At 33.6% G+C, this 139720-nt stretch overlaps 15 protein-coding genes and 2 long non-coding RNA genes across 21 annotated transcripts; 9 read left to right on the forward strand and 8 right to left on the reverse strand.

Annotated features, from left to right (window-relative positions):
- Window positions 1–3658: 3658 nt before the first annotated feature.
- LOC133683134 (calcium-dependent lipid-binding protein-like) lies at window positions 3659–9792 on the reverse strand. Its single transcript, XM_062106663.1, has 12 exons — window positions 9538–9792; window positions 9276–9407; window positions 9037–9138; window positions 8776–8826; window positions 8414–8534; window positions 7959–8080; window positions 7739–7837; window positions 6818–6898; window positions 6635–6720; window positions 5672–5897; window positions 4710–4874; window positions 3659–4423 (listed from the first exon to the last, which is right to left on the reverse strand). Exons 2-12 carry the CDS (start codon window positions 9378–9380, stop codon window positions 4046–4048), a joined length of 1536 nt encoding a protein of 511 aa, XP_061962647.1. The 5' UTR covers window positions 9381–9407; window positions 9538–9792; the 3' UTR covers window positions 3659–4045.
- Window positions 9793–13694: 3902 nt separating this feature from the next.
- LOC133683015 (early nodulin-like protein 18) lies at window positions 13695–14436 on the reverse strand. The gene is made up of 2 exons (XM_062106533.1): window positions 14235–14436; window positions 13695–14158 (listed from the first exon to the last, which is right to left on the reverse strand). The coding sequence occupies exons 1-2, from the start codon at window positions 14434–14436 to the stop codon at window positions 13695–13697; spliced, it is 666 nt and encodes a 221-aa protein (XP_061962517.1).
- Window positions 14437–15151: 715 nt separating this feature from the next.
- On the forward strand, window positions 15152–41484 carry LOC133682303 (BEACH domain-containing protein C2). The gene is made up of 32 exons (XM_062105586.1): window positions 15152–15422; window positions 15852–17932; window positions 18462–19249; window positions 19600–20307; window positions 20467–20601; window positions 21606–21710; window positions 21877–21990; window positions 22741–22817; window positions 23259–23340; window positions 24018–24341; window positions 24518–25140; window positions 27986–28070; window positions 28290–28484; window positions 29289–29834; window positions 29910–30053; window positions 30219–30677; window positions 31380–31516; window positions 32721–32790; window positions 32900–32983; window positions 33113–33169; window positions 33268–33336; window positions 33421–33507; window positions 33588–33704; window positions 34604–34753; window positions 36451–36535; window positions 36622–36742; window positions 36900–36996; window positions 37080–37193; window positions 37881–38250; window positions 39302–40095; window positions 40448–40570; window positions 40955–41484. Exons 2-32 carry the CDS (start codon window positions 15898–15900, stop codon window positions 41036–41038), a joined length of 8979 nt encoding a protein of 2992 aa, XP_061961570.1. The 5' UTR covers window positions 15152–15422; window positions 15852–15897; the 3' UTR covers window positions 41039–41484.
- A 913-nt stretch (window positions 41485–42397) lies between these two features.
- On the forward strand, window positions 42398–45190 carry LOC133681709 (uncharacterized). The gene is made up of 5 exons (XM_062104816.1): window positions 42398–42686; window positions 42785–42849; window positions 42980–43167; window positions 44605–44731; window positions 44816–45190. Exons 1-5 carry the CDS (start codon window positions 42530–42532, stop codon window positions 44954–44956), a joined length of 678 nt encoding a protein of 225 aa, XP_061960800.1. The 5' UTR covers window positions 42398–42529; the 3' UTR covers window positions 44957–45190.
- Window positions 45191–46704: 1514 nt separating this feature from the next.
- LOC133682778 (cytochrome P450 704C1-like) lies at window positions 46705–49450 on the reverse strand. Its single transcript, XM_062106296.1, has 6 exons — window positions 48973–49450; window positions 48510–48725; window positions 48142–48432; window positions 47740–48060; window positions 47267–47467; window positions 46705–47075 (listed from the first exon to the last, which is right to left on the reverse strand). The coding sequence occupies exons 1-6, from the start codon at window positions 49279–49281 to the stop codon at window positions 46887–46889; spliced, it is 1527 nt and encodes a 508-aa protein (XP_061962280.1). The 5' UTR covers window positions 49282–49450; the 3' UTR covers window positions 46705–46886.
- A 9323-nt stretch (window positions 49451–58773) lies between these two features.
- On the forward strand, window positions 58774–65178 carry LOC133682779 (uncharacterized). Of its 4 annotated transcripts, none has more exons than XR_009836721.1 (5): window positions 58782–59946; window positions 61016–62053; window positions 62329–62619; window positions 62863–62954; window positions 64791–65178. XR_009836721.1 is itself a non-coding variant. In XM_062106297.1 (3 exons), exons 1-3 carry the CDS (start codon window positions 59861–59863, stop codon window positions 61333–61335), a joined length of 321 nt encoding a protein of 106 aa, XP_061962281.1. In that variant the 5' UTR covers window positions 58774–59860; the 3' UTR covers window positions 61336–61457. The 4 variants fall into 4 exon arrangements, 1 of the variants encoding a protein (XP_061962281.1); XR_009836720.1 differs by having other exon boundaries at window positions 58785–59946; window positions 60719–62053; XR_009836719.1 differs by having other exon boundaries at window positions 58794–61182; window positions 61556–62053.
- Window positions 61400–65622, reverse strand: LOC133682777 (cytochrome P450 704C1-like). Its single transcript, XM_062106295.1, has 6 exons — window positions 65279–65622; window positions 64768–64983; window positions 62765–63055; window positions 62363–62683; window positions 61929–62132; window positions 61400–61754 (listed from the first exon to the last, which is right to left on the reverse strand). Exons 1-6 carry the CDS (start codon window positions 65585–65587, stop codon window positions 61566–61568), a joined length of 1530 nt encoding a protein of 509 aa, XP_061962279.1. The 5' UTR covers window positions 65588–65622; the 3' UTR covers window positions 61400–61565.
- A 3660-nt stretch (window positions 65623–69282) lies between these two features.
- Window positions 69283–71844, reverse strand: LOC133682776 (cytochrome P450 704C1-like). Its single transcript, XM_062106294.1, has 5 exons — window positions 71230–71844; window positions 70606–70890; window positions 70167–70505; window positions 69827–70027; window positions 69283–69750 (listed from the first exon to the last, which is right to left on the reverse strand). Exons 1-5 carry the CDS (start codon window positions 71749–71751, stop codon window positions 69556–69558), a joined length of 1542 nt encoding a protein of 513 aa, XP_061962278.1. The 5' UTR covers window positions 71752–71844; the 3' UTR covers window positions 69283–69555.
- A 2049-nt stretch (window positions 71845–73893) lies between these two features.
- LOC133682527 (uncharacterized) lies at window positions 73894–81012 on the forward strand. The gene is made up of 13 exons (XM_062105896.1): window positions 73894–74275; window positions 74375–74466; window positions 74610–74629; window positions 75540–75774; window positions 75869–75964; window positions 76049–76164; window positions 76292–76372; window positions 77016–77139; window positions 77679–77728; window positions 78578–78668; window positions 79272–79307; window positions 79645–79742; window positions 80576–81012. The coding sequence occupies exons 1-13, from the start codon at window positions 73953–73955 to the stop codon at window positions 80690–80692; spliced, it is 1479 nt and encodes a 492-aa protein (XP_061961880.1). The 5' UTR covers window positions 73894–73952; the 3' UTR covers window positions 80693–81012.
- An 867-nt stretch (window positions 81013–81879) lies between these two features.
- Window positions 81880–84908, reverse strand: LOC133682528 (growth-regulating factor 9). Its single transcript, XM_062105897.1, has 3 exons — window positions 84415–84908; window positions 83101–83784; window positions 81880–82500 (listed from the first exon to the last, which is right to left on the reverse strand). The coding sequence occupies exons 1-3, from the start codon at window positions 84692–84694 to the stop codon at window positions 82088–82090; spliced, it is 1377 nt and encodes a 458-aa protein (XP_061961881.1). The 5' UTR covers window positions 84695–84908; the 3' UTR covers window positions 81880–82087.
- Window positions 84909–89830: 4922 nt separating this feature from the next.
- LOC133682428 (fasciclin-like arabinogalactan protein 10) lies at window positions 89831–91446 on the forward strand. Its single transcript, XM_062105779.1, has one exon. The coding sequence runs from the start codon at window positions 89927–89929 to the stop codon at window positions 91196–91198; it is 1272 nt and encodes a 423-aa protein (XP_061961763.1). The 5' UTR covers window positions 89831–89926; the 3' UTR covers window positions 91199–91446.
- Window positions 91447–93708: 2262 nt separating this feature from the next.
- LOC133681975 (peptidyl-prolyl cis-trans isomerase CYP18-1-like) lies at window positions 93709–95767 on the forward strand. The gene is made up of 5 exons (XM_062105188.1): window positions 93709–93854; window positions 93945–94019; window positions 94199–94360; window positions 94966–95124; window positions 95348–95767. Exons 1-5 carry the CDS (start codon window positions 93852–93854, stop codon window positions 95429–95431), a joined length of 483 nt encoding a protein of 160 aa, XP_061961172.1. The 5' UTR covers window positions 93709–93851; the 3' UTR covers window positions 95432–95767.
- A 2043-nt stretch (window positions 95768–97810) lies between these two features.
- On the forward strand, window positions 97811–103450 carry LOC133682705 (uncharacterized). Of its 2 annotated transcripts, none has more exons than XM_062106188.1 (13): window positions 97811–98258; window positions 98362–98528; window positions 98617–98720; window positions 98874–98954; window positions 99257–99360; window positions 99478–99564; window positions 100024–100226; window positions 100709–100910; window positions 100994–101044; window positions 101127–101225; window positions 101330–101389; window positions 101806–101930; window positions 102029–103450. In XM_062106188.1, the coding sequence occupies exons 1-13, from the start codon at window positions 98010–98012 to the stop codon at window positions 103194–103196; spliced, it is 2700 nt and encodes an 899-aa protein (XP_061962172.1). In that variant the 5' UTR covers window positions 97811–98009; the 3' UTR covers window positions 103197–103450. The 2 variants fall into 2 exon arrangements, with proteins under 2 accessions (XP_061962172.1, XP_061962173.1); XM_062106189.1 differs by having other exon boundaries at window positions 97812–98258; window positions 101809–101930.
- A 5760-nt stretch (window positions 103451–109210) lies between these two features.
- LOC133681341 (uncharacterized) lies at window positions 109211–110386 on the forward strand. The gene is made up of 2 exons (XR_009836501.1): window positions 109211–109668; window positions 109750–110386. It is a non-coding gene; the product is annotated as an uncharacterized LOC133681341 (long non-coding RNA).
- A 4036-nt stretch (window positions 110387–114422) lies between these two features.
- LOC133682820 (4-hydroxy-tetrahydrodipicolinate synthase, chloroplastic-like) lies at window positions 114423–116350 on the reverse strand. Its single transcript, XM_062106351.1, has 3 exons — window positions 115960–116350; window positions 115756–115836; window positions 114423–115486 (listed from the first exon to the last, which is right to left on the reverse strand). The coding sequence occupies exons 1-3, from the start codon at window positions 116043–116045 to the stop codon at window positions 114556–114558; spliced, it is 1098 nt and encodes a 365-aa protein (XP_061962335.1). The 5' UTR covers window positions 116046–116350; the 3' UTR covers window positions 114423–114555.
- Window positions 116351–119284: 2934 nt separating this feature from the next.
- LOC133682126 (uncharacterized) lies at window positions 119285–120164 on the reverse strand. Its single transcript, XR_009836619.1, has 2 exons — window positions 119686–120164; window positions 119285–119596 (listed from the first exon to the last, which is right to left on the reverse strand). It is a non-coding gene; the product is annotated as an uncharacterized LOC133682126 (long non-coding RNA).
- Window positions 120165–127553: 7389 nt separating this feature from the next.
- On the forward strand, window positions 127554–135187 carry LOC133682755 (kinesin-like protein KIN-UB). Its single transcript, XM_062106266.1, has 19 exons — window positions 127554–128003; window positions 128239–128339; window positions 128446–128568; window positions 128797–128982; window positions 129174–129395; window positions 129480–129633; window positions 129833–129982; window positions 130238–130326; window positions 130615–130818; window positions 131202–131324; window positions 131727–131858; window positions 131994–132125; window positions 132388–132526; window positions 132679–132771; window positions 132905–133030; window positions 133143–133268; window positions 133759–133902; window positions 134446–134574; window positions 134655–135187. Exons 1-19 carry the CDS (start codon window positions 127820–127822, stop codon window positions 134813–134815), a joined length of 2718 nt encoding a protein of 905 aa, XP_061962250.1. The 5' UTR covers window positions 127554–127819; the 3' UTR covers window positions 134816–135187.
- The last annotated feature ends 4533 nt before the right edge of the window (window positions 135188–139720 follow it).

A 139720-nucleotide genomic window follows, 5' to 3' on the forward strand; every position in this document is an offset into this window, starting at 1 on the left:
TTAAAAAATGATCACAAATAAAAACTTGTCAAGAAAAAAAAATAGCAATCAAAAGAACATAGATTAAATTTAATAGAAAAAAACAGCTAAGAAGGGTTAAATAGCAAAACAAAATCAATTTAAAAAATGACTCAAAACAAAAAATAGAAGTAAAAAAAATGAGGACCTTGAAAGATAAAAAAGAATCAAGAGAAGTGAAATTGAAAAAACACTAATTTTATCGATTATTCAAAATAAATAAAAAAATCATAACAAAAAAGAAAAAAAGATCACATATGAAGAACCATCGAAATTAAAGGGTTATTCTCAAATTTTGAAGGTGTTGGCATAAAAATCTAGGTGTTGAAGAGAGAAGAAAAGGGAAATAAATGGTCGTCAGCGTTAAACCACCATGAATGGTGGCACACGCGCCACCTCGTTGGGTCGGAAACATTGAGACTTTCCAGATGTTTCCCCATGATACAATGTTTGATAGTTAGATGACCCCCTGCGCGCTGTTAAAATAATACGGGGGTTGTCCACACCCGCCAATAATTTTTTTAAAATTATATTTAATAAATATAATTCACAATAATACCTTTTAGAACCTTTGAAATTTACAACAAAAAAAAAAAGAAAAATGACAAAACAAAACCTTGGGTAAGAGTTTAATTGATTTTGTATTTAAGGATATTAAAGTAATTATATCATTCTATAAAAAATAAAAATACAAAAATGTCATTAAGGACTAGGCATCATATTATTTTATTATAGGGTTAAATGAGTAATTTTGCTTTGCATTTAAAACAAAATTACTATTATAACCCTGTACAGTCAACAAAGGATATTTAAGTCATGGTGAAAAAACCATCCAACTCATAAAACCGAGTTAAAAGATTAAATGATGAATGAGCAATATAATTCAGTAACTATAGGTCTACATTGTTGTGATGAGTAGTATAATATGAGAGTAGATACACGTGAACTTCATGAAGAGTTTTGATTTTTTCTAATAACTAAATTGTTGATCTGTATTATGTTGAAGACTATATTATTTTTTTTAATGCAAAATAAAGAATGGACATTGCTAATATGTTTTTCAGCAGAGAATAAAATTAAATCGTGCGAGTCTTAACTCGACATGACTTAATCGACATAATAAGTCTAAAATTAACTTAAACTGCAGGGAAAACAACAGCAAAAATAAACGTTTGAAAAATCAAGCGCCAATAAAATGACAGACGTTTATTTGAGATCACAATAACTCAATAAAAAGCAAAACAAAATAAACCATAAAAATCAATTACAAATTAATCAAATGATGAATGATAAAATCAAATAAATATAAATAAAAAATCAAATAACAAAGCAAAAAAACCAAAGTACCAATATATATATATATATATATATATATATATATATACAGATGAGTGGGTCTGGGCTTTCATTACATTTTCTTTTTTTCTATGCGATTCATCTTAACTTTTTTTTTTTAAAAAAAAAAGTAAACGACACCATGTTGATGTTGTGTCCATATTTTAGTTACTAGAAGGTGGTTGAAAGTTAGGATATGATTGTTTTACATCAAAAATCATTTTTCATTTATTTTTAACCTAAAAACATTTAAAAAACACTTAAAACACTTAAACAATCTCGTTATGTCTTCATATAATTTAGTAAATCACAAAATAAAAATCAACTTGAAATTCAAAAACTTTATAAGGTGAGATTTACCCTTTTATGGATTTTGAAGATGGAAGAACACATAATTAAAACTATTGTCGTCAAATAAAACTTGTTGACACTAAAAACGATCACTTTAATAGTCTAAATCAATGTTAGCTGATATTTTATTCATCTATCATCAATATCTAGTTATTATCTTTCTAACTTCGAATCATGGACTGCAAAATAAGATAAATAAAATTTTGAACTGGAAGTGAGTTTTCAAAAAATTGAAGGGACTAAAAATGGGTCAATTGCAAAATAAAAGAATTAAAGTTAACTATTCAAGTCAATTTTGAAACTACTATCTAAGTTTTTTTATATTTTTTTAATTTTATCCATGTCTTTCAATTTTACCCTTGTTCATGGGCTGAATCTCAGGAAATGGAAAAAAAAAAAACATAGAGGTGTAAGGGGCCTAGGTTCTTTCTGTTGAGCCAACAATAACAAGTCTGCTTTATTTAAACTTAGAATCCATCGATTCGGCTTGGCACCATTAGCCCTTTATACAAAACTTTCCAGCCTAAAGACTCCTAGCCAACTGAACCTCCAAACCAAGTCAGGATTTTAGCTGTCTCTAAGTTGGAATAGAGTCCTGCACTTCTCTTCTAGCTTCCTGAATAGTATTTTTTTTTAATGCATAATTTAATGGTAAAAAACTATTTAGAAAAATTAATTATATTTTAAAATATTTGCTACACAAATATTTTAATAATTTGATATGATCCGGTTGACTTTATGAATCTAAAAATAACCCAAACGATTTTTAATCATTTCAATATTAAAATATACAATTAAAAAAAATTCAATAAAAAAATAATAAAAAATAACTCAAATTAATTTAAGGGAACTCGCCAAACTCATGACACATGTTATAAAATCAAGATAATCTTGTAAAAAACAAAAATAAATAAAAAACATAGATTTAAAAAAATAAAAAATACTATTTCAATAAACAATATTTTATTATTTTTATAAGAAAAATAATAAAATAACATTTTATTTAGCACATGCATGTAAAATAAACTTTGAAAAATCAAAATAATTTTTATTTTTCATTTTTCATTTTTCATTTTTCATTTAGCATCTTGAGATGCTCTCTACTTAAAGAGACCCAAGAGACCTTGAACTACGCAATTTGTGTCTGTGCCCCTGTTTATTTCAATGCAAAAGGATTCTCTCATCCATCCAGGACCCAGTGTCCCAATGGAAAAAATAATTCAGGAACCATTCAAAAAACTCCATTACAAAAGTCAACTTTACCAGAAAAGGCGAATTCAAAACTGAACAATCACTTTATTTTTGAATGGTGTTTGATGAATCCCTGGAAAAAAATTCACGAAGTTTTCTGTAACCGGGTTGGTTGACTGACGGGCTTCAACCTTTTTTCTGACATGTTCTCGAAAAACAAATCCCCTTGGAAGACAGGAGACGATCAAATATTTAAGTCAATAAATATAAACATACGAAAAGGGAAAAATAGTAAAATACACCGGAAGAGAAAGAAATAAGATGAAAGTAAGAGATTGTGTATTTGTTTATGTTAACCATTTGACTTTGACTTTGTATGATGTAGCTTTGGGAAGATCGTATCAGAAAGAATTGGTGTGTTACCATTGGCCAGCTTTAGTTGGCTTTAGTTGTCATTAGTTATTATATCATGTTATGATTGTTGTGCCATGCACACTATTAATAAAATGTTAGTGATAAATAATGTTATTGATATAGAAAATGGAGTCAGTTATGCATACAAAAAACTCATGCTTGCGTGGAAAAAAATATGCATGAAAAAAAATTCATTTGCGCAGCTCCCCTGAATAAAAAAAAAACATAAAAGCATGTGCCGGACAAGACTGGACAAACCAGGTGAACACCGGTCTGGCTTCGAATTTTGGACTGAAATTCCAACCATTTGGAGTTTGGACAGCCCAAACGGCTAGAAAAAAAATAAAAATAAAAAAAAATATATTTTTTCTTCGAAAATGTGTATTATCAGTGTTTAAGAAGACTGTTGCTACGCATTCACGTAAAATAATTCAACTAGGATTATACAGTTGAAACTAATAACAGATATACATACCAAAGTAGCAGAAAAAACTTGAGTAGAAAAAACATGGAGCAAAGCAACATCTCAAGCTTTATCATTAGACCTGTTTATTTTTATATTTTAAAAATAATTTTTTTATTTTAAATTAATATTTTTTTGATGTTTTTAAATTATTATAATATAATAATATTAAAAATAATTTTTTTAAAATGAAAAACATTTTAAAAATTAACCATAATCACCATTACAAACAGAGTATATTCGAGGCCAAACTCACATTCTTCACCAGCGGGACTACAGGGGCTTTGCCCCACCATTTTCTTGCACATTATTGACTGGAGTTGTGGTGCCACTTCTCTTGCTGGATTGCCCGGTGATTGTCCTGCCCATGAATCTTCCTGCTTTGCCCAGGCCACTGCCAACAGCTCCGAGGCCATTTCCCACAAGCCCGACCCCGGCACCAACACCAGTTCCCACAAGGCCAACTCCAGCACCAATGCCAGTGCCCACCATTCCAACACCTGATCCCAACAGTGATGCTGCCCCATCAAGTGCATCCATTGTGCTCCCTATAACTCCAGCTTCTTTTAGTTTCTTTCGTTCCTCTACAATCTTCTTCTCTTCTTCTAGAGCAACCAACTGCTCTTCCTTGTTAAATTCATGGTACAAGACCTGCAAACCCAACGTCAAATATAAACATAACCAATAACGACAGCACATGAAATGAAACTGACAAGTACAAAGCCTTAAAGATGAAAATAGAGCAAAATAATGGACATAACTATATTGGTCCTCGAAACTATTAAAAACATGTCACGCGTGGGATTCATAGACAGAATCAAGAAACAGTAGAATGGACATAAATATGATCCAATTATCACCATCTGTTGTACTAGTCGAATAAAAAGTTAAAAAAAAAAACGAGAAAATAAACTACAATTATGCCATATTTTGTTACCTTAATTGTGATAGTTCCTCTATCCTTCTTATCCTTGACCTTCAAGGTATCAAATGATGATAAGAGTCTCAACTCCACTTCCTTCCAAGTTTCGGCTTCCAGCTCATTTAAGGCCAATTTTGCTCTTCCTAATCTCTTGTCTTGACCAATGTCCTTATCAAAGACCTGTTAAATAGAGTTTCATCACATTATTGTCATAAAGGATAATATATGACACTCTTTCAGTAGAGATCAACTATGTCAAAAACACTAGTTGAGATCATATTTGAGTTCTAGAGAGTAAAAACTAGGTAAAGTTCCATAGAATTAAAAGGGGAGAGAGGATGTCTCCATAAACTTTGGCAACTTCAACTGCTTGTTGCATAAAGATAATGGCTGGCATTTCGTAGAATAGCAACACATTAAATCATACAATACCAACACATGGTAAATGTATGCTTGCATGGATAGAGAAGAAAAATTAGAGAAGGATGCATGTATCCGACAAAGTGCAGTTAGGAGAAAGACTAGCATACATGGATACAAAAGAAAAATTAGAGATGGATGCATGTATTTGACAAAGCGCAGCTGGGAGAAGGACTATGAAGTCACCTGTACATGCAATTACAAAATACAATGGTAAATGTTGTGCTTGCACTTCTGAGACAATTATGTGGCCTAATCTCCCACCCTTCCAAACAGAAAAGAAAGCAGACCTCACAGTTTAGGTTCTGAAAATTTCGAAACTCATTCAGTGCATATTTCTAGCATGACAAATATATAGTTGTCTCAGATCCCCACGACAATTACAATAAGGGCCCACATGGAAATGAAATTCAAGCTAGAGCTGCTAGACTGTCAATTATGTCAACAAAACAAAATATAGAGTAAGAGGTGCATAAGAAACTACGCATGCATTGTTCTGAAAAAGGCAAAATAGAATAACAAGAGCAAAAGGATGAGGGGTATGAGAGATTTAAAACCTCAAGGATAAGCGACTGTGTCTCCTTGTCTTCAGCAATCAAGTCAAATGTTTGATTCCAAACAGGATTGAGGTTATTATCAACAACTTGTGTTTTAACCTTGAACATTGGCCGAATATATACAACTGCATAAGGATCAGATTTTCCAATCATTTCCATGTTCTTCAAGTCATTTGCCTTCACTACCGTCACTGTAAGCTTTCCTTGTGGTTTAAGCTCTAATTCGCTGAAATTAAAGAACAAGAAATATCTTAAGTAAACTAATATCTAAAATCTCAATCCTCCACTTTATGCTTCTAATGTTTAGACCCAGTCATCCAGGTGTTAAAATGAGGTTTAAGGCAAATATATCAACTTTTTAACATATACTTTCATAGATTGTTCATAGAAACTTATGATCATAAGATTTTGATCATAAGATTGTTCTGTGGTCTGGAACTGTTCAACAGGTATAGATGTAAAGTTGAGTTTGTGATTTTTTTTTAAATCAGAAATAATTCTTGGGGACATTTTATGGGTAATATTTTGAAATATGTTAAATAGCATCATACAACTAATGCTTGTATGTCATTTGAGTTGCGTAATCTTGAAGATAATTTGTTAAATTTCTAAAAAACTCTTGCCAATTCCAAAATTTTCCAAGCATTGCTAGCAATTCATGACCACAACAGCTATTACAGCTATCTAGAGCCAGCAACTCCATGACTGTGAACTCAATCACAATCATGAGCACAATCACAAATTGTGACCAGAACGGCCATTACAGTTATGTGACGCTGGCAACTCCACGGTTGGGACTTGGGAGCACAACAGAAATCACAATTGCAACTGCAACTGTAATTTAGAACAACGATATACATTCATTTCAAACACATTTGAGTACTCAGACAGCCAAAATGTATTAAGAAATATTGTAACAACTCTCAGGAGCAGAAAACAAAAACCATAAAGTTCGCTGTTTACCTTGTGTCAACAGGGATACCACCAAGTGGAACAACAATCCTGTGGGGCCACTGAAGCATATCTGTGACAATTGAATTCACAGTATCCTACCAAATGTGATAAGAGCAGAATAGTGAGTAGGGATACCAAACTGACAATGAAACAAAAGAGCATAAGTTTTGATAGAAGGAAGAAAATACTCACATCAATCATATCTGATACTCCAGGAAGGGCTGTTAAGCTTCCACCAACAGCCTTGAGAACATATTCTATCTTCGGCTTTGGCTGATTGATGATACAAGAATTAGTAATTTGCTGAAAAAATTATAACTGTAATGATGCCAACAATTACTAAGTGCATGCATTCATGTAATTAATTACCATCTCCTTTAAACTCAAAGTACTAACCATCTGATGATCATCACTAACAGCCAAATAGAGCATGCTATTGAAGTTAAATAAAATAATGGAACTAACTCATTTCTCGAGTTCAACTACAATCCTCATCCATATGCAGCTCCTTACATTATATCAATAATGTCAAATGAATTCTTGAAATTAATATAAGATTAGTGTATTGTTATACTGTTGGATACAATAACCACTCAAAGAACTTAAAATCTCGGTGAGCTTAACCATTCATTAAATATGATTTTATCGTGACTTTGTAGTGTTCTGTTGTTTGTGTAGCCTTCAAGCTGGAACATCTTGAAGGTCCACCAGAAATGATAGTTACATATCTGGTATAAGAAAGAAATTGAATGGAAAAAAGAAAAAAGAAAACAGAGAGAGAGACAAGAAGAAGTTGAAATATCTAATGTCACAGGAAGGAAAAGAGAGGCATGTCCAAGCAATGTGATTTCTATTTCTCCCTCCTATTTCTGTTTCTCTGAAATCTTGCGAGAGCTTTATGATAAAGATATTCCAACAACGCCTACCTATTTTAGTACAGCCCAATTATACACGCATATTTCCTATACATAGAAATCATTCATATTGTCGAAAATCCATCAAAGCCACTTATTTGTTGTACTAGTTCAAGTACCAACCTAAACACCTGCACATCACTACAAAGAAACATATAAAATAACAACCAGATACTTTTAAAACTTTAAAAAGGTGTACCTCAGCAAGTAGAGCAATAACAAGAGCAGAAATACATGGAATCTCTTCAGCAAGATGGAAGATAACACGGATAACAGTGTAAACTTCAAGATCTTTCAGCTGTAGCATTTTTTCACCATAAGAATATTAAGATAAGTATTCCCTGAAACAAAAAGGATCCAAATGGATGAAGAAAAGTCAAGAAAATTTGGTTATTGGTCAAAGTCATTGATCCACCAACTTGAATGGGTATGGAAGCAACAAGTGCAGCTTCAACGCCTAGAATGATGCTTGGATTACCACACCACCTCAAATCAATATCCATGGTAACTTCACCTTGCTTGAGACTTTGGACACGAATGCCTGCATTGATTTAAGTAACAAAGAAGGAAGTCAAGGAGCGATGCAATATAACATTGTGAGGGCAGTAAATAAGGGCATTTCAATGGTGAAAACATTCATACTTGGTAAATAAAAATATTCCTGGTAAATGTTTGCATGCTGTTTGTTTATTAAAAAATTGCCAGAAATACTTTCTGAAGTCCTATTTAAAAGAATGGCTCCAAGCATCAATTTACTTGAATGCTGTCATAATTGAATGCTATCAATCTCAAATGACATAAGAATACTTCATCAGACACAAGTAAGGCAACAAATGCAACTACATAACAGAAATGAGCATCTGTTGATTCATACCTTCAATCTTGGGGGGCACAGTTCCAAGAGAAAATTTGTTAAACTTTAAAGAAGTAATCCCTGGGGGTCGGTAGTCTTCCAATAGTGGTTCAACAGATTCTTTAACCACCAGTGTAGCTGCCTGTGAACATATTCGGCCAACAATCTCAGGTTTATTATGTCAGGAAAGAAGCTTGTTTTTGAGGCTCATTAAAATTTACAAAATCTTTGATCTGCATCACTCTCCTTACAACAAATTCTATCTTCCTGTAATTCTTATCAATATACATGGATTTTTTTTTTGCCTAAACATGAACAGCATTTACCAGCATTTTTTCCCAGCCAAAAAATATGATAAGAATAAAAAAAAACAAGAATCTTACTTCTGCAACAAAAGGCCATAATTTGCCCAATTGCTTGTTTAGCCATTTCACCTGCAAGATGCAACCAGAGTACGAATTAGTAGTGAACCACATCTTAACCATGCAACGATGCAGAAGGTGATTTTTTTTCTTGATACATGACATGTTGTCCTTTAGCTTCACAAAAATATACTTCAAGTTCCAGAATGACAACACAACATGAAATTAGAGCTCAAACTCAATTTAAAATACAGGAGTACCTAATTAGACAAGATTACAGACCTGTTCAAAAGCAGGAAAAGATATCCAATCAGGAAAATTATCACCACATATTTTCTTCAAATCATCTCTGTTGAGTGACCCGAGAAGTTTTATATCAACTGCCTGCAGACAGAAATTCGAGTTTGCATTTAACTTTCCAAATGCAATGCACCTCCCAGTATTTTCAAGCAACTTCTACGGAACAAATAATAAAGAGAGAGAAAGGAAAACGACAGGTATCTCAATCAAAATTAACGAACCTTGGCAGCTCTTTTGGTGCTTCGGTACTGCATCATGTGTTTCCATCCAGCCATCAACCCGATTCCAAAGATGATCCCCAAAAATATCCCTGAAATCAGCCCCATTTCCCCCGTTTCTAAGCACAACTAAACCTAATCCAACAAAAAGAAAAAGAAAACACAAAGACAAACAAATCAGAAAGAAAATAAAATCAAACAGCGATGCATTACGTCCATGAATTGCTATTGTTATTGTATGGAGAGGCTGAGGAGAGGAATTTACAGTGGAGAAATTAGGTAGCAGAGAAATGGAGGTAGAATCAGTTATGATTGCTTTACGCTAAGATAGTAATACTGATACTGCGATGCCCCTGAGAGTGAGTTTGTTTTCTCTCTCTTGAAAGTAACGGTTCCTTTCTTTCTTGAGTGGGAGATGCGAGCATTTAATATTACTCCGCGAGAAAAAAAGAAAACTAATGGAAGAGCAGAGGGAGGGCCAGGTATGGTGGAGGATGGAGAGCGGGAGACAAAGAATTGATCTTCTTTATTTAATTTATAACGACCATGACATTCAATTGCTGCGTTTATTGCACTCCTTCTCCCTCCATAATCCTGTACGTTTTTTTTGGACTTGTTTGGAAATATCTAATAGGATAGGGATTTTCCACTTCACCCTTGTATTTTATTATTTTATTTTTTTTAATGGTTTTTGGAAATACGTTTAAATATTATTTGATATTTAAAATTATTTATATATATATATATAAATTGTCTTAATGTGTGTCAAAAATAAATTTTTAACATTTAAAAAAACAATAATAAATATTAGCAAAGTAGCTTTTTAAATTAGGATTTTTTCTAATTTTGGCCCCTTCTAAATTATTTTCTTGGTTCCACCCCTGGATCGGGTACGTAATTGTTACTAACTTGCTCCCTGTATTATATGAATGAAGGTTTTTCACCGAATCCTATTTGATATTAATAATATGTTTCTATTATTGTATTTTTATTTTATTTTCCAAGTTTACAATGATATTATTTAAACCATTATGTATCAAATTAAATAAGTTTCTTGATTAGATTAAAAACAAATCGTCCAAATTAAAATTTAGAGGATTGGTAAGAAGGTATCTTCTTATAATCCGTTTTCTTCTTCTTCTTTAAGCTGGAGTTGTGTTAAGTTATCAAATATAATTACTCACTAACTAGATTAATCATTTGTGTTACTGTAATAACTATTGGTGACATAATATAACCTAAAAAAACTAAAAATAATAATTTAAAAATATATATATTTTTAAAAACACGATGTAGTCTCGTAAGCAAACAAATAGCGTGTAGAGAATTTCATAAAAAAAAAATACTTGTTACATGTATTGGTGTATGTTTGTGATCATGACACATAAAATTTTTAAAATAATTTTTTATTTAAAAATATGTTAAAATAATTTATTTTATATTTTTTTTATTAGCATGTTAAAACTATAAAAAAAACAATAAAAATTATTAATTTAATGAATTTTTAAATTAAAAATAATTTTAAAAAACATCAAAAGCATAAATAGAAACTCTCTCAAACACCTGTAGACAGGGAATATCATTTATTTACTGGATAAGGGTTGGATTTATGGATGGGCCTGCAGGTTTAGTCGCCTTGAAGTTGGTGGAAAGTAACAAAAAGAATAAAATCCGAAGGTAGCATGCTTGGGACCGGGCAGAAAGTGATGGACTCTAGGTAACCAGCTTGTTTGTATCCCTGGAGACATGGTTCTATGGTTTGTGTGTGTGTGTGTGTGTGTGTAAAATGGCACCCGGCATCGTGTTAGAACCATTTTGAAATCCAAACACAAAAGACAATCTATCCTGCCCCATGAAAGAGACAGCTAGTTATACATGGAACCATACGGGTTGAAATCAATGATGCTGCTTCCGCACTCGACTCTTAAATCTAACTGCTGTCATGCTATGTCTTGTCCGGTCAAAACTTTCAAAAACTTTTCAGCAAAACCAGTAGGTGTGGTTATTAAATTTGATTCGAACAAGAATTGAATTGCGAGTTGGAGATGTTAATTTATTTTTATAATATATATATATATATATTAAAAAAAATTTATTTGTTTTTTACATAAAAAATTATAAATAAAAATAAAAAACTTATACATAATTTAGTTAACTAAATTAAAAATTATCTATGTGAATAAATTAAAATCAAGTCATTAATAATAATTAAAGATAAAACTATAAAGAATGAGAGATAAATATAAATTAGATATTTAATCTCGCAATACGAGATGAGATATATATTTGGTTATGTTTGTTGAATTTATTTGTTAAAATTATTTTTTTATTCAATCAAATAATAATAGAAATAGACACACATGAAGTTTATTAAATATAATAAAAGGAAAAAAAATATTATAAAATGTTGCATGTATTTTATATATATATATATATATATATATATATATATATATAAGTAGAGTTAATGTATATAAAACATGAAGAAAAATTGATGAATCATAATAATATCTTCAACAATTAAATACATGAAAAATATTCATAAGAAAAAATCTATTAAAAAAAAGTGAAATAAAAAATTATAGAGGGGGGTTTAATTGAGATATGTATTAAAAAAATATATTTTTAAGAAAACATGTGTTAAAAGAAGGTATCAATTGAAATAAAAGGAAAAAAAAAGAAACAAGCAATGATAATCTAGCTGTCACGGGCGTGATTCAAATAAATAAAAAAACAAAATGACCTGGGTTATAGTCCTGATCAGGTTTAATAAGTCGATTTTATTTTAATTAGACAATAAAAAATATAACAATAGTAAATTTATATTTTTAAAAATAAAAACATCACGATAACTTGGATGAATAAGCATTTGAAAGTACAAAATTAAATAAAAATGAACAAGAAAACCACCTCGAGTCAACCCGAAGTGACATGATAGATTTGTAATCTGAATAACAAGGAGCGAGCCAACTTGGGAATGAAATTGAAAAATAAAATAAGCCACAAAAAAATATTGACTCGCGTTGACTTTTCAAACTTGTCGTATGGGTTATTAGATCATAAGCATCATGCATGGAAAAACCACAAAGGTCAATCCCTGACAAATCAAATATCGAATGATGAAATAAAAAAGAAATTTAATCACACATGATGATTTGAAATTAAAAAGAATTGTAATAAAAAGAAAAATAGTGGAGAGAAACAAAAACTAGAGAGCAACCCATAAATCTTTATTAGAATATTAAATTAAAAAGAAAAATAACTTTAATGAAATAAAAAAAGAACCAAATCAAAAAATAATAATACACCACAAACTTTGATTAAATGATGAATTTGAAAATCAATAAAACTTTTACTAAATGATTAGGGGAAAAATTAGAAATTAAAAGAATAAATACCAAATTAATATATATATATATATATATATATATATATATATATATATGATAAACTGGAATTGAAAGACTAATTTAAAAACAAATATTTTTTATGTATAAGAGAACCAATAAAAAAAATTAAAATTTAAAAGAATGATGACTGAAATTGAAATACTAAAAACAAAAAGGATTAACCTATAATTTATGGAAAAAAAATAAAGAAAATAAGATTAAAAAAGCCTCATCAACAATAAACTACCTCGTCGTCGTTGACATATATTGATCAGGAGAAAAAGAATGTGACAACACTTTCAATAATATGGTAACATGAGATATTTAACCATCGAGAAATGCCATATATTTTGACACATACTTTTGAATTTAAATATAAATCAATCAAGTAAAAAAAATCAAGTTGCCTACTATAATTTCAAAATTAAAAAAATAAGCCCATGTAAAGGGACAAAAAAACCATTTGATGCATAACTTGTTTTAAAGATAAAGAAGTCATTTCATTGTATTTTTTTGAAAAAACATAAACACCCTCGATCAATAATTTATTTTTTCTTATTTGGAGGTAATTTAATTATCTAGAAAACATGAAAAAATTCACATACTCCAGGTCATTTTTGATTGATCAATTGACTATGAAAAAAATTCAAATTACCCTAATATTATATATTTTTTTTCAAAATACAAAAAAATAATAATTTAATTGTTACATCAAATAGTAATCAAGTATGGATTTTAGAGTTATTATTATCAATTGGATTAAAATAAAATTATTTATAACAAAGAATTTAAAAATTACTTGAATTTTCCTATAATAGAAAGAAAATGTATTTTTTTTATAAAAAAATAAGTTAAAAACAAAATATATATTTAATTTTTTCATTTCAGTTTATAAAAATTACAAAGTACATCTAAATTTTTTTCAATCCATGAATAAAATAATTCATGAAAAAACCTCTCTTCAAATCAACACCCAAACATAAGAAAAAATCTCCATTGCATATGTATCCTTACCGATCCAACACCAAACAACTCAAAAAATACCACCCCTATCCCCACCATTGACTGCCAGCAAAGCAAATAAACTCACACACGCAATCACTTGCACGCTGGCCCCGTTTTTAAATCCACTATTTCCTGCCCCCTCTCCCTTGGCCGGAATAGTGATCGGCGGATAAGCTGAGTCGGGACTTGGAGGCTCCCTGTACGGTGGAGGGAGTGGCTGATTAAGACTGGGAGGCAATCCAAGGCTGCGACTAACGTTGATATCAAAGGCCAATCCATGCTGGCATTGAATGCCATCACTAGCATCGGAGAAGAAATAATTCGGACCTTGAATAGTCAACGGTACAATTATGTTCAACGTTTGATTAAATACCGTGTTGCCTCCGTTGTAAACGAAGGTATCGTTATAGGACGAGTCATCGATTGAGCAGTTTTTGAATGTTGACAGATTGTAGGTTTGGATCACCATCTGATTTGAGCTCGTTTTGAAAACTAAAAAAAAAATCAATTTAACAAACACTTTGAAAATGTTCACGCGTGCGTTCACATTTGGAAATTCGTAGCTTACTAAGATAGTCGCCGAGATTGAAGGTTTGGGAGGCAGCCCAAGAGGAATAGTTAGTGGCAGTGGTGTTGGTGGTGAAATTGAAGAACCAGCCGGCATTGTCACCAACGGTGTGGTTAATGTATTTAGTGGGAGGAGCCTGTGTTGCGGCGGCAGTGATCAGGACGGCCATAGTGATTAGATGCAGAATGGTAGCACCGATCATGGCCGTTGGCTGCTGTAGGATGAATAGTTTACTTGCATGGGGTAGACTACTAGGGTGCAAGTGGGCAAGGTATGGATAAAGGACTCGGTGTGTACCGAGTCAACAAAGCTTAAGTACTGAGGAGTGAGTTTGGTAAAGAAGGAAAGTGGTGGGTTTTGGGGATCACGATTTTACCTGAATATGAACGGATGATAATAATATTACCTGAATTGATGAATATTTTTTTTAGATTTAACGGATAATAGATTGCGTATTGTTTTTGTCAAAATAAACTTGAAATCAGCCCGAGTAACCTAAAATATCATATAAATATATTTATTGAGTATTTAATTTTTTTTAATACAATATATACATATGCTAAGAAAATCGAGGACCATCTCTAATCTCAACAAATCATCTTCTTTGTTCTCCAATGATACCATTAAGGTTTTCTAGCCCAAATATCTAAGGCCTATAATTTAGACCCAAAAGCCCATACTTTCACTCCATGATTCACCTAGGACCAGAAACCCCTGAATCTAATTCGACAACCCAGATCTCCTTTGCCCGAAACAAGGAAGTTCTTGCCTCTTGGTCTTTTATATTTCCCTGCGCTCTCTCTCTCTTTTTTACTATTATTATTACATTATTACATCCTCGATAGGAGTAAAAATTTATTTCGCTTCACGTAAAAGGTAAGCAAAGAGAACAAAGATTTTCCGGCTCAAAAAAGAAAAAAAAAGAAAAGAAGAGGAAAAAGCTTAAAAGAAAATAATTGTTAAGTCGGTAGTTAATTAATTAGTTAAACCACCCTTTGCCTTGCGTTGGTTTTTGACTGGGCTTGCTAAGTCCACCTTGTCTCTCGCGCTCAATTCGGCTCCCCTCTCGTCTTCTCAGATCATTCTCTCTTTAATTTTCATTCTTTCTTATTTCCTTTTGAAAATAATAATTAAATTACTACCAGTATACTTCTCCCAAATCGAACCAGACCGATTCTTTTCTCAAAGGTAAGATCGATTTCTTATCACATTTTCAGCTTCCTCTCTGTTATTCCAGTAACATTTGCGAATTTTCTCTGATCTGATCTGAGCTTGCTTATTTATTTATTTTACATCTCTTTGCTGGCTTTTGATATTATTTGTTATGTGTGTGTGTGCAAGTGAGAGTTGCTTGATCGATTAAATGGTGATTAAAGAGATCCTGAGGTGATTATTCAAGTGAAAAAGCAGATTAGTGTATAAATACAATTTACTGAAATAAATGTATGTGATTTTGAAGTTTAGATCCCGCTGAATTTAAATTTTAGAAAGTATCTGAGCTAAATTTTTTGCAATTTACGTTAGCTAATCTCGCACTGTAGTATTTGTATTGTCTAGCATTGGTTTCATGGATTGAAGTGGTATTCCATTTTGAATTTTCTTCTTTCTGGTTAATAGGATCGCTTGCGGTGTGCAAGTGTGTTGTATTTAAAAGAAGTGTACAATGGAAGAAGAAGAAGAAAAGGAGTTCGGACAAAGTCTTAATATTCGGGAAGTAGATAGTGCTGTAAAAGAAGATAGTGTAGGAGAATCTCGTCAAGGGAATGTAAATGTGCTTAGTGGTGGTCAAGAGGAGATAGAATATGAAAATCCAGTTTATGATAGGCTTGATTCTGTAGATATTGAGGATGATGATGATGATCAGTTTGAACTTGTGTCTTTAAAAGAACAAGAAAGGGGTCTTGGTGAGTTTGCGGTTGGTAATATTGATTCAAACCGACCATCGGATTCAGAGAGTGAGAGATTCTCGTTTGATAGGTTTGGAGAAGTCTCTTCGAATTCATACAGTAATTATGGTGCTGAATGTGATTCTTCTACTACCATGGATATTCAACATGATCGCTCTGTACTGAGCACTGGGCCCGAGAGACAATCTGGTCATGCAATTAAGCAGTCACACTCGTCAACCAGTCTAGATTCTGGTTTCTTTATGGATGGATTCTCTCCAACCAGTTCACCGCAAAAGGCTAAGCCAAAAGCTGCAATGCCAAATGTGTCCCCAGAGTTATTGCATCTGGTGGATTCTGCTATAATGGGAAAGCCTGAAATTTTGGACAAGCTGAAGAACATTGTCAGCGGAGTTGAGAGTTTTGGAAGTGGGGAGGAAACTGAGGGCATTGCTTACTTGGTTGTCGATTCCCTTCTGGCTACAATGGGTGGAGTTGAAAGCTTTGAGGATGAGGATCATAACCCTCCTAGTGTGATGCTGAACTCCCGGGCAGCCATTGTGGCAGCTGAGCTTATTCCTTGCCTTCCTTGGGTAGGTGACAGTGAGATTTTCATGTCCCCTAGGACACGAATGGTTAGGGGATTGCTCGCTATATTGCGGGCTTGCACAAGGAACAGAGCTATGTGTTCTATGGCTGGTTTGTTGGGAGTACTTTTGGGGACAGCAGAGAAAATATTTGTTCAAGCTGGTGGGTTAACAGAACAGATGGGATGGGATGGGACTCCTTTATGCTACTGTATCCAATACTTAGCGGGGCATTCACTTAATGTTGTTGATTTGCATAGATGGTTACAAGTAATTACGAGAACGCTTACTACTTCATGGGCATCTCGCTTAATGCTAGCGTTGGAGAAGGCAATTGGTGGAAAGGAGTCAAAGGGACCAGCATCTACGTTTGAGTTTGATGGTGAAAGCTCAGGTTTACTTGGTCCAGGAGAGAGTCGCTGGCCATTTACCAATGGATTTGCTTTTGCAACATGGATCTATATTGAATCATTTGCAGACACGTTGAACACAGCTACTGTTGCGGCTGCAATTGCTGCTGCTGCGGCAGCCAAGTCAGGAAAATCATCTGCCATGTCAGCTGCAGCTGCTGCCAGTGCACTTGCTGGTGAAGGGACAGCCCACATGCCTAGATTGTTCAGTTTCTTATCTGCTGATAACCAGGGCATAGAGGCTTACTTTCATGCTCAGTTTTTGGTTGTTGAAAGTGGTAGTGGAAAGGGAAAGAAGGCATCTTTACATTTCACTCATGCATTCAAGCCACAATGCTGGTACTTTATTGGTTTGGAGCATATTTGCAAGCAGGGACTTATTGGGAAAACAGAGAGTGAACTCAGATTGTACATTGATGGATCCTTGTATGAAACTCGTCCTTTCGAGTTCCCTCGGATTTCAAAGCCACTAGCATTTTGCTGCATTGGGACAAACCCTCCTCCTACAATGGCTGGTTTACAGCGTCGTCGTAGGCAGTGTCCTTTGTTTGCTGAGATGGGGCCTGTTTATATCTTTAAGGAGCCAATTGGCCCAGAAAGGATGACACGCTTAGCTTCTAGAGGAGGGGATGTGCTTCCTCATTTTGGTAATGCTGCAGGGCTTCCTTGGCGAGCTACACATGACCAAGTTCGAACTATGGCAGAGGAAAGTTCACTTTTGGATGCAGATATTGGAGGGTTCATTCACCTTCTCTATCACCCCAGTTTGCTCAATGGGCGTTTCTGTCCCGATGTTTCTCCTTCTGGTGCTGCAGGTATGTACATTTTGAAATTATTTCTTTTCCCTTTTCATCTAGTTTTGCTTTGTACATGCCATGGTGCCTGTTGTATCATTATTTGTAAGAGGACTTTTATCTCTGAAGATGCCCCCCCCCCCCCCCCCCCCCCCCCAAGAGCCTCTCTCTCTCTCTCCACTCATTTTTTTTTACCAATTCTTATGTTTCACTATAACAAATAATTGAATGAGTAGAGTTAGAAGATTGTTATTTTCTTTTCTCCCTCCTCTCTCTCTCTCTCTCTCTCTCTTGTTATTCTTATCATTTAACCAGTTAAACCCAATTTAAATTGCCTCCTATCTGGTTCACTATTTTATTCCTAGATTCGGTCCTAAATCACCTGACAATAATTATTATGAATTTTATTTAGCTGAGGGCTACAACATCAATTTTACAGAAACCTGTGATGTCTTCTTGTGTATGGCTGAGGCATCCCTTTTTTTCGATGCCCTGCATAATCTAGTCACATACATGTTACTTCTTATATTTTCTATTTGTGTGCATTAAGGTATTCTCCGACGGCCAGCTGAGGTTCTTGGACAAGTCCATGTTGCTACACGAATGCGACCGGTGGAGGCTTTGTGGGCATTGGCTTATGGAGGCCCCATTGCCCTACTTCCTCTATCAGTAAGCAATGTGCATAAAGATAGTCTAGAACCAGTACAAGGAAATCTTCCCATAACCTTGGCCACAGCTACTCTGGCTGCTCCAGTATTCCGGATAATTTCCATAGCTATTCAACACCCTTGGAACAATGAAGAGTTTTGTCGTACCAGAGGGCCTGAGGTTCTCTCAAAAATCTTAAATTATCTTCTCCAAACTTTGTCCTCATTGGATGCTGGGAATCACAATGGAGTTGGAGATGAGGAACTTGTTGCTGCCATTGTCTCCTTGTGCCAGTCCCAGAAACATAACCATGCACTCAAAGTGCAGCTTTTCACTTCACTGTTACTGGATCTGAGAATTTGGAGTTTATGCAACTATGGATTGCAAAAGAAGCTACTGTCCTCATTAGCAGACATGGTTTTCTTAGAGTCATTGGTAATGCGAGATGCCAATGCTATTCAGATGCTGCTTGATGGCTGCAGAAGATGTTATTGGACAGTTCGTGAGAAGGATTCTGTTAATGCTTTTTCGTTGAATGAGGCAACACGTCCAGTGGGCGAATTGAATGCGTTGGTTGATGAGCTCTTAGTGATCATAGAACTTCTAATAGGAGCGGCATCTCCTGCGGTGGCTGCAGATGACCTCCGTTGTTTACTTGGGTTCTTGGTTGATTGCCCTCAACCTAATCAGGTAGAGTTACTATATCGAACATTGTTTTCTGTTCATGTTCATAAATGTATCAGTTGCTTCAGCAATCTTTGTTTACCCATAATTAACTTGCATGATTTTGTTATGTTTCTCTCTGTTTTTTTAACCTCCAATTCTAGAGCAATAATCATTGTTATTGGCTTGCCATGTGGGTTTTTTTTGTGATCTTTTCCTGCTTTTTTTTTTTAAAAAAATAAGATTCATATATCCATAATCTCGCTGTATAGACATCATATACTATATGGCCCATTTTAATATTTCATGGCATTCTATATACTGGCCACTTGTTTATAAATCTATCCAAAATGACTCCTGCAAAAATCTTCTTCCAGGTTGCCAGAGTTTTGAATCTTATCTACAGGCTAGTCGTGCAGCCAAACACAGCCAGAGCTCACATGTTTGCAGAGTCATTCATAAAATGTGGTGGTATAGAAACCCTTCTTGTTCTGCTTCAGCGAGAAGCAAAAGCTGGTGATCATAGCATTCCAGAATTGGTGGCAAAGAGCGAAGATAGCGTACCAGTTCAAGAAACTGAACTAGATATTGGTAATGGTACTTCAGAAAGAAGTCAGAATGATGAACAGGAAAGGGATTTGACTTCCCAGGACAAAGATTATGAACCTGAATTTTTAGACAGTGGTGGTGGTGGCAGTCCTGTCACCACTTCCCCTGGCATGGAAATTGAAAGGATGTCATCTGTTTCGGAAAACCCATCTACTAAGAATTTGGGTGGTATAAACCTTTCTATTAGTGCTGATAATGCAAGGAATAATGTTTACAATGTTGATAGAAGCGATGGCATTGTTGTTGCAATCATTGGGCTAATAGGTGCTCTTGTAACTTCTGGGCATTTCAACTTTGTTTCCCATGCACCCTCTGATACTGCTAGCAACTTTTTTGGTGGTGGCCTGCATTATGGAAGTGGTACAATGTTTGATGATAAAGTTTCTCTACTACTTTTTGCACTACAGAAGGCTTTCCAGGCAGCACCTAATAGGCTTATGACTACCACTGTGTACACAGCTTTATTGGCAGCCTCGGTATTCTTTTCCAGTCTCATCCATTCCTATGAATGTGTTCATCAAGGATTAGTTTTGTTTTATAGAAAATATTTATTGCCATTGCAAAGTAAAAATCCATAAATGTTTCCTTATGATTTCAAATACAAATCCTTGTAATTCAGTACTTTGGCTTTTCAGATTAACGCTTCTTCAACAGAGGAAGGGCTAAACTTTTATGATTCTGGACATCGCTTTGAACATTCACAACTTCTGTTGGTTCTGTTGCGGTCTCTGCCTTACGCATCCAGAGCCTTGCAAAGTCGAGCCTTGCAGGTATTTCTTTTTGAGCGAGTCATATATGTTTCTGTGCATGCATTTTTTGGCTTCTCATCATCATTGTTGAACCATATTTGTTTCTGGTATATATAATGAAAAAGAATGAAGCTTAATACTTGCCCAAGTTGTGCATTCTAAAATTCAGTCTTTGCATTGTTTGTTGCCTTAGTGTTGTTATCAGTAAAGGCTACACAAGTTAAATCTATGATGTTACTATGCTTTGCAGATTTACCTTTTAGTCTCCCCTAGTTATATAAGAGTTTTCCAATAGAGGGAATTTTCAAACCTTAAGCTGGAAACGCAGTAACAGCTGGGGTTTTCTTTAAATAGTTGGAAATTTTAAGTTGGAGACCAGATGTGGATTAATGCGAGGGAGTGCTCATTTTCAGTCATTTCGAATATGATGAGAAGAGGGTGGGAGATGCTATCTTTTATTTATTGAATCAAGTGACAGTCAAGAAGTTCCCTATTATATTATTATTTTAATAACCATTTTAGACAATCAGATTTAACAATGAACAATATGTTCTCTAGTTTTTGGAACTTAGATATTGGAAGATACTGTAGGATGTGAAGCTGAAGGGTTATAATTGTCGATCTATTTCTTGATTGTCCATAAGACAGCCCAATGAGTTTGTTCTTGCAACTTATAGTGTGTTTCTCCATACCCCTAGGTGACCAGCTAATAGGAGTATTGAATCATTTAGTTGGTGTCAAATGGATAAACGTTTAGTTTTATTTCAGTCAACATGTTTATGCATAATTATTTTGTGGATTCTTATTTCTACAACAAATATTTTATACTAAGTGTTCGAGAAAATGCATGATACTAAATTGCTAGAAGTAGCCATATTGGAACTCCTTTGCAAATAGTTATCCTGATACAATAAGTCGAATATGTAGTTTAAATTCTCTATTTAACCTCACATTTCTAGTTTTCCTTATCAAGTTCCCCTGTATTTTGTTTAGTTTCTGAGCTGCTGCATTCTATATGATTTCAGGATCTTCTGTTTTTGGCTTGCAGTCATCCAGAAAACCGAAGCAGCCTGACAAAAATGGAGGAATGGCCTGAGTGGCTTCTAGAAATTCTAATCTCTAATTATGAGGTAACATTATCTAACATCATTCTTAATTTGTTTTGTTTAATTGTTAGGGGCGTGGCACCTAGTTAGAGTAGGAGGATTTCAGATGTAATAGAATCTTTAAATTAATCTAGCAAACTTTTGGGGTCATACTTTGATTCTTCTTACTTGTAATTTCATGTGTTTTCAGATGGGTGAAAACAAAAATTCTAACTTGGCAAGCTTGGGAGACATAGAAGACCTCATACACAACTTCTTGATTATAATGTTAGAGCACTCAATGCGCCAGAAGGATGGTTGGAAGGTGGGTGTTTATCCATCCCTTTCTTATAATTAATGACTCTATTCCCAGTTGGAAGATGGGCTCTGTGGAGTTTAGTCTTGACATCCGGCATTTGATATTAATTGCATGGCCATTATGTTTCTTTTCTCTATCATTGATTCCAATCAAATATGCTTATTGTTTCTTCTGCATATCTTGGCGTTCCCTGCATTGACTTGAGTTATTAAGCATCAATGTGGAATCAGCTCATGCATTGCAGAATTTGAAATGATATCCTCGAATTCGACTCATAAATTATCAGCATCGTGACAGTTGCAATATACTGAAATTCTATTGACTTTAGAATCCTGGAAGTCAGTAATGACCTCAAAGTTTTCTTTGGAATTTGATCTTCATTCTTACTAGTGGTTTTAAATCAAGGACACTATTGCTTTGTGATTACGGACATATGGCCATTACATAACCATGGCTGTCAGTAATTGCCCTTATGTGACTGCTCGAAACGTACCAGTAGTGTAAATTCCTGTTACATACACTCTTATGAAACCACAGCTGTCAATGGTGCTTTTTATGTGGCAGCTTGAAAGTACTGCTAGTGTAAATATCTGTTACATACACTGTTATAAAACTGTAACTGCTCATATTTTCTACTTGCACTTGTGTTTTATATGCTATACCTTTGCTTATATGTGTTGCTCTTATTAAATCTGTTTTGAATGGATGTGTTCCCTTCAAACTCTGCTCATATCAGCTTTCATCTCCTCCTTACAGGATACTGAAGCTACAATTCATTGTGCAGAATGGCTTTCTATCATTGGGGGATCCAGCACAGGAGACCAACGGGTTAGGTATTCCATTATCTTATAGGCCTTCTTCTGGGAATTTTCCCTTTTCTGCTCAAATTGGTTTATTCTTTTTTGAGTATCAATTGACTTCATGAACCATGATTAACACCATGTTGGCTGACTCAAACTCTAATAATTACCATGTTGGTTGACTCAAACTCTGATTGTATCTTTTATTCTCTCCTAATGGGTTTCGAATGAGTTGATCCATTTGGTGTTTACTGAATTTTTTCCCAGTGAGTACTGACTGTACTACTTGGACCACATGGTACTTATCCAGATGTCTATAGAATTCCCAATTGAGCATCATGCTAGCTTTATTTGATATTTAAACCTTTGTTGTTATCCATTAACTCTGAGCTACAGCTGCTATTACACTCTTATTGATGATACCTCATAGCCAATATTTCTCTCTTTTTGGTCAATCTTTTTCATCATTTGAAGACGTGAAGAATCACTACCTTTATTTAAAAGAAGGCTCTTGGGTGCATTGCTAGACTTTGCTGCTAGAGAACTGCAGGTTCAGGTAACTTTTGTACTTTTCTGCTCTTTACGAATATTATGTCAGGTATTGTGGATTTCCATTTTGGATGAGTCTTCAAGTGTATAAAAAGTGTAAATAGATGTGACCTCAATCGAATAAGCATTCTAGAGTAACACCAAAATCTAAAATTGAATCTGTCTGGAAAATGTGCAAAGTGAGTGAGAGTAGAGCGGGACAAAACTTCCAATTGCACGCTAAAGCATTCATATGAATTCATCTGTATTTGATTTCCATTTTATTTTTTATCAAATCTATTTTATTTCATTTTATGAATTTGGCATCAATTGGAACCCAGTTCATTCGCTCAGAGTTCTATCTATGACCTAGTAGCATGTGGTCTAACGATAATGAGACCTAGCATAACCATGACTGATATGACTTTAACATTTACAATATCAACAAACTTTCCTTACCCAACAATTTGGCCTAGCATGGTGGGCAACATTCTGATCACAGTGACTTTGTTATTTGTATCCAATTCAAAGACATTTTGGGTAGGTGGAGAGCTAGAACCATATGAGGCCATAGTGAACTTTATATTTACTGTATTTGCATTATATGGCATCATTATTGCTGCTTGATTACTTGAAACTCTTAAAAGATAAATTATGAGAGGATAGGTTCACTCACATTCACATCAAACTTTTCTTTTGCTGCAGACTCAAGTAATTGCTGCTGCTGCTGCTGGTGTTGCAGCTGGGGGTTTGCCACCCAAAGATGCTAAGGTGGAAGCAGAAAATGCTGCTCAGCTTTCTGTGGCACTGGTTGAAAATGCTATTGTTATTTTAATGCTTGTTGAAGATCACTTGCGATTACAAAGCAAACTTTCTAGTGCATCAAGCGTTGTTGACAGTTCATCTCCTCCACTTTCTCTTGTATCTCCCCTGAATAATCACCCTAGGTCCCCAGCATCAATTGGTACTGATTTACTTGAAGCTTTGGGTGATCGCAGATCTAGTGACTCTGGGGGACTTCCTCTTGATGTATGTATATTTTTTCCCCTTCTGCTTGGTTGCTCTAGTCATAGCTACTGGCAGCAGAAGAGCTATGAATTTTATGCTGTACTTTTCAGGATGTTTTTTTTGCGCATCTATTTTTTTTTTTCAGTTAATAGAATTTAAAAATTTCTATTTCGTACACTAACATGGGACTTCCTAAGGTCCTTGCTTCAATGGCTGATGCAAATGGGCAAATTTCTGCGAGTGTGATGGAACGTCTTACCGCAGCAGCAGCAGCTGAGCCTTATGAGTCTGTTTCATGTGCTTTTGTGTCATATGGGAGCTGTACGATGGATTTAGCTGAGGGTTGGAAATTTAGGAGCAGACTATGGTATGGTGTCGGCCTGCCTTCAAAAACAGCTCCCTTTGGTGGTGGTGGCAGTGGATGGAAATCTTGGAGGTCTACTTTAGAAAAAGATGCAAACGGAAACTGGATTGAACTTCCTTTGGTAAAAAAATCAGTTGCCATGCTTCAAGCTCTATTATTAGATGAGTCTGGACTTGGTGGTGGTCTTGGTATAGGTGGAGGATCTGGTACTGGAATGGGTGGAATGGCAGCACTATATCAATTATTGGACAGCGACCAACCATTTCTATGCATCCTCCGTATGGTGCTTCTTTCTATGAGAGAGGAGGACAATGGGGAAACCAGTATGCTCATGAGGAATGTAAGCATGGAGGATGGGATGTCGGAAGGATTTGTCCGACAAGCTGGCAACACCATCTCTTTAGAAAACAGTGCTCAAATGCAAATGAGACAACCACGGTCAGCTTTGCTGTGGAGGTAATTTAAATGCTTATCTTTCAACTTTTTTTCCTCCAAGTTTCTTATAAAATAACAAACTTATTTTCTATTGGATTTAAAGAATAGAGTGCGATTTTTACTATGGATATGTTTATGTTTTCTAATAACCACCTCTTAACACCATGCTGCCTGAGAAAATTGAAAATGTTTTTATGGCTTAGAACTCTAGAGGTTCTTCTAACAATATTTTTTTTTGCATCGAACACTTTTATTATAACGTTTATGGCCACATTTTTCATTTGCTTTTCCGGTGATTTAGTTCTCTTCACATGAAGCAATGCATATAAGTTGTGGCTGTAAATCATCATCGAACACGAATAGGAATTACTTTTAAGAATAATTAGGCGCATGTCATAGCTGCAACATGCAGCTGGGGAACTCAATTAAGAAACCAAGCTATTTGATTATTTATACTGAACTGGATAGCACCTGTTCATATGCAATTATTATAGGCATTCCCATCTCCCATGAGACTTGCTCAAGTCAACACCGACTTGGGTGGTGCTTTTTTCCATGTCATAAACAAGTATGGTTTTTGTTGTTGTTTATTTAGTGTATACTAGATCCTTGATCCGCTCTACATTGCGAGTTGGGTTAAATTTTTCTTGAGCGTAAAAAAAATTCAGATATTGTTAATGTTTTTTTTCTAATAGAAAAAAATTTAAACAGTATTGGGGTTGACCTGATATGACCCAATTGACTTTGCGGGTTCAAAAGCAACCCAGACGACCTATAAGAATATAGTTTGACAATTTTTTTTTTAAGATCTTTTTTTATTTATTTTAAGATAACAACATATTGGATTGACTTAGGTCAACCCGAGCTAATATGTCAAATTCACGATCCGGATTATGAGACTATGATAACCCCATAAAAAATAAATCAAAACAAATTATGAAGTTTAATTCCAATCAACACAATGTTGAAGGATGAAATTGAAAAAAAAAAATCTAAAAAAGCAACCTAAGTTAACCTGTCAAACCCGTGGTCCGAGTCATAAGACCGAGATAACTTCATAGAAAGCAATTCAAAACAAATTATGAAGTTCGATTTCCAATCAACCCAATGTTGAAGGACGATATTAAAAAAAGAACATAAAAAACAAACGAGTCAATCCACAAAATCCATGACCTGGATTATGAGACCGAGATAACTTTATAGAAAAAAATACAAAAATTAACATGATTTAATTTGGGTTAACCTGCCAAATCCATGACGTTGATCATGAGACCGAGATAACACCATTAAAACAAATTATCAAACTCAATTCTCAATTGACCCTGTCGAACCTAATGTTAAATGATAAAATTTGTAAAATTTTTAATTAAAAAAAGACATAAAATGAGCCAAGTCAACTTGGATTAACCTATTAAGTATTATTCCCGAGTCATTAGACTAAGATAATCTAATAAAAAGCAAACCGAAATAAATCATTAAGCCTAATTCTCAATTAAACATAATATTAAATGATAAAATTGGGAAAGAAGTCGATTAAAAAAAAGAAAAAAATCCGAGTCAACTATGTTAACTATCAAACTCGCGACCTGGGTCATGAGACGAGAACAACCCAATAAAAAACAAATACAATGTTGAAGAACTCATTATTAGAGTCATGAGATTGAGATTACTTCTTAGAAAGAAAAAAAATGACTAAATTTAATCGAGATTAAAATGCCAAACTCGCGACTTTAATCATGAGACTAAAATATCTTAATAGAAAACATATCAAAACAAATTATGAAACTCAATTCTCAACCGATCAAATGTTGAATGATAAAGTTGAAAAAAAATTCAATGAAAAAAAAGATACAAAAAACAACCCGAGTCAACTCAGGTTAATCTGCTAAGCACTATTCCTAGGTTATGGGGCTGAAATAACCTAATAGAAAGTAAACAAAATAAATTATGAAGCCTAATTCCCATCAAACCAATATTAAAGAATGAAATTGGAAAAAAAAGTTAATAAAAAAAAGAAAAAAAAACTTGAGTCAACTAAGTTAACCCGTTAAACTCGTGATCCGTGTTATGAGAGTGAGATAACCCAATAAAAAGCAAATCTAATATAAATGAAATAAAAAAAATGCTTGATTGAGAAAAAATCAAAGAAGAAAAAACACTATTCTAATTAATAGTGTTTTGTGAGGAGGGGCACTTAAAAACCCCTCCTCTTTTAATTTTTTGTTAATTTTGCCTGGGTTTACTAGGTCTGTAGAGTTGACAAATGGCAAGAGCAACTACATTATCTAAAATAGGCATTTAATGTTTTTCTTCCAAGCTAATGAATACAAAACATTATCAGATAATTTACCATACAGCTCATATTTTGCTTCTGCGTTTCTTTTATAAAGTTCTTCCACCCTTCTACAGTTTTTGTTCAGGTTTTCACTAACCAATATAGGTAGTTGATGATTTACCATACAGCTCACATTTTGCTTCTGCTTTTCTTTCACAGAGTTCTTCCACCCGTCTACAGTTTTTGTTCAGGTTTTCACTAACCAATATAGGTAGTTGATGATAAACAGTTTAAATACTTGCAGGGCAAAGTGAGTCCTGATTTCCTTAGGGGTGTAAGAAATGTCATTGTTTTCCAGTGTGATTCAGCTCTCTCATTACGTGCGCGTGTGTTTGCTTGTGTTTCCTGTTCAATCTCTTGTCTATTCAAATTCATTTTCACTATAATGTATTGCATAGGTGCTCTTTTACTACTACTTTTACATTGGTTTATGTTCTCCTTTGGTCCTTAGCATAATTTCTTTGGCTGTTGTTCACTTCCAAGTGCTATTGGTATGTGACTCTTGAACTAATTTTCATTATCTATCTACAGTGTGCTTTCACCTGTTCTGAACATGCCAATTTCCGATTCAAAAAGACAGAGAGTATTGGTTGCGTCTTGTATTCTTTACTCTGAGGTTAGTTCTGCATAAAACTGTCTTGCTACGGTATATCACTAGACTGTGGATGTAATTATTTCCTCCTGTTATCCATTCCGATCTTCATTTGTATCTGAGATCTTATTTAAGAGGTTTCTTATTCCTGCCTTCCACTTGGTCATGCAGCTGGATGCTGTGGTTGTATTCATTTATGCTGATTCTTTTTATGGTTAATTTAGGGTATCATGTATGTTGCAGGTATGGCATGCTGTTGGCAGAGAGAGGAAACCCCTTCGTAAACAGTACCTTGAGGGTATCTTACCTCCATTTGTTGCTATGTTGAGGAGGTGGCGGCCTCTTCTAGCTGGAATTCATGAGCTTGCAACTGCTGATGGTCTAAATCCTCTTGTTGTTGATGATCGTGCTTTAGCTGCTGATGCACTACCAATAGAGGTTATTGAGCTATAATGCATGTTGTCTTTTGGTCAAATTATACCTGTTCTGGATGTTTTTTTGGTTGATTTGAGAACCATCGTTTCTTCCCTGAAAAAATGCAACTAGCGAATATGCTTACTTTGTTTAGTTATTTTTGCGCCTCTGTTTTTTTTTTGCTTGAATTATCTGATGCTTTGCACCATTTTATGCAAGTTGCCATATTCTTGTGCACCATGCTAATGCTTGTTTTTAACAGTCCTTTGACAATTGTATCTGCTGATGTGTTTGGAGGCTAAATTTTTTACCAATTTTGCTTCCCATGCCAGAATGCATAAGAAGTGTTAGGTATCATGGGAAATTGTTTTTAAGGCACTTATTATGATTTAGAATGTAAGGAAATGGAAGAAGATTGGGCAGAAGTATATAATTGGAAGTAAATTTCTGTAGACCATCTCTAGTGTGAGTGCATGCCTGAAGTGGTCTTCATTGCCAAGTTATGAAGTTCACAGGTTATTATCTGTTGCTAGTGCCTTATGACTTGATTTCTTTCTGAACCCAGTGAAGCACGTGCACCATTTATTTGTCTGTTGTTGTTACTGATCTTTGCATCTCTTTCTTGTTTTTTTTTTTTTTTTTTGAAATTGTTATATGTTCTTGTTTAGATGTTTCTTAACCTTGGATAGCCAGCAGCTACAATGCTATGTTTTCCATTCTGCTCCTTAATTTTTTCTTAGAAGTCTTTGGTGGTGCTCTAAAAAAATATAAAATAAAAAGCATTGGTATTGCTGCTTTGTGTCATGTATTTCAATCAATTTTCTCCAGGCTGCACTCTGCATGATTTCTCCTGCTTGGGCAGCTGCTTTTGCATCACCACCAGCTGCGATGGCATTGGCGATGATTGCTGCTGGTGCTGCAGGTGGGGAAACCCCTGCTCCTGCAACAACCACACATCTTAAGCGTGACTCTTCCTTGCTGGAGCGAAAAACTGATAGACTACATACTTTTTCAAGCTTTCAAAAGTCTTTGGAGGTGCCTAACAAAACACCAGCTCATCATAAGGATAAGGCTGGTGCAAAAGCCGCTGCCTTGGCAGCTGCACGTGATCTTCAACGCAATGCTAAGATTGGTTCTGGACGGGGTCTTAGTGCTGTTGCGATGGCAACGTCTGCACAGCGAAGAAATGCTAATGATATGGAGCGTGTTAGGAGATGGAATACTGATGAAGCCATGGGAGTTGCATGGATGGAATGCTTACAACCAGCTGACACACGATCAGTCTATGGGAAAGATCTCAATGCTCTATCCTATAAATTTATCGCAGTCCTTGTTGCAAGCTTTGCCTTAGCAAGAAACATGCAGCGATTAGAGGTTTGAGTCGTGCTAGCTACATATTCTCATTTCTTGTATAACCTTCAGGATCAGTTATTATTATTTCTTTGCTAGGTGGACAGGCGTGCTCAAGTCGATGTGATATCTTGTCATCATTTATCCAGTGGAATCCGTGCTTGGCGCAAACTTATACATTGCCTGATAGAGATGAAGAGTCTTTTTGGGCCCTTTGGGGATCCCTTGTGCAATCCTGAGCGTGTATGTTGTGTGAGATAACTTATAGAAGTGTATTACACTATCAAAACCATTTGGCATTAATATATTTTTATCTAATGTTTTAATGTTTTTCTGTTCTCATATTAAATTTCTTATATATTATATAGAAGAGCTTCTTTTCTAAAAACTGCTGTTACAATTGTGTAGGTTTTCTGGAAGCTAGATTTTATGGAAACTTCTTCAAGAATGAGAAGATGTTTGAGGAGGAATTATAGAGGATCTAATCATTTTGGTGCTGCTGCTAACTATGAGGATCAAATTGAGCTGAAGCATGATAAAGGAAATGTTCCTGTTCTGGCAGCAGAAGCAATATCAGTGGAAATACTAAATGAAGATGGGGGGCATGCAGAAATTGAGAATTTAGGTGTTACATCCTTTGATACAGAGCAGGGTGGGGAGAGTCAGCTGAGACTGTCTGGAGCAACTGATCAAAGTATGCAGCCTCCAGCAGAATCTAGTGACACTCAACTAGCCAGGGACCAAGATTTGGAAAATGCATCGGCAGTTGCACCGGGTTATGTGCCCAGTGAACGTGATGAAAGAATCATTCTTGAACTTCCATCATCTATGGTCCGGCCACTGACAGTTATGCGAGGAACATTTCAAGTAAGCTCTATGAGACTAGCATGCCATTATTTTTTAATCATCCACCAAGTTCTCTCTTTTCGATGTTTTTAATCTTACATTTAGGATGTTATTGTCCTATAATTTCTAATTATGCCACATCAAGATCCTAAAACACCAGAAGCAAATAAATTTTGTTTCTGATGAGGAACACATGGAAATTAAATTCACCCACTAAGGGCTTGCTTGGTTTTTGTGAATTTTGGAATACAAGGACATAGGAAACTTTATTTTAAGAAACCCTGGGATTCATGCTTGCTGATTATATAATTATGGTGGAATATCATGGAGGTGATTGATACAAACTTAGATATCATTTGTGGTAATTTTCGAGCCCAGCTTGTAGTTGAAATGATGCCAGTCCATGTGAGATGTGGCCCTATGATCTTTTTGCAGTGTTCAATGGTGGAAATGGCCTTTGATTAAATTTTGCTTACAAAACCACTCTGATTTCTTTACGTTTCCCTGCTGGTAGTGTGTGCCATTGTGACATGTGACATTCAATCTTCTTGTTTCTACTCTATAAAAGTTGCTGCTAAGCCTTCTCCTGCTTTCAACAATAGGAAAGTAGAGCATTTTGCCTGTTTCCTTTTTGAGAACATGAAAACAGGAAACTCTGACATTTTACAAGGAGCTGTTAATCTGGATGTAGTTACTGAGCATATGAAGCAATTGTTTCTTCAGGTAACTACTAGGAGAATAAACTTTATAGTTGATACCACTGAGAGCAATGCTGATGGAATGAAATCTTCTGAATCGGTAGTCCAAGAAAAGGATCACAGTTGGCTGATGTCTTCCCTCCATCAGATTTATAGCCGGAGGTAAAATTTATTGGGCTTTTATTAGTTTAACTGGACTTGTATTTTTTTTTAATTCAAACAATTTAAGAATCTTTATTATTTATTTATTTTTGAAGATGAACAATTTGAGTGTCTTATATTCCTATAATGTGTTTGGTTTGTCAAAGGAATGCAATTGTAGCATGTAGGCAGGTCAGAGGTCGTAATTTTAACTTGAGTCATGACAAGGAAAGATAGCCACTATAGCTTACCAAAAAAAGGCTGATATTCTCTTTTCTTTTGTAATATCTGGGATTGCAAGTTGATTTGGTTTAAGGGGTTGTCTGCTGGTTGACTAAAGGACTCTCTTGGTCTTGTCCAGCTGCTAAATGGTATTATATTTGTTCTGGGTTCATTTGTTGTATTAGCATTCTAGCCTGATATGCAAGCAGGTAACATGAGGTTCATGCTGGTAGCTTCTATTGAGACTCTTTATCCTTTTGTTTTTCAACATGTGACACTAGAGTATGTGCAGTATAGTTGAGTAATGCTTATCAGAGATAAAATGATTTTGGAGCAATGTCTTCTGAAGCACAACCGTGATCTTCCCTTTTTGGAAGGATTTGTGTTTTATTTGCTTTTCATTCCTTGACCTATGGGGATAAGGAACCTGCTGTCGAGTGGCTCCATAAAGCTTTTACCTTCTCAGTCTTGTCATATACTGTCTAGTCATGACACGGCCTTTTCTGGTCATGAAATCACTGTGCTTTCTCAATTGCTGATAACTATAAAATTTTAGATTTAGAAGACTTCAGGAGTCATGCTCGGAGTTATTTTTCTGAATTTTTTATGCCAGCAGGCTTTCTATTGTATGCATCTCTCAATAATGTTAAATGAATTCTGGTCTTACTGTGTACTGACATTAGTACAATATCCAAATGTCTGCCCTACATCCCAGAAATCGGGCTGTTTAGCTGGTGCGATTCTGGGTTTACAGACTTTGGAACTGTGCATAATAACCTGTGACATATGCCTTTTGTTCAACTTCATATGTTGCCTGGCTTCCAGAACTTTACTCAACCCATTTATTGACCATAAGTGTATCTTCTGGCATCATTTTATAGGCATGAACTTATTGCACTTATGCAGATAAATTGTTATATGGTATCACAAGTCCATAATATCATTTTGTTCAGTTCTCATTTGTTCTACTCTCATCTTCATACCAGTTTGCTATCATCCTCAGGTATTTGCTAAGAAGAAGTGCTCTGGAGTTGTTTATGGTTGACCGATCAAATTTCTTCTTTGATTTTGGGGTATTTCACTTGAAATGTATCTTGAACATTTTCTTTGCACCAATAGAATTCTGTCCACCAGCCTTGACTGTGGAATAAATTTTTGGTTCCTTTTTTTTTGTCCATTTAGAGTACCGAGGCACGAAGAAATGCTTACCAAGCTGTAGTTCAATCAAGACCTCCTCATTTGAATAATATTTACCTGGCTACTCAGGTTTTGCAAATTTCTACCTGACTATGTAGTTCTTAAAAGATGTGTGCATGTGTGTTTTTTTATACCTGTTGGATGTTTATTTGTCTTTTCCATTGTATCATGAAAGCTGCTTGCTTTTTCCTGTTGTAGAGACCTGAACAACTTTTGAAAAGAACTCAACTTATGGAACGTTGGGCAAGGTGGGAGGTATATACTCAAATTCATTTCTGTAATATTGCAAGTTTCATTCACATTTGCAACATTAATTCAGAATAATGACAAGTTTAAACACAACCATTATGCAGATTAGCAACTTCGAGTATCTAATGCAGCTCAATACTCTGGCTGGGCGTAGTTATAATGACATCACTCAGGTATGTATGTTTCTCGGCTAATTTCTTGTTCTAGTGTGGAAGGTTGTGCATATTATCTCTAAATCTTCTTTTGTTTCCTTGCAGTATCCAGTTTTCCCATGGGTTCTTTCTGATTACAGTTCAAAAAGTTTGGATCTTTCTAATGCTTCTTCTTATCGAGATCTTTCAAAGGTGACATAACTTAAATTACTCTTTCAATTATTTTATAATTGCACTGTCTACTGTCATTATAGCAGGATATATACTTGCAGCCTCTTGGTGGTTTAAATCCTGATCGGTTGAAAAAGTTCCAAGAGAGATATTCTAGCTTTGATGATCCAGTCATTCCAAAATTCCATTATGGTTCCCATTACTCAAGTGCAGGGACTGTAAGTTATTTTTCCCATTTAATCTTGTGAAATCAGTCCTCCCATCATAGTTGTATATTCACCTTTAGCTGTGCATTTCTGTTCATGAAGATTATTCATTTCTTTTGTTTTTCTGTATCACGAATCTGGGCTATTCGTCACAAAATTTCTAAAATCAAAGTGGAGCATATTGGGGAATAAAAAAGAAGAAAAACCAATTTGGGAGGGGGGGTACTTGATGCTTAACAATTTACAACACAATCATCTTGAAAATGAATACCTGAATCCTACCCAAATTGATCAAAATAAAGATGCTAAATATCAGACCTTATTCAAAATTGAATCTGGATGCAAGATATAGATTTTGGATGAATGTTAGGTTTTGAAAATACCAGGAGCCATGTATGTTTCTATGAATAATATTTCATTTTAAAATATAAATATTATTTTCTACGTATTATGTAGTGTGGAGTTGAGATGTTTGGGCTTTTATTTGAATTAAGGAACCTTCTTTAGTATTTTGGAGTTTGGATTTAACTCAATTGTGGCATTATATTGTTACGGAGATTTAGGTTTGTGCACCAAATTCATCCAGCTGGAGGCACTACTACATGATCAGTTGCGCCTGATTGCCTTGTGCCCTTACCCCTTCCCCATCTCTGATTTTTGAATATTGTCTCTCTTTTGTTTGTACTTGAGCCTTTTCCCCCTTGATGCATTGCATTTTGTTTGTCTTCTTCTGCTCATATCAACAAATATAATGCCATTTGGGCATGTTGTTTAATGCTATCTGGAACAGTAAGGCAACTGTCCTTCCTTGAAAAAAGTAGAAATAAGTGAGAGAAAGAGTGGTTTGTACCGTTTGAATGCTTGATATGCAGTTTTTGCAGTTTATATGATTTATGGTTGTTCTGTGACAGGTTTTGTATTATCTTGCTAGAGTTGAACCGTTTACAACACTTTCAATTGAACTTCAAGGTGGAAAATTTGATCATGCAGATCGGATGTTTTCAGATATTGCTGCGACCTGGAAAGGAGTTACTGAAGACATGAGTGATGTGAAGGAATTGGTATGTCATCTATTTTGTTTGAATATTTATAACTATCCATAAAAGCATTATCTTTGTGGAAACATTTGATTAGAGTAAAATGCCTTTATCATATTATTTAATGACTACATTTAACTGACCTTACTTTCATATTATATCACCTTAATTTTTAACTGTTAACTTTACCTTTCATGACAATAAAAACATACCTTATGTTCCATGCTATAATCAATCTTCTTTCATATTATTTTACCTTTTTTAACAGGTTAAAGTTACCTTTCTTGATAAAAAATGTTACCCTACTTCCCCACGAGTTTGTCTTCTTTCTTGCCCTTTTTTTTACCTTTTACTTCTAACAAGTCAAAGGTTTTTTTTTTAAAGTGTTGATGATTATATTATATTAACTTTTATTTTTTATTCAATAAGAACTGTTCAAACAAAATAGGTAAGGAAAACATTGTCAGCATAATAATAGTAATAGTAATATTAATTTTATAAATTTTCTCTATCATTTTTAATAGAGAACATATTTGTAAATTACAATCTTAACCCAAGCCACGAAATCTGTGAAACAATTGATTCTACTAAATTGCTTTCCAATAAAAAAGGTAAAAAATATAATTGAACATAAAAAAATCCATCACATTTCGAAAACCCTTGAGTAAAAGAGAAAATCGTCCTCTTGTTTTTATTTTCTTTAACGGTAAGGATTATGTTAGATACAAATAAGACTCCTACTTGTGAGAGGATTTATTTATTTTTATATTTTACTGGTATTCCCGGCACTTGTTTTGTATGCCTATCATAAAAGTTGTATAAAATATTCTAGTTGATTCTAAAATTTGATAATGATATTTTAGGAAACAAATTAAATACATTCCAGGCACCCTTACAATAATTGCTAAGAGTCATAAAAAAAGAGTAAAAGTTGCCTACTTTATTATATATATATTTATTATGTTTTATCATATATATGCTGGTATAGTATTCATATGACTAAGGCAAAGATAATAATTTTTTTTTGTGAATTCATAATAGTATCTTAAAAAGGCTAGCTCCTTTTATTTATTTATTTTTTATGAATACATAATAGTATCTATAAAGGGTAGTGATATTTATTTATTTATTTTTACAAATGAAGGGCTAGAAATGAAAAAGAAAGAAAGAAAGAAAGAAATCTAAAAATTGAAAATTAATAATTAAACGTTGAGTGTATTTTTAAGTGATACAATGGCTAATATTTTTTTTTTAATTTCTTCTTTCTTATAAGTGATACAATGACTAAATTAGTTATCAAAATATATAAAACATTGAGTGTATTTTTGTCAAATCAAATGTTTTGATAAAGTTCATGCTTTTATATATAGTTATGAATTTATAATTTATTCACATAATTTAGTTTGATAAACTTCATCTATATATATTTTTCTTGCAAAGTAATGGTACGTCAACTTTTTATCAACTTTAATAATGCACCATGCTAAACTGGCCAGTTAGCATAAAAGGCACCTCTTTATCTTAATGCTTGGCGTGATTCTTTGTCTCATGTTAATAATAATCATTTCTCCGTGCTGTTCTTGTATGCACACTTTCTACAATTTTCTTTTCTATGATAACAAGTTGCTCCTTGTATCTTCCTTTGAATACTGGCTATTAATAAACTATATATATATATTTTTTTTAACATTTTGGGGGTGGTGGTTTCTTGTCTGGCTTAGGTTCCTGAGCTCTTTTATCTTCCTGAGATCTTAACCAATGAAAATTCAATTGACTTTGGTACGACACAGTTGGGTGGAAAGCTCGGTATGTTTCATAATTTAGTGAAGTAAGTGAAACATAGTTTGAAGTTACAGAGTTGAAATATTTGCTGATTAAATAGGCTCTTTCAGATTCTGTCAAACTTCCTCCTTGGGCTGAAAATACTACTGATTTTATCCATAAGCATCAGATGGCTCTTGAGAGTGAGCACGCGTCTACACATTTGCATGAATGGATTGATCTTGTATTTGGGTAAGATTTGAGCAAAATTGTTCGAGTAACGTCTCTCATTCTTGCCCTTGGGTTTCATTTTTTGCAATCTGAACATCTTACTCTGGACAAATTTAATTTATATTCAAATTAACTCTGGCCTTTTCATTTCAACTGTGTAATGAATTGGATCATGTAGCTATAAGCAACGTGGTAAAGAAGCTATAGCAGCAAACAATGTTTTCTTTTACATCACCTATGAAGGGGCGGTTGATATTGACAAGATCATTGACCCAGTAAGTGAATTCTGCCATCCTCCATTGTTTGTTAAGCCGATGTTTTGTTTCTTATTTCTTATTTGTTTGTTTATTCACAAAAGGTACAACAACGTGCCACACAAGACCAGATTGCTTACTTTGGACAGACTCCATCTCAACTTTTGACTGTTCCTCACTTGAAGCGAATGCCCTTATCAGATGTTCTTCACTTACAGGTCTGAATTTTTGCTGAAGATTTAAGTTTTAAAAGTGCTGATACAGTTGTAGAAGCCTGTGATTCTCTTATAAGCATCTAAAAGTCCAAGTGCTTGTTTCAGTTCATCTTCAACTTAGCCTTTTGCCATGCATGTTTACTGTGATTTAGTTTGTTCTGTTGGATAAAGACACTACTGCAGAGACCTGCTATCAATCCACACCAATAGAATCCATGCTAAGATTTCATGATTATCTAGATGATACAAATTGGCTTAGAACAACCAATTGGATATGCTGGGTAACAAGTTCTGAAAAATAGCTAATTCTTGAGGAGTTAACCTTGTGTACAAACCATCTATGTTGTTTTGGGGCTAGTGCTTGCTTCTTAATGGAAGGTCACGGTAATTGGTGACGTGATGATCGAGTAAGCTGGAGGAGGAACATGTCATTGGTTGTCCCAGGATTAGTGCTATGGTAGTTTCACTGTGATTAGATGCTGGAGAAATGTCAGACATTTAGATAGCTGATCCATTAGATGCAATTTGGAGAATGTGATAACAGTTGATGGTCCTTTTGATAGTAATAAAAATCTTCTTATGCACATATTTTTTGGATCAGTGAGGTTGCATGTTAGGATATTCCATCATAAAAATCAGCAGTATTAATTTGTAGCACATTATTTTGATTCAATATTTTTTTTATGTCAGACTATTTTCAGGAACCCAAAAGAAGTCAGGCCATATGCCGTTCTGGCCCCAGAACGCTGCAATCTACCTGCAGCTTCCATTCATGCATCTTCAGATGCTGTTATAATTGTTGATATAAATGCACCAGCAGCGCACATTGCCCAGCACAAGTGGCAACCCAACACACCAGATGGCCATGGTGCACCTTTTCTCTTTCAACATGGAAAGGCCTTAACAAGCTCTGCTGGTGGAACATTCATGCGAATTTTTAAAGGGCAATCAAGATCTGTTGGGGATGATTGGCATTTTCCCCAAGCACTAGCATTTGCTTCATCTGGAATTAGAGGCAAAGCGGTGGTTTCCATCACTCATGACAAAGAAATCATTACTGGTAAGCATCATTTGATCCACAGGCTGTGTGCGTACACATTCTCTATTCTGGAATAAGATGCTTGCATTTCTTTCCTAAAGCTGTGAAAAATCTTTAAGGATATAAATCTGAGATTTTTGCCTTGAAAGTTTCACTTGTCTTAGCTACCACTTCAAATTTGAAAAAAAGTTGTCATTTGTTAGCAGTGCGCACTACTCAGTATCATATTGAATACTTGCATTAAAACGACGCGAGTCATTATTAATTGCCATTACAATGATATTGGATGCTATGCCATTATTTATTTATTTATGCCTGGGATGTAATGTTCAATGCCCGGGGAAACTGAAATCTCTGTTCTCAAGACATCATATAGGTCATCAGGGCTTCTAATTTTTTTTTTATTGTATCTCTTTCACTTATAACAGAATTATTTTAAACAGAAATCCCTATCATGCAAAAAGAAAAGGAAATAAAACAAAAACTGGGTTTACAAGGTTATTTTGCTCTCCAACCTTGTGATTGTATATTGGATGTATCAGGGTGTGACGGAAAACCTCAAGGGTTTAAATAGGCAGGGAATATAGAAAATTCTAGAGCTTGAATCTGAATGAAATTGTTGCAAAAATCATATGAAAGTATCAAAAACTGGTGCACACTTGGAAATCTTTATGCAAGATTTTCAATCAAATGAAAGCAAGCATTTTCCTTTTTTTCTTTCTAAGAAGGTAAAGGAAAATATTATATGTGAAAGATCATCATTGCACTCTTTAATCACTTTGATTTTCATTTTTATTTCTATTCACTCTCTTTTCACTTTGAAAACTGCTTGGCATCTTGATACTTTATAGAAATAAGGAAAATTCCACCCTTTGATCCGTGCTTGTAGTCAAACATCTATACATAAGTTGTATTATTTTTTGTCATTTGTTTCTTTTGTTGTATAAATTCTTATTTTGATTGATTTCTAGTTGTGTGCCTAGCTAACTAAAAAATTTCTCGCTATCATATGGAATTTGTTTTGTATTTTCCTGATAAACTAATATATCCAATCATCTGTGACTGGATTTAGGTGGGCATGCAGATAACAGTATCAAGCTATTATCAGCAGATGGTGCAAAAACCCTAGAAACTGCAGTTGCGCATTGTGCTCCAGTTACTTGCCTTGCTCTTTCACCAGATAGCAACTATCTTGTCACAGGATCACGGGACACTACTGTCTTACTCTGGAAGATACACAGGGCATTCACTTCAAGCTCAAGCAGCATGTCAGAGCCTTCCATGTTCACAGACACAGGCACACCACCTGCATCCAGTAGCACTACAGCAACTAACCTGGCAGAAAAAAGCAGGAGGTGTCGCATTGAGGGTCCCATACATGTTCTACGTGGTCACCACAGAGAAATACTGTGTTGTTGTGTCAATTCAGATCTTGGGATTGTTGTTTCTTGCTCCCAATCATCAGATGTTCTGTTGCATTCTGTAAGAAGGGGCCGTTTGATCAGAAGGCTGGTTGGTGTGGAGGCCCACTCTGTTTGTCTTTCATCCGAGGGGGTTGTGATGACCTGGAACAAATGTCAAAATTCTCTGAACACCTATACTCTAAACGGGAAACCAATTGCTAGAGCACAACTTCCTTTATCTGGCTGTGTTAGTTGCATTGAAATTTCGGTGGATGGGAAGAGTGCTTTGATTGGCATGAACTCATATCAGGAAAACGATGAAACCTCTAATAACAACAAAAAAATAAGCTTGAAGAAGCCAGGGGCTGCAGATTTTAATCTGGAATCAGAGGACACTGGTGAACATTACAGATTAGATGTTCCTTCCCCTTCAATTTGTTTCCTGGATCTTTATACATTGAAGGTATAAGAACTCGAGAAAATTTTAAATCATTTATATGCATGACCTATCTTAGTTTTTCAAGTGCTGCAAAACTTGTACCTTTAAATGTTTGTTCCTCTGTGACCCGACCTAATAATGCTTACATGTTAAGATTCTTAAGAAATAAAGGATGCTTTCCTTCCTGTTTCAATGGACAGACCTGTTGTTTATATGTCTTGGGCATTCATGAATGCATAGACATTTAATGCAGTGCCCCACGAATACTTCACTTGGCTCTAAAGTGTCCTTTGCTATTAAGTTTTTGCTCATGATATACCTGGTAGGTCTCACAGTTAATTGAGTTTTACTAACTAGCATGCCAATTTGTGTCCAGGTATTTCATGTTTTGAAACTTGGAGAAGGCCAGGATATTACTGCTCTGGCTTTAAACAATGATAGCACAAATCTCTTGGTATCAACTGCAGATAAACAGTTGATAATCTTCACTGATCCAGCTGTAAGTTCAATTTGTTCATATTCTTACTTCTCTGACAATGTGCTCCTGGTCTAGTTAGAACATTTAAGGGGCCTTTGTCCCCAAAAATCTTCTATTTAATCATCATGTGTTCAACTTGCTAAACCCTCCCATGGCAGCATATGAAACGCCAGTGCACTTGGCCCTATGTATTTTGAAGTAATTACAGTGTTGTCACAAATTTGTATTCTTCAGTTCACTAAGCTTTCTTATGTCTATTTGAAAACAATGCTTTGGTGGGAAAATGGTTCAACTTTTTGTAATCTATTTCAGTTGTTAGTGATCTAAGTGACCGTGTCATTATTGTGATCGAAATGCTTGTTGTTAGTGAAACCTTATGGTGATTCCCTTGATCGCTGCTTGCAGTTGAGCTTGAAAGTGGTCGATCAGATGCTCAAGCTTGGTTGGGAAGGCGACGGGTTGAGCCCACTTATAAAATCGCAGCGTTGAGGCCATTGAAATACTTCTTTAGTTGAATACAGAAGATTCGCAATGCTAGTAAGGATGCCACTAATGTATACAAGGGTATGTTTGCTGCCCCGGATCAGATACCAAGTCGATTGCTAAATTTACAGTTTGCGGCTGTCCTGTGGATGTAACACATGTATTTTAGCAGTGGAACAGCTCTTCATGTCCATGAGTTGAGTCCCACTGTAGTTACTGCACTTTTTGATTCATTGTTGAGATGTAGTTTGTTGTCTTCGATGAGTTGAGTCCCCGAGGGTTGAGTAGTTCTTTTTTGGCCATCACTTTTTATCTTATGATTTTGTAAATGAAACATAGCATTCCATCTCGCATCTTTTGTACGCATGTATAAGCTCAAATTACTGTCAAAATTGAATATAGATAGCTGAAGATTCTGGTTAAGAAAGAACAAGTTAATGGCGTTGATCTCATTGTTATCTTTCAAAAAATATTTTGCATGACATTGTAAATGCTGTTTGTGAGTAGTGAGAGCTTGAATGCGTAACCGTTGGCCAGACTATCCTTTTTGTTTCCCTTTAATAAGAAGGAACTTTTCTGCTTACTGAATATTATTATTAATTCAAGCTTGGTGGAAAAAACCTGAGGAAATACCCCGGGGTACTATTTTTATTGCTTGTTGAGTACTCTCTATATACTGTTCAATTTTGTTTTTTTTAATGGTTGTTATATGGTTCCAAAATGATGATATCCGGAAATGTGGGTATGGTTAAAAGTGTATTTTACTTGAAAATATATTAAAATAATATTTTTTATTTTTTAAAAGTTATTTTTAATATCAGTATATTAAAATAATCTAAAAATATTAATTTAAAATAAAAAAATAAAAAAAATTATTTTTTTTAAAATATTTTTAAAATATAAAAACAAATAAAAGATCTAAATACCATGCGTCGGGCACAATTTTTTATATTTTTATTTTTAAAGCATACATAACAGTAATACAGTATTGGTGTTTATTAATGTTAATAATGATGAAGTGGACGATAGCTTAGAGAAAAGAGAAGAAAAGAAATAGCAATGTTGTTTTCAAATACCATTATTTTAAAACTTATCCGATTGCAAGTTGATTTATGAAATAGAATGAGAATTGATATGGTATAGTCCAATTAAAAATTTAGGTTGACGAATGACTCAGTTAGCACAAAAAAATATAGTCAAAACCTTTTATTTTTATTTTTATTCTTTTTTATAAAATAAAAAAATTAAATTAATTTGTATTAACCGGATTAACCCATGATCACAGACTTTTACTAGATTAACCCGGGTCAGTTTAAAGTTGATCGCCACGCAATAGGTCAGTTTGGAGCGCCCGCCCTGGTGAAAATTAATAAAAGAGAAGAAGAAAAAAAAGAGTCGAAAGCAAGAGAAAAAACCTGAAAGAGGAGCAGCCAGCCAGCAGCAGTAGAGTTGATTAGGGTTAGGGATAGCAACTAAAAAGAAAAAAGAAAGAGAGAGATGGGAGGTAAAGGAAGAAGAAGAAGAGAGAAAAACTACAGAGCGGCGCATGGAGGATCCCATTCTCTACTACCTCCCCCACCTAAATCCTCCCAAGTGGACGCTCTCCCTTCCAAACTCCGCAAACTCATCTCTTTAACCTCTCAGCTTCACGACGGTACCCCCTCTCTCTCTACACCCTCCTCCACTTCCCAATCTCTCTCTCTTTCCCCCTTTTTTATCTTCACTTACGCGTTTTTTTTTTGTTTTTTTTAGACTCTGCTAAAAATTCAATGTCCGGTCAAGAGAATACGAAACAAGAAGTCGGTGATGCTAAGAAAGTAAGTGCTTCTTTTGGTCTCTTAAGAAACTGATAAATGCCTCTCTCTGTCTCTCTCTCTCTCTCTCTCTCTCTCTCTTTGTTTCTGATTATGCATGAATGTCTTTTTTTAAAAATATATATATATATAGAAACGAGCTCATGAGGAAGGGAATGAAGCTACAATGGTGAAAGATGAAGGTGTCGAAGAAATTGTGGAGGATAGTGGAGATGAAAAGAGGAAGAAGAAGAAAAAGAAAAAGCAAGTAAATGATCTTAGGTTTGAAATGGGACTGCATAAATCAAAAACTGTTGAGAAACGCCGCGAGCGCAAGAAAAAGTAAGCATTTTGAAGCCATCCCTCTGCTTTTAGTCCTCGTGAATTCTTGACAGCTTGGAAGTGATACTTGATTTCTTGCAGCATAATTGTCTGTGTTATTAGCCAATTAAAGTAACATTAAGTTAGATTGAGTGAAAATTGTTCGCGATGAACTCCTCGTGAAAGTCCATACACCCCCTGATTTTACTAAAATTGCTTTAGAATTGGATAACATATACCACGGTGAAAGCATGTTAGAAAGTTGGCTAAAACAAAATAGAGTAGAGGGAAATCATCCATGTAACTATTCACAATTGTGTTTGGGAATAAGTCTTTGCTGAGTAGAGTGATTACATGCTGAGTTAGCTAGTTCTGTATCTAACTCATGATGAGTGGCCCTTGGACTTTCTCTCTGGGATGTTTAAAGTATGAGCAAGTATGTCCCATAGGTCTCATCTTGTTATCTTATTTTTATGGGGAAAACCTTTTACTCGGGAAACTAATGTGATTTTTGTAATAGATGCCAGTGAGTAATGGTAGTGCCCAGTGACAAGGCGTGTAGGTGCTTGCATAAGCGCTACAAGCAAGGCCACAACACCTCTATTAGCCTTAGGCAATGAATTTTAATGAAGTGCTGCCTAGGCGAGCACCTAGTGCCTCGTGCATTTTACAGGCTTGGCACCTTTCGCCTTTGACAACACCGTTACTACTTTAAATTATCTTATTTTAAGGGTGAAAAATACAACTTTATATGACTATTTTATGATATTTTATATTTTCTAATGATCTAATCTTAATTGCGAAGATATATATTTTAGATTTATATATTATAATATAATATTATACATATATATTTTTTTAATTTATAGCATATCGCCTTGGTTCATTCGGCGAGAGCCTAGGCGTGCACCTAACACCTTGGGCATTTTACAAGCTTGGCGTCTTTTAGTGCCTTTTGCCATTGACAACACTGGTAGTGCCTGTGACTAACCTAATTTTGCAATGAAAGCTACTTAATGACAGCTATTCCTGTCTGCATTTTATTTTGTGAAATGTGAACTGTTTATTTCAAGTGCAATATTCCTACTTGAAATTTTGTGGTCAGGTTGTCGACACAGTATCCAAAAATTTTGGATCATCAGTAGGAATTTTGTTGGGGGGCATGTGGTGCTTACAATTGCTTTGGGCAGAATCATAAGGCTACAGGTTAATGCATTAGACTTGCCAAGAATGTAGTGGAGGATACCACCTCTGTTATGGCCCCTGGAGGTTTTTTCTCTAGTTTGAACAAGATGGTACAAATATTCATGTAGTGGGCTTAGTGTAGTTGTTCTGTTCAGTTTAATTTCTAATTTGCCTGAATGTGAATTCAAATTTTAGTATCTAATCCCCACTCACATGCTTGTTCAAGCATATGGTTGTTGAACATCTACATGATCACATTTTTAATACATGTAGGTATTTGGAAGCAAAGAAGAAGAAGAAGAACAAGAAATCCGAGGAGTGGCAGGACTTTCCTGGACGTGAGCAGATACAATTTGGAGATGTGGTCCAAGCTCCCCCAAAGTTTACTGCCCCTTCTAAGGTATAGCTTCATTGTTTCTTCATATTTATATATGAATTAGTAGATATTCTGTTGTTCAAACAAGAAGTTCTGTGAAATCTGCAGTTACTTAAGAATGTCCATGACGCATCTCGGGAAAGGCTTCGTTTACAAGCTATTGAGGCCTACAGGGGTCGCAAAGGGTGGACTTCCAGACCAGGGCTTCATCTTCCACCTCCTGTGACTACAACAATGTTATTGCAATGATACGAGCATAATGCATATCCATCTTGTTTTTATCGTCTTTTCTTGCTTGTATATTATCTAATGTATAAGAGTTCGATCATGGACGGCTCTCTGTGATTCAATTTGGTTTTCTCCTTTGAGTTAAGAAAAAAGGTTCGGCCCTTTTTTATCCCTGCTGGGCATAATAGACGATAATCATCATTAATTTGTGACTGGCAAAGCCTTTTTATTCATTTCAAATTTCGTGACTGCAAACTTTTTTGGCCTGCCTTTTCGATTAATTGATTAATAAATTACAATGTCTTTGCTGGGCAAAGTGATTCGGAGTTATGGCTTCGATGCTATAAACGAATAATTTCTGTTTGTAGATCATGCAACTTTGAAGCTTTCGTCTATCGAGAGACGAGCAAGGCTCGTCATCTTATGGAGGTCAATACACGCTGGAATTGTTGTGCCTAATAGTAAGACTAGTTATTAGAAAATATGTAAGTTTTTTAAGTGTTTTTTTATTTAAAAAATTTAATTATAAATTAAAAGGTTTTTATAAATACATTAAGTATTATTTGTGCTTATAAATATAAAAAATAAAGTGTTAATATGTTTATTTAACTTGTTTTGTTGTATATTAAATAATTTTTTTTCTAATGTAAAAGAATTCATTTTTAGATGTTATTAACACGTGTTTTTAACATCGAGTAATAAATGTAATTGTGATTTAAAAAGTTAGTGCTGATATATAATAAAATATAGTAAATATCATATATTAATAAAAATAAATTAATCAAGTTAATTTTTAATATAGTAGAAAAATAGAATAATGTTGTAATTGTTATTGTGAAATATTATTTTTTTAGTTTTTATATAATATTTTTTTAAAAAAAATATAAGAAAAAAGATTTGAAAACAATTTACTAAAAAATAAAGATAAGAATAAAAAAAATTGATATAAATAGATCAAGTGTAGAATGATAAATATTCAAAGGGTAAAAAAACAAAAAAATAATATTTTTTTCCAAAAAAATATAAAGAAAACAAATAAGAAAAACAAAAAATATTACAAAAAAATAAAGATAAAAAAATAGTGATAAATATGCTAAATAAAAAAACACCAAGTATAAAGAGAAAAATATAAAAAAAAAACTTGTTTTCTAAAAAAAAAAAATTACAATTTTACAACCACTGGAGTAAAAACAATTTGGCAAAATCTACATTTTTTTATCATTTCTACATGAAAACAACGTTTTATTTTAGTATATATATAGTTTCAATCCAAATCCACCTTTAAATCAAACCGAGGGATCTTCAGTACTAGTTTCTTGAATAAATCCTCTGATTTTGCAAGTCTTTGCTTTGCCGGGAAAACACTATTCAACCCTGGTTTCCTTAGATGGTTTGTGGTTGGGTTTTGGGATGATAATTTAACTCGAATACCAATCTAAATTGATCTAGACGAGTGGAATATATATATATATATATATATATATATATATATATATATATATATATATATATTCTTGTTAAATAAGTAATAAATAATGTATAAATATTATTAAATTCAACTTAACCCTAATTCGAGCAATATACATTTGTACTGCATATATTATATAACACACACACACACACACACACACACCCAGAGATGCAAGCGCAACATTTATAATTTTATTATTTAATATATATGTACATGCCTCAAATTTAATTTATATATAATAAACAATATAAATATACATATATAGATATCTAGAACCTAAAAGATGATAGATAGGATATTAATATTAAAGAATAAGTTTTAATATAATAAAAACCCAAACCATTGATAGCGATAACCATCCATGGGCCTTACGCCCATGTTATTGATGCAATACCATTACAGATATACAGAGCCAAGTACTGTTTCGGTGGCAGGCAAAAACACGGAGGCATCCATCAATACGAAGATTAATCTACAAAGCTAAGTACTGTTTCTGTGGAGGGCAAAAACATGGAGGCCTCCATCAACATGAAGATTAATCATCGTCCTGTAATTGACCGGTTTCTTTTCATCGGCGAGTTTAAAAGTGAAATTGGCCACCAAGACAGCCGCAAAGATCTTCATCTGCCTATAAGCAAATTCCTTCCCAAGACATATCCGTGGCCCTGCCTGTTAACCAGCAGAAAGCCTGATTTTAGTCATTTGGTCAATGGGATTGGGAGTCCATAAACTTAAGCTGAGCTAGCACAGAAAGTAGATCTTAATGATGACACGATCTTGATAATTTGCACATCGAAGGAAGAAGAAAATTTATTTGAATGTTAATCAAGTGAATTAGACCAGTCTTTATTTCAACTAACCTGGAAAGCTGTAAACTTGAAAGGGCTTTCTTGCTGAAATACGCCATCCTTGAGCCATCTTTCAGGTTTGTATTCCTCAGCATCATCGCCCCATATGAACTTCATCCTGCCCATTGCATAAGGCTGGTAAGCCACCATATCTCCCTTACTCACGTTAAAGCCATCTGGTAGAGTGTCATCAGAAAAGCAAATCTTCCCATCCTGCAAAGCAAAGAATTTTGAGATCCAGAAACAATAAAATTATAAAATTATTTAGGAAGCATTATTAACTCTATAAGAGCGTGTTCAAACATAAGCATACTGTGAGAATTAAGGTGTTTGTTGCTCAAGAATCATAGTTTCAGTCGTGAAGAATTCGTAAATAGTCATGAATTTATTTGAACATATTCGAACAGTCAATCAGTTTTCCTACTATAACTTTTTGTTTTGTGTCGTGCGGCCAGGAATTGCAGGTGTATATAATTTCTTCTTACCACAGGCACAGATGGATACAGTCTAAGAGTTTCAGAAATTGCTGCATGGAGATAATTCATCTTTTCTAGAGCTTCTTCATTAATACTGGCTGCAAATTCTGCAAAGTCTGTATTCTCTTTCACTTTAGTTGCTTCTCTTACTTCTTGTGCAATCTTATTCTGCACAGCTGGATGCTTGCACAACATGTAGATGAACCATGATAGAGCAGTTGCTGTTGTGTCTTTTCCAGCAATCACAAAATTGAGAATTATGTCCCGTAAGTATGTTGGATCATTCTCAGTCACTTGCAGGAACCTTGATAAAATGTCATCTTTCTTTAACTGCATTTTCCATGTAAGATCAAGTAAAATTCATGCCTCTGCAATCTATCAGAAATAATAGTTTCAAGGAGAGATACTCACAGAAGAAACTTCTTTTGAGTTACGCATTAGCTCAATTTTTTTATTGATTAGTTTATACACAAAATCATTAACCACTTTGACGTTTTTCTTCAATGCAGCTTCCGATCCAATATTCAAAAACCTCTTGATTTTCCAGAACACGTCAACATATCGCCAAAGGGTCAATGCACTTGCATCATCAAAAGCACTGGTAAATTTGACACCTTCTTCATTTGATCCACACATGCTGTCTAGCTCAACCCCAAATCCAACTTTGAATATCGAATCTAAGGTTGATTTCATAAACAGATCCTGCACAACCAGTTAAGCTTAGAAGGTCACGTAATTTGAAAATCAATTCATGATGTGACAGTGGATCAAAGACAAACCTGTATGTCCATTGACTGGTTAGATTTTGCAGCTTCAGACACTATATTAGCAAGTTTTGCCACATTCTTCCTGAAGATCACACTGCTGAAGTCCCTCAAGACCTTTGTGGAGAACTCATAGCTCGAAACCTTTCTTTGTTGGCGCCATTTGTGACCATCAACAGTGAAAATTCCATCACCTAGTAACCCACTTAAATTGTCGTAATTATGGTCCCCCTGCACAAAGATTGAGGAAGCTAAATCTTTACCCTTTTAGCCATTGGAATCTAATCCTGATGGAAAAGTGAACAGTCAAAAATCCCCGCTCAAATTCTCATCACCCTAACAATTTTTTTTGTGAATACTCATAATTGGTTCTTGAATTCATCAAGATAATTTTACACAATTCACATCATAAAAACAAGGACCAAGCATTTGGTTCTGATATTGACGAAATAGATCACAGTAAGAAGAAATAAATTACCTTGCCATAATTTTCAAAGTTGGTTTTGAGTATGTACTCAACATTTACAGGGTCAACAGTGTAAATCTCACTTCTGAAAGGGGCGCGCAGCCTGTAAGTCTTATATTTCCCAGCAAGATTAGTCATGTAATGATGCACCCTGTTGAAGTGGAGAAGTTGGGTAAACACCGTGCCTGCAACTGGATGGTACTTGTATTTTTTCTGCTTTTTGTTCAATTTTCGAAGGAAGAGTTGGACTATGAATATAGATAGGATTAGAACTAAAGCTGAGAATTTGAGTGGATTTGAAAGAACATCAATGGAGGCCATGTTGGAGCTGAACAGTATCTGAAACAAGGAAGATGATTGCTGATAATTTAATGGATTCGTCCCAATAAAAGCAGCATGATTAAATAGCCAAAGTCATACGTTGGGCAGGATGTAAGGAAAGTAGCGGTTAGTTATCACGACTCTTCTTTGTTTGAGCATGGCATTACTTCATCTCATTATTTTCAAAATTTAAAGATTGATAAAAATATCTTTCACGTAATTTTTTCTTCTACTTTTTTTATTCTTTTCGTCTTCTCTGGCCTCTCTTCCTTCTTTCTTGACATTGGCTAATCACACGAAAATAAAACATCACACGTCCTTTTCTTCTGGACCATCACACCCATGTTCTTGAAATTAGAATTAGACCACAAACTCTATTTGAAATTATAATCCACAAACTCTATTTGAAATTATAATCCACAAACTCTATTTGAAATTATAATCCACAAACTCTTTTTGAATTAGATGACAAATTATAATTAATCATGAGGGGTATAACCCAACTAGTCATGCCCTGAGTTGATTTTCTAGAGATTACCAGTTCAAATCCCACAAACTTCAGGGTCATTGGAGGTTTACATGGTCGTTAACTTCAAGACCCGTAAGATTAATCAAGGTGTGCACAAACTGGTCCGGACACTCGCGTTAATAAAAAAAATTATAATTCATAATTTATTAATTCTACTACTTCTTTTATCTCACTATTCATCATGCCTCTTTTCTATTTTTATATCGATTTTGTTATAATTTTTTAGGTTGGTGAGATTTAAGTTTGTGAATCTAATAGAAATTAAGTTGTTTTGGAGATTGTGTTAGAATTGATTTTTGTATGATCTAGGTTTTCCAAGAATCTAAGCTTCTAGCTTAATTTAAATTGTGTTATAGGTAATTGGAGATTTGATATTAGATTGTTTATTTTTTAGGTATTAAATCAATTATAGTTTGTAGCTTCAAAAGAGAAGAGAAACAGTATCAGAATTAGAATCTAGTTTTGGTCTACTTGTATTTGAGCTTAACATGCATGTAGATATCCGAATAAATTTTACAGCACAGTTTGAGATTTGAAGATAGTGTAGTAGTAGTTATCTTTTAAAGTGTTTTTTATTTAGATTTTTTAGCTAGTTTTATCGGTATATAAAAAACACCTCCAATCTTCCTCCTTTCTCATGAGGATTTTTTCTAGCCTTATCAATTGGTGTTGCTTGTGGGGAACGAACAAAAAGGCAATTCATTCATATTTCTCAAAAGCTCTTTTTATGGCTAACGAAACTCCAACATAGCGGTGACTATGCCAACAACACAACGGTGACTATGTCGGCTATGTCCAAGGCTACGTCAATGACATGCCAACAGCTAAGCAAGCATTAGGCCTATGGCTACGTCAACGGCTACATCCAAGACAACACCGACGATTATGCCTACGCCCACAAACAATTTTTTATGGTAGCTGTACATACGAAGGGTAACATTACCCATTTTAAGTATTTCATTTCTCTCTCTTGCTTGGTCAAGTTTTCCAAACATATATGTTTGTAAGACTTTGAGGGGCTTTAATAATGCATGAAAAAACTATACACTAATATTAATTCTTGAACCAAGTTTAATTGGGTCTATGTAATGTTTTATATAATGTACATATTTTTATAAATATCTTCTATCTTAGATATTTATCTTAAGAATGTCTATATAAACAAATCTCTCTAGATTTTAAGTTTTTAGACAACACAAGATTTAACACAAATCTAATACAACATAAATCTAATATAAAATTTAAACAATGCTTAAGAAACATTTAAACATGGAGCATATAACTCACTCTCCTCAATAACTGTACAAATATTATATTGATTTAAACATCAAAAAGTTTTTCTTACATGTGTTGGAAGTCCACCAAGTGTTTCAGATTCAATTTTATATTCCTCCCAACAATTTTTTCCAGCCTCATCAATAACCATCTTTGTTTTGGAAAGGAACTTGAATAATAATAAAAAAACCAATTGAGAGAAATAATAGCAAGAGGAGGAAGATATATAAGTTATAAGGCTAATATGGGTATTAAATCAATTATAATAATAAATTCAATTTTTCCGTTGATTGAATTTGCATGTTACTGATTTAATATTTAAATTACTGTCAACTTTTTAATATAAATTTTAATATTTAAAAAGACAAGATAAAATATGACCACACTTAAATGTAAAAAAAATTAAGATATTTTTTTACTAATGAGATCTCCATTTCGCGTTAAGGTTTAAAATCATAGATGTTTAACGGCGTTTCAACGCTGTTAACAGGAGGGTGCTGATACGACATGACATGTGTCTAGACTCCAGATTACAGGGAAAAGCTGGTTAAATAAAATGCAGTTTTCTTAACTTTCGATGTATTTAAGAAAATAGAAAAGTAACTAGACATGAAGACCCCATATTACCCTTCCCATATATATTACTCTTCGCCGTCCCACTTCTTCTCTCCTCGTTGATTTTCTCTTGCTCACCTTCTCCATTCATCGTCAGCCATAACAGTAGCAACGTTTGCGATCACCACACGTCGGAAAAGGCCACAAACTATGAACTGCGTAATCTTGGTTTGCAAGACTGTAACTTAAGGATTGTGATATGGAAGAAGAGGATTTACGATGATAATATTAATTAATTAGGGGTTGATGGTGATGGTGATGAGGCTGTGGGGTTCCACTGATGGCGATGGTGTGCAATATCTTAATATCGGTATGCCGGTCAGGTGAATGCTCACTTGCTTTATCATGTTCAAAACTCGTGTGCTGAAAATGTTAAATCAGTCAGCAAGGCCTAGCTGGAATCTTGTCGATAATCAGCGAACTTTTCTTACTCAATAATGCTTCTGAGCACTTTATCGGAGGAAAAAAACAAGAAATATAAGAGCAAGGTAAGATGTCATCGTGATTGATGGCCATTGATTTTGAAGTAACAATATTATATGTATATATGGTGGCATAGGGTTGAATTATTGATGAACAGAGGGGAGCAAAGGTTTTGTATTATTAGCCCATATTTTCTTTTACTGACGGATAAGAGAAGAAATGTAAATGATTCAAACTCGTTGCTGGCACTGAATGCGTCGTTGTAGATGAAACTATGATATATATATATATATATATATATATATATATATATATATATATATATATTGTAGTTGAAGCTGTAGAGACGAGGGAAAGACGTGTCCTTGATAAACTCTTTTGACGACAGATTGAGTTAGTGAATTAACTGGGAAAATATAGTTTCTCGATAACTCTGGATTCCTGTTATTCAAATATGAAAACTAAAAATGACACAGTTGCTTGAGTTTTTGAGAAACCATAAATCTTAGTTTTATGATATACGGTGGAGAAGAAAAAATGTTGAAGACTTAATTTTATTTATTTATTTTTATTATGAATTTGAAAATAAATAAATAAACCTAAAGGTTAAAAAAATTAGGATCGAAAATGAAGAAGATGCAGAAATAATGGTGGGAGGAAGGAGACGATGCATAAATTACAAGGGGACTTTGAACATCAAATCAATTATAATCACAATCATATAATATTTTATAGTTTCTTGGAGTTCCTGCTTTCCTAACTCAACAGTAAAAACTTAATTTTCAAAATTGACGCCTGTGGAAGCTACAAGTACGACAATAATATAAAAAACATAAAAATTTTACTGAACAAAAAGATTTGAAGATATAAACTTTAAATTTATAATTTTATTCTTTTCAATTTAAGTATACAGTAGTTGTCTTTTCATAAGATTTACAGTATCTTTAAATAAATTAGGAAAATCTATCTTTACTATAAAATAATTTAAAATTTAAAAAAATATGAAAATTAAAATAGGATTCAAAATAAAAATAATAAATCCAAAATATTTTAGAAAAATAACAAAATTAACTCAAATAATAACTTCTACGTCTAATTCCGAGAGATACAATTGTTCAATAAGTATTAAAATGACTTTTTATAAAAAAAATATATGTAAAATCACTGGAATGATTTAAGCTTGATTTAACAATTAAATTTTTTATTATTTCAATTTTAAAATGTAAATTTAGTGTAGTGTAGTCAAACTCCTCTTGAACTTAAATTTATCTTATTGATTTATAAAAATATTTATTATACTATTTATATGGTTTATTCAAATCAAATCCTAGTCTATAGATCATCACTCAATTATTCAAATTTTTTAATTTTTAAATTGTATCAATTTTTCAACTCAATCCTTATCTAATAATGTTAGATCATCACTGAATATCTTTCACAACATCATGGAAACTATGGTACTTGAAAAGGTAATGTCATTTCAATTGACAATTGTTGGCATAAGATAAAGTTTGAATCAAATACTATTACATCGTTACGCCTATTGCCATATATATCCAAGTACCTGTACGTGATGGTCAGAGGAATATTCACTTAGCTTTATCGTGTTAGAAACTCGTGCTAGAAATATTGTTAAGTACCTGTTTGATTTAATGTATTTGAAGTGTTTTTTTAAAAAAATATTGTTTTTATTTTTTATTTTAAATTAATATTTTTTTTTCAAATTATTTTAATATGTTAATATTAAAAATAAATGAAGCTGATTCAGTTAGCAAACATAGCTGTAATTGAAGTTGTCGAAAATCAACAAACTTTTCTTACTCTATTATTGCTTCTAAGCACTTTCTTGGAGGAAAGAATCATATCTATTTGCTATTTCTATACACATCAGTTGGCCAAGAAAGAAATAATACTATGTGGTCTTTCAGAAATTCTAATCTCCCCTCATCCCATGATAAAATTTAAAGATGATTTACTTGTTCATGGTTATTCGAACAAGTGTATTTAGAAAATATATATTTTTACCTGTTAATTTTTTTATTTTTTTGTTTGTTTTATTTTGATAGGCTAATATAAAAGAAAAATAAAAAAATATCAATTACACTCGCACCCACACTAATGCAACCTTTTCTGCTGGTTGATTTAATCTTCTCCTACAATTAGTTTCAGACAAAGCTGCTTCTTCTTCGTCTTCTTCTTCTTTGCAATGGAAAGGAAGAAACTCCACTACTTCACCTCGGTGAACTACAAATTTAGGATAACGAATTCGAGTTGGAATCCTTGCATGTTGATGGTTGGCAACCGCACGGTGGCATCTTATCAGAATGGTGGGCTCATCTTATCCCTTGAAGCAAGAAAGATAAGAGCAAGGTAAGCTGTCAACAAGCAATTTGTCTCAGTTGAATCCAGAAAAAAACATAACCAGCCGCCCCCACAACTTTTGTTCTTGGGTGGGTGAAATGTATGCATCTTCAGGACCCCGTCTTGCAAGCCACAGCCCCGATAGCGACTGAAGAAACAGGGAATTCACATGCATGATCATGCATCACAGAAAGATATTTTCTTAAATTTATTTTTTTAGATCGTTAATATTCCCTTCAGAACTATTCTCCAATTACTTTAGATGACAAGCAATCCTTTCCGGGACTTGAAATCCCTAAAAACTTTTGAAGATTTTTCTTAAAAGTAGCACAAGTGGAGATCGTTTTATACAAGCTAGCATAAAAAAAAATCATAGTTTTGGTAGTTGCGCTATTAGGAATGACAAAACCTACACTTTAATAAAATTTGAAGTGTTGCCTAGGCACCATGCTTACATTTCTACCAGTAGCGCAACCCTTTATTTTTAAATTTTTTTATCACAACTTGGTTGCGTTACCGTGAATAGCTAGCACAATCTATTAAATTCTTATTGATTGTGCTATTCTTAACTATTTAAACTACGTTATTTTTTTTAAAAAAAAAAATCAATTATACTAGTTTGTAAAAAATAAAAAAATTTCTTCCAGTTATGCTATTTTCATACAAAAAACTCAAATTATTAGCTTCTCCAACTCTATGGAAGTAAGACATGGCTCGAGCAATTCCTATCGTAATCTAAAGCCTTGTTTCTCAAGAAAGTATATGAATTGAACTCTCTAAACGAGAATATGCAAGGAGAAAATTAAGAAACTAGAGGTTCTTTGTTTTAAACTCATTACCAGTTAATCCTAAATCTTGAAATCTTCATTCAACTAGTAGGGTTACAACTACTTTATCTTTAAAAATTTAAATTAATTCTTTTTAATGAACTATATACAAGCTTTCTTGTTAAATTTTTAGTAAATAAATTCATAATAATTTATTTTTTACCTTGCATAGTTAATGATAATAATTTTATTCGAAAGTAAGTGTTTAATAGTATTATATTTACGACATATATGTCTAGACTTACCGTTATACATACTATATTTTGCCATTTCAAATGTTGACTAGATATCACAATGAATGGACACAAATCTGTGGCACTAGCTTCAACCACTATGAGATATCCTCTGAAAGGTTTTGAAGTCACTTAGTTTCCTCTCAAACGTTATCAAGAGAGCAATGAACTCTAATTCTATAATAGATCATACGATGCATGTTTCCTTGAAGGACTTTCAAAACATAGTCGCTGCATCAAGTATGAAAATATATTTATTAGTTGATTTTTAAGTTTATAGTATCAAATATTTTATTCGCATCATTATATCTCTTAAGTACTTTAAGATACTTATTATAGTGTAACCCATAATCTAAGATGTAAACCAAGTATTTAAGTATCATATTTATTGTTTTTCAATCATGCAAACCTGGATTATTAGTAAATCCACTTAGCTTCTTAATTGAATATGCAATATTTAGTCATATGCAATTTATAATATACATTAAGCTTTCAATAATTCGAGAATATTTCAATTGGAGTATCCCTTCACCTTTGTTTTTCAACATATGTATAATTATATGCATTGATGTTTTGATAGTGTGCTATTATTATCTTTAAAAAATTTATCAATAGTTTTTTCAACATAATGAGGTTAAGACAATAAAAATCTATCATATATCTTAAAAAAATTTATTTTTAGTATGACATTTACAACATCCAATCTTTTCATGTTAAACTTATCAGTTAACATTTTTTTATATATATAAACATAACGTGTATTTGGTATTGAGGTGCATGATACTTCTCAAAAGTACTTTATTTAAAAATGCATTAAAATATTTTTTATATATTTTTCTTATTTTTGACATTAGCACACCAAAACTATTGGAAAACATTTTTAAAAAATCAATTTAATGTTTCTTCAAGTAAACATACTTTTAAAATGTACTCAGCGCAGTTTCATACACAAAAATAAATTGTGACAATAATATATTTATTGTTGCCTAAAATTAATTTTGTCTTCCACGTAAATACATAAAATGAAATAATCATTGTCTGTGTTTCTTGTATAAATACATTTATCAATCTCTTGATTTTAAACTTATTTGATAACATAAGCTTGTCAAACTTTTCAAATCATTGTTTAAAAACTTATTTTAAACTATATAATAATTTGACAAGTTTACATTTAAAAAAAAAAACAACAAACCCTCTAAGTTGTTCCATTTGACTTCTTGGTCAAGATAACCATTAAAAAAAATTATTTTTACATTATTTTTATATATTTTTAACTTGTTAATAGCTGCATAATTGACTATTAACATCCATATAAGAGTTATTCTTAACATATATGAGCATCTATCAAAATAATTCTTATATGTTATTATTTGAAATCTTTAATAACAAGTTTTTTTTTATATTTTTTTAATGATTTTATTAGCTCTATTTTTCCGATGATTCATATCTTGAAGGCTTATTTTCTAAGTTAAAAAATCAAAATGAAATGTTTTTTTATCATTTCCACCTTCATAATACTCTTTCTTAGCTCAATTTTATCGTTATTTATAGATCTTTTATCTATAGTATGATGAATGCTACATGAGTTATTTTCTTTCATTTTTTAAAGCAAAGGGATTTCTTATGTAGTTTTATAAGAAAAAATATCTTCAAAGATTATAACATTCGATTGACTCCACTTTTATATTAGAATGAAAATAATTGGTATTTAATTTATGTATAAAAACCAATATAATAAATGCACATTACACTCCAAGTTTAGAAGAGGAAAGTCCAGTTTGGCAGTCATAGACCCTTTTGACGTAGAGGATTTTAATGGTTATATAGGTGGGATTCTTGATAGATTTGATAGTACAGATTTTGTGGAGTGCTCAAATCAAGAAGGTAGTGCGGTTGCTGTGAAGGTGAAGGTAGCGGGGTGCATGTCCATTTCTTGGAATGAGTGATTGTCGAGATCAGGTCAATACGTGGTAGGGCCATAGCTATAAAGCTTAGTCTATAAACATTATTGCGCTGTAACTTCTGCACTAGAAAGCAAGGAAAATGACGTGAGCCAAACAGAAAGAATCACTCCTTGTCTTTTGCATGAGTAATATCTGAATATTGGTGATTCAGATTAATGTTCATTGGTCCTAAATCACTACTGCTAAATGAAAGCTTAATAGCGATAATCGGGTAAATTTAAACTGCTTGATACAGGTAGAACACAATTTAGGAAAGGAAAATATGACAAATGAAAATTGGTTTTGAGTTTGTACTCAACATTAATTTACATGGTCAGCAGTGTAAATCTCACTTCTGAAAGGGGTTGGCAGCCTGTGAGTCTTACATTTCCCGGCAAGATCAGTCATGTAATAATGCAACCCGTTGAAGTTGAGAAGGTGGTTAAACACCGTGCCACCAACTGGATGTGACTTGTGTTTTTCTGCTTTTTGTTCATTTTTCTAGTGAATTGTTGGGCTATGAGTACAGATAGGATTGGAACTAGCTAAAGCTGAGAATTTGAACGGATCAGAGAGAAAATCAATGGAGGTCATGTTGGAGTTGAACAGTACGTGAAACAAGGAAGATGGATGTTGATATTGTAATGGATTCTGCCCAGTAGAAGTAGTATAATCACATAGACAACGCTGTGTAGGTTGGAAGGAAAGTGACAGGGTTAATTCAGTAACTCTAACAAGTTTATCGTTATGTTAGGGTTTACTTTGTGATGTTATGTTTTACCTGAATCCAGTAACTTAGGTATAAATTATATTAATTAGATATTATTATACCAATTGAATTTATAAATTACATCAACTACGTATAAATTTAATGAATTAGGTATTTAGTGATTATGTATTTTTTTTTGTAATTGATAATTTTTTGTGAGAATTTGTGATAATTAATAATTTTAAGAGAATACGTGAGAATGGTTGAATTTTATTAAATTATGTATTATTATTTTTTTGAATATGAGAGAATTGGCTAATGTTTGATATTACTATAGTTCAAATAGTTATAAATTATATATATTTAATATGGTTTTAGATTATTATCCGATACCAACAACAATACTATCACTTATATTTGAGGAAGTAATATTATTTTTAATATGCCCATTTTTTATGTTGTTATTTTGAAGTCTATGATTGGTTGGCCACCGAATATATATATATATCTCGAAATATGTAGAGCTTTACTTAATAGTTAAACCATAACTTACGTGTAATTACAATGCATGTGTGCACCAGAATTCCAATGGTGATTACATGGGATATCATAACAATTTCAATTCACAAAAAAAATCAGTAAAAACATCTTGATTGTGCTTTCCTTTATTATACTTTTCAAAGTTTGCTTTTAGCACATGCTCTGTGTTTCTTGTATGCGTGGACACCTCACTTGGCTCCGGAGTTGGAAGCGGTCAGTTTTCTGTTTCTTGGCCATTTAGTTTGGTTATCATAGAGCCTGTCGAAGTAGAGGAGCTGGTTAAAGTTTGTGCCTTTAACTGGTGGATAGTTGGGATTGTTGATAGATTTGCCAGCAAAGATTTTGAGTGCTCAAAACAAGAAGGTTGAGGGGATAAAGAGAAGTGCTGTTTCTGTGAAGGTGGAGATGGCAGAGAATGTCCATTTCTTGGAATGAATGGTTGTTGAGATGAGGCAAATATGTGTAGGGGAATAGCTTTAAAGCTTAGCCTGGAAACATCCCATGAGCTGTAACTTTTGGAAGTGGAAGCTAGGAAAATGACATGAACGAAACAGAACGCAGCACTCCTTATCTTTTGCACAAGTAATATCTGGACAGTGATGATTCAAATTAAAGTCACTAATGCTAAATTAAAGCTTGATTACAATGATTAGATAAATTCAAGCTGCTTGTTGCTGGTGGCACATAGTTTAGAAAAGGAAAATGGGACAAATGAAAATTTTCCTTGCAAATTTTATCTCCGAGGTGACAAAGTCGTGCGACAGCTGCAGCTAACATACCGGTAGAAATCACAGTTGTTTATAATTGAAATGTGTATCAACGTATACAGTACAAACAAGATTCACCAGGCCATAATTATTTGCTTGACATATTTTATCTTCATGACTTGGTCCTTCCAATAGCACGAAGATGCAGACTTCCTTCAATGTGAAGTGTGAACATTGTCCTGTAAGTTATTTTTCTTGTGTCATCAGCTATGGATACTATCTTCATCTGCCGGTACGCGAAGTCTTTGCCCAGACATATCCGAGGACCTGCCTGCAAGGGGACAACCAACAACTTTGGAAATTGTTTCACACGTTATGTCTGCAACAAACGAAGAGAAGATACTAACATGAAATGCTATGAGCTTGAACGGTGATACATGTTGGAAAATCCCATTGTTGAGCCATCTTTCTGGCCGAAAATCCTCGGCATCGTCTCCCCAAATGTAAGGCATCCTACCCATGGCATATGCCATATAGTATAGTCCGTCACCCTTTTTCATTCTAAAGCCATCAGGAAGAATGTCATCCACTTATGCACACCTCCCGTTCTTGTGATTTCTTGACAACTTGGGAGTAATGCTTGATTTCTTTCAACATGCATGTCTGTGTTATTAGCTACGTAAAGTTGAGCATTGAATTAGATTGGTCGAAAATTGCTCGCGGAGAACTCTTGTGGTGAAAGTTCATGCTCACTTGAAACTTGACTTCTTGAAGTTTTTGTCATGATGACTGTTTTACATTGCTAAAATTGCTTTAGAATTGGGTACTTATACCACCATGAAACATATAGAAAGTTGGCTAATACAGAATAGAGTAGAGGGAAATCATCCATGTAACTGATCACAACTGTGTTTGGGATCGAATAAGGCTTTGCTGAGTAGAGTGCTTTCACTGATTAACTCATGAGGAAGGAGCTAGATACTGAGTTTGCTAGTTCTGCATCTAACTCATGATGTGTGGCCCTCAGACTCTCTCTGGGATGTATTAAGTATGAGCAATTATGTGCCATGGGTCTCATCTTGTTATCTCATTTTTACAGGGAGAACCTTTTACTCAGGAAGCTAATGTGATTTTTGTAATGGTAGTGCCTGTGACTAACCTAATTTTTGCAATGAAAGCTACTTCATGACAGCTATTTATGTCTGCATTTTATTTTTAGAAATGTAAGCTATTTGTTTCGAGTGCAATACTCGGACCTGATGTGTTTGTGGTCAGGTGGTCAACACAGAGTTTCCAAGAATTTTGGATCATCGGTAGGATTTTTGTTAGGGGGGCATGTACTTATAATTGCCGCGGGCAGAATGATAAGGCTACGGGTTAATGCATTAAACTTGCCAAGGACTTAGTGGAGGATATCAATCTATTATGGCCCCTGTAGGTTTTTTCTCTAGTTTGAAGAGGGTGCTACAAGGATTCATGTAGTGGACTTGGTGTACTTGAAATTCTGTTCAATTTCATTTCTAATTTGGCTGCATGTGGATTCAAATTTTAGTATCTAAACCCCATTCACAGGCAGGCTTGTTCAAGCAATATGGTTTGTTGAACATCTACATGATCACATTTTAATATGTGGAAGAAAAACAATAAAATCCGAGGAGAGTCAGGACTTTCCTGGACGTGAGGAGATACAGTTTGGAGATGTCGTCCAAGCTCCCCCAAAGCTTACTGCCCCTTCTAAGGTATAGCTTCATTGTTTCTTCATATTTATATATGAATTAATGGATATTCTGTTGTTTAAACAAGTTCAGAGATCTCTGCAGTTGCTTAAGAAGGTGCATGATCCGTCTTGTCGTCTTATGGAGGTCGATAAACGATGGAATTATTGTGCCTAGTAGTAATAGATTTGTATCCAAATCCACCTCTAAATCAAACCGAGGGGTCTTCAATGCCAGTTCCTTGAACAAACATGGATTTATTTTCCCCACAGATCCATATAAATTCTCTGATTTTTCAAGTCTTTGCTTTACCAGGAAAACATTGTTTAACCTCGTTTACCTTGGATGGTTTGGGCTGGGTTTTACGCCCATGTTTATTGATGTAATACCATTACAGATATACTGAGCTAAGCACTGTCTCTGTGGATGGCACAAACATGGAGGCCTCCATCAACATGAAGATTAATCATTGTCCTGTAGTTGACAGGTTTCCTTTCATCAGCGAGTTTAAAAATGAAACTGCCCAATAAGACAGCCGCGAAGATCTTCATCTGCCTATAAGCAAATTCCTTCCCAAGACATATCCGTGGCCCTGCCTGTTAACCAGCAGAAAGTCTGATTTTAGTCATTTGGTCAACGAGATTGGGAGTCCATAAAGTTAAGCTGAGCTAGCACTGAAAATAGATCTTAATGATTTGCACAGCAAAGGCAGCAGAAAATTTAATTGAATGTTAATCAAGTGAATTAGACAGATCTTTATTTCCACTAACCTGGAAAGCTGTAAACTTGAAAGGGCTTTCTTGCTGAAACACGCCATCCTCATTGAGCCATCTTTCAGGCTTGTATTCCTCAGCATCATCGCCCCATATGAACTTCATCCTGCCCATTGCATAAGGTTGGTAAGCCACCATATCTCCCTTTCTCACATTAAAGCCATCTGGTAGAGTGTCATCAGAAAAGCAAACCTTCGCATCCTGCAAAGCAAAGAATTTTGAGATGCAGAAACAAAAAAATTATACAATTATCATGGAAGCATTATTAACTCTATACAAGCATGTTGAAACATCAAGTATACTGCGAGAATTAAAGGCATTTATTGCTCAAGAATCGTAGTTTCAATCTTGAAGAATTCGTAAATAGTCACAAACTTATTTGTGTTGTTTCTTGCAGCCAGGAATTGCAAGTGCACCTAATTTCTTCTTACCACAGGCACAGATGGATACAGTCTAAGAGTTTCAGTAATTGCTGCATGGAGATAGTTCATCTTTTCTAGAGCTTCATCATTAATAATGGCTGCAAATTCTGCAAAATTTGTGATCTCTTTCACTTTAGTTGCTTCTCTTACTTCTTGTGCAACCTTTTTCTGCACAGCTGGATACTTGCACAACATGTAGATGAACCATGATAGAGCAGCTGCTGTTGTGTCTTTTCCAGCAATCACAAAATTGAGAATTATGTCCCGTAAGTATGTTGGATCACTCTCGGTCACTTGCAGGAACCTTGATAAAATGTCATCTTTCTTTAACTGCATTTTCCATGTAAGATCAAGTAAAATTCATGCCTCTGCAATCTATCAGAAATAATAGTTTCAAGGAGAGATACTCACAGAAGAAACTTCTTCTGAGTTACGCATTAGCTCAATTTTTTTATTGATTAGTTTATACACAAAATCATTAACCACTTTGACGTTTTTCTTCAATGCAGCTTCCGATCCAATATTAAAAAACCTCTTGATTTTCCAGAACACGTCAACATATCGCCAAAGGGTCAATGCACTTGCATCATCAAAAGCACTGGTAAATTTGACACCTTCTTCATTTGATCCACACATGCTGTCTAGCTCAACCCCAAATGCAACTTTGAATATCGAATCTAAGGTTGATTTCATAAACAGATCCTGCACAACTAGTTAAGCTTAGAAGCATGGACGGATCCAGAATGTGGGCAATGGGGGCACTTGCCCACGCTGTCAAAAAAAAAATTCAAATGAAATATATATCATGCCAAAACCAGTAACGGGTTTCAATGGATACAAGAATTAAAAAAAAAAATTGAATGGATGTGTTTTGATGATAAGAAAATAATTTCAAGGAATTAAAATGAAAATGAAAAATAAAAGTTAAAAAAGAACTGTGCGAAAAAGTGTTGGTTTAAACCTCGATTAAAAATTGGTAACCTTACCGTGAAACTATAGTAAACATGTAAATGAAACAAATGATGAAAAGAAAAAATAAATATATTTTAAAATAAAAAAATGGCTATGAGAACTTATTAAAACAATTGATATGGTTCTAGCAATAATTGAATAAGAAAATTTGGATTTTGATGTAAAAACACTTACTATCCAATTTTATACTATCGAGCATAACTTTCAATCCGTTTGTTAGATTGGGCTGAAAGTTTACGAGGAGCCTCCTGAAACATTGCTCTATCTTGAGTTAAAAATTTAGGTAAATCTAAATTTGAAAAGGCCATGCGAGAATATCAACAGTCGGACTAAAAATAACATGTAGAGTCATTAATGATATGTTCATAAATAAAAACTGAAAAAACTGGAAATTCAGCTTCTTCTTTCCCTTGAAGCTGCTAGCCAATGCTGAAAAACATTAAAAGAAAAAAAAATGATAGCTTCTTCACTAAAACCTTGAAGAGAAACCATGATTTAAGACTAGATAGATAAGATAGGGAGTATTGAATACATCTAACTCGGGAATTAAAAAGAAAATCAAGAGAAAAGAAGCAAAGAGAAAACTTATGATATTAAAAAAAAAACAGAAAACTTCGACTGGTTAACATTCGAAGTTCATATCATTATTGAAAAAAATATTATAAATTTGATTATACAAATTTAAATGAAGATTAACAAAGTTTATGTAAAATTCTTAAATTTTGAATTAGAATTCTTAAATATTAATTTGAGGAAATTAAAAAATTATAAAAATGTGATGTTCTTAGAATAATAGGATGTAAATGACTTTAAATAAAACATAATTGAAGAAAAAAAATTAGATGTTAATAGTAAAAGTGTGGTCGGGATAAGAACTTTTGGAACCAAAATAATTGTTTGTTAGTTATGTGTATTTAATGTGTTGTTGTGTTGATAAGGATTGAAATGCATTTAATTATATTATTTAGTTGTAATTGAATTTTCAACGTAACTTGAAAAAAAATTATAAGAAATAGATGAAATAAATAATTTATGATTGTGTTGGTTAGTTGAAATAAATTGTTTATGGTTATTTATGGGGATGTTTGTTAAATGATTGTATTGTTATTTATATTAGAAAAAAAATATTTGAAAATATTGATATTAAAAAATCCTACAACATTTTCAACCTATGAAGTCTCGTATGGAATAATTGTGAATTATAAAAAAAATATATAGAATTTTTAAGAGTAACTTTTTATAATATATGTAAATTTCTTACCTTTATATTAAAAACTTATAACTTTTAGTTTTTTTAGATCTTAATTAATTTAGTTATATACTTATATTATTTTCCCCCAATTAAAACTATTTTACCCCTACTAAAATTGTATCTTGGATCCGTCCTGCTTAGGAAAATCAATTCATGATGTTTACTCTGTGACATTGGATCAAAGACTAACCTGTATGTCCATTGACTGGTTAGCTTTTGCAGCTTCAGACACTATATTAGCAAGTTTTGCCACATTCTTCCTGAAGACCACACTGCTAAAGTCCCTCAAAACCTTTGTGGAGAACTCATGGCTCGAAACCTTTCTTTGCTGGCGCCATTTGTCACCGTCAACAGTGAATATCCCATCACCTAGTAACCCACTTAGATTGTTGTAATTATGGTCCCCCTGCACAAAGTTTGAGCAAGCTAAACCATTACCCTTTCAGCCATTGGAATCTAATCCCCATGGAAAAGTGAACAGTCAAACAAATTCTCAAATTCTAACCCCTAATTTTGGATTCTCCAAAGTTTTCTTGTATCGTCGAGTATCGACAGTACTAGCAGGGTTTTTGAGAATATTCAAAACTGGGCGTTGAATTCATCAGGCTAATCTTACACAATCCACATCATAAAAACAGGGACCAAGCATTTGCTACTGATATTGACGAAATAGATCACAGAAAGAAGAAATTAATAGATACCTTGCCATAATTTTCGAAGTTGGTTTTGAGTATGTACTCAACATTTACAGGATCAGCAGTGTAAACCTCACTTCTGAAGGGGGCGATCAGCCTGTAGGTCTTGTATTTCCCAGCAAGATCAGTCATGTAATGATGCAACCTGTTGAAGTTGAGAAGTTGGTTAAACACCGTGCCACCAACTGGATGGTACTTGTGTTTTTCCTGCTTTTTGTTCAACTTTCTAATGGAGAGTTGGACTATGAAAATAGATAGGATTAGAACTACAGCTGAGAGGGTGAAGGGATTAGAGAGAGAGTCAATGGAGGCCATGTTGAAGCTAACACCATGTGAAACAAGGAAGGTGGGTGTTCATATTTAAATGGATTCGACCCAGTAGGTGGGTTAATTTGGAAAATTTAATGTTATTCCTAATTAACAATATTTATATGATAATATAAAAATAAAAGAAATCACATCCAATATATCTTCCTCGTAAAAAATATAAATCTTTTTTTTAAAAAAATTCAATTCATCCTTTTTTATTTCATAAAAAACAAAACTTGAAGAACCCCTGCTACCCCTCCAATGTATCTTCCTCCGTGTCGTTCCTCTTTCTTTATTGTTTTTTTAAATGTTATTTTTTAAAGTATTTTTTAATATATTAAATAATTTTTTATTTTTTAAATTTATTTTTAATATTAATATATCAAAACTATTCAAAAATATAAAAAATATATTTAAAATAAAAAATAAATAAAAATTAACTATTAGATCGTCACGCCTATTGCCATATCCTAATATTGGTGTTCCAATATTAGACGGTGCATAGACATGTCTAAATTGAATTAATCGCCGTCCCCTGATTGTTAGTTTCAGCGTGTTCTTTGTAATGGAAAGGAATTGACCCTGCTACACGAAAATAGTGGTCTATGACCAGCACGAGGATAATATTTATAATTTAAATAATTTTTTTAAAAAAAATATATTAAAATAATATTTTTTTTATTTTTTAAAATTTATTTTTAGCATCCACACACCAACACAATTCAAAAATACATAAAATTTTATTTAAAAAAAAATATTTTTTTAAAGCGCAATAACACCGTAAAAATAAATACGACCTAAATACATGTTTGGGAATACGATAGAAATGGTTTTTCAAGTATTTTTTATTTGAAAATATATTAAAATAATATTTTTTATTTTAAAAATTTATTTTTAATATTAATATATCAAAATAATTTAAAAATATATCAAAAAAAATATTTAAAGCTAAAAAGATAGAATATTTTCAAAAACTTAGTTGTACGGAAATGTCAAACACCATCTAAGAACCAATTTAATAACACAATTAACAGGGAGTAGTGCAACTCTTACAATTTTTCTAGTAGCACAATTCTTTAATTTTTTTTATATATTTTTAATGGTTGTGCTAATCCCAGTATCATAACCATTTATTTCTTTTAATTATATTAAGTTGTGCTATTAAGAATAGTGCAACCTATTAAATTTCTTAATATCTCAACTATGCCCAAAGTGTTATTTTCCTAATTTTTTTCAATTATAGTAGTTTGCAAAAAAAAAAATTACCGTCTATGCTAATTTCAAAAAAAAAAAAAACTCAAATTCTTGGCTTCTCCAATTCTATTCAAGTAAGACAAGTCTCGAGCCATTCCTGACGCAATTTGAAGCCTCGTTTCCAAGGAAACTATCTAATTTGAGCTCTCTGCATAAATATGTAAGGGGTATAGAAAGAAACCAGGTTTCTTTGTTTGCTAAAATCGCCATTAATTAAAACTAAATCTTAGAATCTCCGATCATGATATTCTTTTATCTTTGTAATTCTTAAGTACATTTTTCTCCATAAATTATATATTGGATTCACAATATTTTTCTTTAACCTTATATAATTAATAAAAATAATTTTATTAGAAAGAAAATGTTTAATAATACTATATATATATATATATATAGTCTGTGTCATTCCAATTATAACTAGCTATCACAATGAATATAAATTGTTGATACTAGGTTTGTTCAACATAAAATATCCTCTAAAAAATTTAAAGTTATTTAGCTTTTTTTTTTATTTTATCCAGAATAATAAACTCTAATTTTATCATGGATCTTGCTATACATGGTTTTTTAAAGGACTTCCAAGATATAGTTGCTTCGCCAAGTATGAAAATATATCCATTAATAAATTTTGAATTCTTAACATAAAATATTTAATTCATATTATTATATCTTTTAAGTATTGTCGGGTACTTAGTATAGTATAGTACATATTCCAAAATATATCTCAAGTATTTGAGTATTTTTTTTAATGATTTAAACTTTAATTATTAATAAATGTACTTAATTTGTTAACTAAATATACAATATTTGATCTTGTTCAATTCATAATATACATCAAGGTTCAAATAATTTGGGAATATTTCAATTGTAGTATTTCTTCAGCTTTGTTTTTTTGGACAAATATATATTTATATTCATTAATGTTTTGATAGTGTTATTGTAATTTTTAGAAAAAAATATTAAAAATTTTTCTCAACATAATAAAATTAAGACAATATTAATCTATCAGATATCCTATAAATTTTTATTTTTAGTATACATCTACAATATCCAAATCTTTTATATCAAACATATTAGTTAATATTTATTTATTTGTTGAAAAACTTGATCACATATTTGTTGTTACCCAAAATTAACATCCATCAATATAAATACATAAATATGTATTTTTTACATAAATATGTTTATCAACTTTGTTGATTTTAAACTCATTTGATAATATAACATTATCAAACTTTTCATGTTATTGTTTGAAAACTTATTTCGAACCACATGATAACTTAACAAGTTTAAAATCTTTTTTTTTTCTTTTTCTTTAACAATGAACCTCTTAGTTGTAACAATTAATGTCCATATATTGTTTTATTTATTAAAGGTAGAATAATATTTTCAGTTTAATCTATATATAATCTCTTTATATTTAGGTTAATTAAACAATTCAGAATATTGTAATTAATGAAAACCCTAATCACTTTCTCTCATATGTTTGTATTTGTTTTCTGTTAATTTGGATTGCTTTAACATGGTATCAGAGTTGATTTCATGGAACGAGACTTAATTTCAAACATAATTTTAACGAATTTAATTGTGCTCATTAATAGTTGTTAAAAGATTGCTTTAACACATTTTCCATCAATTTAATATATTTCTAGTTTGTTAATAGTTGTAATAACTATTAATGTCCATATAAAAGTTATTATTAATATAAGTGAGTATGTAGCAAAATAATTTATATTTTTTTTTGTTGTTTGAAACATTTGACAATAAATCTTGCTATGTATTTTTGGATGGTTCTATTAGCTTTCAGTAAAAAGTTTTCTCTAGAAGATTTATTTATGGTCTAGTAGTGAATGAATTTTTGGATGGTGAGTATATTGATCTTTCATCTATAGTTTGATGAGACCAGCTGAGCTATTTTTCTTTTATTTTTTTAAGTAAATGAGTTTCTTATGTCTTTTAGTAAGGAAAAATATCTTTAAAAAGTGTATATTTATTAATTTTATTATTGTACTGGGATAAATATTTTGATTATATATAAAAGAAATCGATATGCATCATCAAAGAATACACAATCCACTCCAGAGTTAGAAACGATAAGCTCAGTTTGGCAGTCATAGAGCCTGTCGAAGTAGAGGAGCTGGTTAAAGTGGTGATAGTTGGGATTGTTGATAGATTTGCCAGCAAAGATTTTGAGTGCTCAAAACAAGAAGGTTGAGGGGATAAAGAGAAGTGCTGTTTCTGTGAAGGTGGAGATGGCAGAGAATGTCCATTTCTTGGAATGAATGGTTGTTGAGATGAGGCAAATATGTGTAGGGGAATAGCTTTAAAGCTTAGCCTGGAAACATCCCATGAGCTGTAACTTTTGGAAGTGGAAGCTAGGAAAATGACATGAACGAAACAGAACGGAGCACTCCTTATCTTTTGCACAAGTAATATCTGGACAGTGATGATTCAAATTAAAGTCACTAATGCTAAATTAAAGCTTGATTACAATGATTAGATAAATTCAAGCTGCTTGTTGCTGGTGGCACATAGTTTAGAAAAGGAAAATGGGACAAATGAAAATTTTCCTTGCAAATTTTATCTCCGAGGTGACAAAGTCGTGCGACAGCTGCAGCTAACATACCGGTAGAAATCACAGTTGTTTATAATTGATATGTGTATCAACGTATACAGTACAAACAAGATTCACCAGGCCATAATTATTTGCTTGACATATTTTATCTCCATGACTTGGTCCTTCCAATAGCACGAAGATGCAGACTTCCTTCAATGTGAAGTGTGAACATTGTCCTGTAAGTTATTTTTCTTGTGTCATCAGCTAATTTGAAGTGGAAGAACCGAAGAAGGGCTATTGATAGTATCTTCATCTGCCGGTACGCGAAGTCTTTGCCCAGACATATCCGAGGACCTGCCTGCAAGGGGACAAACAACAACTTTGGAAATTGTTTCACACGTTATGTCTGCAACAAACGAAGAGAAGATACTAACATGAAATGCTATGAACTTGAACGGTGATTCAGGTTGGAAAATCCCATTGTTGAGCCATCTTTCTGGCCGAAAATCCTCGGCATCCTCTCCCCAAATGTAAGGCATCCTACCCATGGCATATGCCATATAGTATAGTCCGTCACCCTTTTTCATTCTAAAGCCATCAGGAAGAATGTCATCCACTTCTGCACACCTCCCGTCCTTGAGACCAAAAAACCATGTTACTAGCATAATCGCATTAGTGATTCTCATGAAGCGTCTATAAAACAACCAATATCGCCCATAAAAAATAATATATAGTTTAAAGAATTTGAAGTCCATGAGTTCTCTGAAAATTTACCACAGGAACAGCAGGGTATAGCCTCAAGGTCTCTGTCAATGCTGCGTGAAGATAATGCATTTGCTCAAGTGTTGTGTCTGTTATGTTTGCAATGAACTCTTCAACATTAACCACATCATCTTGACTACTTGTGACATCTCTCACTTCTTGTGCGACTTTTTCCTGGATTAGCGGGTTCTTGCAAAGCATATAGAAGAACCATGACAGGGTATTTGCACTGGTATCTTTGCCAGCAATCATAAAATTCAGTATTATATCCCTCAGATATTTATCATTCATTTGCTCGGGATCTTTCTTGCTCTCCACCAAAAACCTTGACAGTATATCCTCCTTGTCATTCTTCAATTATCAATACATGTTGGTCAGTTCTTGAACAACCGAACAAGTAAATGCTCTTTAAATTCACTAAAGGGAATTGTCCAGCACTAGAAACACTCACATAAAGTCGTTCCTCGGCTTGTAGTTTTCTCTTTGTTCCGATCAGTTTGGTCACGAAATCATCAATGATTTTGATGTTCTTCTTAAGGGAAGCTTCAGAGCAAATGTTGAAGTACCTTTTCAGTTTCCACAATGGATCTACATAGCGCCGATAGACCAAGGAATTTGAATCATCGAAGGCCTTCATAAATTCGGTTCCCTCTTTGTTTGACCCCTCCAAGCAATTCAGTTCCACTCCGAACCCAACTTTGAATATAGAATCCAAAGTGCATCTCATCAGTGTATCCTACCAATGGGAAATACCAGATCAGATGAAGTGTTCTTTTCTGTGCTATGTCAATAGAAGATAAATGATACCTGTTAATTAAAAAACAAAAACTATGGAGAACCTGTTTGGCTTACGAAGTCAAACCCACACATTGAAAATGATCACAATTTCAGAACTTTATTCTATGGATCAGTTCTTATGGACTAAAACTGTACAATTTCAGAACACTTGCAGAAATTTTATTCCCTCTTATACCATCCTTCTCTACTAATAAGATCCAAACATTTATATATCCGATTTTAAATTAGTCTAATCAATCCAATTAAAAAAAGAAAAAAGAAAAACAGTTGAACTTACTTGCATATCAAAAATCTGATCAGCAATAGCCATCTCGGAGACAACTCTGACAAGTTTAGCAGCATTTCTTCTGAACACAGAGCAGCTAAAATCTCTAAGAACTCTCGTCGAGAACTCAAAGCTAGCAAGCTTCCTCTGCTGCCTCCACTTGTCTCCATCAACAGCAAATATACCTTTACCAAAAAGATCAGTTACAATATCTTGATTATACTTACCTTTTGTATACTTATCAAATTTTGTTTTTAATACATGCTCTATGTTCCTTATGTCAGTTGTGTACAATTCACTCTGGCCTGGAGCAAGAAGCCGGAAAGTCTTCTGTTTCCTGGCAACTTCAGTTTGGTGGTCATAGAGCCTGTTGAAGTAGAAGAGCTGGCCAAATACCGTGCCATTTACTGGTGGATAGTTGGGGTTCTTGATGGATTTTCCTGAGTAGATTTGAAATGTGAGATACAAAAAGCTTATAATGATAAAGAGAGGTCCTGCTGCGGTGACGGTGAAGATGGTGAAGAGAATGCCCATTTCTTGTGGTGAGAGTTTGTGCAGCTCAAGTTGTCTACGAAGCTAAATATATAATTGGTATTATCAGAAAGCTTAGGTTGCATCATCGAAAGTGAAATGCAGGAAGGAAACAGCTGCAAGCAAACAAATATTTATGGTCTTTATGATAATTTCAACAGTAAGGTCCATTATGCTTGCTAAGATACTGTTTAGTAATGTAGTTACATGTGAAAGCTATATATTTTAATATTTGGTAAAAAAAACAAAACTGATTTTGTTTAATAGGGTCCATTAATTTTTGTTGCTCAGCCGCAAGAATTCTGGTGGTTAATTTTAGGAACAGTGAAGTCATGCTTCATTGTCGTAATGTTCAGTTTTTTTTTTTTAAAAAACCAATAAGAAAAGTTTAGGTTTTTTTTTCTTAAAAACCAGTGTAGTTAATTGTGAACAATTTTTTTTTTTGTTTTGTTTTTAAATTAGTTTAAGGTAAATTAAATTTCCTCGTACTGTAATGAAATTGTAAATTTTTTAAAAAAAAATCGTGTTTTACTCGAAAAACTAGTATTTAATATTATTTAATAACACTACATAAATTAGAAAGATATCGCATGATGACGTAGCATTTGTAGAATTTGATCGCAATTACAATAATAAAGATATCACAATCTTTATTATTTAATAACACTACATAAATTAAAAAATTCAGTTTTTGTTGTTGCGCGCTTAAGAAACCATGAAAAATATAGTCCTTGTTGGATAGATTTCGTATGTATTGACATTGCACATAGTTTAATGGAATAATAAAAAATATTTGATATCAATATTATTTATTTCATGATGTAATAACAGTAGTTAAATCTACAACATTTAAATTAAAAAATTATTAATATATATATATATATATATATTAATTATTTTATAATCTCAATTTGAAAAGTAATTTTTTAACCAAACATATTAAACTACTTTTTATTCAACCTCAATTTCAATGTACTTTTTATAAAACAACTTTTTTAAAACCACAACAGCAACTGCAATACCAAACACATTCAATCACGAATACTAAATTAGAGTTTGATTACAGTACACTGATCATCAGATAAATTTGAGTCACTCGATTCCAAAGAAGTTTTTATTCAAATTGTTTTTTATTTTGATGTATATTAAAATAATTTAAAATTATAAAAGTATTAATTTTAAATAGAAAAAATTTTTAAATTTTAATAAAAAAAAACATATCCATCCTCAATACTAAACAAGCAATTTAATATGTTAAGATAAGATGACTTTTTCTTCCGGTAATGACTTCTTCTTCTTTTTTTACCACTGCGGCAACTAAAATATAATATATACCTTTGAATGGCAAGGCACGATTACTTTTGTTTATGAAATAATCAACATTCAACACCTTCTGCGTTAAGGAACTGGAGACTTGTCATTTTATATATGCATCGTATTAAGTAATAATTCCTGTGATTAATCAATATCTTCAGCACTAGTCGATCGTGTTTGTAAGTTTGATTGTGATTAGATTTTAAAATATATTTTATTTTAAAATATATTAAAATTATTATTTTTATTTTTAAACAATTATTTTTAATATCAGTGTGATTTAGAAATACTAAAAAAATATTAATTAAAAAAAAAATAAAAAAATTAATTTTTTTAAAATATTTTAAAATACAAAAATAAACATGATCAAAATATTCCTCAGCAACGTAAAGAAATCAACAACAAATTTCTTAGCTGTTGATTTGAAGTGACACGCCCGTGTATTTTAAAATTATTTATGATAAAAGTAGCTTATAAATATTGTAGTAATGTTTGTTTTTTCAAGTATTTTTATTACAATAATATTTTTTGAAAATTTATTTTTAATATTAATATGTAAAAAAATATAAAAATACAAAATAAAATAAAATAATTGTTTTAGCAAACGGATACCCGTATAGCCTAACGGTAAAGTGTTGGGCGTTGCATAATGTGCATTCAAACCCATTAGACTCCATTGCAGGCTGAGACGGCTTGCTTTTAACTTTTAAGGTTGAAGTAGATACTTGGGCCATACATAACCAGTCCTTATTCTGAGGCCCATCAGTAAGATGTTCTGCTATTTTTTTATTATTTTTGACCAGTAGCCGGCCCATTGATTAATTATGTCTCTCGGAATCTCTGTTTTGACTTCTTTTTTTGTCTTCCATGCCCGGCTTCTTCTTAGAGAAATGAGCTTCTTGAAAGGCATAATCGACTCGTTAAGTACAATCTTCTCAGTTCCTGAAGAAGACTCACACTCACAACACCAAAACCCTAACTCTACGTCGACCTCTACTCCAATGGACGGCATGGATCCTGGAACTAGGGTTTCTAACGAACGAATCGCGTACAAACTGAAAGGATACTTCGATCTAGCCACGGAAGAGATCGATAAAGCCGTTAGAGCTGAAGAATGGGGATTAATTGATGACGCCATTGTTTATTACAAAAACGCTCAACGGATTCTCATCGAAGCTGCCTCTACACCTTCGCCTTCTTATATTAGCTCTAGGTAATTTCAATTAAGAAATTTTAATTAACGTGATTGATTTTTTTTCTTTTGTAGCTAATAGCTATTGGGTTTTTTTATTTTTTAAATTGTTCAAAATAGGGAGCTAGAGAAGGTGAAATCGTATCGACAAAAAATATCCAAATGGCAAGGTCAAGTTTCTGAGAGATTACAAGTTTTAAATCGGCGAGGAGGTAATCATTCTAGACATGAATTGATTATGGCAAGCTCTTTTTTTATTATTTTTTTTTAAGAAGAAAACAATTTCTGGTAATTGAAATGATTGATGTAGAGTTATGATATTAATACGTCTTTTTTTCTCTTGTTTTTTTATCAGCTGGAACTTCAACGAGCAAGGTATGGTTTGGTTTGGCTCCACTGTAAGTTTATATTTAAAAACAAGTAATCTTTTAATTTTTTGTGGATTTTGATGTTTTTTATAGACTGACTGAACATTTAATGAAGGGAGTTGGTTTCTTATGGTTCGAATAAGGGTAGGATTTTGTTTGTAGCCTAGTGGTGTTGAACTTTGGAATTCTTTCTTACTATATCAAAACCTCTAGGTGCTGCTTGCAATTTGAACCTGATTTTAAAACTGCTGACAATGTGTATTTAGGAATTTTAGGTTTTTATGTATACTGAAGAGTCTCTATGGACTACAATTGTTGTGAAGGGAATTTAATATGGATATGTGGATACTCCCTTTGCAAGAAATTGATGTCTTCTTGCAGTCATTTATGATGTCAAAAATTCAGCTTCACGAGTATATATATGGATGTCAAAGTAAAATCACTGCGTGTAATTGTTTGAGCAGAAAGAAAAATGTAAGCACTGAACTATTTTTTTCCTTAGAAAATTGCCAATTCTCTACAGCTCATGATCAGAATAGGTAATTCTGTTTCATTTAGCCTAGATAGCTTCCCTCAAATACTTGATTAAACTTAAATCCTTACCTGGAATCAATGCATAAAAGTAACTGCCGACAACCAGAATGGGTCCTGTTTTTCGGATAAAGTTTTCCATAGAATCAGCAAAGTACAGTTTGTAATAAAGATTAATCCAGGATTCGAAGGAACCTACAACTAGATATCTAATTTTGCAAAGGTTCTTGCGACATTGTTCTCCTTGTTTTTGTTGTTGTTTTGATTCTCAACAAGCTTATCATTTTCTTTTTGAAGTATCTGCAAAATTTGGATGTTTTGGATTTCCAAGTGATGTTGATTATGTTATTATCCATATGTTTTTTTATTTCCCAAAATTTTTGCAGAACACCTTAACTCATGCGCCTACTGCTGCAGTTTCATCATCAAATTCTAGACAAGACCTGTCACAGAAGTCAGCTCATTCCACTAGAAACATTCCAGTGATCAAGAATCAGACTGATAAAGCTATAACCTCGAAACAAAGGCAAGATTCTGGTAATGGCTATGATGCAAAATTGATTGAAATAATAAACACAGCAATAGTGGATAAAATTCCTTCTGTTAAATGGGAAGATGTTGGTAAGGAGTTGCGACAACTAATTTCTTTGTTTGTTTCTGTTTGCAACTTTTTTAACTTTTACATTTTAGACTTAGTGATGTAAGTCATTTTCAGCTGGACTTGAGAAGGCAAAACAAAGTTTGATGGAAATGGTTATTTTGCCAACTAGGAGAAGAGACTTGTTCACTGGCCTTCGGAAACCTGCTAGAGGTAACAAAGATTTATATATTGAGATTTATTATGAAACTTAAGATCTTATTTCATCAATAATAACTCTCGATCTTTGTTATTCAGGTCTGCTCCTCTTTGGTCCACCTGGCAATGGGAAAACCATGCTCGCCAAAGCAGTTGCTTCAGAGTCAGAAGCTACATTCTTTAATGTTTCAGCATCTTCCCTAACATCAAAATGGGTACTGTTCTTCTTCTTCTTTTTTCCTTGCTAAAATCAGGAAAAGAAAAGCATTCTGCCTTGTGTTCTTGGCTCTTTACGTCCTTCTAAAGATTGTCTAATGATTTTTTTTACTTGTAATGAATTAGGTGGGAGAGGCTGAAAAGCTTGTTCGTACTCTTTTTATTGTTGCTATATCCAGACAGCCATCTGTGATTTTCATGGATGAAGTATGTTACTCATTCTGCAAACTGTTTTATGATGGTCAATTTCAACTGAAGCCATGCTTCTCTTCTTTTATTCTGATGTACGATGTGTGGTGCTTGCATTTATTTAGGTCAAGAACAGTGGATTAACTAAAATAGTTGGCTGACATTGGTTGTTTAGTGGATTAAACAATTGATATTGCAACTCCTATCTGTTTGGTATTGCAACTTGGTAGTATCTATGGTGATTTTATTATTTAGGGAATTTGCAGTGAAGTTTTATGCTTCGCTTGGTATCAATAACTGGTTTCTCTTGGACAGCTGTATTCTGTCACTGCTGTGACTTGAGTTAAAATGAAAATCTGTTTACATTTGGCTTTCTTTTTCTCGCCACTACCAGCACACCACTATCATCCTAGTTGTTCTTCAATTGTTCTTCAAGCTCGATCCTTTTTGTATTTGAGATTTAAGGCTTTGTTTACAAGTTCTGTATTTGCTGTAATTTATATTTTATATTCCTTTCTTAGTCCTTCGTGGAATGCTAGGTGTTGGCTAAAAATTAGGTTGTGTTTCGCTCTCAGTTTCTTTTATTTTTCTTTTTTTATGGCTAATGCCAGTCTCTTATTTCTGCAGATATAATGATTTTGTTTATCCTGATTGTTAACAGATTGACAGTATTATGTCAACAAGGTTGGCTAATGAGAATGATGCAAGCCGAAGATTGAAGTCTGAATTTCTAATACAATTTGATGGCGTGACCTCTAATCCTAATGATTTAGTAATTGTTATTGGTAAGCTTTATGTAATCGAGCTGTGGCTCTTAGCATTTGGGTCTTTCAACTTCACTTCCATATTGTTTTCATGGAGGCTGTGTTGACTTTTGCTCCAACTTCTACTTTAAAACTTGTCTTTGTAATCATAGTGTCTGCTTTATTTTCCAAATGATATTGATCAATTAAATATGGAACACACATGCATTAGTGGCCGGCCAAACTCCTCTGTCTACAGAAAATTTGCAGTCAAGGGAACAAGTTGTAAACTTCAACTTCTCTGGTTCAGCATTTCCCATTACTTTTCAGATTACACTCTTGTTGAAGTTTATGGAACCTTCATGAAGTGATTGCTTCATTTCCTTTTCTATTTGATCACTCCTAGCCTTAAATATTCATTTTCCTAAGAAATAAGTATATCTGTTCTTTTTCAATAGCATGCATCACTCTACAGAACTCAACACCAAACTACTGGAAAATAACATGTAATATAGGCTCCAAATAGTTGTGATAGGCATTCTGGTTACATGATTTAAGATCCTTGTGAAATTCTATTGCAGGTGCCACCAACAAGCCGCAGGAATTGGATGATGCAGTTCTTAGGAGATTGGTCAGTATACTGTTCCATGAATTTGCTGCAGCTTGATTTAAATGAGTTGGATAATACTTTTCTTTTCAACAAAACATCCTTATTTTATGTTGGCATTGTTCAGCCTAATATTACCAAGGCAGGACTGTTAAAATAATTTGAGCCTGGTTATTCATGATCAGGTGCCTTCCTGGTGATGTGGATTGAGAGAGGGCTTGTTTTCTATTTGTATCATTCAAGTCTATTGTAAGCCTAGGTCCCAAACATCAAAGATTGAGGCAATCAATATGTTTTTCCAATTAAGTCCCTGTTCCCCTCAATGTTGCTGCCATCTAGCCTAATGTTGCCTAGATAGTTCCATCCAATAATATGAGCTTAGGCATTTGTGTCAGGGATGCTGATAACTACATTATCGATGTCGTGGATTGAGAGAAGATATCTGTCCATTTGGTATATCCAGGCCCATCGTAGGCACAGATATCAAATTTGAAGTATTTTTTCTCTCCTCTATCTTTTAGGTGGTATCAGCTTCAGATTTTTCTAGTTAGGTCTGGTTTAGTTAGATGGGTTGAGCATAACCCACCTCTGTAACTGACTACAGCCTACTCTCTGTGCATTGAGAAAGTGCCTCGGCACCTTCACAACAATCTAACTCATCAGTACTTCGCTTTTGTCTTAGAAGTGTTTGTTGTTATATAGCAAAAGGTCATGGTAGAAGAATCAAATTATGCCATTTTTTTCATTTGGATTCTTCTTCCTTATTGGATAAAATCATCTTCATATGTTGCTTATATGAATTCAATCAATTTTCTCTCCTAAATTTAGTTTATTTAACTTTTGTGACTGAGTTTGATGTGAAATACTGAACAGGTAAAAAGAATATATGTACCTCTACCGGATGGAAACGTTAGAAGGGTTCTTTTGAAACATAAACTCAAGGGCCGAGCATTTTCCTTACCTGGTATTTGTGTGCTCTCTCTCTAATTCATGCTGTCAGTGGTCTTTTTTATTTGAAAAGTACCATACCCTTGCATACCATGCTTTAAGAATATGTTGTTCCTGCTTTTGTTTTGTGGTCTCATTCATTATAGGTTGAAACAATAACTTAAGAAGACATTTGAAATTTCCTGAGAAAATTAGTTTCTAAATTCAGAGCAATGCTTGAAAAAGCTGGTTGCTGCAATCAGAGTCATCTTTTAACATGAAATGGATATTCATTTGAAAATCATTGGTAAGTTATAAAAAGATAATAGACCTTAGCATGCCTTTGCTCCTTGAATTGCCATCCTCAACCCGTTTTTGCACACTTTTAATTATTATTTACCCCCCCCCCCAACACACACCCTTCTTTTTGGCATCCTTCTATGTTTCTTTTGTGCAACCAACCTTCAATTTTTAATCAATTTTGCTGAGCATCTGCCTGTTTTCAGCATCTCAAACTTTTTTTGCCAAACTTTAGATAATGCAACAGAAACAGTGCATTGGAAAAGCAAATTTTGTATGCATCATGGTTAGTGTCTGTTTTACTTCAATGTGATAATTTACAGCTTACAATGTGTGACAGGTGGAGACCTTGAAAAGCTTGTTAGAGAGACAGAAGGTAAGATAACTAGTACTCGTATAGCATATTGAATATTGCATTTATTGGATGGCCATGACATGTAGGAAAAAAGAACATTCAAACTAAAAACTAAATCCCCTCAGCTCTTTGCTTATACGATATGCTCAATATAGCTTACTGAACACATTCAATGCTTATGTCATTTGATAGGAAAATCTTTGATGTGTAAAGTCCTTGACATGTATTATAGCTGGCCGACAGTAAATGTATGCATGCCACTTAGAGGACTTGTAACAAAAGTGATCCTCAAACATCAATGACAGTGAATAAAACTTTCAAACTAATATTTCTATCCTTTTAACTCTCTAATTTATAGGATATTCTGGAAGTGATTTACAAGCCCTTTGTGAAGAGGCAGCAATGATGCCAATTAGGGAGCTTGGTGCGAACATTCTCACTGTCAAGGCAAATCAGGTAATCCAGCTAAAAACATGGTCTCTCTCTTTTTATGATCTGGTAAATTAGCCATAAATAATCTTAGGCAATCATGTATGGTATGTTGTTGGTAGATTTGAATCCATTACCATATCCATTTGAAGATTTCTTGACCTTAATTTCATGCATGACCTTCAAACCATAATCACCAGTATTGCTAAAAACTGAAGCTGTTTCACTATCTTTTTATATGAATGAAGTGGGTTCACTTATTAACACTTGAGGATATCCCTTGTTTTAGAATATGAGCATTTGAATTTAATTCCAAGCTATTAAAAGAACTCAGATGAGTGACTTTTAAACTGTCATACCCAAACTTGGTTTGCACTGCGTCTTCAATAGCCCTCTTTCATACCCAAACTTGGTTTGCACTGCGTCTTCAATAGCCCTCTTTATGGTCCAAACTAGGAGGTAAGTATCCTTTTCCCCCTCTCAAAATGCTATTGTTCAAGCGTAGTTTGTCTGGAGTAGGGTTTCTGAAACACATCTCCCGAAGAAAACCTTCACTCCTGAGGCACCTTCTAACCTGAGCCTGCAACTTCTTGAGCGCAAGCCCAAAACACTGTGACTGCATTCTCATGACAATTTTATTTTTTTTCTGGTGTGTGTGGATAGACTGCAGTTGAGAGATATTCTGAAATTATTGCTTGGTCTTTTTAAATGAGTTGTAGGTTAAGATTTTGAGGAAAATATATTTCTCAAGTTAGATTTTCCATTGATTGTGTCTAGATTTTGAGTAAAATTGAAGATCTATCATTGATTGTATCTAGATTTTGAGTAAAATTGATGTTATGTGGTGTTTGCTTGATTAGGTAAGACCGCTCAGATATGAAGACTTTCAGGAGGCATTGGCTGTAATCAGACCCAGCTTAAGCAAAAGCAAGTGGGGAGACCTTGAACGATGGAACGAGGAATTCGGCTCCAGCTGACTTCCTGCCACAACATGAACTCGATTCAGCGCTTCTCACGTCAACTTTTACCTGTCAACTAATCACAAGAAAGGCACCTGCATTTGATGATTCTTTTTAATCCTTGTGTTGCTGCATTATGCTCATGTTGCCCTTCAGAATATAATCTCCTCTAGGAGTGTGATTCTTTCTTTGTTTCACTATTGTAAAATCAGCCTTGGGAACAAACAATCCAAATTGTAAGAAATCACTTTACGTTCCAGAAGTACTGAAATGCACAAATTTGTAAATACATTTTGTTTATAAAAAAATATATATATATTTTTTAATATATTTTTGTATCATGTGGCTGATATCAGTTGTCTGCATAGGATGGAATTAAACGTTATTCTTCTCTTACACCTATTGTAACTTTAATCACATGGTATGACTAGAATTAATTGCAGGTTAACAGCAGATGTGTGATATAAACATAGGGAAAAGTTGGAAGTCTTCTGCCTTGGATAAAACTTCTGACCCGACGGCCGGATTGTACTTCCTCGTAAATCTCTAACGCCGCCTCCATAACTTCAGCTTTCTTTAATAACCTGGCTCTGTCACCACCAGGAGGACTTTTGGGATCCCCACTACCTGCATGTGTTGATACCAGTCCTGGTGTGGTGCCCCTCTAGGATTATCTTCACAATCATTTAGATTATCACAAAATATTGAACTGGCAAACATAATCAAAGGGCAAATTACAATAACCTCCCTGAAATTATCCAAAAGTCAGAAGATAGTTAAAGAGAAAGAGCTAAAAAACTATTAATAAATTTATTTTTTTTTTCTAGTATTACTAAAAAGACTAAATTCCTTCCAATTTAGGGTTTAAACAGATCACCTAATGATGCTTTATCATGATATCAAGTTAAAAAAGTCTTTTAGAATTCTCACTTTTTTTTTTAATTCAGGAAACAACCTGCTTTCTCAAAATAAATTCTAGAAGCAATTATTTTATTACCCTAATGCAAATTATCGTAGAACATAGAATCTACCATATCCAGATAACTTTTCGTGATTTCTGTATCTACACAGCCCCTTGCTGTGCAGAAGCAGGGGCAAGATACGTTCCTAATACCGTTTTGAGGAGTCACAAAACATCCCATTTGAATTTCATGCACGCCGAAGAACCATTTTTCTTGATCTCTAGTGGACAATTTAAGAACCAATTAGTCGAGCTAAGCATAGTTACAAGATATAATATAACAAACTACACCATGAGGTGTTCGTTGATTACACAATTTCTCATTACAACAGAGCAACGAAGGCATCCTTGTTTCCTCGGTAGAACACCAAAAAACTGATCTCATCTCATATCTGATCTCATATGACAATGGAACGCGTTCATAACAAACTCAACATAATCCAAATAACAAGCTAAGAAGAAAGGTTTTTGTTTTGATAGGTACCAACCATGGTGTCGCTTATGGTAGTGTCACTGCTATTGCTGATAGTTCTTGTATCATCATTGGTCATGATCAGTTGAGGACTTGTTGGGATTGAAATACAGAGATCGGTGTTTAAGCTTCTGTGATCTGCTTTACTTGGCAAGTTCGTTGCAGGATATGAATAAACATTCCCAGGGACAAATGGCATGGTAGCGGGAATTGCAGCAGGTTTGGACGCTTCCAAGTGCTGCTTAGAACCTCGGTGCATGTGCATCTCGCAATACTTCTGATTAGCTACAACATCCCTGCGGCATCGCCACTTCTTTCCATCTGTTCTTCTACACCTTCCCAGTTCAAGTTCCACATCATTCATGTAAATGTGTGAGGCGCCGCAACCTTGAACTGAAAACAACAGTAATGAACGTATGAATCCAATCTTCAAAACAAAACAAACTGTTAGTCTAAAATCATTCTACGAATGGTTTTGAAAGAAGGCCCGACAAGACAAACTGTTAGTCTAAAATCATTCTACGAATGGTTTTGAAAGGAGGCCTGAGTCTAGCGCTGCTGAAAAAATCCAGCAAATAATCCATGATCCAATTGTTCAATGAGAATGCACAGGACAGATTGCTCAAGCAATAAAAATTAAACTTATAATGGACTCACTAACTAGATTGCGGACTGAAGCCTCCAGGGAGGCAGGGATAAATTGCTCAGCGCATCTAGAGAGCAACCACTACTTTTGAATTCACACCATCGTGAAATGGAATGGAGTGAACTACAAACTAAGACCGCATTTCTTCAGTTGGATATAAACTCTAACGACAATGGTGAGAAAGTCAGTAAGGAAGCCAATATGGAACTCACTGAGAAATTAACTAACTCTTTCCAGACCATTAAACATGTCCTGTTGTTTTGAAAAGCATAGTCAAATATACACAAGCTAGAGTGAAAATCTCTTCTCATAGCACTAGTAATTTCAATTCACATAATGTATACTACCTTGAAGAACACTCTTCGGGGAGAAGTTCAATCCTTGAGATATATTGCTACCAGCATTTTTTATTTTTTTGTTGCTGCAGTTTCTGTCGATTATACCCTTGTAAGTAACAGAGTTGCTGCAATTACTGTTTCTGTCATCAATGTAGTGTCTCTTTAAGTTGATGCTACTCTTGTAGTCGTTACCAGTGGCTGTAATGTCAGCGTGAACAGCACTAGCGATCATAGTTGCAGTGTTCTTGTAGCCGGTAACAATGCTAGTAGTCATGGTTGTAAAGGGGTTTTTGCAGTCAGAATTAGCAGTAGTGGCCAAGCTCACGCCAGTGATTTCAATGTCAGAATTGCAACTTGTGGTGCAAGTGGTTAAAATGGTGGGGGTATTATTAAGAGGTGGGGCTTTTATCTGTGAACTTACTTTGGCTAAATTAGAAGAATGAGTGGTTGGATTGTCTGAATTCTTGCTTGAATTGTGAGGTGATGGTTTTTCAGAAGCAGCAGCAGTTTGAGAAGCTTCCACAAGCTTTCTTGAACGTTGACGGCCTCTATGCATATGGCGTTCACAATACTTCTGACCAGCAACTACATCCTTGCTACACCTCCATTTCTTCCCATCAGTTCTTCTACATCTCCCAGGTTCTGGATCCATCATTTGTCTATAATCAAATCCCTGAGGACTTAATCCCACAACTGACATAAGAAAGCAAATTCATACAGGTGGTCAAATTCATTTAGATTTATAACAAATTAACCTAAACAAACATAAAATTTAGATTCCATGCCCACCGCACATCATTTTTCGAAAAAAGCATGAGTCCCCAAAAGGGTGTTACATCGAGTAAAAAATCCCAACCTCTGCTAAACAAACATAAGATCGTCCCAGCATGCGACATGTTGTGTAGGACTATTAATCTTAACTTATATTTTCAAGTTACAGAAGCATTACCCCCCAAAAGGTTGATAGTAACAAATTTCAAGGCTTGCACATACAAAAGCATCTTGAAACAATTCTAATCACATTCCTTGGAACAAGAAAAAAAAATTAGAAACAAGCACAATCGCCTTAAAGCAAGACCACTTTTTTCAAATAAAACAAAAATGAATCCAATTAACACCATGAAACCAAGAAAGGCCAGGTCTTTAATTAAGCATGTGTAAGCTTAAAGACGCACAAAAAAATCTAGTTAACAAAATCCACTAACCTCAATTTGAAGCTCAAATCCACTAACCTCAAACCCCAAGAAAAATCAAGCAATTAAAACAAGCCTCACCCAGGAAATTAGTGACTTAACAACAACTAAAGAAAAAATATTGACTTACAGCTTGGGAATTGCCTATAAATATCAGCACCGCTAAATGAACCAAGAGAGCTGCTAGCAACACTATGCCAAATGGGAACTACAAGATCAGGAGGCACCCGAAGACCAGCTACTATGTACTTGAATATCAAAGCTTGCTGTTTAAGCTCATGCAACTGAGTCTCTGTTAACTGTGGGAACACGTGTCTATCATCTTGATCATCATCACCGTGATCACCAGCACCAATCCCAAGAGACAGTTTCATCGACGGCGCTGATTCTTCAGATACTCTTTTCTCCATTGTCGTGTATCTACAAAAACAAGAACAGACACAGGATTGTGTACCTGACTGCGAGTTTAATGGGCATTGACAGAGAGAGAGAGGGAGGGAGGCAGAGGTTTCTTTCAAAAAGTGAATTCAGAAGCCAAAACAAAAGGCAGTAGCTCCACCTCTTTAATTAACCACGAGCATAGGGCATCTCCCTTATGAGTGAGGTTAAAGAGGTGTCAGATTTTCTGACCATAATCAACTGCCTTGCGTGCTTGCTTGCTGCAGACAAAATTCAAAAGGAAAATGCACGTGACTGTTTCTCTAGGGTAAACTATACTTTGGACCCTACAACTTTCACAACATTTCATCATGGTATATATAGTTTAATCTCTTTAAGTCTCCAGAAACTCTAGTGTGATTCTTCAATCTTAAATAGCTGGCCGCACTCTACTGGTTCATTTTTTAAATTAGTTTCTTAGGTCGTTTTTATAATCGTCCCGGAGTTCTTAACTATGTATTGCATAGGAGTGAGAAATTTTAATTTGTAAGGATCTAATTTGAATATTACTAAATCTACAGGAACTAAAATGTAGCTTGTCCTTTTCAAAACCCCCCCCCCACTCAAATAAATCAAGCGTGAAGTACAACACCACATGAGCACTACTTGTTGCCATGCTGCGTGACATCCTGATGATGGCTTATTACACGCGCCTTGTCAGCGTGCTCGCTTTGTCCTGCAGAGATCCTGACAAGAACATGACACGTCAATGACCTTTCTGTTTAGTGGGTCCGCACTATCTAGCATGAACAAGTGGGATCCGTTTTTAGACAGGTGGACTACGCCAGTGCCTGAAGGAGTGTCCACGTGTCAAGTCTTTTTAATTGTTTTTTCAGGGCTTTGTGTTTCAAAATTAGAGGACCAGAAACTTCATATTTCCTAGGGCTCATTTGACCCAAGATAGCGCAAGGATGGAATTTGCAAGAACTGGTTTCAGTTGGGCTTTGTTCAAAAAATATACATCTGGGCTTATAGTTTAAGATTGACAAAAGCTCAATCCACAGAACATCGTGTCGTGGTCCCACCTAAGGAAACTACTCAAATCATTTGTACTCATTCAAAGTTTCGCTTATACTAATTTAAGATTAACATTGTGTTTTTTTATTTGTTTTATAAATAATTAATTTTTTTAATTTTTTCTTGGTTCAAATTAAATTTTTTTAATATTTTTATATCATTTTGATATTCTGATGTTAAAAATAATTTTTAAAAAATAAAAAATATTATTTTAATATATTTTCGAACAAGAAGTATTTTAAAAGACAATTATTACCATAATCCCAAACATCCTCTAAGGTTGTTTGTTAGTATATTATTTATTACTTTTTAAAGTATTTTTATTTGTAAATATATCAAAAATATATTTTTTTATTTTTAAAAAATTATTTTTAACACTAATATATTAAAATGATTTCAAACTATAAATTTTAAGTTTAAATCAACAAAGTTAATAACATGAATGTGTGTTAACTAGAATCGATGTGTTGAGGTAAGTTAATGAGCTAAATTATTTATAGAAATATGAATGGTTGACTTATCGACTGCCTCGCATGTAAATTTTAAATTTTAAGAATATAGCTCAACTGGTCAGACTCTAGATCTGTTCTCTAAAAATTACTAGTTCGAATCTCACAAATCTCAAGGCAATTGAAGACTTATATGATTGTTAACTTTAAAACTTGTAAAATTGATCAAAATACACAGAAGCTTATCCAAAGATCCATATTACTAAAAAAAAAAAAAAAAATTATTTTTTCAAGTGTTTCCAATATCTACCAAATACTTTTTGGAAAACCAATTGATTCCAGCGTGGGTTCCCAACTAGCAAGTGGGCCTTTTAATAGAGGCTTCGAATGTTAAGGGGGCACACAGTCACATGGCATCTATTGGAAAGCAGCAACATACAGTATATATAATATTTTGCCAATTTCGGACTTGGCTTGCGTGTGGTGCTGCGTTGCTGCCGACAAATATGTGATTGCTCGAGAACCATACATCAAACCTGATGTGGTCCTATTTTGATCGAGTACAAACAGCCTGTGATTTGGTACATTCATTCTTTAACTTCCGTTTATTTTCCACGTCCATGGCATGGACGTTGGACAATCTGCCTGTCACGTTATATTTTCTTCACAGAAGAAAAATGAAGTCCTTCGCCGGTGTCTTTTAGTCACGGTTTTGGTTTCGGCGGAGATTGTTTTTTAATATAATTTTTATTTTAAAATATATTAGAATATATTTTTTAATAAATTTATTTTTGATATTAGCATGTTAAAATAATTAAAAATTAAAAAAATAATAATTAAAAATTAAAAAAATAAAAACATGGAAGTCGCAAAACCCGGGTTACTAGTCAAGACCCGGGTCACTGGTCGAGTTTACCCGAGTTGACCCGTGTTAACATGAGAATATAAATGATTTTTATTATAGTTTCGAAACTTGATTCGGGAGTTGACTTAGGCCAATGCCTTGATCACGAGTGGAGTTGATTGTTGACCTGAGTCAATATAAGAACAAAAACTGCTACAATCATAGTATTAAAACTCGGACTGAGGAATGACTTGGGTTAAGGCTCGGGTAATGTGTTAGAAAGGTCAGTTCGGGTTGACCCAAGTCAATATAAAATAAAAAAAAATATTATTATAATTTTAAAAAAATTATTTAGGGGTCAATCATAGGCAAGATTCAGGTTACGAACTAGGAGGATTAGCCAAAGTTGGCCTGGAACAATTTAAGGATAAAAGTTGTTATTTTTATAATTTTAAAACCTGACATAGAGGGTCAGTTGGGGCAAGGTCTCGACCACGAATTGATACAGGTCAATACATGGATAAAAGTGGTTATCATCATAGTTTTAAAATTCAAATCGAGAGTTGATCAGATGCAAGTTTCAAGTCATAAGTTAGGAAAGTCAACTCGGTTGACCTGTTTTTAAGAATAAAATAATCAAAACAACCTTGTTTTGATTATTTTTTTAAAAAAATTCAATAAATTTTTTTACTCATATTTTATATAAAGTTGACATAGGTTTTTGAATAAGTCAGATCAAATTAATCATTCTTTTATTTTTTAAAAATTAAAAAAAATCATTAAAATTTTAGTTCACATTCAACTAATTTTAAGTGACAAAAAAAAAATCATGACAAGATTTTAATGCAAGTCAAAAGATATTTCTAAGAAAGTAAATTTATATATATTTTTTCAACCAAAGATAAAAAAAAAAAAAAAAAACTTAAATCTATTCACAAAAACCATCCCACACATAGCCCAGAGAAAAGTCTACTACTCAATGAAAGTTTTAGAAGACACGATGCTGTTTTCTGTGACAGCCTGCCTGCATTTTGAGATCATACGGAATATAATTATAAACAGAGTGCAGATTTTTCAGGATCACGAACTTGTTGACTGTATCAAGCAGAGAATAAAGAGAATTGGAGCTCACTTTCCTTCTTTTTGTTTTTTAAATGAAAAATTAATTTCAAAGAAGAATCTACTTTATCAGAGACGTCGTTCTAACCAGCAAGGAAGATTTTCACATCATTTATTACAATCCATCAACCATACAAAATTTTCATACACATGATTTTATATATTAATTCGGAGCCATCATCATCGGACAAAACAATAAAAAATTATTTTCAATACTAAATAATATACTTTAATTAATTAAATTTTAAATTTAATTTTTAAAAATTACATATTTAAATTCCACAAACTTCACATCAATAAAAACTTATATAATTACTAGTTTTAAGATTCATAAAATTAGTTAAAATATACACAAACTGATGAGCATCCATATTAATTAAAACATAAAAAAACATTATTTTTTTCCATCAATAATACAACCTTTTTTTAATAAATTTTTTTTAAGTTTGGAGTGTATAAATTTAACCAATCGCAAAACAAGCAACAAATCAAGCGAAAGACAATCCCAACCATAATTAGAAAAAGACCAAAGAAAAGTCAGGCCACACCATTGAAAGTTAGGGCAAGCCAAGCTAGTTCATGCAATCTATATTTTTTCTTTTTGAATAAACGTATTAATTTAAGTATTGTAGAGTTTATTGTTCCATGTGGAGCTTATTTTTTCAAACGAATGGCAACTACCAGCCAAGCACACCAACTAGCCATGGAAAACATGGTGTATACATGGAGTTTTTTCATCGACAGCCATATAGCAATTTTTCATCAAGAAAAAACAGGTCAGATTTTCCGTTTATGGGCAGAAACAGCATAATATCAGATGGTCCACCTCCTAATCTCCAGCCATGATGAATCTGGACGTTGGAAGCTCTCTAGAATCTTCATGATTTCTCTTTTAAATTCTGCCCTGCAGCTACTGGATCAATTGCTGAGTTAATTTGTCCCCCTCTTGTTATTTCAAATTCAAATTCAAATTCAAATTCAAGATATATCAAAAATTTCCTCGTAAATGCACCTTCCCGTTCCGGTTTATGAATTGATTCAAGATTTGATTAAATGATGGTTAATTCCAGCCATGAGAGCTAAACTTGATTAGGAAAGGTGTTTAATTTATATTTCAATCCACAAAGTTGGTCCTGTAATTATTCAGTAAAATTATAATCTTTAAATCCAGCTTGATCTGATGAATTAATAAAAAAAATTGTTATTTATAATTATGTTTCGGTTGAATTTCAAATTAAATTATAAAAGAATATAGATACGATAAAATCATTTAAGTTAAAAAAACTAACCTGGTCAACTTTTGATTTTTTTTTTTAAAATAAAAATAAAATGATATCATTTGACTTAGATTTACCTTGGTTGATTCAACAACCTAAATTAAGCAAAACATCTTCATAACCGTTAATATACCCATTCCGTCAACAAAACCATCATAATATCACTCGCTTTTATGATCTCCTCCACGTGGCAGTGGCACGAACCAAGCTAACCACCCGTGAGGGCACTCTTATCATTTTCCCCACAAACAAGAGGAGGAGCAATGGCAAATACCATTTGCCACCAATCCATGCAGAAAGCCCTTTAACATTTCCAGCTGTGAACCAAAGCATGCCTGCCCCTCACATGGCCCCGCCCCCCAACCACTAACCCAGCTTTAAACCCAACCCCAATTAACTCTGGTTACCCACTAACCCCTTCCTCTCCTCTTTCCCCTTTTTATCACTCCCTCTCCACGCCAACCCACTCGCTCTCATTCCCTCTCTCAAAATTCCACCATGGCTACGTTACAGTACTCTCTCCTTCTTTCCTTCACACTATCAGCACTCGTCTCCACCATCTTAGCCCACAACATAACCGACATTCTCTCAGGCTTCCCGGAATACTCCGAGTTCAACAAGTACCTTACCCAAACAAAACTAGCCGATGAAATCAACACTCGCCAGACAATAACTGTCTTGGCTCTCAACAATGGGGCTATGACTGCTCTTGCAGCCAAACATCCACTTTCAGTCATCAAGAACGCCCTTAGTCTTCTTGTTGTCCTTGATTACTATGACCCAACTAAACTCCATAAGATCTCCAAAGGCACCACGTTATCCACCACTCTCTACCAAACTACTGGAAATGCCCCTGGTAACCTCGGATTCGTCAACATTACAGATCTCCAAGGTGGTAAAGTCGGCTTCGGCTCCGCTGCTCCCGGCTCGAAACTTGATTCCTCTTACACCAAATCTGTGAAGCAAGTCCCTTATAATATTTCGATTCTTGAAATCAGCCAGCCGATTATAGCTCCAGGGATTTTAACAGCTCCGGCTCCAACACCTTCAAGTGTGAACATTACGGCGTTACTCGAAAAGGCTGGATGCAAAACATTTGCGAGTTTGTTACAAACTAGCGGTGTCATTAAAACGTATCAGTCAGCGGCGGATAAAGGTTTAACTATTTTTGCTCCAAACGACGAGGCGTTCAAGGCTGCTGGAGTACCTGATCTGAGCAAGCTCACCAATGCTGAAATAGTCTCGCTCTTACAGTACCATGCCACGGCTACTTACAGTCCGTTTGGGAGTTTGAAAACTAGCAAAGACCCGATCTCTACGTTGGCTAGTAACGGTGCAGGTAAGTTCGATCTGACGGTTACAAGTGCGGGTGACTCGGTGACTCTACACACTGGAATCGGTCCGTCGCGAGTTGCTGAAACGGTCCTTGACTCAACACCGCTTGTGATTTTCACTGTTGATAATGTGCTGCTACCGGTTGAGTTGTTCGGGAAAGCTCCGTCTCCAGCCCCGGCAGGGGAACCGGTGAGTGCACCGAGTCCGAGTCCGAGTCCGGTTGCATCGAGTCCAGCTCCGGCTAGTGTTGAGGCTCCATCTCCTCTCGCTGCTTCACCCCCTGCTCCGCCTGTGGAGACGCCTGGTGGTGCCCCAGCTGACGCGCCGTTTGGATCCGAGAATAGCACGGCGGATGGTAGTGCTGCTGTTCACGTGAGTGTACCTGTTCAGGTCACTGTCTTTGCCACTGTAATTTGTTCGATTCTCATGTCCTGAATCGTAATTATCTAGCTCAGTTAATTTGCTTTTTATTTGTTATTGGATTTTGAGTTGTTATTTTGTTAGAGAGGATTATTTTTATTATTAATTTATTTTGTTTTTGAATTTATCAGTGATGAGGTGATGTGAGGTGAGGTGAGGTGAGTTAGCTGCGCATTTTAGCGGCAGTACTTTTCCTATTGTTGTATTCATTCATCGAGTGCTACGCGTTACATTATTTTAATGTAGGGATCTGTTCGTTTTTCTGTGATGGTGCTTGGGGAACTGTTAGATTTAGATGGGATCCCACGTGGAGAGATGTTGTGGGATCAACCCTTTCAATAATGTGGGGTCCACTATCTCGAAGTTCGTGCTATTTTGGGGTTTGTCAAAAGGGTAGTATAGATGTTACTAGGATGGTGATTTTTCTGTGCAAAATGGGCTTGGCTAGAAAGCAGAAAGCCAGAATCCCAACGTGTTTTTTTATATATACATATATTTATTTATTTATTTATTTTCAGTCATAATGTTTTGTTGAAAATGTTCAAAGCATGAGTCTACTCTTGGCAGTGACCAGATATGGTGGGTGCATTTGCTTCACAGGACAAGCCTTGTTTTTTAAACTTAAAAGTACTTACAGCTTCTGCTGGGCATGCGTTTTTTTTTAATGGAAGAGTCACAAAATTAGTATATAAACTGCTTTGGTTGTTTAAGGTTTCGATTGGTATGGATTCTGTAATTCTATTTGATTTTTTAAAACTTTTTTTGTATATTTAAATGGAAATAGTTTTTAATATAAAAAATGAGTTAAATTTTTGGTGTGATTGAAAATTAATTTATTTAATTTTTTGGTTTTATATTTTACCGTCTTAGTTGCTTTGGGATTTTCTCGAATCACATTGAATTTTTGTGTTTATTTGCCTTTTCTTTTTTTTTAAATTCGTGAATTTCTTGAATGTCGGTGACTCGATAGATATCCTCGAAATATTGTGCTGTTGATTTGGTCTCCTGTAGATACAAGTAAAAATGTAATGAGTGTCGAAAGCAGCATGTCAGGCTACGAACCCGTTTGGCTACGTGGTGGTGTTCATGTTTTTCGCGGCTAAATTGTGTAAGCTGTTTGGTTAAGTAACAACTGTTTATTACTGTACATGGGGTCCATGCAATACTGCGTTTGAAACACAGGAACAAAGGAAGCAGCTCGGAGCTGCTTCCTGCACGTTGCAAGAAAAGCATCATAACATGTTTTTCAAGAGGGGTAAAAAAATTTAAAACATGCAGAGATTAATTTGATGACCTAATTAGTCTGATAAGTTTAAAGTCGGGATAAAAAAAACAAAATTTGATTAAAAAATTAAAATAATATTGTTTTCAAAATATATTTAGATTACTCAAGTTAAGATGTAAAATTTGTGATTTATGTTACGAGATTGTGGTGATTTTATGGAAAAAAAATAAAAATACATTTTAAAGCACGATTCTCAATTCTCAATTAATAAAATTAAGAAAAATCAATTAAAAATTAAAAAAATATAAATCAACTTGAGTTAATTTACTAAACTAATGATTATGAATTTATGAGCATAAATTTTGGATAATTATACAAAAAAATAAAGCAAAAACAAACGCTAATGACCAATTTCATAATAACCAAATATTGAATGATAAAATTAATATTATGAAATGACATAAAAAAATATTAAAGTCAGCTTATGTTAACATTTGAAACTTGTGGCCTTGTAAAAAAAATATCAAGAAATAAAATCTTTTAAAAAGTACAATAAAATAAAGATTCAAAATAAAATAAATATCATTAACAAATAATGAGGGTCAATTCGACATGAAAAAAAAAAGATATGGGATGAAATTTAAACAAAATTTAATTATTGGAAGGTGTAAAAATATAAAAAGAATAAGTACTGAAATTGATATAAAAATCATATAAAATCTGATGAGTAAGAATGAAATTAAAGAAAAAAAATTAATCAAAAAATAAAAAATCAATTAAAAAATAAAAAATAATTAAAAAAATAAAAATAAAATTGTATATAAAATATAAATGGCATGATACCAACGTGCATCAATGGCCAACCACAGTTTTTTCTATTAATATTTTATACATGTGAAATACAAAATTTTCCCGTAGACACTTGATGTAACAAAAAAAATGTAAATAAAAAAAACTTCATTTTCGTTGCTTCCTGTGATAGTTTAGTGTTTTAACCGTGCTTGAGAGATAAAAATGTTTAAAAGACCCCTTGATTAAAGTTGATATTTTTATTTATTTATAAAGCTAGTTAGATTATTTAATAATTATTTTTTTTATTAATAACTAGTTTAGGATTCAACATTGTTCAAGATACAGATCGTAGCTCAAGATTCAGGCAATGGGTGGGGGTTAGTAAAGCAGATCAATTTCAAAACAATGTTAAGGTTATTAGATTTAATTCTTTCGTCAATTGAAACGGGTCTAAAGGCCCAGTTTTACAGTAGGCTCACAACAAATCACGACCCAAAACCATAAACCCCAATAGGGCCCTTATCACTTTCTATAAATTGCGCTCTGTTCCTCTTCAAAGGTATCGAACGCTAAGCTGTTGAAGCTGTTATCATCCACCAGGACCAGAAAACAAACAGGCTTTGCCTATCTGGGAGCTAATTGACCATACAGATGGTTAGTTTTCTCTACGAAATTTCATCGAACTCCTTAACTGCATTCCTCGTTTAACTAATAAACGAATTGTTTATCTGCTTTGCTTTGCAGTCGGTCACTCTTCACACAAATCTTGGGGATATCAAATGCGAAATCGCATGTGATGAAGTTCCCAAAGCCTCCGAGGTCAGTCGGTAACTGTGTCTTGAAAGATTAAATTAGTGTTGTTGCTTGTTGCCGTAATTAGGAGTTATGTTTGTAACTAGAAATTCTTTCCAAGTTCTTAAACCCTAGAAATAGAAGTAGGTTTTAAGTTAAAGAGCTTAACATATAGTTCTTGGGCTTTGTTTTGGATTTTTTTACAGAATTTTTTGGCTCTATGTGCTAGTGGGTATTATGATGGAACCATATTTCATCGAAATATTAAAGGGTTTATGATTCAAGGTGGAGATCCAACAGGGACAGGCAAAGGAGGGACTAGTATCTGGGGAAAGAAGTTCAATGACGAGATCAGAGAATCTCTCAAGGTATTTTAATATATCTTGTCTGAAGCTTCTTAACTTTTTTATGCATTCTGCAATCTGAATTTATTTTCTGGGAATTTTTATTGTCACCCTTTAAGAATTCTTAATAGAGCTGTTGCTTTTGTATGAAGGTATCCACGTTTGTAAGATTTGAGGATGTGGGTTCGCTTGTGTTATCCTTGGAGACAATATTGTCCCGTTTTGTAAACCTTACAAACCAAGCCCTCGCCTCTATAAAGGATATTTACTTCAAGGATTCTAAAACGAAACAAGAGTATGGTTGATATTGAGGCTTAGACAATGATAAACTTGATTTCTTTTTTCTCTTGTTGGCTGCATGGTCACAAGATAGCCAAAACATATTAAGTAGCTGGTTGGGGTGTGGTGATTTATCATCATCCTCCAATTCAATCAATGCCAACAGACTGAGGTGTGAGTAGTTGGAGACTGTTAGTTGTATTGGCTCTCGTTGTTTTGCTTTTTGCTGTATACTACTATACTGCATTTATTGTAACAGGTTATACAATTTAGAACTGGGCATATGCTAATGCCAATTGTGTGATGCGGGTAATGCTAAATGACTGATGCTTTGTTTCTTTTCTTTTCAGCATAATGCGAGGGGTACACTCTCAATGGCAAATAGTGGGCCGAATACTAATGGAAGCCAGTTTTTCATAAATTATGCAAAGCAACCCCATCTCAATGGTTTGTACTCTGTGTTTGGAAAAGTAATTCATGGGTTTGAAGTTCTTGATATCATGGAAAAGGTAGGCTGTGCTAGCCATTGTCAATGGTTCTTTTCTTTTTCCCTGTTTGGAAGAAAAGGAGATAGTTAGCCTTGGGGCAGTGAATTTCTGTTCAAAAGATTGATATACCTTGTTGTTTGTTACTCGTGTTAGGGCTGTGATTTTTACTTTTCATGATACATGTTTTACCTTTGCATCTTCTCACCAGATACAGCAACGTTGACTGCTGTTTGGTTTTGTGCAGACTCAAACAGGACCAGGAGATAGACCTCTTGCAGAGATAAGGATCAATCGCGTGACAATACATGCTAACCCACTTGCTGGCTAGTTGCCACCTCAGAATGTCTGGATATCATTGCAGTGAGATACACACTGCCGTGTTTGTAACATTGATTTAGGATTGAATCTCTTGGATATACTTTTCACCTCATAACAGTAACAGCTGAACTTAATTAGCACTATCAAGGAGATACCAAAGTCGGGCACCGAGTATTACCTGCAGGATAATGTAAAGCAAAATCTTCTATGCCGCAAGAAATGTAACATTTAAAGAAAGTACTTTTGGTATCATTGTTAGGAAGAAATATAATCATTGTGAGGTTAATCATATGTATTATGGATTGCGAGTTTTGCTTGTATATGGCAGTGCTTTGCTTCTTTAAAACAGACCAGGGAACAAGAAGATCACGTAGTGGTTTTGAGTTTTTTGCCAGCTGGGCGATGTTTATTTTCATCAACCTCTTAGTTGCAGTATCATATTTGATTAGTGTAGAAGGATCAAATTGCTTTACGATGAACCCCTTTTCTAAAACTGCAAGTCCTTTTCTGACGATGGTTTATGGTTGCTTGGAAGTGTCTTGGTTTAGTGGAAATTCGAGGAAGAAGGTGACGGAAATGACTGCTGATGAAAAGTAGAAAGCGTATAGTGAGCCATGGAAAGAATAGACAGAGAGAGAGAGGAGATAGGAAGTGAGGCGCCTACCGAATTTCACTTCTCTTTGTTTTGCACTGGGCCTCCGTCATTAAACCAACCGATTCCATGTAAACCCCTAGCCCACGCATTAAGGCATTTAGCTGCTGGAAAGTGTTGTAATGTTCCGAATCAATAGGCACACCGAGAAAACGAAACACACTTCTTGCTTACTTCGAAGGTTAATCAATCTCGATTCCTCTTTTTCTTTGTTTCCTCCACCATTTTCTCTCTCACTCTCATACCTTCACAAGCAGCTGAAAACAAGCCATGACTGTTGCGTTAGTAGGAGCTTTTCTATCCACTTCCCTCCAGGTTTAGTTCGATAGAATGGCTTCTCGTCGGGTTCTTGACTTCTTCAAAGCGCAAAGACTTAACGGTAGGCTAATGAAGAAGTTGAGGATATTTATGCTCATTGTTAATGAAGTTCTCAACGATGCCGAGGAGAAGCAGATCACCAAGGCATATGTGAAAGAGTGGCTTGACGAGCTTAGAGATACTGCATATTATGAAGCAGCCAGGGATTTGTTGGATTAGATTGCTTATGAAGGTTAGCGATTGGAGGTGGAAGCTAGCTCTCAGACCAGCTTGGATCAGGTGCTGGTGTTTTTGTCAAGTCATCTGGTAGATGAATATGAGGCCCAAGGAAGAAGGATTGCTGTTACAACGCGCAGTACTGTAGGCATAGCATCAGTCAAGCCCACCGTTCCAACTCGTCGTCTACGAGAATTAACTGAAGGAGACGCATGGCTGGTGTTTGCGAAATATGCATTTGATGATGGAAGTTCCATATCACGTCCGGACATGGAAGGAATTGGCACAGACGTAGTGTGAAAGTGCAACGGCCTACCTTTAACTGCGAAAATCTTTGAAGGTCTACCACGCTCCAGAAGAGATGCTAAAGAACGGGAGAAGATAATGGAGAGCAGCATCGGGGATTTTTCAAATGATGGTAAATGCTCAATGGCCTTCCTTTAGCTCCGAAATGTTCATTGCAGGGATACGTTCTTGTGTTTCCGAAGTGATTTTGGCATTGAACTCCAGGATATCGCGCCTTTCACCTTTGAACATTAACAAATATGGATTTAAGCCAGGAAAGAAGAAGCAAACATGGGAAGAGATTGAGAGCGTTCTAAATGTTTCCTAAAAAACAGAACAATTCAATCCTACAATTTTAATCGGGCTGGTGATTCATATAATTTTCTTTAAAGGGTATTAAAATCGTCTCGAAAAAAGAATTTGATTTTATTGATGCATAAATTTATCTGAAAATATCTTTAATTATTAAATGAAAAAAAAAACATAACAGCAAACGTTTGAAATTAGTATTTTATCATTTTAATTACAATAATAATAGGTTTAGTCATATCGTATTATTATGGAGTTTTCTCATTTATTTTCTTAGAATTTTTATCGAGTTAATTATAGTGTAATCATGTAGAATATGAGAGTTTTTGTTCCAAAAATATATTTTTAGTTATTTCTTGATCAAGTGTTCCATTTTATATACTTCTCTTTTATTTTTCGAGAAAATAAAAAAAATAAATTGAAAAATAACATGGAATAAACCTTTAAAAATATAGAGATGGAATAGTATTTTTCAAAATCAAGAGGACTAGCTAATTAAATGCGTTAACAATAGGGACTAAAGTCATAATTAACTATTATTATGGAATATATGCACTGCCCAACAGCCGAGTCCATTTTATAATGATTTCCTAATCAAGAGGCTAAGGCCCAATAATATTATCCGAAATTGCAGTAATATTATCCGAAATTGCAGTAATTTCACTGAACCTAACCGGAGAGAGCCCCAATCTTCCCATGGAAGCTACTGACAGTCTCAACTATTATCCAGTCACTTTCCCATTACTCACATAAAAATACACAACAGACTAGGGTTTTCAAAATCCCCGCCATTTTCTTTCCCTCTCCAATGGTGGTAGGAGACAAAAACCCTGAGACCCCGTCGGCTCAAAAACTCTCACAATCAGACTCCTCACAACATGCCCCTCCATGCCCTAACCCCCAGGATGACGCGTCGCCCAAGAATCAACCACAAACACCCAAAGATTTCATACTCTCAGTAGCCTCCAAGCTCACTTCTCAACCTCTCACCAATCCTGATCCTGACGTCTGGGGTGTCCTCACTGCTATTTCCAGTCACGCCCGTAAACGCGCTCAGGTAATAAGATTTCAAAAACCCTAATCTTTCGTCTAATCTCTCATTTCTTGATTAATTTTTGATTTATTGACGTTTTTTTAATTGTTTTGTTTAACTGAATTAGGGTATTAATATTGTATTGACCGGGGAGGAGCATTGTATTGGAAGGTTAGTTGAGGATACGCGGTTTCAAGTTGAAGCGAATGCTGTTAGCGGCAATCATTGTAAAATATTCAGGAAAAATGCCGTGGCCGAGTTATCTGATGTAACTGTTTTCTTGAAAGATACGAGGTTGTTATGATTGTTTGCGCGTTTTAACTCCTTGTCGCCCTGACATTTATTAAATTTGGTGTTCTGAATGCTTAAAACCTTTTTGTAGTACGAATGGGACCTATCTTAATTGGAAGAAACTGACTAAGAGTAGCCCTGAAGCCAAAGTTCAACATGGGGATATTATATCCTTTGCTGCTCCTCCACAGCATGGTAGGATGATTTTTGCCTTTTGATCTACCAGGACCAATTACTTTGTCCTTAGTGATTGGTTCAAAAAAGAATGCATTGAGGAAAAACATATGAAAGAGAGAACTTTAAGTGAGATTCATGACAATTAATGTTTAACGTGTTGCGTGGTTACAGAACTTGCAGTTGCATTTGTATATCGAGAAGTTGTTAGGTCCAATTCTTCAATGGAAGGTGCAGTTGCAAAAAGAAAAGCAGGTATTTTTATCAGTGTTCATTATGTTACGCCGGATGTTCACTTTTGTGATGTTTCTTTTAATATTTTGTTTTCTGTATTTATGTTTAGACATGTGGGTTCTGCACTTGCTGCTATTTTTTTTTAAAATATATTGGGGACATTAGAAGTATTAGTTAAGACATATTCTAGTCTTCTTCTTTGTGGCAACCATGATGCAATGTTTATATTGGACCAGGGGTTTGTTGGGTATGATTGCCAATCTGCATAAAACACTTCTGAAGGTTGTGACCTTAAAGTGATGTTTTCTTACTTTTGTGCACAGAGGATATTGTTGGGGAAAACAAGAGAATGAAAGGTATTGGAATTGGTGCTCCTGAGGGTCCTATATCTCTTGATGATTTTCGGATTCTTCAACGGTCAAACAAGGTATCATCAATTTGATTCCTGTCTTTATTATTGATGGCTTAGATAGTCCTTAATGAATTGTGGCCATCAAAAGTTTCTGTAATGGAATTTTAATATGTTAAGTATTGCAACTTGCAGGAATTAAGGAAGCAATTGGAAAATCAAGTCCTTACAATTGACACCTTGCGCAACAAGCAGCAAAATACCATTGATCGTCATGAAAATGTATGCTCTTGTAAAGGTCTTCTTTGTCATGATCTGATTTGAGCATAGTGAAAAATAGTGGTGCTTTAATCTAATGAAGAGTTTTAGTTTTTCTGACGTGTTAAGGAAATATTTTGATGTCTAAGCTGGTTAGCTTTGATATTTAACTTGTTTACTTTTTTATTTTGAGTTGTTTAGTGAGGATTCAAGCTGTATTTCTCTCTTTTTTCCTGAATTGTAGCTTATGAGTTAGGTTTATTCCTTTCAAAACTTTGTACCCATATAATCCTACGGTAAATGTCTTCACTTCCGATCAACATAGGCTTGAGACCTAGGGCAGCGGACAATTAATGCAACGCTAGAGGGTAGGACTACCTCAAAAGTTCCTTTTTTTTGCAACCTTCTTCAATTGAACTGTGATTGGGCGATAGCCATTTCCCTTCAAAACTTTTGAGGTAATATTTATGTTTCACTCTGCAGGAAATAAAAGAGATGAAAGAATCTGTTGCAAAATCGTACCTTGACCACATTAAGGAATTGCAAAATATGTTGGATGCCAAACAAAAGGAGCTTGTTGAGGTCAATAGAATATCAGCTGAACAAAAACATGTCTTGGAAGACCTTAATGAAAGGCTTACTGCTTCTAGGCAGTCATGTAATGAAGCAAATGAAGTAATGAAGAGGTAAGGACTTGCTCAAGCTGATTGATGATATTTTCCTGTATTATTATTTCGGAACTTTTATTAAACAATTACCTGTGCTACATTGTAGAGATTTATGCATTAATCACGGGTTTCAAAGTTATCTTTCCAGCATACATTGTCAAAAGTGATGCAAAGAAGTGGATAACATGTCCTTAACTGACTGGTTGCTTTTCACTTATAATAATCTTTCAACTATGCTTGTTCTTGTTCTTCTTTCTTTTCGTTTCTTTTCTTTTATGTCCATTGTTTACCTAAATGCTATTGGGCATCAGCACAAGCGGTGAAAAGAGTGGGGTGGACTTTGAACAATGAGTCATGTACTTTCTTGTTAGTCTGGTTTGACTTTCAGAGGGAATGAATGGATTATGCTTTAGCTGTACAGATACTTCACTTGAGAATATATGCAAAAACTGTTCAAGAATATTTATTAATACAGTAGTGAATTGAATTTTTGTTTTCAGTCAAAAGGCATCCATAGCTGAACTCGAGGCACAACTAGAAGAAGAACGAGATCAGAGAAAAGAAGAAAGGCAAAAGGCTACTTCTGATTTAAAGGCAGCAGTACAGAGAGTTCAGTCTGAGGCACAAGAGGAAGTCAAACGACTATCTAATGCTGCCTTGCAACGGGAAAGAGAGCTGCAAGAAGAAATCAATAAGCTTCAGGTTGTAAATTTTATTATCCTTTATGTATGGACATTATAGGTGTTTACTTCATTGAAAATTGTTAAATATTCGTTTCCTTTCAGGAAAAAGAGAAAAAGTGGTGCTCACAAGTAGAAACCTTGATGCCCAAACTGGTATGTTCTGCATTAACTTCACTTGATTTCAAAATCATATATGAATGATTTTAACATCTGCTCTCGATATCTTATCCTACAGGAAGAAACGCGGCAAAAATTGGTTGCATCTGACAATAAAATTCGCCAGCTAGAAGCTCAAGTTTGTGAAGAGCAACTGGCCTCGGCAAATGGAAGAAAAGTAATATTACCTCCATATTAGATGCTTGGATTTGCCATGCCATAAGCCCCTTGCAAATTGATTCTGGAACTGATTTCTGTGTTGCTATGATGTGTGTTGAGCAGAGAGTGGATGAACTCGAACAAGAAACGTATAGGCTGAGGAAAGAACTTGAGAACGAAAAGGTATATATGAATACTCTCTTTTCAATTCGTCAAATTATCTGAATTTCAATATGAGCACTTAAACTGTGATGTGCAATGTCCTTTCTGACCTCAACACCCACACCTTTCCGTGATGTAAGTATGATTGTTGTTTTCACTTCTAATTTCTAAATGTCTTCTTGACAGATATATGTTCTACTTCTCATTCTTTGCTATTGTAAATTCATCTCCAATTGAAAAGATGAATTGCTTTGATTTTGTTATCAGCAGTAATATGTTGTTGAGGCATGTGAGCCAGAGTCTTCTTGTTAGACTTTGTAAATTATATATTCAATTTTATCAATTCCAACGAGATTGCTTAATAATGAATACTAGTGTGGTTGAGTTGCCAGGAATTATTTGAACAATCACCTGACTTAAAAATTTCTTGTTGGTAGCAGGCGGCTCGAGAAGAAGCTTGGGCTAAAGTTTCTACCCTTGAACTGGAGATAAATGCTGCAATGCGGGATCTTGAGTTTGAAAGACGGAGGTTAAAAGGTGCCAGGGAAAGAATAATGCTTAGGTAAGAAAACTAAAAGTTGTATGGTTTTCAATACACATGCGCACACATATATGGTGCCTTGTGTCATTGTAAATTTGTAAAATATGACTTTGATGCAGGGAGACACAGCTGCGGGCATTTTATTCCACGACCGAGGAGATATCTGGACTCTTTACCAAGCAGCAGGAACAACTGAAGGCAATGCAAAGGACATTGGAAGATGAGGAGAATTATGATAACACATCAGTGGATATTGATCTGAATTTAAATCCCAGGAACATGGATGGCAATTTGGTGAGAGAAAATGGAATGACTTGGCATCATAGCAACAGCAGGGCAAAGGCTGGCTCAGGTCCTTCAGCTCGGAGATTTGACAGGAACCAAACTGTTACTTCTAGTGATGGAGCAAGTGTCACTGAGAGGCATGACTGTGATACCAGAAGTCAAGAAGACCAAAATACTCAAGAGGAAGAATTTACAAGTGCTGAGCATCACGTTAAGTGCGGCTTTGGTTCTGAAATTGATGGAGTTGGCACAGCACCTGTTTTGGAAGGAGAAACCATTGGAACGGAGCAAGTTCTTGAAACAGAAAGCCTTGGTGTTGATGGGGAGAGGAATTTTGATTTGAACAAATATAGCTCTGTGGCTGGGGACACAATGCAAGTTGAAGGTGAAGATTGTGTGCATGAAGGTGATGAGCGCATTCAGACAATTCATCATGATGGCTTGCATCACTCTCAATCAAGTAATCTCCCTGAGAATCAGAGGGATGTGGAAGGTACGGAACCTGGAGGCATAATCAGAACACAAGACCTTTTAGCTTCGGAAGTTGTTGGCAGTTGGGCTTGCAGCACTGCTCCTTCAGTCCATGGCGATAATGAATATCCTGGAAGTGGAGATGACAATGAGAAACGTGGTGCTGATCATCATGATTCTAATGGTCAAGTGGCTGAGAGTCAAAGTACGCCATCTTCTGATGCTGTAGCCATCCGAAGGAATCGTGAATGTCGAGCATTAAGTGAGATGATTGGAATTGTTGCTCCTGATTTAAAAGATCAGTTTGGCACTGATGTGGATGGTGATTGTGATGGAGGAAAGGAGAGACTCGGTTCTTCCTCTAACTCAGATACGGAGGCTTGTTCTGACAGTAATGATAATGAGGAATGTGCCAAAGGTGGATCTATGTCGGATACAGAGACTGAATGTAGTGACAAACCTGCTGAGGATAAAAATCTGGATGATGCAATGGATGAAGATACTGATGCCACACAAGACGATTCTCAGTGATGGCACCAAGCAAAAGGAACGAATACAGTAATAGCTGTAAATCTTGGAGGCCCATTTTTTTTGAACTTCCACCTCAAACCCTCCATCCCCATCCCGACCCGACCTCTGTATAACCATTTTTTTTTTCCTTTCAATTCCCTCGTTCTGTATTTATTAATTACTTGTGTGTATACAAGAACTTTCTTTTTGAACGACAATCATAGCAGCAATTGGTACTTTGGCAATGCAAGTAAATGATCAAATGTAATATTTCAGCTGGGCTGTGTTTGCGTTTATAATTATATTCAATTTAATTTTTAATATCTTACAAATTGTAAATATGATCTATACAATATAATTTTACTTTTTGGTTGAGTTTATATTATTAATTTTTATAGATCGGTATTGAGCGGTGGATTTATAGCTCAGCCCATACCCTCACTCATCCATACATCCATACAGAGCATTAATTTACATTTTAGATATTTGTCTAAAATGTTTTAGGATAAAATTTATTTTGGTCCTTACTTTTAATAGTCTTATAAAGAAGCCCTCCATTGATTTTGTTGGTGTTCATAGTTTTTAGAGAAAATATTTGTCTACTTTTTTTAATTAGGTCCCTACAAGTCAAAGGTATCTATACCTAGAGCCAAATTAGTGAGCATTTTTTTCTTTTTCTTATCCATACTTATCCCAATACCCATTGGGAAATATACTTAGCAAGCATTTATTCGATTGGATTACCCCTTCATAACTAGTCATCGCAATCCCCAGTTTTAAATGAATAGGTGGTTCTCGCTTCTTCTGTGAACTGGGATTTTTGATAATTTACTTGACGAAGTCAGGTTTCTTGAGCTCTGAAACTCGGCTGCATCTCTAGCGTTTCTTTTTATCTGGTGAGAGTAATCGTGAGCTCGTGTCTGTGGAATATAAATTAGAAGATTGAGATATATTTCTTCTCATGAATGCTTCAGTCGGAGCTCTAGTGTTGGAAATCAGATTTATGACCGAGTGTGATTGTTCATCCAAGACCATATTCGCATTAAAGGACACCTTGGAAACGTTTTCTTTTGGAGGCCGAACCCGTGCAAGTTCCCCACATGTTAAAGTTGGGCAGTGGCAAAGAGTCAAGATCTTAATCGGAGTGGTAATGAGTGTTGAAATGAAATGTGAGGGGTAATGAGCATCAGAGGTCTTCATCGATAATAATTTTGAACTTGGCGTCGGAAGATCTGGACCACATTTGGTAGAGGGATAGGGAGGGTAGAGGGATAGGGAGAGGTGCTCGAACAGTCATCATCAACTTCTTCATCATCATAATTATGTTGCATGTGAAACTAATATCCACCGTGTCTCTCAAACCCATTAAGATTTTTACTATAGTTTCATTTTTCTAGGGTTTTTCTTCATTGTGTTATTTATGTTTAATTGATATTGAATTCCTGTTGCAGACCCATTCATATTCTCTGTCTCTTTCCTTAATTACCGTAGTTTTCGACTTCTGTTGCAAGAATTTCAATTTCAATTTTATTTTTCAAAAAAATTAAACATTAATCTAATGTTTTTTTAAGATAAATGTATTTTTAAAATACACCTTGACACAGTTAAGAACACAAGAACAAACAACAAACGAAACACCAAACAACAACGAAATATCAAATCAAAACGAATGATGTCTGATAACACACAATATATACATGCAGTTTAGCTGTTCTCGAATATTTGAAGTGGTTGAAGGCAGGGCATGAGGTCACAGAGAGGAGCCCATAAAAACATAGTTTGTCTCTACTGAATGAGAGATGCATATACACAAAATGGAAAGAGCACTGGTATGTTTAGAGAAGAAGAATAATCTTATTGTCTGTGGACGTCCAAGTATAATTAGATCAATTTTGAAAATAGAGAGCTCTTGATTTTACAGTTGACTATATTCATATACCTACAAATTAACAAGAGAGGAGGCATGAGCATTGAAGGCCTGTGGTCCAGGTCCTCATCGAATAGCTGGTTCATTTTTTCTGTTCAGGGAGGGCATGATGAGGTATTAAAACTCAGCATCAGACGCAGGTACATGCACATGAATGGCTAGCTAACACAAGGGAAAAAACACCAAAAAACACATATAGTTAGTCAGCGATAGGCACAGCCAATTCGACGCCATGTATAATTCGCGCAGCAGCATCGTGGTCTGTTTTTTGTGCCTTCGATCGATGCCATGTAGCTAGTACCATATGATCTAGTCTCTAGTTCACTGTGGACTGGATGGCGGGCTAACCAAGCCAAGTGTCCAATTGGCAGTTCAGGGACCATGTGAAGTGGCTCGGAACATGATCGACTTGGACAAAAAAACACCACTATCATGGTCATGATGACACCTCTAGTATTTTATAGATGAGAGAGGGGAGGGGCGGTGATGATGACGGTGGTGCATAAGAAGATGAGGCCAAATGGAGGAGGCTCGTTTTCCAAATAAATGAGGATGGAAGTGGTACTCGATTACATGAAGAAAAGGGACAAAAGAAAAACCTAACCATATTGACTACTACTCCCTCATCTTCCTCGATTCTGTACTATCCTTGCCCTAACCCCATCTTCCGTTTCCAAGGTCATTTTCCTTGGCTACTGCCCTACTGCTGCCCCCACTTGTGTTCCCACACGTGATTACCTCGTGAATCTCCATGTTGTTGTGTTTTTTGTTTTGTTTTTGTAATAGTAGAGGGTTTGATATTAATTGGTGCTAGTGCCATTAAATTAATCACAAACTAGCAAGAAAAACAAAAAGTTGTATATACAATATTAAAAAAAGAAAAGGCAAAAGGTAGATAAAACCATGGGATAATATATACAAATATTTTAGACTAAGTAACTAAGTAAGGATGTTTTCTTAAACTCTGAACAAGTATAATATTACTTAATAGTTTCCATCATTTGTCTTAAGACAACATCGAACGATGAATAATCAAAACAAATATTGTACATCCTAATCAATAATCTCTTCTTTGAAAATTATTTTTTTTCTAGCCAACCAAATTCACCACATAATACCATATGCATGCTAACATGAAAATTGTGTTATAATTTTCGTTTCAAAGTTAAGGTCAAGACAATAGCTTTTAATTAAACCCTAAATCCTTCATATATGTATGTGAGTATAATAAAAGTTGTTTTTTGAAAGTATTTTTTTCTTGAAAATATATCAAAATAATATATTTTATATGTTTAAAATTTATTTTTAATATTAGTACATCAAAATAATTCAAAAATACAAAAAATAATAATAATTTAAAACTATAAAAAACTAACAACTCAAAATTTTCTAAAAATATGATTGGAGTGTAATACAAAATATATTTTTAAATTTTTGAGAAGATTTGGAGATGCTATGGCCATCACCAAAATCCACACTAGTGGTTTTGCTCCTAAGTACTTAATAATTCTGATTAGATATAAACCAGCCATCAACAGAATAAGGGAGACAAGCCACAAAAACATAAATTCCCATGATTAATGGAGAAGCGTGTGGTCTGTTCACATCCTGACGCGACAATGGTGATCAATTTTGGGTTGTGGTGAGCAAGTGGCTCCATCTAGTTGGATAATTCTCAAGAATTATCTGGTAATTAATGACCGACACGTTGACTATGATTAAAAAACAGTGCAATGCATGCAACCTAAGTCGTTTCCACGACAATTAAATATTCTTGTTAGTGCGTTTTTTCTCGTTAATGCAAATGATTAAGCATAACGAGTAGGTAGGGGAAAAATGGAGTTTCTGAATTCTGTCTGAACTCGAACAGTTTGTTTATACATATAAAAAAAGTATTTGGAGAGCTTAATTAATACGGCAAGGACTTTCTAGTGAAAAGAGCAAAGACAATTTGCAGAGGTTGTGCCTACTTTTCAAGAACAACCTTTTCATACACGATGTCCCTAGCTATGTCTAACAATTCGTTTAGACATTAAAACTTTCTTGGAGCTTTTTTGACAATCTGCTCTTTCCATGCCCGAGTGAAGTTAATTACGGGCAAAATTCTTGGCATGATCGATTTGTTCAATAACTTAACCCCTGCTTCACGACATCATGCATGATCTTTGGAGATAAGGTCAAGCATAGAATATACAAATACACACGAGATTAATTGAATATTGTTGGGAGGCCATGTTTCCTTCTTAGCCACCAAGATTTGAAATTTTGAGACTTTGTAAGATATAAAATTTTCACAGATTCTTTCATTTAGATTGAGATGACATGCTTTAATTTAATTGGATCGAACCTGCTTGTTTTTGCATTTGCAGTAGAAAAATATTATTTTAAAAAAATAAATTTTTATTATTTATTTTTTTTAATTATTTTTTTTATATTGTTAGATCGTTTTAATGTATTAATATCAAGAATAAATTTTAAAAAATAAAATAATATGTATTATTTTATTTTTAAATAAAAAAACATTTTAACCGATTGATGAAACTTTTTCACTCTTGTTAGATTAGCATTGTACCAAGCAGCACCTACTCAAGGTTATAGGTTAATTAACAGAAAAGAAACCATGGCTTTCTTGAGTTTTGACTAGCCGGTCCGGTCCACAGACTATCTTTTTTTCAGGCCCACACTAAAATCTTCCTTTCTCTCTCTCTCTCTCTCTCTCTCTCTCTTTCTGGACAGCATACAAAACCTAATTATTATTGAATATCTACTGTGTTGACTCTTCGCTGGCTGTTCTTGTGCTTGTCAGACATGGTGAGCTGCTCCATTTGTTAATAAATAACTACTTTATCCGAAATCAGAAGGACTCCGTGCTATCGAACACTTCTAAATTATTAATTTTATTTATAATTAAAAAATTTATCAATATAAAATATTATTTAGTAAAAAAAATTATTTGATTTCTATAAAAATATTTTTATTTTATTTCTATTTCATAAATAAAATACTATTTAAAATTTCTATAAATTCAAAAATATCTTATTATTTATTAATTATATTAAGTTTGGTTTTCAATCTTTTAATTGTTATATATTTTATTTTGATTTTTTTTAATTTTATTCATTAAAATTTAATTTTATTTGAGTTTTATACCAACTTTGATCTTCATTCTTTTAATTGATATTTTTTTTTATCTTATCTTTTTTATTAATTAAGATTTTTTATATATCAAATTTAGTCCCTATTTTTATTGTTATTTATTTTATTTGAGTTAATATATAAAATTAATTTTATTTTTAAATTCTATCCTCTTTTAATTTTTTTTATTTGTCAAATTTAATCTCTATTCTTTTTATTATTGTAATTTTTATTATTTAAAATAATTTATGAAATTAGATTTTTTTTAATTTCATAATAATTCAACCTTTTAATTTGTCAAATTTAATTCTTATTTTTTTAACAAATTAAAAAAAAACATAAATAAATTATTTTTTACATAGCCAAAAACTAAAATATATTTCCTAATTTATTTTACATATCACTACCGCCGGATATCTTTCCATCGAAACCAGCTCCCAAAAAAAACTGCTTTCCCACGAGCAAACGGGGCATGAGATATCAACAAAGCATGCTGCTTTCCCACAAGCAAACGAGGCATGAGATAACAACAAAGCATGCATAGCTGCTTATTATCTTACGGTGGAGCAAAACCAGGGGTGTCTTAATTTTTCGCCTACCAGGACTAGAGTTTTGCCATCTCCCGAGGAACTGATCGTGCATTTATTTACACTCCAGGAAGCCATCTGTTTCACGTTTTCAGTGATAGTTGGTGGGCATTTTTTGCCCTAATTATGCATGTGAACTTGGATAATCTGCCCTAGAATGAATTCCAAGTCTATATGCAGCTTAATTAATCATGTTCATCATTGCAGCACATGGAATGGTTTATACGCGTTAGTATTTTCCGAACTAGGATCATAACAGTAACTAGAAGCTGTACAGTCGTGTTGAAACTGAAGGGGAAAGTTCTGAATTTCAAAAAAAGTGACTTCAAGTTGTTAAGATTGTATAGTCCTATTCTGTGTGCCCAACAAAAGCCCCCACCAATTGAACCAGCTTATTGGTCTTTAGACTTTCTGAAATGGTAATAAAAAAAGGCCAAAGAAAAGGAGAACCCTCTTCTTTTTTTTCCTTCATCTTCTCGGCATTCCTCGTCGATTGCTGGCCTTTGTAATCATGAGTCCTCATGCCATCATTATCATGAAAAGCACGACCGCATTACCCCATCTATATAACTCACATTTGGTTTCTCTTAGTTTCTACCATCTACTACAAGCCCCAAAACCCACCTTGCTTGTAATCTTTGCTCTCCTCCCCCCCCTTTACGTATCTTTTTACAGGAAAAAGAACAGTCACCCATTTCTCTGTGACGCAGAAACTAAACTTTAAAGGGGGGAAAATGTGTACTGTTACTTGTTCGAAACTGAGCCCATGCAGTCCCTTGTATATTGCTCTTAGCAATCAACAGCCATCAAAAGGACACAACCTTCGATATCATAGACTCAACCGGTTAGTTTCCTTTCATCCTCTCTCTATTTCTCTCTGTCTCTGATCTCAAATTTGAGTATTAAATACTGTATGATGTAACAGAAGGAGAAGGTTGTCAAAAGGGAAGAGGGTGGCACTGGTTCTGGTCAAGAAAGAGATGGAAATCAAGAACTTGAAACTGTACATGGAGAACAAAAGCATCAAAGAAGAGAATGAGAAGCTGAGAAAGAAAGCATTTCTTCTACACCAGGAAAATCAAGCTTTGCTTTATCAGCTCCAAAAGAAGCGCTCTAATCCTCGCCATGACCACTTGGCTCACGGCAACAACTAATATATATGACCATATATCTATGTAGGAGAAGTTACTGTATGCAGATCAAGTACAAGAGGATTAATAGGAAGCAAGAGTCTGCCTTCTTTAATCTTTTTCTATCTTCTCACCTTGTCCTTTATTCTTTTCTTCTTTGTTTTTTGAGTGGTAAGCTTAGTAGTAGTTTCGTTAATATTATTGGGATATTGGGAATAAATAAGGTAATTGTTTTATTTCTTTCTTTTTCCGGACACGCTCAGTGATATCATCCATGGATGAATAGCTATTTTCAATATATAGCTAAATCACAAGAAAGAGCTCGTCGGCTTGATATCCATCAGCGATCACACACTTGCAATTATCTTATTGTTTTATGTATTAGTGGAATTAATTTTGAAATATAAGGTGAGGAAATATCAAGGAATTTTATTTTTTTTCGTGTTAACTTTAGAAAATAATTTTTCATTTTTTATTTCTAGTTTTCTTGTTTGTTCTAAAAAGATTATAATTGCTCTATAAAAAATTAAGAAAGCATGTTTATTAAATACATTTTCTTAAAATATAGAAAACAGAGATCTTGTTCAGTTTACCCTAAAAATAATAAAAATAAAACATTAAATGAACCAAATATTAAGAAAACACTTTTTATTTCTAATTAGTATTTATTTTTTGTATCTTAAATTTCTTTTAGATAAAACTAAAAACTTTTCCACAAGAAAACACTACCTGAGAATTTGATATGATTTTCTCCTTAGATTTTTTGGTCAGAGCTGGTGATCTTTGTAAGCAGATGAGTAAGAAACAGGGATGATTAAGGGCGGACGGTGAAGTTCTGCAGACCCGTGACCGATGCCTGTTGCAGCCCAGAAAAAACTCCCCTTAGCCCTTGAATTTCCTAATCCTAACCATTCACTTTGCCTTACTTTCTGCTGCACCCACTGGTTATGACAATGGATTCTTCTAGCACGCTGCCATTGAAGCTGAATTCCAGCTCCAGGTTCATGTAAAAAATATCTCATAACAAAAGCACTGAACAAGCAACAAAATATAATAAAATATTTTCCATCCTGGATGTAGTGTTAGAAATACCCAACATTTCAACGGGAAAGGGAACAAGCAAAAGAGGCACTTCCGGCCCACTTTATCCCTGGCCCATTTTCGTACAGTAACTAAAAGATCATAGAGTCCAGCTTTCACCTGGCCCACAATAAGTTGGATTTGGATGTGATAGATTGCCCAAGCAAACAGGCCCAATAAGAAGTGGCAAATTATTGTGACCTCCCCGCCGTCTAACAGTTCTAAATTAGGAAGTTTTTGTACCGGTAGGATTAATTACACCACCCAAGGAGATTTGTTCCGTGACGCCTTATACCTACAAACTAATCATTATTGAAAACCTTTTCCCTTTATTGTTGTCCCAAAAAGAAAATGGGCCTGGGTATGCATAAGTGTGGGCTTGAGCAAAGCGTTAGCCCGCCCATTCATGACTCGTCCAAAAACCCACCACCTGATACTCTGTCCTTCTTTATTCTTAAAACAGTTCACCGTGACCCCAAACAGAGCTAGCTTATTAACAATATTCTAAAAATGTGGGGAAAGTACTATAATTTTTCCACAACTTTTATTTTCATTACACTGATATATTATAATAATAATTATTATATTATTATTATTATTATATTATATTATATTACAATTATAACATGTATAAAACTGTTCCTTTTTTTTTGTTTTTATTATTTTTTGGTTTTTTTTGCTCTTTTTTTTTCTTTTTTTTGCCTTTATGGGTTTTTTTTTGCTTTTTTTTTTTGTATTTTTTTCTTTTAATGAGTTTTTTATGTTTAATTTAGTTTGTTAATATTAAATTTTTTTTATTTAGTTATCAAACTTTCATGACACGGATCCCGAGTTTGACGGGTTAACATAGTTTGACGAGTTAACCTAAAATTTTCTTTTCTTTTCTTTTTAATTAATTGTTTTCGTTTAGTTTAGTTTGTTAATATTAAATTTCTTTGTATTTAATTATCAGACTTTCATGACACGTATCTCGAGCTGGACAGGTTAACCCAGTTAATTCTGGGTTAACCTGACAATTTGTTTTTCTATTTAGTTATCAAATTTTCATGACGCGAATCTCAAATTTGACAAGTTAACCTGGTTTGAAGGGTTAACTCAGTTAATTCAGATTTTTTTTTCTTCATTAGTTTTTTTTTCCTATTAGTTTTTTTTCCTTTTCAATTAATCTATCTAATTATCACACTTTTATGACATGACCTTGCAGCCAGACCTACATCCAAGACTCTTGGGTCTGGCGTTGCAACCAGACTTACTTAAACTTGAGTCATGTAAGTTTAATATTATAAATATTACTCTTGGATCAAGCGTTGCAACTAAACCAAAGACTTGTGCGTATATCTTTGCAGAAAGACCTAACACTCTTGGATCTAAGCTTTTTTGTATATTTTTTATGTAAGGAAAAAAAATAACATGTGGCGTATTGCTTTGTTTTTTTTCCTTTTTCTTTTTAAGCTTTTTACCGTTGACTGCATAGTGCAGTCCACAGTGAAAAAACTAATGCCTTTAGTTTTTTTTGTCTTTTTGTTTTTTTGTCTTCTTTAATTATTTTTTTAATTTAGTTTCTTAATATTAAATTTTTTTCTGTTTAATTATCATACTTTTATGACATGAATCTCATGTTTGACGGATTAACCCAGTTGATTCAGATTTTTTTCTCTTTCTTCATTAGTTTTTTTCTTCTTGTAGTATTTTTTCTCTTTGCTTTTTCCTTTTTAATTAACCTTTTTTTAATTTAGTTCATTAATATTAATTTTTTTTTCTATTTAGTTATTAAACTTTCATGATACGAATCTCATATTTAACGGGTTAACCTGATTTGGCGAGTTAACCCAATTGATTTGGATTGTTTTTCTTTTTTTTCATTAGTTTTGTTCTTCCAATTTTATCTTTTAATATTATATGCGGTCCACGGTGAAAAGGTTGGTGCCTTTATTTTTATTTTATTTTTTTTGCTTTTTTTTATGCCTTTCATTATGAACTGCACAGTGCAATTGATGGTGAAAAGGTTGATGTCTTTTTTTTAATTATTTTTTTATTTAGTTTGTTGATATTAAATTTTTTTCCATCTAGTTATCAAAATTTCATGACACGGATCTCAGGTTTGACGGGTTAACCCAGTTAATTCATATATTTTTTTCTTTTTCTTTATTAATTTTTTTCTTCATGTTGGTTTTTTTTCTTTAGACTTTTTATATACCTCCTTTATTTTTTATGTTTCAGTCCTAAGTTTCATATACTTTAATCGCTTAATTTTTTAAATTTAATCCCTATAATTTAGTTGTTTATATTTTAATCCAAAACTTTATTTTTTTGCGTTGTTTTGATCTTAGGAAATTGAGAGGGGTGAGAAAGTAAATAAAACATGAGAAAAAACTTTGGGTCGAGGCGCAAAAAAATTAATCTTTTTTTCAATTGATTCATTTTAAAAAGTGTAATTTTTATATTGTGTTAAAAAGTGATTTGTGGTTGAAAATAGATAATTAAAGATCATTAGATGTGTTTTTTTAGGTGAAAACAAATTAAAAATAAACTTTTAAGAGTTCAAAAACTGGAAACTAGATTTTTCAATCACATAAAATTATTGACTTTTATTGCAAAGTATCGTTTCCATGTGTTTTTGGATAAAAACAAGTATAAAATTGAGTTTTTGAGCTCCATAAACTCAAATCTAAATTTTCTAGTTACATGAGATGACTAAATTTTGTTGAAATGAATGCTGAGTAAACAAGTTAAAAATTAAAATTTGAGGATTAAAAAACTGAAATCTAGATTTTTCAATCATGGAAGATAACAAAAAAATTGTTACAATGAACAATATGACTCATTTAAAAAAAAATAGACATGACCCAGTTTATGTTTTTTTTTTAAGGCAAACACACAAGTTTTTTCTTTGACGCCTAGGCATGCTTCATCTTTTTTTAAATGAACCTCTAGTTTTTTTTTCATTTTAAAATAATTTTAAAAAATTAAAATTATTAAAAAAATATTTGAATAGATAATATAACTATAAATGAATCTAATATGTAGTTTCTTTTTAAGAAAGAATTGCTCATAAATACTATATAAAAGTCAAATATCTATTTTTTTATTTTTTTTTATATATAAAATCATTCTTTATGTCATGATTTTTTTTCATTAAAATTTGCTTTTTAAATTATGATATATTTTTATTTAAAAACAATGCTTTTGATATAAATAAATATTTTTGTCTGGACAGAAACATAATATATGAGTTAAAAAGGAAGTTCACATGAAAGAGATTTTTTTTTCTTTATAATTTAAATCCATAAATTTTTTCATGAATATTTATTTTAACCGCCTTTATTTTTTTATTAAAAAAATTACATTGCCGAGAAAAAAGACATGTTTTGTTAAAACAAATCACGACTAGAAAAGGGGGAATTATGGCTTCCTTTTTTTTTTCTTACAAATGTTTATTGTAATCTTACAAATATTTATTTTAATTGTTACCAGAAATAGGCGAACCCACACTAGAACTCTCAACAAGCGAAACTGACTAACTAAGACAGACGAGCTATCAAGATGAAGTCATCGTCTTCAAGAACCTGAACGTCTTCTTCTCCTACAAAATTCTCCCGGCCAATTTTCTTAACCAAATTCACAAATTCTATCCTCTGAGCCGAAGGAAGAGGCACATATGGCAGTCTGAAAACTGGTCTAACAACCCCAAGTTGAGCAAGAGCTGTGTTTAATGCAATGGGGTTCGGCTCCTGAAATAGCCAGTCGATAAGGGGCAGGAGTTTTGAACTTAGTTCAGTATTCTTCCCCTCAAACATAAGTCTGCGCATTAAACCCGGAACCAAGTTGCTAGTAACAGAAACCACTCCAGCTGCCCCATGGTTCCACCTTGCATCATGGCACTGATCATCATTCCCACTCCACACCACAATTCCTTTATCTGTATACTGTTCAACCCGGTCATTACCAGCACATTCCTTAACGCCTGCCAAGTTCGGACTCTGAGCTATAGCATGAATAACGCGTGGGGGGATATCTTGGCCAGTCCTGCCAGGCACATTGTATATAATAGTTGGGCCCATAGGGAGCACGCTGTCAAAATGAGAAACCATGCCCTCCACGGAGGTTTTTCCGTAGTATGGATTGATATGAAGAGCAGCATGCATTCCGACCGCAAAACCTTGCTCTGTGGCATGAATCGCTTCCCTTGTAGAGTTACTTCCAGTGTTTCCGATCACCTTGATTGAGCTACCAAAACAGTTGACGGTGTGGCCAATAAGCATTATGTGTTCATCCCAGCTCATCAGCTGACCTTCACCAGTTGTGCCACCAACTACAACACCTTCAGCGCCGTTAGCAATCTGCATATTCACCAACGCATCATACGCTTCAAGATCAAATCTACCATCAGGCAGATATGGGGTTTTGATGGCTGTTATCAATCTAAGAGATTTCATATCCTCTGCTGATGTCCTGCAATAGAAGAGAGCACGTAATCATTTATGGCTTTAATTCTTGAAAGGGAACACGTATATTCTCATGAAGCCTTTAAATAAATAATCCATTCACATTGTTACAGTTAAATGCCTTGCCCCTGATTTGTCTACGTTGATCATAACCTATCCAGGTCTTAGGCTGTAAGTTCATGTGTGTTAAATTCAAGGATTATAACAATAACAGAGAAAAAAAAACAATTGATTCATCAAACTCACAATAGGACATATATGAAGTCAGTTTCTTACATGTTTTTAACTTCAAAGCTGCGCATCGGAAGATGCAAATTAGGCTTTACAGCAGCTTGGGGAGGCCTCCATTTTCCACTCCTGTTAAATAATAATAATAATAATGATAATAATATACAAGGCGATGTACAATGCAAAAAATAAATTAAAAAATTACACAGATAAAGAAATTAACAAGAGAATTAACAAGGGGATCAGATAAACCTCTTGTAATTATCAACGCAATTATGGCGCGGAAGCTGGAGGGCAGACTCCCTCAAGCACACGCTATAGCTCTTCATAGCAGCCATTTTTAAGCTTATTTTCCTTTCTTGTTTATTGAAAGTGAATTCTTGTTATTATTATTTTTGCAGTATGAGATTAAGAGATGAAGAGACAGGGCCGGGATTTCAGGAAATGGTACCGATGGTAACAATAGTTGAGATGGGGGTGGCGATCGTGGTGGCGGTTTGAAGGACGGCGGATCCGCGGCGGTGGAGGGCGGACATGACGCCAGGTTCCGACAGAGATAAGAAGAAGAGGAGAGGTTGTGTGAAGGAGCGGAGGCTGTGGCAAAAGGAGTGTGCTTATGTGGTGTTTGTTTAGGGGTTTGAGGGGTGAGCTTCTTCATTTATGAAGTGACAGCTGGCGCTAGTGGTTTCAACACTTTTCCATTCTTGATTGGTGGTTTTCCTTTTTTTTTCCTTCTTTTTTTAAAATAAATAAATGTAAGCAAATAATTTATCGAGTGCAAAAAAAAAAAAAGAAGCACGTCTTAGTGTGATTCTTGTCTGATTAAATGGAAATAAATAATTGTTTTCTTACGATGGCCGGTGAGGACAAGTGGATCAATATTTAAGTTAAGGTTTTGGTTACACGCATCATATTACTTGGTGCTGATTGGCATTCTAAAAGAACCCGGGTTTTATTGTCTATATAATCAGTAAATAACCTTTTAATATTAGTTTTGTGATGCAGCTGGAGTGGTTGCGCACACCAGATAAAGCTAAGGTCGCAGGTTTTTGTTGCACCGTGAAAGATGACTTGTTGTTTTGGCTGGCCAGTTGTTGTGGATGAAGCGCTGGTTCCGTTACATATAACTACTTTTGAATAAACTAGCAATTCATATATATATATATAAGTATAAATGTGGCTGAAAGATCATAATAAACCCAACTTTGATGAATTAAACTTTTTAGATTGTACATGTATAACTATATTGTGTATAAAACATAAAAATATCAAAATATCCCTACCCAAAACCTTTATTTTTTTATATTTTAAAGTATTTTGATTATTTTATTGTTTATAAATATATAGAAATGCCCTTAATCAAATCCATAATATCGAAAGAACCATATGAAAGTATAAAAATACATATAGTTTAGAAGCAAGAAAATTTTCATGTGGAAGGCAAAAAAATCACCACTCTATAGTGGTGAATAAAATAATACGAGGGGAGCTATCAGTGGCAGGGCCACATAGGAGATTTAAGGGGCAATTACCCTCTTGATTTTTTTAATAGTTTTAAATTGTTTTTGAATAATAGATATTGATTTGATTATTTTGAATTAAGTAAATGTTATATCAATTTTAATTGAATTAGTTATCAATTGTTGTTGGTGAGTAGAGATTGATATTTGCAAAATTAAAGGTTATTTCTTTTAAGAAAAAAAGAAAAAAATTATTTTTTTATTTTTAAAAATAATCTATCATGATAAATTTAAACTATCAATATTGATCCATATCCATGCATTATGTATAGTATGCTACATTGTAATGGGATGTGAAATGGGTTTTGATAAATTAATGTATATTTTATTATTAATTTCATATGAAAAATTTACAATTATCATGTAACTAAATTGAATTTTGTTATTATAATAACTTAAAGAGAATAATTATAATGTAAGCTTTTTTATTTTAAAAATATTTTTAAATTAATTTTATTTTATATGAGTTAGTATATTTGTTTCGATTTTTAATATATATCTATATAATATAATATTTATTAATTAATTTGTCCCCTCATTTAAAATATTCTGATTCTGCCACTGGTAGCTATAATGAATCAGCCATTAGTTTTAATATACTTGCTGTGTTAAGTTTGTGTTGGAAACTTGTTTGGTTGAGTGGATGAAAATAAATATAATTTTAAAATGGTTTTGGATAAATCAATGTAGTTGTAGATTTAAACAGTATAATAATTATTTTTCTATACCCAAATAAAATAAAATTATTTATTATTGAAGTAATATAGTCTTTTTCATATTATCCATTTATTATTATCATATTATTGAAGTTTTGGTGTATGTTAAAATGACACCTTAAAATTAAAAATTTTAAAACCAGTGTCCAAGGGTTTTTTTCTACTTTTGATTTTTCAAGTCGCCGTTACCATTGAAATCAAAATTTCTCTAACTCATAAGGGTATTGTTTGTCTTCTCATCATGCTTTGTTCTGTTATCACTAGGTTCAATTATGGTAATTTCGTAATTCAATATGAATTTGCACTAAACGGGACTGTTGCTATTATTCTCCATGGACGATGCCATGGTCACTTGCCAGGAAATTTAGATATTGACTTTCTTGTCTTTTGGAATTTAAAAGTCTTCCATTTTCAAACAGTTCTTTAAGAACTTATGTTTAAGAGTCACACAAAAGAACTACTCTGTGGTATCTACCTTTCAACACTGATTGTTAATATAATAAATAATTTTAAGTTTTCACCTGGAGTCAAAATATTAAATTCTCTACAAATTATATTGTTTTTATAAAAAAAAATAATATAATACCACTGTCTGTTGAGATGGAATGCGTTTTCAAACAGGGAAGAAATGACTTTATTGAGATTTTTAAAAATTTTAAGAATATAATTAATTTTTTTAAAAAATTGGTATCAAAACTGTGAATTTATTAATTACTGGCCAAGCATCGATTTCACTCTCAAATAAAGTAAAGGTTTGCGGATAAAATAATGAGGCCGAGAATAGCTCATATAATGCCACTGTCTGTTATATGAACCGGGCCGCTATATAGTGTCAATGTTTATCGTGGGAAGCCCATATGAAATGGGCCTCATCTTGATTATTAGCCCATGAAAGAGAGGGAGAGGGTGTTTAAAGATCCAACCAACGCTGCCCTGGTCAAAACAGGCTCGAAACTGTGAGAACATGTGGGCTCAAGAGCCCGTAATCCGGGGCCATCAGCCCACTGCTCGCTACCTGGAATTTGCATGCAAGTGTAATACTCTTAATTATCAATTAACATTAAAAAAATGTTTTGCACTTGCCGGCTTGAAACTTTAGTGTGATGAAAATGGAATTTGCTTTTCTTTCTGCGAAGCAATAAACTGAAATTATTATTTTCTTTTTTTCTTCTTCTTTTTTTGCACTTGCCAGCATGAAACTTTAGTGTGATGACAGTGAGATTTGCTTTTCTTTTTGCAGAGCAATAAAACTATCAACAATACCATATATTAAAATTAATGTTTTAATTCAAGTGTCATTCTAATAAACTCAAGGAAGGGAACAAGTTTTGAAAAGAAAAATTAAGCAAATGTCACGGTGACAGAATCCACTAAAACTGCAAGTTACTTAACAGTAGTGTAATGTAGTATATATAAAGGAAGATACGTCGACTGGTAGATTACAGCATCAATATTTATTCTATAATAATAACTAAGTCTTTATTTATTATAAAATTATAATTTACTGTTTAATTCTTCATTGGTCGGATGGTCCAACTTTAGCCTCAATGAAAATTAGATAATTATAAATAATTATCTAATTCTTCATTGGTTGGATGGAAGTCGTATCCAACTTCCGGCGTCTACAACACCCCGCGATCGGATTTGCCATAACTAAGAAAACAAAATGACAGTTAGAGAAGGAGATCGAGGGCGTAAAAATGAAAATTCAAATGTTGCAGTACAAGTAAAATTTGACTCACCCGATGGGATGTTGTAATTCATTCCTCTTCCTAAAACAGGGAAGAAAGGCACGAGGCCTCCCTTGTTCTTCTTTCGCTACCTGATTCGAGACGAGTTCAGGAGGTTTGAAATTGAAAGGGAGGAGAGGTGTTTGCTATTCTTATTGACAGAGGAAGGATCGGCGGGATCATCAACCGGTGAGGGGCAGTTTTACTTGTTTAACAGAGAAGAGAGGGAGGGGCAGTTTTTCTTTGACATGGACGAGAGGTGGGTGAGGGATTGGGTTTGATGAAAGAGGGAGCGAGCGTGAGTATATATTGGGGAAGATGGAGAGATTCTTTCTGTATTGAACAGGGAGCCAATAACCTCCTAGGAGAAGTTGTCAAGTTGTCTAGACATTTGATGGAAAAGTAACACCGACTACTTCGTTGAGAAGAAAGTTGAAGGTTGTGGATCCCACCATTCGGGCCGCGTTCAATTTCCACACTCGAATGAAAAAGTAGGAGATGAGGAAGAAAGAATAAGGTACTGTTCGTCTTTCCAGCTGTATTTTTTAAGAAACTTGATTTTTCTGAAATTAATTATATTTTTTTTACTTTTAAATAATTTTTAATGTAAGAAATAAACTTTATAAAATAAAAAAAAAATATTATTTTAATATATTTTTAGTGAATAATCAACCTAAACATTGACTTTCAGTATGTTTTTCTTCGAGATTTGAAAAATAAATTATTTTAATGTATTAATAATAAAATTAAAATTTAAAAAATAACAAAATATTATTTTAATATATTTATAAAAAACAATTTAAAAACTAACTATTACCCTACCCTCAACAACCTTTCTTTACACTGTGCTTTAACTCGAGCTTGATTCCCAAGTTTTCTGGGCCCCACTACGCCATATGATGTAACACTCTCAAAAATCAAAATCTTGCCGACTTTAATATATTTTAATTCATTCTACCATCTTCTCGAATATTCACCTGATGGCCTGCAGTCAAAACCAAATTGGTGGCCTAGTGATAAGTAGTGGACAGAGTTTAATAAAATAATAATATAAAAAATTATACTGCACTTCGAAAAACGTGGAAAAATACTGTACATATAATATAGATATAAATTCATCATATTATCGGCCACGGTAGATATAAAATGTTTATACTATAAATAACATTGTAGCGCCATAAAGATGTTATCTTTGCTGTTTCTTAGTAAATAAATATTATTGATAGCATTGTTTTTTTTATTTTTTATGTCAAAAGTTGTTGAGTTTATCTTGTTAATCAGATCCATTGCTATTGGGTCTGTTTTAGAAGCTAGACTCGGATCGCTTTCAAAAGATACTAGGTCTGGCTTGGCAACGAGACCCCTCGCTATTGAGTCTGGTTCACAGCCATACCCAATATCATTTAGATCCGGCAAAATAGTTAGACCCAATAAAATTAGGTATGGTTCCGTGGACATACCAGTAGCATTTGGGTTTGACATTTTATAATATTCATATTTATTTTATATTTATAAAAAAAATTATTAATGGCACATTACAAAATGCGGGCTAATACGATAATAATATTTAAAAGATGATAATATTGTTAAAAAAAGATTGGATACATGTATTATTGATTAAATGGATTAAATAAACTTAGTTAATTTAATAATATATTTATAAAAAAACTAATAACAAAAAAACAAGACAATGACTAATAAAAAAAATGTGTTTATTAATAATATAAAAAGATATATTATAAATAATTTTAAAATATCTCAATAATCTTAATTGATTATAAAATAAAAATTGAATAATATTAGGATAATTATACAAAAAGAAAAATATATAAAAAAAATTGAAGCTCAATTACTAACAAATTAAACATTAAATGATGAATTATAAATAAAATTAATTTAATAAAAAGATAAAAAAAAAAATTAACTTTGATCAACATATCAAATCTATGATCCAATTGTAAGGTTGAGATAATCTCGTAATAAAATAAATAAAACAATGGAGATCAACTCTCTAGCAAATTAAATGACGAGAGGCGAAGCTTAAAAAATCATTTAAAAATAACATAAAAAATAACTCGAGTTAACTTAACTAACCTACAACTCATGATAACTTTGTATAAAAAAAAAGGTAAAAAGTGTGAAGTTAAAGGCATAGTAACTTAATATCGAGTGATAAAAATAAAAGAAAACAATTAAAAAAAGAACCTAAAAAAGGAAACAAGTCAAAATAGGCTAATTTTCAAAACATGTGACCCGAATCACAAGACCAAAATACTCATATAAAATGCAAATCTACAAAAATTAAAGAAGCAAAATTCCCATTCATCAAATTGTTTTTTTAAAAAATAACAATTAAAATAAAATAAAATATTAAGGGATAAAAATAAAAAAACAATAAAAAAACATTGATCAAATATGATGGATGAAAAAAATTAAAAGAATACGAAATTGAAACAAAATCTATTTTTATAAATTATTTTAAATAAAAATAAAAAATAGTAAAAAAACAGAGACTAATTATCACGAGAGAAAAACATATTGAAGGACTGCTTTAAAAAAACTAGAGGGTCATGCATGAAAATCAAGGAGGAGAGAGAAAAGAAGAATAAAAAAAAGATCATTAGCGTCAATTAGAGGTTCGTTGGTCACACGTGCTACATAGGGATAGAGGGGCCGCCAGGATAACTCAAATATTGCTTTGAAAGCCACCTTTCGACTATTGAACGACTCCTTATACACTGCTTGAATGGCTTGAGCACCTCCCACCTGTTAGCGTGTGCAACTTTTATTTTTTAAATAATATTTTATATTTATTAAAACATCAAATTATCTCTATGTCAACTTGATTATACATAAAAAAAAACGAGTGAAAAATACAAAAAAAAAACATGGACGCCAACCTAAAAGTTTTTTATTTCAAGGAAGTTATTTCACCATGCTTAAAAAAATTAAAAGACTAAAAAGCCCTTGGATGGCATTTTTTTTTCTTTACGGGTGATTAAGGTAGTGTTTGATATTATAGTAAATGTTGTTTTTTAAAGTGTTTTTTATTTTAAAATATATCAAATAATTATTTTTTTACATATATAAGCACATCAAAATAAGCAAAAAACACAAAAAAATATCTTGAAACAAAATAAATTAATTTTTTTTGAAAAGCACGAATAGACTACACAAACAAACAATGTCTAAGTATTTTCAATGTGTTGAAAAATATAAAAAGACCGATTTATCTCCCTCAATAAAGGGAATAAAGGGTGTATCATGTAACAAGATTGTATTACCCTTAATAAAAAAAACCACTTGTTTGCTGAGAAGAGCAAAAACATCTTTACACTTTTCAATCAATGTTTTGTGTTGTGTTCCATGGTGTTTTACTTATCCCCTTCAAGTTCTTGTTAACACAGTAACTCTAGTTTCGGTTCTTGTACTGGGGATTCTGGTTTCTAATTCAAGAAGACTTGCTTTCCTTCCCATCTTTAAACAGCAAAAAGATGGGAGCCAAACAGGTTTTTTTCTCTCTCTCTCTCGCGCAGGCGACCCATCACTGGTGCACTGCACTGGTTAGTCGGCGCATTAAGTGAGCTCACGAGGGAGGTCTTGAGTCTGCACTGGATTTCTCATTGTATGTGGTTTCTTTACGAGACAAGTAGGTCGAAAACAAACAATAAAAGGCAATCAGCGACAACTAGCATCATGTGATTTTCATTATTTATCACAATAATATCCACGTGATCTGCTGTTTATAATTTTTTTCAGAAAAAATATTAGGTATACAGGTCATTTTAATATGTTTTTTATATAAAAAAATTTAAAATGTAAACCGAAAAGTATATGAAATATCTAATAAAATAAATTAATAACTATTTATGTAAATAAATAAATAAATAATCACCAATAATAACAAAATGATAGATAAAAAAAATTGAGAGATGAATGTGGATCAATATATTCTATCGCACAAAATGAAACATCCACCCAAATGTGTTCACTGAATTTATTTATTTAAATTAATAAAAATTAAATCAACACTGTAAAAAGCCAATAACCTAAAAGATAAACACGACCGTAACTTACTGGATAAACCAACACCCTAAAAAAACCACTCAAGGCTGAACACATGAGAAATATTATTTAAAAAGTAATAATTTTTTGTTTTTAAAAATAAAGTTCATTTGTGTAAAATAAAAAAAAATAATGTAGATGAATTAGAATAATATCTTGAAAAATCAAACACGGACAAGACAATTTAAATAAAAACATATATTCTAAAAAGGCATGTAAAACTTGCGATCTAAGTTATGAAACCAGGATATAACCTTATAAAAAAAATTGAAAAAAATCATAAAACTAATATTGTTAAAAAACTAATGCAAGATGATAAGATCGCAAGAAGTCGAATCCTGACAAATCAAATGTTTAGAGATGAAACCTGAAAAAAAAAAAACCAACCACACAAAAAAATATAAAAAACAAGAGTGAAAAATAAAAAAATAATAACAATCAGAGTTTAGGCAAAAAAATTAAATTGAAGGGTTAAGTTGAATTAAAAAAATATTTTTAACATAATAAAAAACAAATTAAAAGAATGAGGATCAAAATGAAAAAAAAAACAATAAAAACTCTAATTGAATAGTGAAATTAAAAGCAAAAAAAAACTTTAACAAAAGAAGAAAGGAAAAGAATAAAAAAACAAAAAGAATAAGGATTGAAATGAAAAACAAAACATATAAAAAATTATAATTGAATCACTAAATTAAAAAAAAAAAACAAAACTTACATAGAAGGAACAATAACAAAATAAAAAATTTAAAGAACGAGGACAAAAATTGAAAAACAAAAAAAAAAGAACACTAATGCACTTTACACGGAAGGAGAGATAAGAAGAGAAAAAATAAAACGATCACTGGCGATAATTCAACCATCATACATCATCATGCGTCACACCATGTAGAAAAGGATATGGCAACGCATCCAAGAAGAAGATGAATGTTCAGGTTTGGTCACCGAGTGACATCATGTGCGTCTCCTGAATAACGCTAACGTCACCCACTAGTTAGAATGTGATATGCACGCGCCAATATCTTTTATAATTAAAAAAAAGAAGTCAACAAGAAAAATACTAAACGCCCTATGATCTGATATCTACGAAAACAAAAAACACGTGTGAAAGGATAAAAATATCTCCAAGTACAAGCTTGATTTCTTTGTCTTATATGGGGCCAAAACCCCACTTTAATTGTATTCGAGTAATGGAAAAACTAAAAAAACATCTGTTCATCAACCCAATAATTTTTTGTTATTAAAGGTAAAAAGGTATTTTCATTATTTAAAAATTTATGAAAGGTAAAACTAATTCGAAATCAACAGCTTTAAGTTTTATTGACTATTAAGTAAAAGAATATTTTTATCATGAAAAAAAAATATATATATACCCGATCAATTGTTTAATAACTAATAAGCCAATAAAAAAGATCAAAACACCACAATCTCAAGACTTCTAATTGTTTTAGCAATCCACAATAAAAACCATCTTCGGAGCTATAATGAAAAACCCATGCTCTATGGTGTCTTGATTACTACTAGAATTAATATTTTACTTATCATTTTAATTTTGAGCTCAAATTTAATCACCGCTCAGTATTTTTAATGTTGCTGAGAAAAGAACATTTTTCAATGAATTATATCTGCATTTTTATTTATTTATCTATTAGAGTTATTAGCGACATGGAACTATTAACGAGCCAGGTAAAAATAGTACACCGCCACCACAAACCATGTTTGAATATACATGAGCAGAATTAGCTGCAACATTGTAGGATGTTTGGAAGTGTTTTAATATTTATATTTTTAAATGTATTTTATTTAGAACTATATTAATATATATTTTTAATTTTTTTAAAAAAAATTATTTTTAATACCAACATGTCAAAATAAAAAAAGCTTAAAAAGTAATTTTAATAAAAAAAATTTGAATTTTCATGAAACCTAAACCCAGTTTCAAGATGAATTAATGTACGGTTTCTCTTTATGCTACTCCATGTTCTCACTCATTATTATAGGATGTACACATTATGACCATTTATTGTTTCAATTAGATGGCGATTATAAACTTTTTTCTTCATCGAATAAGCCAAATTTCAACCTTTTATTTTTATTTTTCAGAGAAAAAACATACATGATCACTTGCGTCAATCCTACTTAACCATCAAAGTTTTAATTTCATATAATTTGTATGCAATTTAAACTGAATTAGTGAATTAGAAACCAAGATTTATTTACAAATATTTCATGTTTGAATATTCTTGTCAAGTACACCTCAACAGGATAGATTTACCTTTCAAATATCAAAAGCAGATCTTTTTATATCAAAATCAACGAATTTTATAATAGATTTATGTTAGTTTGATTTAAAACTTTAACCCCCATGTTATATCAATACATTTAAATTACTAAAAAAACATAAATTGATATTTTTTAATTAAAAAACACTTTAAAAAACAATAATAAAACACGGAAACAAATTATTTTTTTATTTTTTCATGTCGTTTTGTTGATATAAAAAATAAAAAAATATTATTTTGATGCAATTCTAAATAAAAAATATTTTAAACCGCAATCGTTACGACAATTCTAAATACACTTTTAGTTCTTACTAGATACCCGAGCCATGCTTCGTTATGAATCAAATATTTTTTTTAGTAAAAAAAATAAATATATAAGTTTTTTTAAAATATTTTGTTAAATAGATTCTAATTAAAAAATCTATGCATGCATTTAATTATATATGTCAAGAATCAATGGTGTCAATAAACAAAAAAAAAGTGTTAACGTGACTATTCAACTCGCCTTGCGCAAGTCAAATAATTTTTTTCCAACGCAAAAGAATTAATGTGTAGGTTCTAGTGTCATTAATATATTTTTTGACATCGAGTAAAAAATATAACCGTTAATCAAAATGTCGATTCTAATATATAATAAAATACAACGAAGATTATATTCGTTAATCAAAACATATAAGATCTCAAATTAATTTTTAACATAATAAAAGAATAGAATAATATTACAATTGTTATAGTGAAATACTATTTTCTTAATCTTTGTATAATAATTGTGTTTTAAAAAAAGTGTAAAGAAAAAAAATAAAAAACAAATTACAAGAGAATAAAAATAAAAACAAAAAAAATTGATACAAATAAGGCAAATATAGAATAATAAATATTTAAAGTGTAAAAAATGAAGAATAATATTTTTTTCTTGAAAAAGCATAAAGAAAAAAAAGCAAAAATTTAAAAAAATATTACAAAAAATAAAAATAAATAGATCAAGTATAAAATGATAAAATACAGGTAAAAAAAGAAAAAAATATAAAAAGATTGTTTTCAAAAAAAACAAAAATTACAATTTCTGCCACGTTACGTTGCCACTACAGTAAAGAAATTACGAAAAATTACAGTTTATGCCATTTCGAAAGGAAAAAACGGTTTTCTTTAGTATTGACGAGACACCAAATGAATTTTCCTCGAGAATTTTCTATTTTTAGTGTTTTCATTTGTGGAATGAGCCAAAATTATCCTTTAGAATTTGTAGTTTCCAAATGACGGGAGATACAATAAAAGAACAATCCTAAGAGCATTTTCGTTACCCAGCCGCGACCAAAAATTTAAATTTCGCAAAATCTGTAAACAATAATATAAATTAGAGATTAAGACGAGATTTCACCACTTAAACGAGATTTCTTCGATGCAACGCTTAGATTTCTCCTCCCTCTAGAAGAAAAAATTAAATTTAAAACTTCAAATAAAAGTGAAAAGAAGAAAAAAATAATAATCTAAAGTTCTAACAAAAATCGAAAAAACCGAAGGAAGGGACAGGGGTGCAGGGACCCGGGAACCTGGCAAGACCATCTCTGTCTTTTGCAATACTCAGACAAAAGCGGACCCCATTCTCCATCATTTCTTTTGTTTGAACTTCGAATCCACCGAACCCCCAAAATCCCACCTCCGCAACCGGACACCAACCCCTCCCTGCCTGTTACTTCTTTCCACTGCACTCAGCCCAGCCCAGAAGAACAACATCAACAACACCGCCAACAGATTAACGGAAAACAACCTAAGTAATTTCAAAAAGAACAGGTAACAATATCATGGCATCATCCTGTAATGGTGCTTTTCGAAATGGCAGCAGCAGCGCTCAAAGACCACTTAAACCTCTCACTGCTTCAAATCTCAAATCTACCTCGTTCAAATCCAGAGTCCATTCCTCCCACGCTCCTCCTCCTCCTTTCCGCCGCAGCTACCCTTCCAACTTCTCCGCCGCCGCCGACGGAGGTCAGTTCCTTCCTTACATTTTATTTTTATTTTCTACTACTACATTTTGATTCACATCGAAGCTTGAGTGGTGAAAGAGTATCAGTTTGTTGATCACTAGTAGAAAGCATCTAGAGCGGTTTTAGGTAAAGGCTTTTTTTCTTTTCTTTTCTCTTCATGGCAGCGGATCTCTCTTTGAGTTGTGAAAGAGTATCAGTTTGTGCTGTGGGTTTTAAATTTTAAATGGTTTTGACAGTACCGGGAAGAGTTAGAGTCGCAGTGAGATTGCGGCCACGAAATGCCGAGGAGTTGGCAGCAGATGCGGATTTTGCTGATTGTGTTGAGTTGCAGCCAGAGGTAGTTTCAATGTGTCATTATTAGAGTATTGATTTGAGTTTGGATGTTATTTTTCAGCTTGACTGTGGTGTTAGTAATGGATTTTGCGGCTCTTGTTCTATTTCAGCTTAAGAGGCTGAAGCTTCGGAAAAACAATTGGGACGCTGATACGTATGAGTTCGATGATGTGCTTACTGAATTTGCGTCGCAGAAGCGAGTTTATGAAGTTGTTGCTAAGCCTGTTGTTGAGGTTGGTTACTTTTGGTTGATTTATTGTATACATTGCTGAACTGAGCAACAATGCTGCCGCCATATGGTCTCTAAACATTATATTCTAGTCCCATTCTAACATCCTTGAACCTTGTTGCTCACTTCCTTCTTTTTTTGTATGGGTTATAAAGCCACGCTGGATGTTCATATGTGATTTGTTGCGTCTTATGTAAAAGTTGGTACTGATGTGAGTTTTTTTTTTTGGTAGAGTGTTCTAGATGGTTACAATGGGACAGTGATGGCTTATGGTCAGACTGGTACTGGGAAAACTTTCACTCTTGGACACCTGGGAGATGATGACACAGCTTCTCGCGGTATCATGGCTCGTGCAATGGAGGATGTTTTAGCAGATATCTCTCCAGAGACCGATTCTGTCTCAGTGTCATATTTGCAGGTTAGGCTCAAGTTATGTGAAAGATGGTTGTACCACTGTATGATCTCTTTTTATTTGTTTTTGCTACATTTAGCTGGTGAAAAATTGAACAAAACCACTTCTAAAGTTCATCATGTTTGATTTGTTCTTGTCCTGTTACAGTTCATGTGTACACGTTACCTAACATTCTTGTTCTTTACAAATACATATAGCTTTACATGGAGGCCGTCCAAGACCTTCTTGTTCCAGCAAATGATAGTATTTCCATTGTGGAAGATCCAAAAACTGGTGATGTTTCACTACCTGGGGCAACTGTTGTACAAATCAGGGACCAACAGAGTATTGTGGAGCTGCTAAGATTAGGGGAAGCTAATAGAATTGCTGCAAATACAAAGTTGAATACTGAATCTTCTCGTAGTCATGCTATTCTGATGGTGAATAATTGTTCTTTACTTTTGATGCTCTTGATCCGGTTTTTCTTTAGTTTTCTGTTTGATGTCTTCTTGCATCTGTTACAGGTTCATGTTAAGAGGTCATTTGCTGGACGAGAAGATGCTCTTTCAAGTGAAATCGATAATGCATCTCACTTGGTCAAACCTTCAAAACTTATTGTTCGGAAAAGCAAGCTGGTTTTGGTAGATCTGGCAGGTTCAGAACGTGTTCACAAGTCAGGTGTGTATCAGAAGATGTTACCTTTCTTTGTTTCCTATGTTCTATAAGTGTGGAGATAAATGAGGTGGAGTGTGGTTTCTGACAATCATGTTTTAAGTGTGGAGATAAATGAGGTGGAAATAAATGGCTTTCTTAAACCTGCTTCTCATGTTTTATGAGTCAGTAGTCACTAAACATATGCTCTTTCCTCATTTGACAGGAAGTGAGGGACATATGCTGGAGGAAGCCAAGTCTATTAATCTCTCGCTCAGTGCATTAGGAAAGTGCATAAATGCACTGGCTGAGAATAGTCCCCATGTTCCGATTCGTGATTCAAAACTTACGAGGTTGCTTAAAGATTCATTTGGAGGTGAGTCGCCTGTTAGTCAATTTGTTCTCAGGCTTTGATGTTATCTGATTGGATCAATTCATTAGATGTTGTCGGTGATCCAAATTAGGGATTGTTTGAACCATTAACTTACCCTTTTTTTTCTTGAGAGGAATAATTAATCTACAAATTTACCATTCAATAACTTTTATTTCATAAATAAACTTGCTTCTTACTCCAGATTTCTCTGCAAAAAAATACCCATTCATATTTTGGTCACATGTCATCCCACTGCAGGCACAGCAAGAACTTCGTTAATTGTGACCATTGGCCCATCACCACGCCATCGGGGGGAGACTTCAAGTACTATATTGTTTGGACAAAGGGTGAGCACTTTTGATTCATGTGTTATGTCTTCAATTTTTGCAGTACCTGCCATCAAACTATTTTCTTTCTTTCTCTGTTATAATGTACAAAGTACAAATGCTATTGTGAGATTTGTATTTCAACCTTTTTACCGCATGACTTCATTCTGCTTTTACATGGCATCCCTGTTAATGAGATTTTTAATTTATGCATAGTGTGTTTATGATGACAATGTAGAAGTGTATGTTAGACATTGCATGTAGCATAAACAACCAACTGATTGCAAATGTTACTTCATCTGTCTTTAGGCAATGAAGGTGGAGAACATGTTGAAAATAAAGGAAGAGTTTGATTACAAAAGTTTATCTAGAAAGCTTGAAATACAAGTGGACAAGCTCATTGCAGAAAATGAAAGGCAGCAGAAAGCCTTTGACAATGAAGTTGAAAGAATAAATCAAGAAGCACAAAATCGAATTGCTGAGGTGGAAAGGAACTTTGCAGAAGCGTTAGAGGTCAGTTTAGCTATTGATTATTTCATGTGAAGAAGAGCCTTGCATATTGCTTTTAAAAAGTAGCACTGTGTTTAATCATTTGATCTTGTTCTTTTGTACAAAAAGTGGAAAGAGCTGAGGCTGCAATGATCATAGATGGCACTCTTGTTTTTCTTTTTTGTCAATACTATTTATCTTATAAACTCATTCAGGGTTTAGTGTCTGTTTAGAACTTGGAAAGAGCAAGAAAAATGAAAATTCAGGGACTTTAGCAAGGAATTTCTTCTTGGCAGTTTGCTCCTTTCATTCCCTATTACTTCTTAACATCAACTTGGAGCCCTATTATTTTGAATACTATGATATTTTTCCTTACACTCCTTCAAGTTTCTTGTTGCTGTTTATAGAAGGAGAGGCTAAAGTGTCAGATGGAATACATGGAATCTGTCAAGGAGCTAGAGGAAAAATTGGTAGCAAATCAGGGAAGGCATGACTGTGATGGCTTCATCAATGGTAATTGCAATGGAGAGGTACTCTTTCTGTGGCACTTGTTGCTGTTGAGAATGGAGTCTTATGACCTTGATGTTTAACAATAGGATGCTTATTGACGTATATTGAAATTTATGAATTCCAGTTAGGACTCAATCCTTTCAAACTTTACATTTCATCCAGCTGGTGTATAAATTGACCTTTGATAAAGTAATTTTTTGGTCATCAGACCGGTGTGTCCCTGATAATTATGATGCTGCAATTATAGTACAGCACAGAATCTCTTGCCCTGCATTGGACTTGTGGCACTGTGATGCAAGGAATGTGTTGCTGTTATATCTTAACCCTTTTCAATGCATTTAATCTTGCCTTCTAACAATTGATTTGCCAAATATTTTCAATTTTACCCCAGCCTTTTCTTCTGTTTCCACCCTATTTCTCAGGAGCTGGGCTCTGTTTCTGAGGAAGTTTCCGAGCTCAGAAAGTTACTTCAAAATGAAATTCAGCTAAGAAAGACAGCTGAAGATGAGCTCAACAAACTTAAGAGTCAATTTGAACAATTTATGCAGCCTGGGGTAAGGATTAAGCTTTGTATTGCCTTTCCTCTCTTAACCTTTACCAAACCTCCATCATCAACCCCCAACTGACCAAAAAAAGAAGAATAAAGTTATTCATTATTTATGCACAAGGGATTATTTTTCATGCACTAGGCTGGTGGAGACACAGAGATTGTAAGGCTTCACAGGATCTTGGAGGATGAAGCTTATAAGAAAAAGATTCTGGAAGAAGAAGTTGCGATCCTACAAAGTCAGTTATTGCAATTGACCTTTGAAGCTGGTCAGGTATAATTCAATTTTGAAATATTTAGCGGTTTTATTTTTTGTGTGCATAACAACTTAAACCATGATCATTTGCTCTTAATTCAGAGGGACGTGTTTTATTTTTAAATATGCTTTTAATTCACAGATTGAGTTATCAATTATAATGGGTTACAAGATGCAACATCCTTGTCCAGTTGTCCCTCCTTAGTCTTTGTTAACCACAGTCAAACAATCATGTATCATCTCTAACTTTAATCTGGTTACATGGATTCCATGTTTATAGGCAAAAGAGAGTCTTGAAAGAAGTGGATCTGCAAATGGTTTCAATGGTGTTGATCCTCGTATGTCACAAGTTAGGCACTTACAGTTCAAAGAGACTGTGAATGGACAGAAGGCTCCAATTGCCCCCCTTTATGAACACGGTAATAAAATACTTCACAAAATCATAAACCATTTTTAGTCCTTGTGTTTATTGCCCCCCTTTATGAACATGGTAATAAAATGCCTTCACAAAATCATAAACCATTTTTGGTCCATGTTTTTTTTTAGTTTTATGACAAATGAATTTTTACAGTTGGATTGCAAAAAATTTTGTCGCTGCTCGAATCAGAAGATGCCAATGTACGAATACATGCTGTAAAAGTGGTGGCTAATCTAGCTGCTGAAGGTCAGTACTCAGTTATTGTGGTAATGGATGAGTTGGGTTGTGGTAGATCGTAGGTTCATACTATAATACTTTGTTATGCTTTTTTGTTTTGTTTCATGCAACTGGTTTGTGTTTCACCTTGTATATTATGCAGAAGCAAATCAAGAAAAGATTGTTGAATCTGGTGGTCTTACTTCTTTGCTGATGCTTCTTAGAAGCTTTGAGGATGAAACTATTCGCAGGGTAGCAGCTGGTGCCATTGCCAATCTTGCAATGAATGGTAATTGTCACTCATACCTTTCTCTTGTCATCTTCACATGTATTGCTTAATGGTTCCAACACCAATCAGCTCCTAAATATATAGGTTTTGTGTATTGTTGCCTTTCTTCCAGAAGCAAATCAAGAACTAATCATGGTTCAAGGGGGAATTAGTCTGTTATCTATGACAGCAGCTGATGCTGAGGATCCTCAAACTCTACGCATGGTTGCTGGAGCTATTGCAAATCTGTGTGGAAACGGTATACTGCTTGTTCTGCTGTGTCATGATATTGTTTCTTTTATTGTCACATATTTTTGGTCATTCATGTAAATTAACTTTGTAAGAAGATCACTTGGGTATAAAATAGAAGTGAAAAGATTACGAAACCTTCATCAAGACAGGATTCCAAATGAAAATAGCAGCACTCTTTCATGAACAAGAGGCATAAGGTCTCAGGATTGAGTCTCGCTTTTGTCAATCTAAGTTCAATAACAATTGGAGCATACTCATAAAAGAAAGTTAATTTAATAATTTCTGGTGGTCGAATACATGTTCTTTATCTTTGCTTCAGCAAATATGCAGTGCTAAAAAGATGCCATTGAGAGAAATACATTTGCTGCAGCTTTTAATTTGCCTCCTCTATGTGATTCGAGACTCAAATGAAAATTGTATGCTTTCAGTGTCTTAAACTGGATGTCATATCAACTCATTGTGCTTTATTGCTATCCTATATTCCTTTTGTCCCACAGATAAGCTACAAATTAAATTGAGGTCTGAAGGTGGGATAAGGGCTTTGCTAGGAATGGAGAGATGTGGACATCCTGATGTTCTTTCCCAAGTTGCTCGTGGGATTGCAAACTTTGCAAAATGCGAGTCCCGAGCATCTACTCAAGGTTAGTTCTCAGTCTCATATGATCTCAAGCTTGACTATGAAATTTAGTATCTAAGGTCTGCAAACAAGCTTATCTGGACCATAACAGCATTGATGTTACATTCAATCTGTGTGTTAGTTTGTCAAATCAGAAAATGGAAACTTATCATTTGTGATCGGGGAAAGTTTATATATTCATGAGTGACTTGGGAAAATATTTTCTGGTATAATGTTTGATTTTAGGTTGAAGTTTCTGATTAGCGCTTTTCCTGGGTTTTGTTCAAGTGGGTTTGCTTGGTTGCCGGGCACCAGGTCAACATAAGGGTTGAGGGGATAATTATTGCACCTTAATATTTTTCGAGTGAATGCTATTAAATGATCTCAGCTGATTGGATTCTTCTACCAAGAAGTTAGCTACCTGTAGATAATGTGCCATCCAGTCCAAAATCACCCTGGCTGATAATATATCTGATAGCGCATGGTCTGCTGTTATGAGCATATTCATATGGGAAAATGTGTAAAAATCTATATTTTTAATATTTAACATTATGCTGACCTACCACAGGATTAAAAAGTGGCAAATCTCTTCTTATAGAAGATGGTGCACTTCCATGGATTGTACAAAATGCTAATAATGAAGCTGCACCAATCAGACGCCACATTGAGCTTGCCCTATGCCACCTAGCACAGCAAGGTAAGTGCCACTTCCTCTTTTCAGTCGAGAAAAACTCCCTCTGACTTGTTCCTTGAAACACCAAACTACTTATATTTCAGAAGTAAATGCAAAAGAAATGATCAGTGGAGGTGCACTTTGGGAGCTAGTTCGTATCTCACGAGATTGTTCTCGAGAGGACATAAGAACCCTTGCTCGCCGGACTTTGAATTCAAGTTCCACCTTCAGGTCTGAAATGCGGCGGTTACGGATAGAGTGTTGACCACGCATTTAGTTTCTCGCATCCATTTCTGTGGGCCAATCTGATTATTTGATTGCTGTATAGATTGGTCAAGATTCATGCTTCGTTCTTTGTGCTTGATCAGTTGGAATCCTCTCGCAATTTTTGTGTAAAGAAGCGAGACTGGGGGATTATAATCTTTGTTGTTGTGCTAGTGTATTAATATTTGTTGCCGGATGGCGGGAAAGGAAGGGAAATGGTAGTTCAGAGATCAGAATAGATTTGTAGCCATTATGAAAAAAAAAAAATATCTGTAGCTGGAGTTGAAGTCCCGCAGGACAAGGGACTAAGCTGAACTTCAGCTTGTGTAAATTCATTTTATTTATTAGCAATGAAAATCTTCATTGTTCCGCATTGCTATAGTCAAAACTGTAGATCCTTGTCTCTAGAGATATGTTTTTTTTAGTGGGAATGAATGTTTTTCAACTGTATCCAACAGGGTTCTAATCAATTTTGGTTGGAAGCCAATTATCTTATGTTGGATGCAGAATTCGCTGATAATGATGAATGCGAAAGCAATTATCTTGAGTTTAATTATCTGATAATGATGAATCTCCAGGAACAGGGGGGGAGTGAGTATCAGGGCCCAACAAAAATTAATTAATTATATTTTTTAAAATTAATTCTTTTTGATATTTTTAAATTATTTTGATGTAATTTTTTTTGATATTAATGATATTAAAAATATTTTTTTAAAAAATAATAATTATTATATTTCTAAATATCCACTCACGATCCCTTACCTTACAAGGGGTCGACGTAAATGAATTTATCAGTTAAATGAAACAAAGACATCCCTTTTATCTTTAAGTTTTGAAAAATGGAAATCCCAGTAGTCAACTACACATCCGCACGGCAACCCCCGGATGTCAAATCAAAGCCGTGTAAGGCTTTCAATGTTTTACAATCCTTACCACGGACCAGTGAAAAAGCATTCGTTAGTTTCATGTTTTTTATATGGAAAAATATTTTTTGATATTTAATTTTTTATAAAAAAATTAATTAATATAAAATATTAATTACATATCGCTATTTTACCATCACCAATACCACGATCACTTTATCACCAACTTCTTTACTATCATCGTTATATCACCACCACCTCCTTCTCTTTCACTTTATTCTTTTTCACTACCATTATAACCATTTTTTCCATAATCATTGTCATGTCACCACCACCCTTCTTCATTGTCTTCTCACCACCATAACCATGTCACCACCATCCTTTTTCTCTGCGACCACTTTGTTTATCATTATTGCCATCTCACAAACACTATTAAAAAATATTTACATGTAAAATATTTTATGTTAAGCCAAACATTAAAAAATATTTTACATGTAAAATACTTTCCATTAATAAATTATTTTAAGTAAAATAAATGGGCTCTTAGTGGGTCTTTCAAAGCACACCTTTTTCACAATCTAAGTGGTAGTGAGAAAATATTTTTTTTTAAATACATTGATTTAGGTATAGAACAAAACTTTTCTAAGAACTTATTAGAAAAAATCTCAATAAATAGAATTTAACTAAAAGATTAGTTTGTGTTTGATAATATAATGCATGATGTTTTTTAATTAAAAATACATTAAAATTATATTTTCTTAGATTTGTTTTAACTTTTGATATCAGCATATTAACTTATAAAAAAACATCAATTTAATGTTTTTTCAAGTGAAAAAATATAAAAAATATTTTGAAAAACAAAATTATTATAATTTAACAAACGAGTAATTAATTAACTAAAAATAGCAAAATCAATTACTCAGGAAAACACATCCCTCCGAGTTTTTTTTTTTTTTTTTGTAAGATAGAGATGTTTTCTAATTTCCTTAGGATGGAACCATTTTTAAGAATTCAATAAATCGTTATATTTAATGAGCTTGACAGCTTGTAACACCTTGCAAGAGCAAAGAATTAAGGTTAATTTAAATCAAAACATCATGCTAGGATAACGCAAATTTAAAATTTAAAGAACATATTCATAATCCTCATAAGACGTTAGGACTGCCATTTGCATATGGGATTTATATAGACTTACCCTTCTCTTAATTGGACATGGCTTTAATCCTTCCAATGCACTGAGCCGTCTGAAATTAATGGAAAACATGGCTGTTTTGCTTTCTTTTTTCTGGGCTTAGGTATTACCTTTCAGACTATTTTGACCTTCTTTTGCAATGAAATGTAATTTTTCAAATTCAAATACTTCAAAAGCAGGATCTAACCATGAGCTCTTTGCTAAACCAGAAACCTGTTGGCAGCTTTGCTTCTTCAGTGACATTATATATTTAGCTTTTAATCACGAATCTAATTAAAAGTAACCGAACCAGGCATCTATCAAAAGAAAACACCTTTTTTTTTGTTAAAATTTATTATTTGTTTGATGAGTTATATTGAGTAGCCACCTGTATATTTACCTTAAATTAAGTATACAGATCTGTGGATCAACGTTATCTGATTTGTTGATATATATTAAGCCTTGATTTTGTACTGTTATTGATTATTGTGGCAGCTAGATTCTAAATGTGATGTATTAGTCCATCTATACCTAATCCCATTTAATAATTTCTTGGTTGATTATTGCAAAAGGTTACGCTGACCTTCAAAACCATGCACTCGCAAGGTTAACTACTCACATTCCTAGTTCTTGAGCAACTCTGAAACGGGTCAAAGTAACAGGAATACCAAGTAGAAGTATAAGATAAGCAAAAGGGCCCTCATTTCTGCAAGGGATCTGAATAGGAGGTTTGAAAAACAAAAGAACAAATTGAATGAAAGATGTAGATAATTAAACAGAAGCTGAGCAATATGCACAACGTCACATCTATATATATATAATTTTTAATTCTAATGGGGATTATTCAGTCAAATCCATGTGCTGTATGCTATCATCTTTGAGTCAGATTAATCTATGCAATTCTTTCAATGGTATGTGACAAGGATTGATTCCTCTCAAGGTTGAAATCTTCAGCTGGATGACCATTCTTGGCGAAATCGATATATACTAGAGGTGGTGTCTTGGTCGGGAGGGGGTATTCTTTAAGCAAGAGAAGGGGTATTCTTGAAGCTAATTGTCTTCTATGCTTGGATTCTTAGGAAACTATTGACCACCTTTTTATACACATTGGTGTGTTTGGTCAAGATTTATTAATTGATAGAGTTTAGAGTATGTTTGGTAGTGTGATAGCGGTTGTTTTTCTAATAACTTTTTGTGCTGAAATACATGCAAATGATGTTTTTTTATTTTTTAAAAATTATTTTTGACATCAGCACATCAAAACGATCCAAAACATATAAACCATATTAAATTTTTTAAAAAAAATTTAAATTTTTTGAAAACACGATTTGCACCGCATTCCCAAACAATTTTAAATATCTCGGTGCTGTCCTAGGAATATATCAGACCTTTTTCATCAATGAAAACATCTTGTTTATGGGGAAACTCCAAGGAAATGTATGGTTTATGTTGTTCTTGCACTATCATAGTCTCTTTGGCTTGTTAGAAATGAATTCCTCTTCAATAATAGACAACATGATTATGATACTATCTTTCTTTCAATATTAACTAGATTGCATGTGCGTGGATCAAAGGTTTTTTTTTTTTAAGACTTCCCTTATTGTGCCTTTGATTGATTTATTAATTTAGGGTGATGGTTTGGTTTGATGGTTAAATAAAAATTGTTCAAGATCTCCTCTTTTGTTGGTATCCACTCAAGCCACTTACAGTACTAAAGAGGGATGTTGATGGCTTTTCTATTGACAAACCAGCTGGTCTTGCTGGTATTGATGGGGTTTTTCGTGATCACAATGGGCTTATGATGAGTTTTCTCTCTGCTCATATAGGAATTAAAGATTCAAATGAAGCTGAATTGCTTGTTACAATCAAAGCTCTTGAATGATTTTCTATACAAGAATTTTCTAGAGAAATCTCATCTTTGAATCTAATTCTGTTTCTATGGTAAATTGGGTGAATAAACAATCTATTAGACCATAGAGATTTCATAAATTTTGTATCCTGGTATCCCATTTCTCCTCATAATTGGGCTCTTTAATTATCTTTATGTCATGTTTTGCAAGTCTAATATTTATATGACTATAGCTTTAGAAAATAACGTGTGAGAAGACAGTGGGACAAGTTCCCAAGCACTAAACTACAATCATATTCCGAGGAGGGATAAATTACATAAAAAACATCTAATCGGAAAGGGCCCGGTGAAGGAAAGGCAGGGTGCGCGCGCCATGGTATAGAGTCATCAATTTTGGAGTTCTTCCAAGACAAAGGTACCCGGAAAAGAAAGCAAATTAAAAGGCAAACATTATAAGAGTGGAAATGATCTCAGTATTTTTATACATACAGATAGATTTAATCATTGAAGTGAAGTTCAAAGAATCAAGAGGTTTTAATCATGAAGAACCAGAATGGCATTTTCGCAAAGTACAACAAACATGGTCCACCTAATAATAATAGTAGTAATAATAATAATAATCTCCCCCAAGAGGTACAAAACCTAGGTGACTTATTTTAAACCTTGTACAATCTGATAGTTTGTATTAAAATATATATAGTGATAAGAGGATTTGGGAAATGCTCCAAAAACACATAATCAAAGCACTGGCTAATCCAACTAGCAGATAAAATAGCATGGCAAGACAAGAATAAAGACACACACAGTTATGGTTGTGTGTGTGTGTGTGTGTGTGTGTGTGTGTGTGTGTATGTATAGAGAGAGAGAGAGAGAGTGATATCAATTAATCAATTTTAATTACTAATACATTGAAGAATATAGTGAAGAAGGTGAATGAAATCAAATCCTTGGGCTCCTAGCTAGAAGAACTAATTGATAAATTAAAGGAACGATTCAATGCTGGTTTTTTCAGTGCAAAGAAGT

Source organism: Populus nigra, chromosome 2 (genome assembly GCF_951802175.1).
Source record: "Populus nigra chromosome 2, ddPopNigr1.1, whole genome shotgun sequence".
In the NCBI taxonomy this organism is placed as follows: Eukaryota; Viridiplantae; Streptophyta; class Magnoliopsida; order Malpighiales; family Salicaceae; genus Populus; species Populus nigra.

What these genes read in the sequence shown, in the direction of transcription:
- LOC133683134 (XM_062106663.1), bottom strand. Translation starts at nt 9,380, where the DNA reads ATGGGGCTGATTTCAGGGATATTTTTGGGGATCATCTTTGGAATCGGG. An exon ending in TATGGCCTTTTGTTGCAGAA is followed by an intron (nt 8,535 to 8,775) that starts GTAAGATTCTTG and finishes ATATGTTCACAG; the next exon opens with GCAGCTACACTGGTGGTTAA. An exon ending in GGTATCCCTGTTGACACAAG is followed by an intron (nt 5,898 to 6,634) that starts GTAAACAGCGAA and finishes CTTTAATTTCAG; the next exon opens with CGAATTAGAGCTTAAACCAC.
- LOC133683015 (XM_062106533.1), bottom strand. Translation starts at nt 14,436, where the DNA reads ATGATCGGTGCTACCATTCTGCATCTAATCACTATGGCCGTCCTGATC. An exon ending in CAATCTCGGCGACTATCTTA is followed by an intron (nt 14,159 to 14,234) that starts GTAAGCTACGAA and finishes TTTTTTTTTTAG; the next exon opens with TTTTCAAAACGAGCTCAAAT.
- LOC133682303 (XM_062105586.1), top strand. Translation starts at nt 15,898, where the DNA reads ATGGAAGAAGAAGAAGAAAAGGAGTTCGGACAAAGTCTTAATATTCGG. An exon ending in CTTATCGAGATCTTTCAAAG is followed by an intron (nt 33,508 to 33,587) that starts GTGACATAACTT and finishes ATATACTTGCAG; the next exon opens with CCTCTTGGTGGTTTAAATCC. An exon ending in TGAGTGATGTGAAGGAATTG is followed by an intron (nt 34,754 to 36,450) that starts GTATGTCATCTA and finishes TGTCTGGCTTAG; the next exon opens with GTTCCTGAGCTCTTTTATCT.
- LOC133681709 (XM_062104816.1), top strand. Translation starts at nt 42,530, where the DNA reads ATGGGAGGTAAAGGAAGAAGAAGAAGAGAGAAAAACTACAGAGCGGCG. An exon ending in AACCTCTCAGCTTCACGACG is followed by an intron (nt 42,687 to 42,784) that starts GTACCCCCTCTC and finishes TGTTTTTTTTAG; the next exon opens with ACTCTGCTAAAAATTCAATG. An exon ending in AAGTCGGTGATGCTAAGAAA is followed by an intron (nt 42,850 to 42,979) that starts GTAAGTGCTTCT and finishes ATATATATATAG; the next exon opens with AAACGAGCTCATGAGGAAGG.
- LOC133682778 (XM_062106296.1), bottom strand. Translation starts at nt 49,281, where the DNA reads ATGGCCTCCATTGATGTTCTTTCAAATCCACTCAAATTCTCAGCTTTA. An exon ending in ACCAGTCAATGGACATACAG is followed by an intron (nt 48,433 to 48,509) that starts GTTTGTCTTTGA and finishes CTGGTTGTGCAG; the next exon opens with GATCTGTTTATGAAATCAAC. An exon ending in TGTATCCATCTGTGCCTGTG is followed by an intron (nt 47,468 to 47,739) that starts GTAAGAAGAAAT and finishes TTTGCTTTGCAG; the next exon opens with GATGGGAAGATTTGCTTTTC.
- LOC133682779 (XM_062106297.1), top strand. Translation starts at nt 59,861, where the DNA reads ATGAGCTTGAACGGTGATACATGTTGGAAAATCCCATTGTTGAGCCAT. An exon ending in TCGGCATCGTCTCCCCAAAT is followed by an intron (nt 59,947 to 61,019) that starts GTAAGGCATCCT and finishes ATTCACAGGCAG; the next exon opens with GCTTGTTCAAGCAATATGGT. An exon ending in AGCTTACTGCCCCTTCTAAG is followed by an intron (nt 61,183 to 61,263) that starts GTATAGCTTCAT and finishes AGATCTCTGCAG; the next exon opens with TTGCTTAAGAAGGTGCATGA.
- LOC133682777 (XM_062106295.1), bottom strand. Translation starts at nt 65,587, where the DNA reads ATGGCCTCCATTGACTCTCTCTCTAATCCCTTCACCCTCTCAGCTGTA. An exon ending in ACCAGTCAATGGACATACAG is followed by an intron (nt 63,056 to 64,767) that starts GTTAGTCTTTGA and finishes CTAGTTGTGCAG; the next exon opens with GATCTGTTTATGAAATCAAC. An exon ending in ACTCAGAAGAAGTTTCTTCT is followed by an intron (nt 62,684 to 62,764) that starts GTGAGTATCTCT and finishes TGGAAAATGCAG; the next exon opens with TTAAAGAAAGATGACATTTT.
- LOC133682776 (XM_062106294.1), bottom strand. Translation starts at nt 71,751, where the DNA reads ATGGGCATTCTCTTCACCATCTTCACCGTCACCGCAGCAGGACCTCTC. An exon ending in TATACCCTGCTGTTCCTGTG is followed by an intron (nt 70,028 to 70,166) that starts GTAAATTTTCAG and finishes TTTGGTCTCAAG; the next exon opens with GACGGGAGGTGTGCAGAAGT. An exon ending in TCAAGTTCATAGCATTTCAT is followed by an intron (nt 69,751 to 69,826) that starts GTTAGTATCTTC and finishes GTCCCCTTGCAG; the next exon opens with GCAGGTCCTCGGATATGTCT.
- LOC133682527 (XM_062105896.1), top strand. Translation starts at nt 73,953, where the DNA reads ATGAGCTTCTTGAAAGGCATAATCGACTCGTTAAGTACAATCTTCTCA. An exon ending in CCTTCTTATATTAGCTCTAG is followed by an intron (nt 74,276 to 74,374) that starts GTAATTTCAATT and finishes TGTTCAAAATAG; the next exon opens with GGAGCTAGAGAAGGTGAAAT. An exon ending in TGTTAAATGGGAAGATGTTG is followed by an intron (nt 75,775 to 75,868) that starts GTAAGGAGTTGC and finishes AGTCATTTTCAG; the next exon opens with CTGGACTTGAGAAGGCAAAA.
- LOC133682528 (XM_062105897.1), bottom strand. Translation starts at nt 84,694, where the DNA reads ATGGAGAAAAGAGTATCTGAAGAATCAGCGCCGTCGATGAAACTGTCT. An exon ending in TTATAGGCAATTCCCAAGCT is followed by an intron (nt 83,785 to 84,414) that starts GTAAGTCAATAT and finishes TTCTTATGTCAG; the next exon opens with TTGTGGGATTAAGTCCTCAG. An exon ending in CCCGAAGAGTGTTCTTCAAG is followed by an intron (nt 82,501 to 83,100) that starts GTAGTATACATT and finishes TGTTGTTTTCAG; the next exon opens with TTCAAGGTTGCGGCGCCTCA.
- LOC133682428 (XM_062105779.1), top strand. Translation starts at nt 89,927, where the DNA reads ATGGCTACGTTACAGTACTCTCTCCTTCTTTCCTTCACACTATCAGCA.
- LOC133681975 (XM_062105188.1), top strand. An exon ending in AGATCAGAGAATCTCTCAAG is followed by an intron (nt 94,361 to 94,965) that starts GTATTTTAATAT and finishes TTTTCTTTTCAG; the next exon opens with CATAATGCGAGGGGTACACT. An exon ending in TTCTTGATATCATGGAAAAG is followed by an intron (nt 95,125 to 95,347) that starts GTAGGCTGTGCT and finishes GGTTTTGTGCAG; the next exon opens with ACTCAAACAGGACCAGGAGA.
- LOC133682705 (XM_062106188.1), top strand. Translation starts at nt 98,010, where the DNA reads ATGGTGGTAGGAGACAAAAACCCTGAGACCCCGTCGGCTCAAAAACTC. An exon ending in ACGCCCGTAAACGCGCTCAG is followed by an intron (nt 98,259 to 98,361) that starts GTAATAAGATTT and finishes TAACTGAATTAG; the next exon opens with GGTATTAATATTGTATTGAC. An exon ending in GTTTTCTTGAAAGATACGAG is followed by an intron (nt 98,529 to 98,616) that starts GTTGTTATGATT and finishes ACCTTTTTGTAG; the next exon opens with TACGAATGGGACCTATCTTA.
- LOC133682820 (XM_062106351.1), bottom strand. Translation starts at nt 116,045, where the DNA reads ATGGCTGCTATGAAGAGCTATAGCGTGTGCTTGAGGGAGTCTGCCCTC. An exon ending in TGCGTTGATAATTACAAGAG is followed by an intron (nt 115,837 to 115,959) that starts GTTTATCTGATC and finishes ATTATTTAACAG; the next exon opens with GAGTGGAAAATGGAGGCCTC. An exon ending in AGCTTTGAAGTTAAAAACAT is followed by an intron (nt 115,487 to 115,755) that starts GTAAGAAACTGA and finishes CTTCTATTGCAG; the next exon opens with GACATCAGCAGAGGATATGA.
- LOC133682755 (XM_062106266.1), top strand. Translation starts at nt 127,820, where the DNA reads ATGGCATCATCCTGTAATGGTGCTTTTCGAAATGGCAGCAGCAGCGCT. An exon ending in CTATATTGTTTGGACAAAGG is followed by an intron (nt 130,327 to 130,614) that starts GTGAGCACTTTT and finishes ATCTGTCTTTAG; the next exon opens with GCAATGAAGGTGGAGAACAT. An exon ending in ATGGTAATTGCAATGGAGAG is followed by an intron (nt 131,325 to 131,726) that starts GTACTCTTTCTG and finishes CCTATTTCTCAG; the next exon opens with GAGCTGGGCTCTGTTTCTGA.